This window comes from Pelodiscus sinensis, chromosome 15 (genome assembly GCF_049634645.1).
Source record: "Pelodiscus sinensis isolate JC-2024 chromosome 15, ASM4963464v1, whole genome shotgun sequence".
NCBI lineage: Eukaryota > Metazoa > Chordata > Testudines > Trionychidae > Pelodiscus > Pelodiscus sinensis.
The window spans coordinates 36,192,474-36,336,071 of NC_134725.1; the positions used below are offsets into that span (position 1 = coordinate 36,192,474).

Below are 143,598 nucleotides of genomic sequence, written 5' to 3' on the forward strand. Positions count from 1 at the left end.
TGCCAGCCAGGAGGCCTTTTGGGGGGCTGTCCGCATCCAAGAAGCCCTGCGGGAGAGCTTCTAGACAGATGAGGACTGAAGTCCCCCTGGCATGCCCCACTGGGGCCTTGTGCCTTACATTCCACTCCCACCTCCTTCCCCTTTCCCCTCCCTAACCCTCCGTCCTGATGTACAATAAAAACACCCGTGTTGCCACAAAACACTCTCTTTATTTAACATAACTGGGGTAGGGAGAGGGGGGGAATGAGGGTGGGTGAGGAAAGAGGGGAAACCTGGGAGGAGGGAGCTGGAAGGGGGAGGCAAGGGGAGAAAGGGGGAGGGGAAGCTCAGGGTTGGGGGTCTTGCTGGCCCTCCTGTCTCGCAGCACTGCAGGTGCGGGGGCCTCAGCGTTCCCGGTGGGGAGTGGGTATGGAGGGTGGGGCAGGAGGAATGGGGGGGGTGGAAGAAGCAGGAGGGGGAGCAGAGGTGGGAGGAGAAGCAATAGCTGGAACGGCCGCAGAAGCTGGCGCAGCAAGAGGCAGCAATTGGTCTGCCAGGGCCTGCAGGTGCTCACGGAGGGCACAGCCTTGCTCCCGCAGCTACCACAAGCTCTCCCGCCACAGCTGCAGGTCCTCTTGCACCCAGTGCTCCTGGCTGTGAACCTGCCTTCCCTGTAACCGCAGCTGCTGCCTCTGGAAGTCCTCCTGGTTGCGGGTGCACCTGCTTGCCCGGGTGCAGGTGCATGGTCCAGGTGGTGGTGCGTCCTGCACTCTCAGATGCTGCAGTTGCAGTGGAACAAGAGAAGTGGTCAGTTCTCCCTGGGAGCACAATGAGTGAAACCCAGCCCCCCTCTGCAAGGCGAGGACGGCAGGTCTCCGCACCATCACATCCTGCTATCCCCGGGAGTGGGAGCTGGCCCAGGACTGCCCTCCTGTCCCTGTGCTGCCTATAGTGTGGTGTGTGTGTGGTGGGTGGGGGGAGATGTGCCCTGCCTCTGTGTAGAAGGGGCGTGTGGAGGGAGGGCAGTGTGCAATGTCTCTCCCCGGGATCAGGAGCCTGTCATGTGCCTTCACGCGTAGATGCACGTGGGGAACAGGCCAGGGCCCCTGCATGGCACCCAGCTGGGGCCACATGTCCCGGCTGGCACAGCAGATGCACAGGTTGCCGCCTGCTCCATGATCGGCAAGGCCCACGCGCATCGTCCCTGGGCTCCCCCTGCCTCCTCCCCGCTCCGCATAAGGGGACCGTGATGGCACTCACATGTGGAGGCCTCCCCAGTCTCGGATGAGGCTGCTGACGGGCTCTCCGGTATGGCTTGGGGGTCCTGGGTGCAGGGCACGCTCCCTGCAGGCTCCTGCGGCTCCTGGCTGCCGTCCTCCTCCTCTTTCTCCTCTTCCCCTGTGTCAGGGGCAGGGCCCTCTGCCCCGGGGTCAATGACAACCAGAGGAGCATGGACCATCTGACCCCCCAGGATGCAGTCCAGGGCCCTGTAGTGCGCACAGGCCCCTGGGTCAGCCCCTGGTTGGGAGGCCCTGGCATAGGCCTGCCGCAGTTCCTTTATTTTGCTCTGTACTTGCTCCTGGCTGCGCATGTCACCTCTGGTGGCCAGGCTGGCAGTCATGTGGCTGTGGACGGCCACATTCCTGCACCTAGTGCAGAGAGTGTGGGCATTGGAGGCCTCCCCTCAAACCTCAATGAGGTCCATGATCTCTGCACTAGACCAGGCAGGCACCTGCCTTTTGCAGCCCCTGACAGGCTCCTGGGAGCCACCAGCCTGGTCCTGGGGAGCGGTGGAGGGCTGGGTGGCAGCGGTTTGCTGCTCATGCTGTGCCAGGTGCATGGTCTGCTGGCTGGGTGCTGGCAGGCTTGCAACTGGCACAGGCACTGAGGCCAGAGTCTGCCCCTTTAAGGGCTCTGGAGGTGGGGTGCGGGGTGGGGAGGGGACCAGACGAGTTTTCCTGGTTGTTCCCAGAGTGGCCACCACAGCTCCCTGGGAAGGGCTGGAGGCGACTTATTTCGAATAAAGTGTCTACACAGCACTTAATTCGAAATAGCTATTTCGAATTTGGTGTTATTCCTCATGGACTGTGGTTTACCAAATTTAAAATCGAAATATCGGCTTGCATGTATAGACGCTGTTAAAGTTAATTTGAAATAATGGCTGTTATTTCGAATTAACTTTGTAGTGTAGACATACCCAGGGTGCATTGCTATGCCAAGACCACATCTCCTGGCTGCTTTGTGCAGCAGTCTCATGCCTGGCCACCAATGTCCCTGTAAGCTGAGCACTTGAGTGGCTGCTCAGGAGAGTTTCCAATGCTGCACAGCAGATTAGCAGAGCACCGACTGCTAGCTGGTGGTGCACATCTGCACATGTATTGATTCACATAAAATGTATTCTGAGCATAATGGAAAAGATTAGAGGAACGTTGTTGGTCATAGGTTAGATTTCACCTTCATATCCTGAATGACAGGCCACAAGAAGTTGGAATATATTCTGGGAACAGAGGGCCCCTCCCACACCTCACAAGTGATCTTCTGATGTTTGCCAATGACTTCCTCTAGCAGTCCATCCATCAGCCTCTCACACCAAAATGATAAGGTTTCAGCCTGCCTTTCAGCATTTTTTAATCAAGAGAGACTTTGTGGGGATTTGTGTTATTTACTGAAACAGCTAGTGGGCTCAGCATACCCAGCTGCCTCCATTTTCCAGGTCTAGCTGTTAGAGGAGAATCATTAAAGGGGTTGAAGTGGGATGGAAGCCGACATTTCAGCATGAGAAAGCCTGAGTGGAGAGAAGCTTCCGCCAGAACCTCACCTCCAAACTCCCCGGGTATGTCTACACTACCCCGCTAGTGCGAACTAGCGGGGTAATGTATGCATACCGAACGTGCAAATGAATGTGGAACGAGGTGTACAGATAGTTCGGAATGGCTTGCTAGTCCGAACTATCTAGCCCGTGCCGGCACGGGGTTCGAACAAGCCGGCATTTAAAAATGGCGCCGGCCGGCTTATGCAAATAAAGCCCGGGAAATTCAAATTCCGGGCTTCATTTGCACGTTCGGTATGCATACATTACCCCGCTAGTTCGCACTAGCGGGGTAGTGTAGACATACCCCCCGACATTTGGAGCAACTTTGCATCGGGGTCTGACAGGAGCGCCTGAACTCATCTGCAGTTTTCAGAGATCATTTTAAGGAGTGTATACTGCTGCGTACAGCCGGTCCCTGACTTACGAATGAGTTACGTACCAAACACTAAGTCATAACTTGATCTGTTTGTAAGTTGGATTACATTCACTTGCATACAGCCGCGCTGTTTGTAAGTGTGGATTTCATTCGTAACTCGAGTTCCGGCTGTATAGGAGGTTGGTCATAAATACAAATGGTCGTAAGTTGATGCATTCGTAACTCGGGGACCGGCTGTATTCCAAACAGTCCAACTATGGGGAGGTCAAAGGTCTATGGCTCAAGGGATATGAACATAAGAACAGAGAATTTATATGAGGCAGCATAGGTAAGGCACTGGAAAAAGTCAGGAAACCTCAGCCACGTGGTGCTGTGCCTTGGTTTCCCCATTTTGAAAATGGGGTGAGTAATACTTGGCTTCCTTTGCAAAAGTGCTCTGAAATCTCTATGGAGGAGAATTGCTAAGTACAGGTTGAACTTCTCTGGTCCTGGACCCTTGGGACCTGACCGGTGCCAAACCAGAGAATTTGTCAAGCCATGGGAGGTTAATATGGTCTAGCAGCAGCATTACCAACACTCCCACTGCTCACTGGGCTCTTAGAAGACATCAAGGTGTAAATTGGGGCTACATAACAGCACAGGACACTGAGACCCAGGACGGGTGTCTTTAAACAAACTTTATGGGACTGCAGGAAACTTGGCCACACCCATGACAAGTGGACTCTGGCTAACTACAATCATGCTGGACCACGGATGTTGCCAGACTACGGATGTTGCAGGACCAGAGAGATTCAGCCTGTAGTGGTATTTAATACACCACAGTAAGATGACTCCATTTCAACATTCTGCAATGACATAGATGAGAGGGGGAATTCCTGCCTTCTGTATTGATCAGATTATGCACTCAAGCCATGTGATTTGATGGAAGGCAGGTCTGGGCAGGATCCCCACTCCCCACAGGTATTCAGTCACTCTCACCTTGTCTGCTCTGCATACAGGCTTCTCTGCATGGAGCTGCAGCTGCAGGGAGTGGTGTTTTGGTGGTGTATGCGAGTCAGTAGTACTGTTGAGTGACCTTGATAGCAAGTTCCCCAGCAGGTTCTCAGGCGATCCAACATTAGTAGTACCATTGCAAACTGGTCTTTTCATACATCACCACTGATGGATGCTTGCATAATCACTGCTCTCGCTTTGCTTGTTCCAGGGGTGGCTGCAGACTTTGGTTACCATGAAATGCTGCCAATTAGCCACTTTTCACCAGCATCAAAAAACCCTTTGTAAAAAAGAAATAAACCCACCATATTGCAAATGGAGCTGCCCTAAATAAGAGGCAACAGAGAAGAATAATTCCTCAGTGTACCCAGTTTTATGCTGATACTGAAATGAGAAAGGGGGAAAAAATCTTGCTAATGGAATACAGATGCCTACAACACCACAGTTATAAAAGCAATAAAATGCAGGGGAGATGAGAGGTATAAATCTGAATGGCAATCATATCCATCCCCTCCAAAAAAATCTATGTTTGTTTATTGCTTTTACTATTTTCCGTAAAATTTATAGTTGACAATCTGCCTGAATGCGGCAGAGATCTGTTAAATGTGGCTCCAACCAGCATGGCAGGGAGAAAGAAGACAGGCTGGAAATATTTCTTCTCTTTCTTAAATCCAGTTCCAAACAAAAGAGATGATTTACCGGGAAAACAAAATACAGCTTTGCACCGAGTTTACAGGAAAGAATGGTCACTATGTTAAACAGAAATGATTTTTGGGGGGAGGGTGTATTCTGGATTTAATTTTCCAAATATTTGCATGAAGTGAGACCCACCCAAAAGTTGCAGGGACTTGGCAAATAGTTTATTACTAGTCAATTAGCCCGTTATAAGAGGGGATTTTCAGATCTTCTCTCCTGAGCTCTCTTACTCTCTCTCTATCTCTCTCCTCCTACTGCCTCCCCCCCAGCTCTCCTCTGCCTCCTGCCTCTCTCTCCGTCTCTTTCTTTCTCTTCTCCCCCTCCTGCCTCTCACTCTCCCTTTCTCTTCTCCTCCTGCCTCTCTCTCCCCTCCGTCTCTCCCTGCCCCCCTTCCCTTTCCGCTTCCCTCCTGCTGTGGTGCTTGGCTTAGTGCTGTCTGCTCAGCCGGGCTGCCGCGAGGGAGGGAGGCAGGGCGGTGACGTACATGGCCAGGAGGTGGGGCTGTGTACGTCACCGCCCTCCTTTACCCTCCTACCCCGGGGGAGTCCAAACAGCCCCTTGCGCTGCTGGCTCCCCTGGTGGCCCAGCTGAGTGCCACAGCGGGAGGGGAAGGGGGCAGTGACGTACATGTCCCCACCCCCTGGCCATGGACGTCACCGTCCCACCCCTTTCCCCTCCCTCCATGGCAGCTTGGCTGAGTGTTGCATGCTCAGCTGGGCCACCGCGGGGGAGGAGGGGCAGGGTGGTGACGTCCACGGCCAGGGGGCGGGGCTGTCTACGTAACCACCCCCCGCTCCCCTTCCTGTCCCACCAGGGCTCAGCTGAGCGGTGCAGCGCCAGCGCCACTCAGCTGGGCCGCGGCCGGGGAGCAAGCGGCAGCAAGCGGCTGTTTGCGGTCTGGCTGCAGCCAGTGGCTGCACCCCCCGCCTCGCCAGGTCTGCTTCCCACCCCCTTCCTCCCGTCCATCCCCATGGCCCCCGATACCCCCCAGCTCTGCTTTCCGCCCTCTCTTCCTGCCGGCCAGGCCCACGCCCCCTCCCCGGACGCCCCCATCCTCCCCCCCGCCCGCCAGCGCTCCTTCCCTCCCTCTTCCTCCGGGCCCCCCATCCTCCCCTCCAGCCCCACAGCCCCCGCTCACCACCAGCTCTGCTTCCTGCCCCCTTTCCAGCCAGCTCCATCTCCTTCCCCTCCCTGGGTGGCACCCCGCCCTCCTTCCCCTCCCTCCGTGGTGCCGGGCCCCAGCAGGGGAGCAAGCGGTGGCAAGTGGCCCTATGGGGTCCACTTGACGCCGCTTGCTCCCCCGCTGGGGTCCAGCTGAGTGGCGCAGTGCTGGGCCGAACTGCCACGGAGGGAGGGGAAGGAGGGTGGGGCACTGACGTACACGGCCAAGGGGCGTGGCCGCAGGGGCAGTTGAGTGTGCTGCGGGGCCCAGGGCAGCGCCGTGGGGCCCTGGGCAGCAAAATTTCATGGGGTTGCTCCTTTGACACAGCGCATGCGCTGTGGTGTCACGGCGCATGCGCGGGGCCTTGGGAAGCGCGGGGCCCGGGGCAGCCGCCTCGCTTGCCCTGCCCTAAATCCAGCGCTGCGTGGCCATTACATCAGCATTACAGACTCACAGACAATGGGCTACTATATATATGATTATCAGGAGAGGAAAAGAAGCCAACCAGACACAACTCGTGACTGCCTGGTTCAGGACTTCTGGCACTGGGGTGGGAGGGGTGTCAGTCTGGGCTACTGGATGTGTGTCACTTTCATGGTCCTTGGGATGAGACATTAAAATCCAGGTCCCATTTGCAGCTGAGCCACCTTGGGCTGTGACCCCACCATAGCTCAGAAGTTAATAAGGATTGAAACAGACCAGTGCTACAGGAAGGACCTATATGTTAACACAAGTGTCCTGGCCCAGATCCAATTTGGATAGTTGTTACATCCATCAACCTAACTGAATTGGCTACAGAAAATTTCTCCACCTCCCGTCCTAAATGGCTACATAGTACTTATGGCTCACGAGGAAGAGCACGTAGAGCACAGAAGATGCTTAAATTGCAGTGGTGGGTACGTAAAACTAGTGCTCCACTCTGGCCAAGGTCTACACTACAGGAGAAGGTCGAGTTAAGGTACACAACTCCAGCTATGTTCATTGCATTGCAGGAGTCAATGTACCTTAATTTGAGTTTCCCCACCATCGCCACAGTGGGAGGTCAAGAGGAACAAATGCTTCCATTGGCTTCCCTTACTCCTTGCAAGGAGCAGGAGTCCAGGCACTGATGGGAGTACCCTCTGAGTTCAATTTAGTGAGTTTTTACTAGTTTTTCGAATTCCACAAGATGAACCGCAGCAGCGTCAATCATTCGCAGAGTGAAGACGTGGCCTCTGTAAAGTTTTTTGAGCTCCTAAGGATGAAAAGTGACAGCAAATCTAGGACTGTAGTTTTTATTAGGAGTATTGTTTCTTGCATGCATGCTGTAAAGGGCCTGGCAGATATGGCCTTTGCCCGGGTAGTGGCCCTTTGGGTGTCCCAAAGCCCAAAAGGCAGGGCATTCTTGACTTTGAAACACAGCCAAGGATGGTGCCACCATTCCGCATCCACTGGGTCTGACTGTGAGGAGAAGCCTTTTCTGCCGAGTTTCCTAACAATCTGGTGATGGGTTTATCCAAATCATAGTCATCCCTGTAGTTTCCTAAAAGTTACGTTCAAACACCTCAATACCAGGCATCACACAGGCGAATACCCTATCCCCTAGGCCACACCAGAACCCACCCCACCACCTTACTCTCAGGGCACCCTTTATCCCACCTCCCCCGGGGGTAGACCTGGGACAAGAACCTGCCACTCTGCCCTCCCCAGGAGAAATTTGGTCTCTGCTGTATTCTGACATCGTGGGTTTCAATGGGGGCTTTTCCTGAGAGAGGCCTTTAGAACCATTGCTGAGAATGCCTGTGGCAAAAGTCCTCCTTTGAGTATTTAAGAGGGACTGAGTGATGCATGGGCTTGCAATGGGCAACTCTAGGGCACTAATTCTGATGTCCTTGTTCTCTCCAAATATCACAAAGGGGGCATGCTACTCAATCCCGCCTGGCGCTAATAAATAATCCCAAAAGGTGACCCATGGAAGTTTCACTAAGGACCAAGGAATCAGATAGTTCTAAATTCAGCTCCATTTCTTTTGGGCCAGCTCGAGCTAAAATCTAGAGTTTGCCCACAAAGCGCTAAATCTCTTCGGCATCATTGAAACAACCACATTAGGCTGAATGCTGATGAAATTTTTTGCTTTCAGGTTTGGCTCCAGTCTCATTAACCTGCTTGACATGATTTATTCAAGGGACAGAATTAACTCCTAGAAAGGGCCGGCTTGCAACTTACATTTTTAGACTATCAGTGATTATAAGATAAATGAAATTGGCTGATTTGGGGTCAGCGTGGTGACTTTGAGGATTAATGCTCTACTATATTAGACCTTCTGCTCCAAAGTAGCTCATTTAAATCCTGCATTGCTAGGCAGTCCTTCTCAGTGGCAAGCTTCCAGAGCTTGATCAAACAGACAAATGCTTCAACAAGGGGAGAAAAAAAAGCTTTTAAGTTACCATTAAACGTACACTTAGAATGGCCATACCTAGTGGCAGAACGGTTAGAATTCTCCAGCAGCTAATCTGATAGTCTACAAAAATCATACCGAAGTTTGGTAACACATTTTGTTCAGAAGAAATACTGACGAATTCATGCCACCCTCCACAGCTATCGCTATTCCCATGTTTCTTGCACTTTTTAAGAGTCACATAAAACATTTTTATCCCCCTCTTTTCGATAGATGCAGAAAGGGATGTGGTTTTAATGTCTCATCTGAAAGGTGACTGGAATGATGCATGTTTCACATCCCAGAAGGATGCCATTGACTGCAAGCATTTGTGCAATGGATGAGTCTATCCAATGACAGGAAATTTTAGCCACAGGGAAAAATACTTTAGCCTGAAACACATGATATGTGTGTAAAGCATTCGGATACCTGGCTGCCCTTTATTGCCACTCAGAAAAGGAGTTAGGTTAGGATACTGTCTCACTCCCAAGCATTTCTCTTTATAAAAGTTTTATTACTTATATTTTCTTCCTCTTTTTTTCTTTTGAGTGGATGTAAACTTTGTAAATGCTCAGTGTTTGACCAAGCTTTTCTATGTACTTCCTTGTTGCCTGACCTGGTAAGTGGGCATTAATTAATTACTCAAGATTTTCCATTTTACACTCTGAGGTTTGGCAGGGTCTAGGTCCCAAGCCCAGATTCTGTGTTGTTAGAATTACTGTAAATTTGGGAACCCCGACATGCACTGCTGCAAGATTCACTCTTCTGTCTTTGCAATGGTTAGCCAAGATACAAACACTCCACCCCAGCGGGTACACAGAGATAATGCAATGAGCATTTGAGCATCCATATACACACACATCCGGACTGCCTGGGTGCTCTCTTTCGAAAAGCGGCTTGCTTTTTCAACAGTACTGGTTGTAGTATAGACGCTCTTTTTTGAAAGAGGCTTTTTCTAAAGTATCTTTCTAAAAAGCCTCTTTTGAAAGAGGCTTGCAGTCTAGACCTAGCCAAGAAAAGATATCTCAATGCAGTGGTCACCAACCAGTAGATCTTGGTGTCCCTGACAGGGGATCCGGACTGGTTTGGCCAGGAAGCTACCAAGCGCTGGCACTTCAGTTGCCTCTTTACCCATTGTCTTGCTGCTCCTGCTCTCTGCCTTGAAGCTGCCCTCTTGGGAGCCTCCTGCTTGCTGTGCAGGGTGTGGGAGGGACAAGGGAGTGGGGACACTAATGTCTGGGGTCCCTCCTTCTTCTGTACCCCATCTCCACACAGAGAGAAGGGGAGGGAGGGAACTTGGCAATGCAAATCTCTGTCACTCTCACACCCTGTGTGTGTGTCTCTGTCATTCTCACAAACACACACTATCTTTCCCTCTCCTCTCCCAATCCAACATGTATATGGGTTGTTATTACACTTTACAAGCAGTAAAAGAAGGGTTATCTTTGGTTTTTGTTTGGTCTGTGCATTTCATCATTTTCATTTCTCTCTTCTGCTTTGAATAGTGAGTTCTAAAATGCCTAATCAGTCTTGGATGGAGTCATTATCTCTGTGGTAATTGCTGCTCCTGGAAAGGCAGAGCAGATCTCTACATGCTGCCCTTCCCTGCAGACACCACTCTACAGCTCCCATTGATCAATAACAGGGAACTGTGGCCAGTAGAAGCTGTGGGTTCAGGGCCTGTAGATGAGGGGCAGCACATGGTGCCATGGAGCCATTGCTGTCCATGCCAGCTGCTTTCAAGAGTGGTGCAAGGCCAGGACAACAGTAAACCTGCCTTTACCCCACTGCTCCACCATCTGGAAGCCGTCTCAGTTAAACGGTGCCCAGCCAGAGCCTGCTTCCTGTACCCCTGTCCCAGCCCTGAACCGCCTCCTGCACCCAACCTTCTTCCCAGAGCTTGCATCCTGAAACCCCTCCTGGACTCCAATCCCCCACCCTGGGCTAAACTCAGAGCCTCTTCCACACTCCAAACCCCTTAGCCCAAGACCAGAGCCTGCACCCCGACCCCCTCCTCCAGCCTGGTGAAAGTGAATAAGAATGGGAGATGAAGGGGGATAGAGCGAGCAGGGTGAGGCCTTGGAGAAGGGGTAGACCAGGGACGGGGCCTCAGGGAAGGGTTGGGAAGGAAGCCGGGCAGGGGTATTTGGGTTTGAAGTAAATCTTACATTGCACTTAAATTGAAAAAGTGATCTTGTAGTTAAAAAGGTTGGCGGTTATTAAGTGTCTTAATTCCACTATATAAATGCATAATACACCCACATCTTGACTATTGCATGCAGAAATTGGCACCACACCTCAAAAAGATATCTTGGCACTGGAAAAAATTCAGAAAAGGGCAACAAAAATATTAGGGGGTATGGAATGGCTGCCATAGGAGGAGAGATTAATAAGACTGGGTACGTCTACACTACAACGTTAATTCGAACTAACTTAGTTCGAATTAGTTAATTCGAACTAAGCTAATTCGAACTAACGGATCTAGACTAAAAAACTAGTTCGAATTAGCGTTTTGCTAATTCGAACTAGCGCGTCCACATTAAGTGGACCCTGAACCAGGCTTCAGGATGGCCGGAAGCAGTGCCGGCAGGGCATCAGAGGAGGACTTAGAGCATGGAGATGCTGTCTCAGGCTAGCCGAGGGCTGTGCTTAAAGGGTCCCGACCCCCACCCCGGACAGACAGTTCTCAGGGGTTCCCCCTTGCAAAGCAGTCCTGGCTCGGATTGCCCGGAGTGCCCACACTCGGCACATCACAGCACTCGGCCATCAGCCCAGCTGCACTTGCCGCAGGCTGACATCTGGGGAGAGGGGGCAATTGGGAAGCTGCAGGAGAGCATCCACCCCCAGAAGCCCGCAGAGCCAGCCCAGTCCTCCCCATTGGGGGCTCGTATCCCATTCCTCCCTCACCTCCTTCCACTTACCCTTCCCTAGCCCCCCTTCCTGATGTACAAAATAAAGGACAATTGTGTTCAAAAATGGAATCTGTCTTTATTGAACAAAACTGGGGGAGACTGGGAAAAGGAGGTGGGAGAGGGGAAGAGAGAGGCTGGGAGAGGGGAGGGCAACTAAAATGATCAGGGGTTGGGAACAGGTCCCATATGAAGAGAAGCTAAAGAAACTGGGACTTTTCAACTTAGAAAAGAGGAGACGGAGGGGGGACAGGATAGAGGTCTATAAAAGCAGGAGTTGGGTGGAGAGGGTGCATACAGAAAAGTTCTTCATTAGTTCCCATAAAGAAGGACTAGAGGACACCAAAGGAAAGGAATGGGTAGCAGGCTTCAAACTAGTAACAGAAAGTTGTTCTTCACAAAGCAAAGAGTCAACCTGTGGAACTCCTTGCTGCAGGAGGCTGTGAAGGCTACAACTAGAACAGAGTTTAAAGGGAAGTGAGATCAAGTCATGGAGGTTGGGTCCATGGAGTGCTATTAGCCAGGGGGTAGGAGTGGTGTCCCTGCCCAAGGTTTATGGAAGGCTGGAGAGGGATGGCACGAGACAAATGGCTTGGTCACTGTCTTCGGTCCATCCCCTCCAGGGTCCCTAGGGTTGGCTGCTGTCGGCAGACAGGCTACTGGGCTAGATGGACCTTTGGTCTTACCCAGTACGGCCATTGTAAGCTCAGGGCTCAGGGTCGGGGTCTCAGTGGACCACCTTGATTTTCATGCACACCTGCTCCTGGGTGGCCAGGCTGGCAGCTCTCCTGCCCTAGACGGCCACTTTCCTGTGCCTAGTGCGGAGGTCGTGGACTAACTTTGTAGTGTAGACATACCCACTGGGGCTTTTGAGCTTGGAAAGAAGATGACTAAGGGAAGATATGATAGAGGTCAATAAAATCATGAAAGGTATGGAGAAAGTGAATCAGGGAAAGTTATTCACTTGTTCCCATAATACAAGAACTAGGGGATCACCAAATGAAATGAATAGATAGCAAGTTTAAAACAAACAAAAGGAAGTATTTCTTCTTGCAACACATAGTTAAACTGTGGAACTCCTTGCCAGAGGATGTTGTGAAGGACAAGACTATAACAGGGTTCAAAAAATAGTTAGCCATTAATGGACCTATCCTCCATGAGTGAATTTGTTAGCTAGGATGGGCACGGATAGTGTACCTAATTTCTGTCAGAATCTGGGAACAGGAGACAGCCAATAGATCATTTGATGATTCCCTGTTCTGCTCACACCTTTAGGAGCATCTGGCATTGCCCCTGTTGGCAGGCAGGATACTGGGCTAGATGGACTTTTGGTCTCACCCAGTATGGCCATTCTTATGTTCTTATGTGCCTCAACTAGTTACCAAGACATTCTTGTGAGTGGACCCCTTGGATGTTCCAACTTAGAAAATCGATAGAGGACATACCAACAGTCAGTGATTTAATCATAACAGCTCATTGCAGCATTCTCGGTTAGGCTATCTGACGAGCTAGAGTTACGCTACTTAGTTGCTTATGATAAGCTATTGCCTTTCAGGCCTGTCTGCTTGTTGGCACCTGGTGTTATTGCCTTAACACATATAAGAAATATTTTTATGTCTTATATAGCAAATCCAGATAGGCTTCAGCCTTAGCATGTAATCCTCCACTGGGAATTATGGATATTATTTCCTTGTGAGTCTGACTCATAGAAGCTCTTGCAGGAACACAGAGCTGTCTACCCAAGATAGGAGAAAGGAAGGGGGTGTGTGTTGAGACATTATAAATATATTTCTTGGGGGGCGTTGATGTAGTTATATAGATATAGTCTGTAGCATAGGGCAGAGTCCAGCCCTCCACTCAGAGTCCAGCCCACACCGTTCTCACTGACTGTAATTTGTGGGAACATGTTCTGTCTTGGCCTCTGTTGGGACAGTGGAAATTTCATTGGCTGCTAAAGTGCTGTATCAGCACAAGAGCAACGCAACATGCACTGTGTGGTGCATGATGGGAGTGGAGTTGACAGGGACCAAAGGGTAGGTGTCCATTCTTACTGCGACTGAGCTCATGGAAAGGATGTGGGGAGGGAAGAACAGGACTTGGTGCCACCTGCAGGTCAGGTTGGCAATGGGGAAGCCAAACCTAATTTGAATAAAATGAAGCAGACTGCAGGCACTGACTGCTCAGACAAAGCTGAAGCATTGCATGCTGGGATCTTTGCTGCCTATTGCCTGCACGTGTGTATTAACAGAGAGGAAGGACTTGGGGTGCACTTGACAAATGCGATAATCACATTTTGGCCACCTTTGATATTTCATAAGTTAAAGTGGTAGCCACCAAAAACCCAATATTTGCCGACACATACCACATGGTATCATCTAGTGTGCCCTGTAAGCTGAGCACTTGTGCGGCCATCCAGGAGAGATTCAGATGCCTCCCAGCTGATTAGCAGAGCACTCATAGCCCCTGCAGCTTTCCATAGCTGGCAGTATGTGTTTCTATTGGTGGTGCACATCTGCACATGCCTCGGTGCATGTAACAAAATATATTCTACACATGGATAGAAACAACTAGAGGGAACATTAGTGACAACCCCAATTTCCTGTGTTAAGCACATGTGGTCTCAGGTATCATTACTTGGTAGCTGTTAACAAATGCTGTCATCTCATTTGCAACCACGGGACTGACTAGAGCAGTAGAACTTTGGGGTGGGCTGGTCCTTCATTTCACTTTACATTTTTCACTGTTTCCTAGGAGATCAATAGTACCGTGTGTTTCATCTGGCTTCCTTTGGGATGAAAGGAGCTCTGTTAATACAGGGATTCCTCTGGGTTTGGAATAAGCACTCTGAGTTTATCCCACTTCACTGAACTTCTTTGATCTGAAAGTTGGGCAAGTAATAATGTGAAATCAGGATTTCTCTGCTAGATTTTTAGTTCTGCTTGAATAGTCAGGAGGGATAGAAAACAAGATTAGTGGTTCCTTGGGGGATTTTGGTATTTCTCCTGCTTTCTCATGAAACTGGGAAGGTCAAAGGCATATGAGCAGGCTTCTAAAATGATAGCTGAATGGCTGCAGCCCTCAGAGGAAAAGTTCTGGGTAGATGCTTGCCTTCATATTTTGTGCAGCATTCCTTCCAAACTGGTTTGCGGAGGCCTTTTGTATTGGCTGCTCATTCTGCCTCCATATAGACTGTGCTAAATACAGAAACAAAGGTGGCAAGAAAGTGTTGTGGGCATTCGTACAATACCTCCAACCTCCCAGGCTCTATTTTTGGCAGGGCCACTGTAAGCTGAGCTCTTGGGTAGCCACCCAGGTGAGATTCAGGTGTTACCCAACTGATTAGTAGAGTGCCCACAGTCACCCATAGTCAACAGCATGTGTTCCTGTTGGTGGTGCACATCTTCACAAGCTTGGTGCACATAACAACATTTATTCTGCACATGGAAAAAATTAGAGGGAGCATTGCTGCTGACTTGCTATGTGACCTGAGGCCAGTGACTTTGCTTCAGTTTAACCAGCTGTAAAATGAAGCAAATATGCCCCTACTTTTGCGGGCAGATGAAGTTTTCTTGTGTGTGTGTGCAAAGTGTTGTGAAACACCCTAGAAAAGGGGCTGGATAACTGCAATGCATTTAACTTTGGCATTCCCCCAGAGAGGTGGCCAAAACCCATCTGCTGCAGCTGCCACGGGCACACAGTGCAACAAGGCATTGGCACTGACACTGTATTTGAAGCATTCTCCCCTCATCATTAAAGTGTTTGATAGTTATTACGGCAAGAGGAACAAATTCTTTGGACTGAAAGCAACTGCTGCATCAGGAAGCCTCCCTGTCTCTCCCTGTGGATGCTTCCCCTTATCTTTGGGCTCCGCTCACCAGACAGTAGCAGTGTTGTCATGTCTCATGATTTGGTTGAGTCTCATGATATTTATGGTTCTTCTTAAAGCCCCAGCTCTTGGAGTCAACTGGATCTCTGATGATTTTCGCCTCTTTAGGAGAGAGAATTGTCCAGGGCAGTCAGAGTCACTCCTCGCTCCTCCTAGCAAACTTTTCCATTGCTACTCAGTACCCTAATCCAGGTCTAGACTATAAAATGAAGCAAATAATCCTTCCTTTCTCCCATCCTTTCTCTGCCTTGCAGGTAGGGACTGGCCCTTCTCCATGCTTCTACAGTGCTCAGAACACTGGGATTAAGTGATGTGCCCTGGGTCACTCCGAGTGCATGATAGAGCTTCTAACTCCTAGTTTAGTGCCCTAAGCAAAGGGAATGGTTGGCCTTGTAGTTACTGGTTAAGTCTTTTATAATGGACACACAGCCCTGGTCTATACTCCAGTGAACGGCTGACTTAAGATATGCAATTCGAGCTACATTCATTATATAGCTGAAGTCAACGTGTCTTAAATCTCATTTCTTCACCAATAGCACAGAGGGAGGAAGAGAGGAGAAAACGCTCCTATTGACTTCCCTTACTCCTTATGAGAAGCAGGAGTATCAGCACCAACAGGGGTGCCCTCTGAGTTCAATTTAGCGGGTCTTCACTAGACCCACTAGCATCATCTTTCACGTAGTATAGACCTGGCCTTAGATACGCAAGAGATTAAACTACACAGATTTGGTTGGCAATGATTAGGTGCAATCCTGGAATAAAAAAATAAGGTCATGGAGGATAGGTCCATTAATAGCGATTAGCCAGGATAGGTAAAGGTAGTGTCCCTAACCTCTGTTTGTCAGAAACTGGGAGTAGGTGAAGGGGAGGGATCACTTGATGATTCCCTGTTCTGTTCATTCTGGGTATGTCTACACGACAAAGTTAATTCGAACTAACAGCCGTTAGTTCGAATTAACTTTGATAGGCGCTACACACGCAAACCGCTAGTTCGAACTTAATTCGAACTAGCGGAGCGCTTAATTCGAACTAGGTAAACCTCAGTCTACAAGGACTAACGCCTAGTTCGAATTAAGTAGTTCGAATTAAGGGCTGTGTAGCCACTTAATTCGAACTAGTGGGAGGCTAGCCCTCCCCAGCTTTCCCTGGTGGCCACTCTGGGCACCACCAGGGAAACTCTATTGCCCCCCTCCTGGCTCCGGAGCCCTTAAAGGGGCTAGGGCTGGCTACCGTGCCCGTGCCAGGTGCAAGCCTGCCAGCACCCAGCCAGCAGATCCTGCACCTGGCACGGCTTGAACCAGCCACCCGCTGCCACCCAGCCCTCCGCCTCTTCCCGAGACCAGGCTAGCGGCTCCCGGGAGCCTGCCCAGGTCCGCAAGAGGCGGGCGCCCGCCTGGTCTAGTGCAGACATCGTGGACCTCATCCACGACCTCCGCACTAGGCACAGGAAAGTGGCTGGCTAGGGCAGGAGAGCTACCAGCCTGGCCACCCAGGAGCAGGTTTGCATGAAAATCAAGGTGGTCCACTGAGAACCCCGACCCTGAGCCCTGAGCTTAGAATGGCCGTACTGGGTCAGACCAAAGGTCCATCTAGCCCAGTAGCCTGTCTGTCAACAGCGGCCAACAGTAGGTACCCTGGAGGGGATGGACCGAAGACAATGACCAAGCCATTTGTCTCGTGCCATCCCTCTCCAGCCTTCCACAAACAGAGGCCAGGGACACCATTTCTACCCCCTGGCTAATACCACTCCATGGACCCAACCTCCATGACTTTATCTCACTTCTCTTTAAACTCTTTTATAGTTCTAGCCTTCACAGCCTCCTGCAGCAAGGAGTTCCACAGGTTGACTATTTGCTTTGTGAAGAAGAACTTTCTGGGTATGTCTACACTGCATCCCTAGTTCGAACTAGGGATGCAAATGGAGACAATCAAAGTAGTTAATGAAGCGGGGATTTAAATATCCCGCGCTCCATTAACATGATCTCGCCGGCGCGCTAGTTCGAATCACAGCTGATTCAAACCAGGAAGTACGCGCTGGGACGCGTTAGTTCGGACTAAAGCCCTTAGACCGAACTAATGTTACTCCTCAAAAAATGGGAGGGGTAAGTGGAAGGGGATGAGGGAGGAATGGGGCATGAGCCCCCGATGGGGAGGACTGGGGTGGCTCTGCGGTCTCCTCGGGGTGGAAGCTCTCCTGCAGCCCCCCAATTGACACCCCCCCCCCGGATGGCAGCCTGTGGCAAGGGCAGCCGGGCTGATGGCCGAGTGCTGTGATGTGCCAAGTGTGGGCATTCAGGGCACTCCAAGCCAGGACTGCTTTGCTATCCCTCATTGAGTTAGATGAGTGAGCGGGGAACCCCTGAGAACTGTCTGTCCGGGGTGGGGGTCGGGTCCCTTTAAGCACAGCCCTCGGCTAGCCTGAGACAGCAGCTCCACGCTCTAAGTCCTCCTCTAATGCCCTGCCGGCACTGCTTCCGGCCATCCTTAACCTCGATTCAGGGTCCACTCAATGTGGACATGCTAGTTCGAATTAGCAAAATGCTAATTTGAACTAGTTTTTAGGCCTAGATGCACTAGTTCGAATTAGCTTAGTTCGAATTAACTAATTTGAATTAAGTTAGTTTGAATTAGTGCTGTAGTGTGGACATACCCTCACTCTGGGGCATGTGGCATTGGCCACTGTTGGAAGACAGGATACTGGGCTAGACAGCCCATTGGTCTGATCAAATCTGGGTATTCTGATGTTCTTAGAGAAAAAGATTTTTACCTGCATTTGAACGCATAGAACCATCATTCAGATATCACATGATTCAGACTCTGGAACAGGAAACAATGCCATGGAACAATGGAAAGGTCGTTTGAAACATGTCACAATGTGGAGGTAGACGGTAAAGAAAACTCTCCCAGTGACTATGAAATCAGCATGGAGGAAAATGTCACCAACCCTGATATTGTGAGAGTTGATCAAGATGTAAATTGTTCCGAACCAGAGACCGGTCTTGGAGCTGTCATTAATAATGCTTTTCCAATAAGCATAACAGAGCAGTTGTTAGATCGTATCAGACAGCGAACTCATTGTGTTGACATGAATATGAAGAAAAAATATTGTAGGCCACTCAATGCATGGATTAATGAATTGGCTAGAGGACAGAAACAGATACAACCCATAGGATCTGTGTGTAACAAGCCTGCAGTAGTTGCCTTACACAATGGTCCTCCAACGGGCAGCAGAAAAACACACTCGCCTTTCAGACAAGGCAGAAAATACACAGCGGGACACACATGGGCAGATCCACATCTGCCCTTTGCAGGCAGCAGAGCATGGAACTAGTGAAAGAGGCTTCAGGGCAGGGTGACCTGAAAATGATCTGTCCTGTGATCAGCACGTTGGCTCGCAAACTCAGCCCTGTGCGGAGCACTGGTACGAGGCTGACATGCCAGTTCAGCGATGTTGCAGTGAGAAGAGCTTTTGCATTGGGCTGTGTTTCACCCTGGAGACAGACATGGGTTGAGGTGACAGTTTAGTATTTTTATCAAATGACCTACCCTTTAATAAACATGATTGGCATGTCTAGAGAGCTCATTAGAATGGCCAGACTTGGTCAGAACAAAGGTCCATCTAGCCCAGTATCCTGTCTGCTGACAGTGGCCAGTGCCAGATGCCCCAGAGGGAGTGAACAGAACAAGGAATCTTCACACGATCCCTGCCATGCAGACACTGACAAACGAAGGCTAGGGACACTATTTGTACCCATCCTGGCTAAAAATCCTGACGCGCGCCAGAATGAATGAAGAACTGCCTTTGCAGTGACATCAACTCAACTGCGCATTCAGAGGGTGACCAGCAGGGCACAAGATAATCCTGAGGTGAGGGAAAGAAAACTCCCCACACTCCTCCTCAGTTTAGTACTGTGTAATTAAATCCAGCATGTGTGTTAGGGACAGAGAGGTAAGATGGGCCTTCTTGTGGAATAGCAGCTACAGGCCCCATCAGACCAGCATACCAGGCTTCTGGGACAATTTATTTGCACAGGCCAGGGAGAAAGCTGCTATGTTCTGACCACAGACAACAGTGCAGCTGAGAGAGGCTGAACAGTCTCTTCAAAATGATGTAATATCTAACATTACAGGTGCTTAAAAACAGATCATTAGAAGCATCAGGGTACATAGGTGACAGGCCGGCCAACACTGGGTTTATCAAAGCTGAGGGAAACTGGCCATTATTGGTCTCAGAGGGGGACCTGTTTTAGCCTGAACCTGCAAAAACAATGGGCAGTCTTGTGGCACCTTAGAGACTCACAGATTTATTAGGGCAGAAGCTTCCATGGATAAAACCCACTTCATCAGGTGAATTGGAGTGGAAGTGATAGAAGCAGGGGATATAAGGAAGAAGTTGTCTCTCTTTGTAATCAGGTTTTGAAATTCTTTAGTAGAAGGATGGAAACTTTCAAATCCACTGCTGTGTGGAGGGAGGTTAAAGTGTTCCCCCTGCAGGTCTGTGTGCGTTACCTTTCCTGATGTCTGATTTGTGTCCATTTATCCTCTCTCATGGAGACAGTCCAGTTTGGTCAATGTACATGACAGAGGAGCATTGCTGCCACTTGATTTCAAAACCTGATTACAAGGGGATTTCCATTTCCAATTCAACACTATCAAAGGCAGTTAACACAAAGGCAATTTCTCCCCCTATCCCCCCGTCATTCACATTTCCTCACCAAATGCTGTGAATGACCCACTTCAACCCTAACATGATTAGCCTCATTAAGATAAGCAACTTCTTCCTTATGTATACCCCTGCTTTTGTCACTTCCACTCCAATTCATCTGATGAAGTGGATTTTTTCCCATGAAAGCTCATGTCCTAATAAATCTGTCTGTCTCTAAGGGCATGTCTACACTAAGAAATTATTCCAAAACAACTAAATTTGAAATAATAACTCCCAACATAATAAAATTAAAATAGCATGTCCTCTCTATGGGGGAGGCTTGAAATTAGTCCAAGGTCGGCTCCGTTAATGTGGATGTGCTACCTCAACTTAGCACCCCAGGAAGCACTGGGGAGTAATTACTTCAAATTACTCTGGGGAGTTATTATTTTGAAATAACAGCAGTGGAGCATCCACACTACCACTACTTCAAAATAACTATTTGGAAATAAGATTATTCCCCAAGGAAAGCAGGGATACAGAATTCAAAGTAACCAGCCCCTTCGAAATAACAGGTTTGATAGTGTGGATGCTCCGTTTATTATTTTGAAATAAGGGGGGTTATTTTGAAATAACTCCTTATTGTAGACCAAGGCTAAGGTGCCACAGGATTCCTCATTGTTTGGGTTGCTAATAGTAAGCAATCAGCCTGTAATGTGAGACCTTAACAGAGACTGAAAACGCCAGGACATTTTGATATGTTTCAGGGCACTATTGAGCAGCATATGACAGCTTTTTCACACTAGCTACTGCCCATTATCAGGAGGCATGTTACTCACAAGATAAAAGTACAAAGTTCAACTTCCTCCTTCCAAAAAGGAAGTGCTGACCTCAGGATTTACAACAGACTTCCACTGAGAACAGATTAGCTCCAAGAAGAGTTATATGTAAAGTGCTGGCTCTCTGCAGACGCTTTGCTCTGCGCCTCTGCAGCGCTCTCTTTGATTGCTATTGCAATTGGCTCGGCTCACTCGGAGATGGGCTCAGCTCACTTGAAAGCAGGACTTGCTTAGGGAATTCACACAGAGCTGTTCAGCCATTAATCATCCGTGCTTAAAAAATTCACTGACTCTGTGAGGTAAATGTGGGAGAGCCTCCCCTTCAGAAAGGAGTTATGGCAAAGACAGAACGCTGGCAGCTCTTCTGCAAGGTTTGGGGTGTGTTAAACGTTGAACATAATATGAACAGAGTGGTTGGATTGAATGACAGACTGAAAAATGACAGGCCCAAAATGTACAGCACAAGCACATGCTCCCCTCTCCAAATCAGAACCCCATTGTGATCACCCAGAGCACCACAACATTGTGAGGATGTACAGAACTATCCCTACCTTTAGGCAACACACATAGCCACATAGGGCACCGTAACATTCAGGGCTCCAAATTGTGCCAAATTTCATGGTGCCCTAGGCAGCCACGTGCTGCCTATAGGTTCCAGCAACCCTCAAACCCGTACCCCGGCTGCCCTTCAGGGTGCCGCACTCAACCCCCGCTCACCAGGCAGAGACGAGCGGCCCATGTGGGCTGGTGGACCGAGCAGTGGGCAGCTAGAGAGAAGTGGTGCTTTCCCCTTACAAGTGCCACTTCTCTCTGACCAGCTGCACGGCCACCTGCTGCTTCTCTGGCTTGCACCTCCCTCCTAGCCCTACTTCTGGTTGCTGGCTATCCTGGACCAGACAGACTGGACAGCAACACTACAGTAAACACCATCTGATGCATCCAGGCCGGGAAAGTTCACAACCTTTTTCCTACACAGCGTCAGGCCCCCCCCTCGGTGGGAGGTACTGGTGCTGGGCTGCATAGGGTACCAGCAATGGTTGGATTGGCCCTGAGTACATAGGTGCTAGAGCCTAGGGATTCGGGAGTACTGCCACAACCTCTGGCTTGAAGAGAGTTCCATCATACACAGAGTTTACAGTCTGGTTCGACGGCTCTCAGCACCTCCATATACAAATTGTTCCGGCATCCCTGCATGGTATGAGCTATAGATCCAGATTCTCCTTCCCCCTACCCCCGCCAGCTGCCCCCAGCCGGAATGCTTTGCACCCATGTCACCCTAAAGAGAATCAGGAGTATCAACCCAGCACAAGGTGAACCTATGGCTCTTCTCCACTGTGCTGGGGCTGAGGTCAAATAAAGGGAGTGTGGACAGATCAACTTGCCTTCTAACAAGCCCTAGCAGCTGTCATAAATTAGTACACCATTTAGTTTGCTCTGAGTGACTCTGTAGAACTGGCTGGGGTTCAGGCCTGGTCCAGAATTAGGGGAGCCTCAAGGTGTCTCATGCCATCTTTGTATCCCTGCCACCATGCTGTGCTGTATGCTCCTCAGGCAGATCAGTGTTTCGGAGGAACCTTTACTGCAGAATATGGAAAGGACTGTTTGAGAGCCTGCAGCAGCATCTCCCTCCATCTGTCTAAGCAGAACCAGGTAGAGCCCTAGGGGAGAGCAGCGCAGTCTGCATGGCCTTCACAGGCTGGTGAGACTGAAACAAAGGTACCAATTAGTGTGGTGGACCGCTCTTCAGTGGGAAGTGGGCTGAGATTACTAACTCCTTTCACAAAGGCCACTGAACAGTGATGACTTTCAGCTCCTCGGCTACAACCAGTACTGTCAAAAAAGCAAGCCGCTTTTTCGAAAGAGCACACAGTTCAGTCTGGATGCTCCTTTTCGAAAAAGCACAGTTTGCATTACGTAGCGCCTTTTTTCGAAAGAGCACTTTTGAAAAAAGGCATTCTTGCTCGTAAAATGAGGTTTTCCACGGTCAAAAAAACTGCCGCGTTTTTTTAATTTACTTTCAAAAGAACGCGACAGCAATCTAGATGCAGGGGAAGTTTTTTTTAAAAAGGCCACTTTTTTTTGAAAAAACCCTGTAGTCTAGACACATCCCTACTGACCTGGTTTAGCATGAGCCAGTGAAGCCTAAACATAAAGCTCCGTGTGACTTGAGCCCATTAATAAACCCATCTAAGCTCTCTTGTCCTTGAGTTAATTATTAATATTATCCTCACAGAACTACAGTCAAGGATCAGGATCAGGACAGAAAACCAACAGGAAAGCCAGTCCCTGCCTAAGAGATCTTACAATCTAGACAGGATCACATTGCCCGTTCCTCCCTGAAAATCACAACCTTCTGCTCTTTGACATCACACTCATTTGCTCTGGGACTCTTTGCAATGGGAAAGAAGCAGCAGGAGAAGCAAAGCTGGGGAGGGAAGAAAATTTAATCATATTGGGGCCAGCCAAAAAGTAAATCTTTCCAATGTGTCTCTGGAATCATGGGGAAAGGGATTCATCCTTAGTTGTTTTCAAGGCTAGTAGACAAAAGAGATGGTGTTTCCCTGGTAGAATAGTCTTTAGGCCAGGGCTACTCAACATGTGGCCCGTGGCCCATTTGTTTGTGGCTCACGGTGTGGTGTGGGTTTATGTGGGGCTCCACACCTAAAGACAAAGACGCTATTTGCATATATTTGCATATATATTTGCATGTATATGCACACTTAGGCTACGTCTACATTGGCATCCCTTTCCGGAAAAGGGATGCTAATGAGACGAGTCGGAATTGCAAATCCGCGGGGGATTTAAATATCCCCCGCGACATTTGCATTTACATGGCTGCCGCTTTTTTCCGGCTTGGGGATAAGCCGGAGAAAAGCGCCAGTCTAGAAGCGATTCTCCGGAAAATAAGCCCTTTTCCGGAGGATTTCTTATTCTTACTTGATATGCAAGAAGGAATTCTGTTATTAATGATCCACTTATCATCCTAATGAGTGTCCTGGATCCTTTCTGTCAGAGCCAGACAAAGGAAGGGTATAAAACCCATTCTTCTCACCATGTCCGCTGATCCACTCTGGGTATCAGCACAACAGCGCTATTATTATAGTGCATCTCGTTTTCAGTCTTTTTATGTGTTTGTTTGGTTTTTTTTGCTTGGTCTGCTAACATCTGCAGACTTAAGGAGAGAATCCCTAGGGCCAAGGCTAGTAAGATAGCATGCAGACATATTGTACTTTGAAACTCATCCTCGCAAGGGATTTGGGCTCAGCAGTTGTCAGGGTCTCTCTCTGCTTTGCTCTCTTAATCTTTCCTTGCCTGCAACATCGCTGAACACACTTGGAAACCCAAAGATCAAAAGGCACTGACAAAAGAAAGGCACCATCCTGGTCCTCAATGCAGCTTTAGTCTCTGCAGTGTCTCGAAGACAAAACAAAGCTGAAAATACTGGGCTTTTCTCACACCGTCTCAAATCTTTGCTGCTTCTAAATCTGTTGGCTCCACTCTGATGCTTCTTCCCGGGGGCTAGTCATTCTGCAGCAGCTGGTACAGTGGGGAATGCTACCTGCAGGCTTCGCTTTGTTTCTTGGAAAGGCTAAGTTCGAATTAACATCTGGGAGCTCTGTCGGTATAAACAAAAGCAGAATCCAACCTGCAATCTCCAGAGAATAGAATACAACTATTGCCATATCAGCAAGTCTTTTTAGAGCAGTGATTCCCAAACTTTTCAGCATCATGCCCCATTTTTGATTTTTGAGAAATCCTCACACACACCCCCACATAGCAGCAAAACTTGTTGAGAAAAAAAAAAGTTCTCAACAAGTTTGACTGAAAAACAAAAATAGCAGCAAAACTTGTCGGGGGGGGGGGGAGGATTAAGGATGGGGAGGTCTGGATCACCTCACGCCCCCCCTGGAATTCCTTCATGCCCCCCCCAGGGCGGCATGCCCCCCAGTCTGGGAACCCATGTTTTAGAGTCTTAAGATGCAAATCTCGCTGAAGAAAAGGGGGGAAACACGGTCAATTATGATTGCATAATTATTTGGCAACTTGTAGTGACAAATTATGTTGGCAAGGCTCCCTTACCAGCCGAGTTTCACTTGCTTTTGGGTCACTGAACTTCTAAAAATGAAGTGTCTATTTACTGTGCTTCTCTCATTGAGTGATGGGGAAATTCTGCAAAGCTGATGGTGGTGGTTTTTCACTAGTTCATCCCAGTGATGATGTGGGCGAGAGCAGCACAATGAATAGTACAGAAGGGATCTTGAGAAGATACCTAGCATGGCAGGACTAAGAATTATCTCAACCATCCCTGACAAGTGTTTCTTTAACCTGCTTCTAAAAATCTCCAGTGATGGAGATTCCACAACCTCCCTGGGCAATTTATTCCAGTGTTTCACCACCTGACAGTTAGGAACTTTTTCCTAATGTCTAATCTAAACCGCTCTGGCTGCAACTTAAGGCTAGGTCTACACTACTGTTGGCAGAGGGATGTAAATAAAGCACCTCAAAAGTGCAAATGAAGCGGGGATTTAAATATCCTGTGCTTCATTTGCATAATCACGTTCAGGTGCTGTTTCAAACAAGCGCCTTTTTGAAACTGGAACTGCAACTTAGCTGTGGTTCTGCCGACAGCAGGGTGATTTTTCAACAGATCCTGTACTCCTCAAAAAATGAGGAGTCACAAATCTGTTGATCCAAGGTTTTGTCCTTCCGTAGGCACAGATGTCACTGGATATTCTATGCCTGGGTCCCTGACTCAATTCATGACTCCCAGCTCTGCTCTGGTCACACAAAGACTGCCACAGGAAGATCACTACTTCCAATTAAAAAACCCACACTCTGTTTTCATTGGCATTCTTGCTTTCCTGCCATCACTCTTTGCTTCCCTAGCATTCCTGGAGACTTTCTAATATCCACTGTCTCTGTGGGTTTAAACCTTACAGGCTATGTAGTTGACTGAATGGCTGGGATGTCCAAAAAAAGGGTAGTACCCCTCCCATTAATCACAAAGCCTATTGCTTCTTGCCCTGTCCAAAGATTAAGAAGGACAATTTTTCTCTCTCCTCCTTGTAACAACCTTTTAGGTACTTGAAAACTGTTATCATGTCCCCCACAGTCTTCTCTTTCCCAGGCTAAACAAACCCTGTTCTGTCAGGGTATGTCTACACTACCACCCTAGTTCGAACTAGGGTGGTTAATGTAGTCAGACGAACTTGCAAATGAAGCCCGGGATTTGAATTTCCTGGGCTTCATTTGCATGTTGCCGGGCGCCGCCATTTTTAAATGTCCGCTAGTGCGGATTCCGTGCCCGTGGCTACATGCGGCACGAACTAGATAGTTCAGACCTCAAGGTGTACAGATTGTTTGGAATAGGAAGCCTAGTCCTAACTATCTAGTTCGTGCCGCGTGTAGCCGCAGGCACGGAGTCCGCACTAGCGGACATTTAAAAATGGCGGCGCCCGGCAACATGCAAATGAAGCCCGGGAAATTCAAATCCCGGGCTTCATTTGCAAGTTCGTATGACAACATTAACCACCCTAGTTCGAACTAGGGTGGTAGTGTAGACATACCCTCAGTCTTCCCTTGTAGGTCATGTTTTCTAGACCTTTAATCATTTTTGCTGCTCTTCTCTGGACTTTTTCCAATGTGCCCACATTTTTTCTAAAATGTGGCACCCAGAATTGGACACAAAACCCCAGCTGAGGCCCAATCAGTGATGAGTAGAGTGGGAGATTCTCTTCTCATGTCTTGCTTATCACACTCCTGCTAAGACACTCCAGAATGATATTGGCTTTGTCATATTTAATTTGTATTCCCCTAAGACCCCCAGATCACTTTCCATAGCAGGCGGTCATTTCCCATTTTGTATGTATACAACTGAGTATTCTTGCCTAAATGGAGTACTTTGCATTTGTCATTATTATATTTAATCCTTTTTAATTCAGGCTATTTCTCCCATTTGTCCAGATCATTTTGAATTTTAATCCTGTCCTCCAAAGCTCTTGCAGCCCTCCCCGCTTGGCATCATTCATAAAATACAACTTGAACTTCTGGGTTTTGAGTATTAGGAGTTCAATTTCTGCAGTAATAAATCACTGATTCCAAGAAAAGGGCCACCGTCATCTCCGACAGCCAGTCCTTTACCAAAACTGTTCTCCTTATAAAGCTATTTCCAGACTCTGCTGTGCTCACATGGTGAGTTTGGTGAGGAGAAGAGACCCCAGCTCAGGGATGCGAAACAAAGGGTCCTGCCTTATTTTAAAAAGACACTCTCCTTAAAGCCCATGTGAGTCAGAGAACCCAGAGACAGTGTCTTCAGGGAAGCAAACTAGCCCTCCAGTCCCAGAGGCTGGGAAGTCTGGCATAAACTTGGCCTAGCTAAGCCATTAGGCCAGACTGATAGACATGCAGCCTGTGTGATGACAAGGGTATCCAGGTATTGTGGTGATGCAAATAAATAATAATAACAGTAGTAGTAGTAGTAGTAGTAGTAGTAGTAGTAGTAGTAGAAGAGGCCTTTTGCAGGGGGTGGAGGGGTTTCTACAGCACCCCCAGGCTTTGCACCCAACGTGGTCTCACACTGGGGTACCAATTGCCAGCCCACAATTGGAGGGCTGCTTGGAATTTTAGCCACTGGGGGCTTTGCTGCTGGCCCCAGGATCCTGGCAATGGGGCTCTGCTCTTGATCCCAGCCTGGGGATCTGCAGCTGCCCCCCAGCTATGGCCCCAGCCTGGGGCAGTGAGGGGCATGGACAGGAGTAAGAGAGGGGACACAGCTAAGCACCCAAACCCCAAAAATTATTCCAACACCACTAACTTCAGCTGCTGTTCAGTAGCTCATCTAAGTTCATTGTGAGTATTTGCTGTATGGGGTTTGCATCCTGTTGACAGGACACAACTGCCACGTGGTCACTTTCCACTCACTGGTAAGAGAAGCAGTATTTTTGTGACAGTTATGCCAGCTTCCTGAAATGCCTTGGGCAAATCTTACTGAATGTAAGTATTTATACTTGTATTATAAAATACAAGTATTTTAGGTGTCCAGTGTATTAAAAATGCAAATATTTCTATATTATTGTGGGACTGCCTGGAACTTCTTGGGGAGGGAGGCAGATTCCTGCAATTTCTGGCAAGCACGGTGAACTTTAAGAGACTATGCTGAACAATGTAGCAGCCAGGGCTAATTATTTGTAACAATACACAGGAAATGAAATTCCTAGGAAGTACTTGAAGGAGATTGCAAACTCCCACCTACAGATTCAGTCTTTGAAAAGTCTCCTTAAAAGAGAAGGGGGGATGGACTTTTGTCTCCTGTTATATGAGGACAGTTCAAAGACTCAGGCTATGTCTACATGAGGAAGGTTTGGCAACGAAAGTGCTGTTGACGTGCAAAAGTCGCCAAAAGTGAAAACCGGTCAAACTGTTTTTTTCTGACTCCCATTGCCAACATTTCATGGCCACATTGTGAGCTCCCTGTCAACAGCTAGAGCAAAGCATTGTGGGTAAGCATCCCGCAGTGCAGTGTTGTGGGAAGGCAGAGCTGATCCCTGCACTTCTTGGAATTCCCTCGTAGCTCTGTGAACTCTGCGCATTGTGGAATGTCAAAGCAGCATGGCAGCCTCTCCATGCAGCAGATGTCTGTCTGCCGCTGTGTTCCTGGCAGGGCAGAACAGGAGCATTCCAATGATTTGCTCTTTTTTGTTTATTCCCCAAATGGAGCAGTTCACTCAGCTGTCAGATACTTCCCAGAGCTTTGAAGGGAGGAGGTTGGAAAGGGCAGCAGAGATCACAAAAACACTGAGCACAGCCATCAGAGCAGGCATTGTGGGATACTGGGGAAAACCAGTTCTGTCAATATAACAAACAGTGGAGTCCACACTAGTTCCTTGTTGACAATAAAGGGAGGGGGGAAGACAAAAGGCTCTCTCAGGAGTGAAACTTTTTTGGCAGCAAAACTGGCTGTTTTTTCCCAACAGAAGATGGGTTTCAGTGTGCACACTCTCACTGTTGTGTCACCAAAAGGCAGTTTTTGGTGACAAAATGTGCCAGTGCAGACAAGGCCTAACTGTATGAAGATGTAACTGATTTACTTAGGTGAGTGCTTGTTGTGTGGTAAAGCTGTGATGTACTTGTGATCCAAGCAGGCACCCTCTTTGTATGCTCAGGTAATAAAACAATAAAAGGCAAGTGACAGTGACATATTTTAATGTTCTGTCCTTTTGGCTTTAGTTTTAAGTTTTATTGTAATATTTTTTGGTTTTGGCCCAAATATAAGGTGCTATTAATAAACTACTCCTATTACTATATGATGAACTTGTGGCCAGAGGAAAAACCGCTGTGTGAGGTTTGAAAGGTAAATCACCAATTGGAACTCTTGCTGGAGCGAGGAGCTGGTCTCTGGTAAGTACATTAGCAGGTGTGTAAGTTCTTGGGTTGCTTTTATTGTATTTCCCTTGGACTGCTTTTAACCTAGGAATAAATGTACTTGCTTAGGAAGAGCCAGGTGTCAACTTAACAGTGGCCATTGCAGCATTCGTCACAGGAGTGGGCAATAATTTTTGATGGGGGGGGCCCACTCCAAGATTCTGGTAAGGGGTTGAGGGGTGCACTTTTGGGAATGGAAGCTGGGTGCAGCAGGGAGCTCGGGGAAGGGGACTCGGATAGAGTGTGGGGTCTGAGAGGAAGTTTGAGCAAAGGAGGGGATTGTGATTTGGGGCAGGGATTTGAGGTGCAGGGATGAGGAAGGGGGAGATTCTGGCCTGGAGTGAAGGGGTGTAGAGGGCTTGGGTGGTGAGGAGAGGATGGTGGCCTGAAGCAGGGAATTGAAGAGTAGCAGGTGAGAGTTCCAGAGGAAGGGTCTGGCTGGAACTTGCTTACCTTAGGCCATGCCTGGCCAGCAGCCCAGTGGGACCCCCAACTGCTCAAAACAGTTGGAGGCTCCCTCATGTGCCACTCTATGCTGTATGCCCTGGGGTGGGAGGGAGACTTTGCACACTGCCCCAACCCCCAACCCAATCATCCTAGCTCCTACTGGCCAGATTTTCCTGCCAATGGGAGCTGAAATGATTCTACTGGGGGCAGGGCAACACACAAATCTCCCCTCCCACACCAGGGGCACGCAGCGTCTAGAGGGATTCCCCCACCATTTTGAGCTGCCTTGGGCTGCAGCAGGTGGAGAGACTGCCTGGGGCAGGCCATAGGCCAAATCAAAAGGCTTGAAGGGCTGGATTTCTTTCCCACCCCTGGTTTACAATCTCTGAGGGGAAAAAACATGGGTTGGCTGGGAAGGTCACTGTGTAGGTGGTGAGCTATGCAGTCTGGAAATACCCCAGGCAGGCAGGAGAGAGGTATGGGTCTTCACCCAAAAAGTGAGATGGTTGGCTTGCCAGGAGCCTGAAGTGGATGTTCTAGATGGATCACAGAGAGGAAAATACAGGTGCAGTTTGTCTGATCTGTGACAATCTGTATTTTACAGGACATACCACACTAATACCAACCCTGGTACTTTCCCTTGCAACAAACCCCGTTGCCAGCTTTGTCTACATATTCACTCTGCTGATACCATTATTGGGCCTAACCAAGTGAGTTATAAGATCAAGAACACATATTCCTGAACATCCAGAAATATAATCTATGCTATCATGTGCCGAAAGTGTCCGTCTGCTATGTACATTGGACAAACGTCTCAGACACTTCACCAAAGAATCAATGCACACAAAACAGACATTAGACAGGATCACAAAGAAAAAACAGTTGCTTGCCAATTCAACCAGAAAGGACACTGTCTCAATGACCTACTCACCTGCATCCTACTTCAGAAGACATTCAAATCTGCACTTGAAAGAGAATCTTCTGAACTGGCATTCATGCTAAAATTCTATACTCTCCGCGGGGGGCTGAACAAAGACTCCAGCTATCTTACCCATTACAAAGATAGCTTCCCCAATTATCACCTCTAATACCATTAGCTCACAGACATCTACCCTTCCCCACCTCTAATATCATTAACTCACAGACACTTACCTTCCTTCCTTCTCCCCCCCCCCCCTTGCATCCCCCTTCTGTTCTGAAATGTGATTTGTCCTTTTCATATGTGTTCATTTTTTTTAATTGTATCCTTTGGTATATATGGCTGTGACTATTTTCTTCCACTATTTGATCTGAGGAAGTGGGTCTGGCCCACGAAAGCTCATCATCTAATAAACCATCTTGTTGGTCTTTAAAGTGCTACATAGTACTGTATTTTGTTTCAGCTACTCCAGACTAACACGGTTACATTTCTATCACTATTCTGCATTTTACTTATTAGTAATATTCTTCAACATTCCCTTAAAATGTGCTATTTCGGGGGCCACTCCAAAGCCCAATTAAGTACATAAAGAGATATCCATTAATTTAATTAAGCTTTGGATTGGGCTCTCTGCAAACATTCAGTTCAAGCAAAGTCATTTGCTAGAATACCTTCAGAAGGCATTTTTTAGCAAAGGCAAATGCATTTAAACATTCCAATAAATATTCAGCCATTCTTTATGCAACATCCTACCAGTGCTACTCACGGTCACGACAATATTAAAGCAATTTAACTGGAAAAACACCCCTAAAAATGATTTTTAGTAAGATATTGCCTTGATGTGAATGGTAAACTCAGGACCTCAGGCTGTGTAAATTGGCCTGTATAGTTGACGTCAAAGATTTTTAATGAATCGTTTGTGGTTTTTACAAATAGAAATATCAATGAAAGCATTATAAAACAACAGCCTTCTGGAAACCTACGAACTCTGTTATCTCTGCATGGAGCTTTTGCATGGATCGGGCGTATTTGTATGTAAAAGAGGCTTTTTATATTAAATAGGCAAACAGCTACAAAGACAAAATCAAATATTAGGTTTCCAAAGCTGTCATTACCATGATGATTTAAGCCAAGGTTATGTACCAAGTCAGAATTATGGGAAAGCTGTTTGCAGTAATGATAGATGGGGGCTGAAAAAGCCAACCGTGAAAATTAGTGAGGATTCTCCCCATGATAACGTCGCCTCTGGGAGGGTCACATTATAAAACAAACAACAGCCTAATGGAAAGCATGTGCAGCACAGAGCTTTGGGAGCTCACAACCATGCTGGTGCTTTGCTGCCAAGTGGACCGCATGTATTTCCAAGGAGAGACCAAACACTCATACAAAGTGCAGTTCACATGTTGGACAGATGGTCAGTGCACAAGTGCATGACAGTCCCCCTAGTGGGGAAACTTCACAGGGCTGCTTGTCCACAGCCAGTCCCTATCCATCACACAAGGGTGTGCTTTGCCGGCTTCATGAAGACCACAGCCAGATCAGGGAAAAGGCCCCATATCTACTGTTACATGGATTCCGTGAGCTCCATGCAATCTGCCCAGAGGGACTAATATTCCAACTCACAGAAGAGAGCAGAGCTGCCACTCCAAACATTGGCAGAGGTACTGACCCTACCTGCCACTGAAGATAATGGAGGCTCTGATATTGCTTTCCATGGGTGCAGACCAAGCCCAAAAGATGTGAAAGAATGGAAAGGATGTTTTCCAATGGACACAAGCAAGAGGCGGAGGGGACAGCATCTAGACACCTTGGCAGTCCCATGGGGAAACCACAAGCACCAGGTGTTTTCTCACACTTTTACAAAGAATTAAAATAGAAAAAGGAGTTGGGGGTGTCTGTCAACCTCATGTTAATCCCGAAAAGCTTCCCTCCCTCTTCCCCAACCTGAGCTTGGACTGAGTGTCCAGGCAGACTCCAGCTCTTTGGGTCCCATTTTACCTTCTATTTATTTGCTGTTTTTGAATATCTCAGCTAAAAGCATGGCCACCATTGGAACCAGAACCATCTGGATGCTGCTTGACCCTGTCTCTAGTCTCCATATTTCTCAGAACTTCGACAGCCCCGATTCAGGAAAGCGTGTAGGCAAAGCTGAATTTACAGTCTAACTATCTTTCCTGAACAGGGATGGACTTAAACATGTGTCATGGACCTTCTTGTATTAGATGATGGAGGCAACTTGCCTGAAACACCATCAGAAGGTCAGGGAGTAGGCATAACTTAGGGTATGTCTACACTACCCTCCTAATTCGAACTAGGAGGGTAATGTAGGCATACCGCACTTGCAAATGAAGCCCGGGATTTGAATTTCCCGGGCTTCATTTGCATAAGCCAGGCGCCGCCATTTTTAAATCCCGGCTAGTTTGAACCCCGTGTCGCGCGGCTACACGTGGCACGGAGTAGCTAGTTCGGATTAGGCTTCTAATCTGAACTAGCTGTACTCCTCGTGGAATGAGGAGTACAGCTAGTTCGGATTAGGAATCCTAATCCGAACTAGCTACTCCGTGCCACGTGTAGCCGCGCGGCACGGGGTTCGAACTAGCCGGGATTTAAAAATGGCGGCGCCCGGTTTATGCAAATGAAGCCCAGGAAATTCAAATCCCGGGCTTCATTTGCAAGTGCGGTATGCCTACATTACCCCACTAGTTCGAACTAGCGGGGTAGTGTAGACATACCCTTATTTTCCCATCACCCTCTTGAAACTCCACCACCTGTCCTGATGCACTGGGTGGATATTTTGCTCTCACTAATTATTCATGCCTTTTCCAGCTTTACAAGGTGGTCATCAATTCTGAGATGGCAGGCATATTTGTGATTGACATTTACAGTGCTGGGCTGAGGAACTATTTCTGCTACCAGCTATAAAAACCTTTTGTTCTCAGGGCATGATTTAAAGAAGCTTTCGACCTCTATTCATGTTTAGCTAATAGGATTCCAGAAGCGTACCTTTTAGCATTTAATTAAATATTATGTACAGTAAAAGTGGGCAAACAAAGACTTCCTCCTGCTGCAAAAAACACACATTTTCCCCCTGCTGTGGAAGAACAGGAATGTGCTTCAAAACAAAATAAAACCAATGGATGACAACATATAAGAACAGCCTGACAAGAGTGTATGAGAACTTTATTTCTTAGGGCAGTGATGCGTAATGCAGGCTGCGCGAGTGGCCCTCCTTCATCTCAGTGGGCTGTAAGATTGTCATAACAATGACAGTCCTCAGGATAGGGTAGTCTTGCTCACTGATCTTGTGTACCTAGAATTTGCAGGAGGTGCTGATTGAACCATAGCAGCTCTGGGATTGGATGCAGAGAGAGAGCCTGGTTCTCACAGTCAACATTGTGTGCAGTCAGCCTGTCCCTCGCTTCACGTGCGTTCCACTTCAGCAATATCAGTAGGAAAATAAAATGTCTTGTAGGTCACACAGGGGTTCCTGGGTCCTGGGCAGGAGGGGTTGAGGTGCCCCGTGTATGGCTTCATTATCCAGGGCTGTAGGGGGTAGGCCACATCTCCCACCAGGCAGACGGGCATGTCCACATCCCTGACCCTGATGTGGCGGTCGGGGAAGAAGGTCCCGGCCTGCAGCCTCTGGCACACGGAGGAGTTGCGGAACACCATGGCGTCGTGTGCCTTGCTGGACCAGCCCACATTGATATCCGTGAACTGTCCTGGTGGTCAGATATGGCCTGCAGGAGGACAGAGAAGTACCCCTTGCGGTTGATGTACTGGGAGGCCTGGTGTTCCGGGGCACGGATGGGGATGTGCGTCCCATCGATGGTCCCATCAATGCAATTGGGGAAGCTGAGGGCGCCGAACCACTGGTTGACTGCGTCCAGGTTGGTGAGGCGGACCACCCTGTGGAGCAACATCCAGTTGATGGTCTTGACCACCTGCAGAGAGATACACCAAACCACAAATCATTGGGGTGCCCGGGTGGCTGGGAGTGTTCGTTCCCTGGCACTGCCCCGTACCTCACTCCTGGAAGCAACCCCCGCTGTGATCCTGGCCACCACGGGCAGCATGTCGTACGGACAGGACAGACCGAACCCTCCATACAGGGCACTTTCGCCGCCTCCTCCCCTCCACCCCCGTTTTCCCTGGGGCGGCCCATCCCCTCCTTGCAGCCCCCCTCCCTCCCGGCCCAGTGGCCGGTGAGTGCCGTACCTGCATGAGCACTACTTCGACAGCGGATTTCCCCACGCTGAACTGGTTCCTGACGGATCGGTAGCTGTCCGGCGTGGAGAGCTTCCACAGGGCGATGGCCACATGCTTCTGGAGGGGGATGGCGGGCCTCATGCAAGTGTCCCATCACCGCAGAGCAGGGGCGAGCCACTCTCAGAGCTCCAGGAAGGTGTCCCTCTTCATCCTGAAGTTCTGGGTCCACTGTTGGTCTCCCCAGCGCTCCAGGACGATGTGGTCCCACCAGTCACTGCTGGTGTCCAGACACCAGATGCGGCGGGGCATGCTGGCATCCGGGCATTGCTGCGGCTCCTCCACAGCCCCCAGGGAGGCCAGGGGGAAGGGCAGGGGGCTGACGTGCACCAGATGGTGCCAGGCAGCTTCCATCCATTGCTGGCAGGCTTGCAGCAGCAAGTCCAAAAACTGGACCAGAGTGCCCAGGGCAAGCTCTGGATCCTTGGTGCCAACTGCAGCGGCATCCCCAATGGGAACCACCAACACAGGAAGGCAGAGAGGAAAACGCTTTGCTGTCCCTTGGTGAGGTAGACAAGCAAGCGAAAAAGCTGAGAACCGGCTGTCCAGGGGGGTCCCTTTAAGCATGAGCCTCAGACAGCAGCCACACAAAGCAACTACTGACCTGGTGCCCTGCTGAAAACGGTTTCAGCTGCCCTTAAATGCGACCCAGCGTCCAATCAGTGTGGACACGCTATTTCAAATTAGTTTTTGGATCTAGATGTGTTATTTTGAATTAGCTTATTTCAAATTAACTAATTCAAAATAAGTTAGTTCGAATTAGTGCTGTAGCGTAGACATACCAATAGATTTTTCTCCTCCCCCCACCTACATGCATATCACTATATAGCAAGACATGACTCCATTCCAGTTTGCAGCAAGAAGTCAATAAGTTGACCAACCCAAACAATGAAGAACTCTCCATAATACGTGCCTTAAATACTTTGCACAGGGAAAGGATTAACAAAAGATGAGCTCTAGGGTGAAGCTGTTGAAAAAAATTACATTGCACAACAGTTTGCTTTTGGAGGGACCACAATGTACCAAACACAATGTAATGTCTAGCCCTCAGCTAACTGATAGGAGTCAAATATCGGAATCTCTCTTTAGATCAATGAACCTCATACTGCAGCTTGTAAGCCACAAGTAGCTCTGTAGTGTGGCCTCCTGCAGCTCTTTACAGCACATGATATTATAGTTATTAACCAGTCAGGATGTGTTTACTATATGATGAACCACCTAAGTTGTCAACTCGCACTAAGCGATTAACTTATTTGCTGTGAGAATAATTTATGAATACATAAAAACTAAATATTTGCCCTTAACATTGTTTAAATGAGGCTTGTAGTATAATAAATGAAACAATCAATTCACACAACTGTGGCTTTTTTGGATAAGAGTGATTGTTCATTTGGGTCCTGAACCACTGAGGTCTGCCTATTACTGCTTTAGATAACAACCTAACTGCTCTTTTGGGGGGAAGGTTAGTGAATTTGGGGTTCTTTATTAGAGAGCTAAGCGTTGGTGAAATGTCCTATAATGTTCTGCAAAAACAACAAGGAGTCCCTGTGGCACTAACAGATTTGTTAGGGCATAAACTTTAGTGGGTAGAAACCACTTTGTTAGATGCATGAATGAGCCCATGATGGATCTGACACAGTGTTTTTTTTTACCCAATGAAAGCAGATGCCAAAATCAATCTGCTAGCCTTTAAGGTGCCACAGGACTCCTTGTTGTATTTGCAAACACAGACTGCACAGCGACCCCTCTGAGATTATAATGTCCTTTATGTATCCTTCTGTTTCCCCTCCCCAGAACAGGTGTATGAAAGGCAGAAGCAATGGAAACACCACTAGGAATTACCTGCTGACCTGCCTGCCCTAGAGGAATTATTCTCTAAAGCTCCAACGCTGGCAGGAACATATCCTGTGAAGATTTCCCCTGCAGTGCAGGGACTCACACTCTCTTCAGCCTCCGTCTCTCCCAGGGTGAGGTTTTGCAGCCACATTTCACAGTGAGTATACTTACCAGAACATACTAATGCTGGGGTGAAGACCTCCCTCTCATTTCTGAGATGAGCCAGGAGGTCTGCCCACTAAATGGGAGACTGGTATAAAAAATCAGGCCTTTTCATTTCAAAGTGAATGTAAACAACCAGCTTTAGGGGAAGTCACTTTTCTTTTAAAAACCCCTTTTTAAAAATCTCCTGGCCCCACCATAATAAAATGACTTTCATCCCATCAGTGTTTTGGGGAAAATTATCCAACAGGTGGCAGTAGTCTATTTTCTATTAATTTGCTTTATAGGTCTGTCTGGTACAATACATCACCCTCCTTCCTGGTTCAGGCTGACCAAATTTGATTTCCAATACAGTTATGCACTCCCCCCCCCATACACACTCTCCCCATTTTTAAAAGCCTAAAGGTACGTCGAGACTACAAAGCTTTTCCGGGATACTGGAAAAGCTCTGCTGCATACAAGGAGCATACAAGCTCTGCTGCATCTGCTTTTCCAAAACATTTTTGGAAAAGCAGACGTATTTTTTCAGCATCCCTGTAAACCTCGTTTTACGAGGAAGAAGGGATGTTCCGAAAGAGGCTTTTTTCCCAACAATTGGGCCAGTGTAGATGTTGGAAAAGCCTCTTTTGGAAGAAAAGCAGAAAAAAATATGCAAATTGTGGTTCACAATTTGCGTATCTTTTTCCAACAGATCTTTGTAGTCTAGACATAGCCTAAGAGTAACACAATAAAGAGCTCGTGTTCTCACTATGTCCTGGCAGCACTGAACAGCTAGCAACTCTAGGGAAAGGAAGTCTGGGTTGGTTGATCTCTGGTTCAGATATAAGCAGGTTTTTTTCTGCTTCCTTGTATTCATTTTCTAGGGACTGGCACCTACACCTTGATGTGTGTGTACTGGGGAGATGCCAAAAGCAACTGTTGCTATTTTAGGACTTATGCAAACAGATCAGCAGTGATAACAAATACCCTGTACTCAGCTCTGGCTGGTTCACAGCACAGCACAGCTTAGAGAGAAGTCAAGGGAAAAACCTGCAGCTCAGTTCCACTTCAGTCAGCCGTCGATGGGTACAGCATTTATGTCCTGTGCTTAGAGAGCCTGGGAAATAGAGTGAAAAATGGCACAGGGAATGGGACCCATTGAAAAACCAACCCAGAAGGAGACTGCAAAGGGGAAGGAGAGAGCAAACATCAAAGGTAAAGCTAGCTGCACTCAATAGCCCCTAATCACAGCACTCACTTGTACCAGCCCAGCTTTTGGGGGCTGGGCCTACCCGGGATCCATACAACAGACTGCCGTTAGTGAGATTTTTTTTTTTAAATAAACCATCCTTGAAAACCAGCCATGGGCTTAAAAGGGTTATGGACCGGAACGAGTTTTGCAACCCACCCAAAATAATCGGAGAGGCTTGACCTCTCCCCATCAACCTCGCTCCATTGTGTCTTATACTTAATTGAAGCTGAGCATCACCAATCTGAGACCCCATAGCAGCTGTTCACATTAAGTAGTAAGTCTCCCCCTCTTGTTTGCTCTCTCTCTCTCGCCTCAGTTTCATTTCCTGGTTCTTATGCTTGTGCTGCTTAGGTTGACAACACTGCAAGGCTGTGTGTACACTGGCGTGTTCTTGTGCAAAAACTTGCTGCCTGTCTACACTGGCTGTGTGTTCTTGCGCAAGTAAACTGACATTCTAATGTATGAAATCAGGGCTTCTTGCGCAAGAACTCTGATGCTCCCGCTGAGGAATAAGTCCTTTTGCGCAACTGTTCTTGCGCAAGAGGCCATTGTAGACAGGCAACATGAATTTCTTGAGCAAGAAAGCCCTGTGGTTAAAATGGCCATCAGAGCTTTCTTGCACAAGAGAACGTCTACACTGGCATGGATGCTCTTGTGCAAAAGCACATCTCTTGCACAAAAGCACATGCCAGTGTAGATGCTCTCTTGCACAAATACCTTAACACATGAACTCTTGCGCTAAAGAGCTTTTGCACAAGATCACGTCAGTGAAGACATAGCCCAAAAGAATAGCTCAGATTAGCCTTCTGATTAGGGTTGCCAGGTGTCCGGTTTTGAACTGGACAGTCCAGTATTTGAACTTTCTGTTCAGGAAACAAATTGGGAAAATAGAAATGAGAAAATATAAATGTTGGGTATTTTCTAAATCAGATGTAATGTAGATTGTGATGTCTTGTCAAGTGTGTCCGGTATTTTTGTTGAAACCAGCTGGCAACCCTACTTCTGATAGCTCCTCCACCACACACACACTCTCTCTCTCTCTCTCTCTCTCTCCTTAACTCTCACCGCCACATGTGAGGCCTAAAGCTAGCTGAGCTGTCCTAACCTTTCCCCTTCCCAGACAGCCACACGGTGCTGTTTGAATGGACATTTTCTAGCATCAAGAAGTGTCCATGCAAAGATGCCGGTGTTACCCAGCAAGCTGGTTTGCTGCAGGAGAAGATGGTCCTTGGCTTCACATACCGGCACTGAGCTTAGATGTGTCACTGATGCGCCTGGTGAACAGGGTGCTGATTTGGAGTATCTCTCCCTTACCTGAAGTGGTATTGTGTGGAGATTGCCATTTCTCTCCTGTGCTGATTATGATTTGCAGAATGCCTAGGCCACGGCATACCCCTATGTGTCAATGCCAGGTGCACACATCAGATAAAAGGCTTTATCTATAGCTGCAGGTTTCCTATTAGTAACAAACCCTTCACTTTATATTTCAGGCAGAAGTTTTATTTACTTTCATCACGGATATTTGATTTTAGCAAAAACTCCAGCAGTGGGATTTTTTTAATGTCAATCACAATATACAGTTTTATGTATTTATTCTGTTCCCCCTCTGTTGTTTACGAGGGCTTCTCAGCATCTTAAAAATAGCTTTGTAGGCGCAGAGCTTGAATGCTGTACTGACGAGTGCCATCAAAAGTGCCTGGGTAGTTATATATTGTGACTAGCACCTAGAACCTCCACTGAGAGCAGGTGCACATTGTGCTGGGCACCGCATGAACAGATGGTGCAAGAGAGTTTCTGTCCCTAATAATCTTGCAAGGAGAAACAGGCACTGGAGGGTGAAGGGTCGCACAAGAGGTCAGGGCTAGAGCTGGAGAGAGAAAACAGGCCTTCTCTGTCTACATCTTCAGCTTATCTGCCCCAGGAAAGGGTGCACCAATGGGAGAGAGATTTCTCCCTTCAAACATTCTTTCCCTTTGTTGCTTTTCTCCCCCCCAGGGCTCAAATCAGCCCATCTGTGGTTTAACTTTTGACTTGGTTGTCCAAAGCATCCACAGGGCTGTCCTAAAACCTGCTTTTCTTGTTCCTCTGTAGGCCAGTTTCTGCGTGGCACTGAGCCGTAAGAGGCTTATTGAGAAAACAAGGTCTGTCTTTAAACAACAACGACAACAACAACAACAACTGCCTTTCCATGCTACCAGCTTGTGAGTGGGAGGAAACTACCGAAGCAGGGCTGGAATTTTGGAGTTAAACATTTCTTTGCTGTGTGCGTGAGGAAATACATCACACCCCTCTCTAGTGGCTGGTCCACAACTTAGATAACTTACAACTGCTGTTTGCTAATGGGCTTGCCCAGGGCTGGGCAAAATATGGCCCGGGGGCCGGCCCGCCAAGCCACTGGATCCGGCCCACGGACCAACCTCCCAGGACTCTCAAGCACACGGCTGCTGCAGTTTAGAGCTCTGCAGGGAAGGGGAGGCTTCTGTGATTGCCAGCCCCCCAGCCCAATCCTCAGCACATGTGGGCTGGAAACAGCCGGCCAATAAGAACTGACCTCAGCCAATCGCTCAGCTCCTATTGGCTGGAATCAGCCAGCCGTTCAGAGCTGAGAGATTGGCCTGGGGATGGGGGCTGCACAAGCCGCTTCCTCCTCCTGGAGCTGAGCGCCATGTGGAGGGAGCTGCCTGCAGTTTGAAGTGGTCTGGGGTGCTGCAGGCAGGGAGCCCAGCCTGCCTTGGGGGCGCTGCAGGGCTGCTGGCTTAGGGAAGCGCCTCCCAGCCAGAGCCTGCCCCTCCCACCTCTGCCCCTCCCGCATCCCAATTCCCTCCCCAGGTCACCAGCCAAACCCTCTGTACCCCTCTGCCCCAGGTGACAACTCCCTCCCAGACCCTGGACCCCTCCTATGCCTCTGCCCCAGGCCAGAATCTTCTCCTGCTCCCAAACACCCTCCCACACCCTGCACCACAATCCCTTGATCCAGGTCACAACCCCCTTCTCCGCCCAAACTCCCTCTCGTACCTCATACTGTCTCCTGCACCCCAGACCCTTACTCCGTGTGCCCTTCCATACCCAGCCTCCACCCTAAACCCCACATCCCCTCCACAGAAAAGTGGACCTCTTTCCAAACTCTTGGAGTAGCCCCCCAGCAAAAAATATTGACCACCCCTGGGCTTGCCACTATAGAGATCTGTGCTTAGGCATGGAAGTTCCTAGCCTCACGCTGCAGGGTCAGGCAAATGGGCCAGATACGGGCAAAAAAACTGCCTCATAACATGGTTGCCCATCCTTTGGCCTGTCTCATGGTCTAAAATGAGTGAGCTGCAAAGAGTGGACTGACATGGCTGTCGTAAAATGTAGAATTTTTAACCTGCAAGATCCCTTTGACCTCCAAACACACACGCCAGGAGAGAGGAGTCAGGGAATAAGGAACTGGCACAGTGTAAGCAAGAATAGGTGCTAAGCAGGGTTCCCTGTGAGCTGGGTGCTTATGAGAGATTCTGATGCCACCCAGCTGATTCACAGAGCACCCACAGCAAGGTTTGTGTTTCTACTGGTGGTGCACATTTTACAGGCCTCAGTGCACATAAACAATTTATTCCATACTAAGGATGTTAAATATTGGTTAATTGACTAGTTGAGTAGTCGATGGAATTTCTGCTGGGGCTCTTGGTACATTTCAAAGTAGGAATGCGAAACACCACGTGCAGCCCAGGGCCAGTGAGAAGTCCTGCTGACTCCGGGCTGTACGCAGCGTGCCAGCTTTGAAAGGTGCAAGAGTCCCCAGCGGTGGCTCTTGTGCATTTCAAAGCTTGCAACTCAGCATGGAGCTTGAGGTCAGTGGGGGACTCAGAATCCCCCGCTGACCCCAGGCTCCATGCTGCTCTGTGGATTTGAAATGCCATTGATTCTGCTTTTGATTCAGTCTATGTACAACAAATCGCACCAATTTATTTTTTGCCATAGGTGTACCATGGGGCTGTGAAGTGGGGGAAATTAAACACTAAGACAGTAATTCAGAGACTATCATAGGTTCTGAGCCATCAAGCTGCTGTGCAGGCTAAGTCCAGGTACGGGGTTGGAGAGGTGGAATAACATGTTTGTCCCCATTTTATAGATCGGGAACTAAAGCAAAGAGAGAGACTTAGTAACTTGATCAGGGTCACACAGGGAGTCTGTGGCAGAGGTGGCAATAAAATTCCAAGTCCCGGTGTAGTCTCTAACCTATGCTGTATTATCCTTTTGTTTTTGTTCAGTTTCACAGGCAAGGGAGATTTTCACTGCAGCAGCACAGTTCTTTGCTTTAGAAAACACCTGTTAATAGTATAGACTCTTTACTTAAGTGTGCAAAGAACTATTTCCCATGGTCTTTGGCATTTAAATCCTGCTTTCATACAGCCCGGCTACGTCTACACTGGCATGATTTTCCGGAAATGCTTTTAACAGAAAAGTTTTCCATTAAAAGCATTTTCGGAAAAGCGTGTCTAGATTGGTAGGACGCTTTTCCGCAAAAGCACTTTTTGCAGAAAAGCGTCCGTGGCCAACCTAGATGCGCTTTTCTGCAAAAAAGCCCGATCGCCATTTTCACGATTGGGGATTTTTTGCAGAAAACAAATCTCTGCTGTCTACACTGGCCCTTTTGCGCAAAAGTTTTTCGGAAAAAGACTTTTGCCCGAATGGGAGCAGCATAGTATTTCCACAAAAGCACTGACAATCTTACATGAGATCATCAGTGCTTTTGCGGAAATTCAAGCAGCCAGCGTAGACAGCTGGCAAGTTTTTCCGCAAAAGCAGATGATTTTGCAGAAAAACTTGCCAGTCTAGACACAGCCCCTATGTGCCAGGCTAGATTCAACCTCAGATTGTCCCTTTAATTCTTGAGTTTATACTATAGATAGATCAACATTTAAAAAGTATTGCCACAAACACGCCAATGAATGCCATATTTTCCTCTCTAAGGGCTACTTCCTGGCCACTAATGCCCCTACGCATTTCACCACCCACTGCAATGGGTCCTATGTGGTCTGTATTGTCAGAGTAGCAGCATGGGACTGATTTTCCTCCCTGCTGAGCCTACCAGACCCACCAACTAAGACTGTTCATCTCCTCGCCAGAAAGCAGCCTCCGGAAGCTTCTGCACTGCGTGTGACACATTGATTAATTAGTGTAACTGTGAGACATTCCCTGCAGAGGAAAAGCCCCAAGTGCTAAGTATTGTTGTTGTTTTGAGCCTCACCGCGGTACCAGCCGAGCTCTCTCTGTGCAGAAGCCTCTAACAGCACAAGATGCACACAGGAGTACACAGGGCTTCATTCCCTCCCCAAACATCACACAACCGTAGTGAGCAAAGCAAGTTGGCTCAGTGCTGGCAGAACGGATTCCCTCTAGCAGCACCGAGAAATAAACCACCCATCGTCTATACCTCCAGTTACAGAGCCAACAGGCCCCAAACTCAGAGTATTTATGCTCACCTGCTACCCAGTCTACATCCTACTGGGCTGCTCCTCAGCAACAGTTTGTCCACAGACTACTGCCTACTTGCCGCGGCTCAGAAGCCAGGATCTCTTGGGGTGCTGCTCATAAATAGGAGGCTATGGGAATGAATCTGATTACAGGGTTAAGGCCTTTGGCTTGTCTACATTTTGGTGTTTAATTTGAATTAGGGTAAGAAGTGAATTTAAAGCCCAATAGCTATCCCAAAGAACTCTGCATGTGAATACTTATTCCTGAACAAGACTGTTTTGTTGCTGTTTATTTTTATCCACTTTCAAATGGGTTAAATTATCCCTGAATAACTCCATATGTAGAAGAGACCAGTTAGTCACGCTCTACCTTCATCCCACCCCAGTTCTAATTCACAACCTTTCTTCTACAAATAGATTTAAGAAACTTGGGTCTTTCCTCCAAACAGAAAGACCAAGATGCAGGCAGCAGGGTGACTGGGTGCACACATTTCATGGCCCAGTAGTCATGTAAGCAGTCAAGGAAAAACATCATCCCGCTCTTGACTACCACTGTTACCTACTATATATTTTAGAGAATTTTTTGATCTGTTTGATCAAGAACTCTTCCCAAACAGTAAGAACTAGGACCACCCAATTCAGGATACTGCTTCCTCCTATCGTAACTTAAAGCAAGGTAGGAGTTTGGTTGTGCCAGGAAAATGGGATGTGCCTGGAATGGGATTGGTTCCCATTAAGCCATTCAGAAAAGAGACAGAATCACCAAAGCAAGTACAGTCCTCCAAACTGACATCACGGATGGAATACTGAAAGACACTGGATCAAGCAAATAGAATGAACCTGGCATAGGATTGATTCTCAATACAGCTCACAGAAAAGAGGTAAAAATGGAGAAATGTGGAGAAGCAGTGGGGGTAAATCTCCTAGTTTCTTTGTACAGGATGTACCTACTAAACAGTCCCTGGGCACAGGTATAGTTGTAAGACAGAGTCAGTTAACAGCTATGTTGCGGGTTGCAATTTCAGAATAATTCTTGAATAAACAAGTCTCCTAAACAGCCTTACCTGTCTTCAGAAAAGGGCTTGGGGCTAGTGTTCCTGCTAATGTTTTCGTGTGTGGGATAAATTTTGTTATGTGCACTTAGGCATGTGCATATGTGCACCACCAATATAACCACATGCTGCTGACTGTGGGGGCTGTGGGGGCTCTGTTAATTAGCTGGGTGGCATTGGAATCTCTCCTGAGTAGCCACCCAAATCCTCAGCTTACAGGGAATATGGCTTGGAGCAAAGGGAAGGATTAAACATTCCTTCATCTGGGGCTTGCACTGTTCAGATTAATGGAAGTTTTGCAGTTGGTTTCAATGGGAACTGGACCTTAGACCCCAGGCCTGCTATCAGATCTACCCTGCATATTCCTGGATGCCACAGGGATTGCTGGGCTCTAGCTGTAAAGCTCTGATTGCAGGATTGAGGGGTTCCTTTGCCTGACTGGTTGGTTTGCATTTATTATGGGCCTTCTGTGTTTGATTGTCTGAGGGCTCCATTTTTATTGTTCTGCAGGTTCCCGTGGCTGCTGGCCATGTGCTTTTGGGTATCAAATCCAAATAAATAACAAACAGTTTGAAGTGATAATTCCAGAGGTTTGCAACTTCCCTGGAAGTGTCCAAGTTTCCACTTTCTGCTTCACATTTTTCTCTCGCTTCATGTCTTCATCGTTTCCCAGTCAGCATCACTAAATAATTCACATGGAAGAAATCTCCCAGTGAAACTGGTCCAGCAAACAAGTTAAAAAAACTGGTATGGCAGCTACCTTTCTCACTGCTGTGTCCTCACTGCATACAAGTGTGTTTTTACATCGAGACAGTTCACTCAGTGTAAAATCCTAATAGAAAAACAGGGGCCAGTGGCTGTTAACTGCAAGACTCATTGGGGATACAGGGATAACATTACCTGGATACAGCCACAAGGGTCTTCTCTCCACTAGGATTCTACTCTCATAGGGTATGTCTACACTACCCTCCTAGTTCGAACTAGCGGGGTAATGTAGGCATACCGCACTTGCAAATGAAGTCCGGGATTTGAATTTCCCGGGCTTCATTTGCATAAGCGGGGAGCCGCCATTTTTAAAACCCCGCTGGTTCGAACCCCGTGCAGCGCGGCTACACGGGGCACGAACTAGGTAGTTCGAACTAGGATTCCTACTCCGAACTACCGGTACACCTCCTAGTTCGGAATAGGAACATTTAAATCCCGGGCTTCATTTGCAACTTCGAATGCCTACATTAGCCTCCCTAGTGTGAACTAGGGGGCTAGTGTAGACATACCCATAGAGAGTATCATGAGATTTCGTGGGCACAATCCATTTGGGCATAAGCATTTATGGCTAAAAACCACTTTGTCAGATGCATCGCACAGAAGAATGGCCGTACTGGTTCAGACCAAAGGTCCATCTAGCCCTGTAGCCTGTCAGCCGACAGTGGACAGGTGCCCCACAGGGGCTGGACCAAAGACAATGATCAAGCAATTTGTCTCCTGCCATCCATCTCCAGCCTCTGACAAACAGATGCCAGGGACACCATTTCTATCCCCTGGCTAATAGCCTTTCATGGACCTAATCTCCATGAAATTATCTAGCTTCTCTTTAAACTCTGTTATAGTCCTAGCCTTCACAGCCTCCTCTGGCAAGGAGTTCCACAGGTTGACTATGCGCTGTGTGAAGAAGAACTTTCTTTTATTAGTTTTAAACCTGCTACCCATTAATTTCATTTGGTGTCCTCTAGTTCTTCTATTATGGGAACTAATAAATAACTTTTCTTTATTCACCCTCTCCACACCACTCATGATTTTATATACCACTATCATATCCCCCCTCAGTCTCCTCTTTTCTAAACGGAAAAGTCCAAGTCGCTTTAGCCTCTCTTCATAGGGGACCCATTCCAAACCCCTAATCATTCTAGTTGCCCTTTTCTGAACCCTTTCCAAGGCCAAAATATCTTTTTTGAGGTGAGGAGACCGCATCTGTACACAGTACTCAAGATGTGGGTGTACCATAGTTTTATACTGGGGCAGTAAGATATTCTGGGTCTTATTTTCTATCCCTTTCTTAGTAATTCCTAACATCCTCTTTGCCTTTTTGACTGCCGCTGCACACTATGTGGAAGTTTTCAGAGAACTATCCACGGTAACTCCAAGATCCCTTTCCTGATTTGTCGTAGCCAAATTTGCCCCCATCATACTGTATGTATAATTGGGGTTATTTTTTTCCAACGTGCATTACTTTACACATATCCACATTACATTTCATTTGCCATTTTGTTGCCCAATCACTCAGTTTGGTGAGATCTTTTTTAAGTTCTTCACAGTCCGCTTCTGTCTTGACTATCTTAAACAGTTTAGTATCATCTGCAAACTTTACTATCTCACTGCTTACTCCTTTCTCCAGATCATTTATGAATACATTGAACAGGATTGGTCCCAGGACTGATCTTTGGGGGACACCACTAGTTACCCCTCTCCATTCTGAAAATTTACCATTTATTCCTACCCTTTGTTTCCTGTCTTTTAACCAGATCTCAAACCAAGAAAGGACCTCCCGTCTTATCCCATGATAATGTAATTTACACAAGAGCCTTTGGTGAGGGACCTTGTCAAAGGCTTTGAAAATCTAAGTATACTATATCTGCTGGATCCTCCTTGTCTGCATGTTTGTTAACCCCTTCAAAGAACTCTAACAGATTAGTAAGACATGATTTCCTTTTACAAGAAACATGTTGACTTTTGTCCAACAATTTATGGGTATGTCTACACTACCCCGCTAGTGCGAACTAGCGGGGTAATGTATGCATACCGAACGTGCAAATGAAGCCCGGGATTTGAATTTCCCGGGCTTTATTTGTATAAGCCGGCCGGCGCCATTTTTAAATGCCGGCTTGTTCGAACCCCATGCCGCGCGGCTACACGCGGCACGGGCTAGATAGTTCGGACTAGCAAGCCCCGTTACACGAGGCGTACAGATAGTTCAGAATGGCTTGCTAGTCCGAACTATATAGCCCGTGCCGCGTGTAGCCATGCGGCACGGGGTTCGAACAAGCCGGCATTTAAAAATGGCGCCGGCCGGCTTATGCAAATAAAGCCCGGGAAATTCAAATCCCGGGCTTCATTTGCACGTTCGGTATGCATACATTACCCCGCTAGTTCGCACTAGCGGGGTAGTGTAGACATACCCTTAGTTCTTCTATGTGCCTGACAATTTTATTCTTTACTACTGTTTTGACTAATTTTCCCAGTACTGAAGTTAAACTTACCGGTCTGTAATTGCCAGGATCTCCTCTAGAGCCCTTTTTAAATATTGGTGTCACGTTAGCTATCTTCCAGTCATTAGGTATGGAAGTCAATTTAAAGGATAGGTTATAAACCACAGATAATAGTTCTGCAATTTCCCATTTGAGTTCTTTTAGAACCCTTGCATGAATACCATCCGGTCCCAGTGATTTGTTAACGTTAAGTTTTTCTATTTGTTCCAAAATCTCCTCTAATGACACTTCAATCGAGGACAGCTCCTCAGATTCATCACCCATAAAGGACGGTGCAGATTTGGGAATCTCCCCAACATCCTCAGCCATGAAGACTGAAGCAAAGAAATCATTTAGTTTCTCCGCAATGGCTTTATCGTCCTTGATTGCTCCTTTTGTATCTCGATTGTCTAGGGGACCCACTGTTTTTTTAGCAGGCTTCCTGCTTCTAATGTACTTAAAAACCTTTTGCTATTGCTTTTTGAGTTTTTGGCTAGTTGTTCCTCAAAATCTTTTTTTGCTTTTCTTATTACATTTTTACACTTGATTTGACAGTGTTTATGTTCCTTTCTATTTATCTCACTAGGATTGGACTTCCACTTCCTGAAAGATGCCTTTTTGTCCCTCGTTGCTTCTTTTACATTGTGGTTAAGCCACATTGACTCTTTTTTAGGTCTCTTACTATGTTTTTTAATTTGGGGTATATATTTAAGATGGGCCTCTATTATGGTGTCTTTAAAAAGTTTCCATGCAGCTTGCAGGGATTTGGCTCTAGTCACTGTGCCTTTTAATTTCTGTTTAACTAACCTCCTCATTTTTGTGTAATTACCCTTTTTGAAATTAAATGCCAGGGTGCTGGACTGCTGAGGTGTTCTTCCCACCACAGGAATGTTAAATGTTATTATATTATGGTCACTATTCCCAAGCGGTCCTGTAATAGTTATTTCCTGGACCTGATCCTGCGCTCCACTCAGGACTAAATTGAGAATTGCTTCTCTCCTTGTGGGTTCCTGTACCTGCTGCTCCAAGAAGTAGTCGTTTAAGCCATTGAGTAATTTTATTTCTGCTCCTCTTCCTGAGGTGACATGTACCCAGTCAATATGGGAATAATTAAAATCCCCCATTATTATAGAGTTTTTTATTTTGGTAGCCTCTCTAATCTCCCTTAGCATTTCAATGTCAGTATCGCTGTCCTGGTCAGGTGGTCGGTAATATATCCCTACTGCTAATTTCTTATTATTGGAGCATGGAATTACTATCCATAGTGAGTCTATTGAGCATGTTGATTCATTTAAGATTTTAATTTCATTTGATTCTATGTTATCTTTCACATACAGTGCCACTCCGCCACCCACACAGCCTGCTCTATCTTTCCAATATATTTTATATCCCAGTATGATTGTGTCCCACAGATTTTCCTCATTCCACAAGGTTTCGGTGATGCCTATTATGTCAATCTCCTCCTTTAATATGAGGTACTCTAGTTCACCCATCTTATTAGTCAGATTCCTAGCATTTGCATAGCAGTACTTTAAAAAATGGCCACTGTTTATTTGTCTGCCCTTTCCTGATGCATTGGATTCCTTAGAATGCGGTTGTTTGTCTGCTCTGGCCCATGGTTTGTCCTCTCCCCTCCTCTCTTTCTGACTACAGCCTATAGAATCTCTATCAACAGATTCTCCTCTAAGAGAAGTCTCCATCCGATCCATGTGCTTCTCCGCACCAATCGGTTTTCCCCCATCTGTTAGTTTAAAAACTGCTCTACGGCCTTTTTAACGTTTAATGCCAGTAGTCTGGTTCCACCCTGGTTTAGGTGGAGCCCATCCTTCCTGTATAGGCTCCCTCTCTCCCAAAAGTGTCCCCAGTTCCTAATAAATCTAACCCTCTCCTCCCTACACCATTGTCTCATCCACTCATTGAAACTCTGAAGCTCTGCCTGCCTACCTGGCCCTGCGCGTGGAACTGGAAGCATTTCTGAGAATGCCACCATAGAGCTCCTGGATTTCAGTTTCTTTCCTAGCAACCTAAATTTGGCCTCCAAGACATCTCTCCTACCCTTCCCTATGTCTCTGGTATCTACATGTACCACGACCACCAGCTCCTCCCCAGCACTACACATAAGTCTATCTAGATGCCTTGAGAGATCCAAAACCTTTGCACCAAGCAGGCAAGTGACCATATGGTTCTCCCGGTCATCATAAACCCAACTATCTATGTTGCTAATGATCGAATCACTCACTACTAACACCTGCCTCTTCCTCAGAGGTATCCTCATTGTGAGAGGATACCGCAACATCCTTTGGAAGAAGGGTCCTAACTATGGAATGGTTTCCCTCTGCTCCCATTGAATGCTCTATTCCCCTGAGAATTTCATCCTGCTTAAGAGCACTGGGGCTCTCAGACTGGAGGTGGGACAGTACTACAGTGTCCTAGAAAGTCTCATCAACATAGCTCTCTGCCTCTCTTAGCTCCTCCAGTTCAGCCACCCTGTCCTCCAAAGCTTGAACTTGGTCTCTGAGGGTCAGGAGCTCCTTGCAACGGGTGCATACATATGCCACTTGCCCACTGGGCAGGTAATCATACATGTTACACTCAATGCAATAAACAGGATAGCCCCCACTCTGCTGCTGGGCTTCTGTCTGCATTTTTTCTCATGAATGAGTTCGATTGATAAGGCTTCTAGTTAAAATAGGAAGTTTTTATTAAAACCTTTAACCTAAGCTATAAAGACAGGCAAGAGTACCTTGGCCCCTTCCCAACTCCCTCTCTAAACTCCCTATTTGCTGCTCCTGTTTGCAAGCTCCCTGGTTGCTGACTCTCAGCTTTATAAAGCCCTATAGCCCCGCCCCCTGACTAAGGCTCAGCCAATTAACAGAGGCTTCTAGATTTCAAACCTTTAGAAGCTCACAGCTTCCAGCTGCCGGCTACAGCACACGCTCCTTCAAACAAACCAAACTGACAAACACAAGCTCAGCACACAGCAAGTACCCCCCCCACACACACACACACACAAACACACACTACAGACAGCCACTTACCTCAAGGGTCCCATATTTACTCCTCCTTTACCTGGAGAACTCCCTCTCAAAACTCCCTATTTGCTGCGCCTGTTCACATCCGACAAAGTGGTTTTTACCTATCAAAGCTGGTGCCCAAATAAACTTGTTAGTCTTTAAGGGCATGCCCACACTAGGAAATTATTTTGAAATAACCTATTTCAAAATAATAACTCTCAAAATAATTATTTCAAAATAGCATGTCTCCACTATGGGGAAGCCTCAAAATGAGTGCAAAGCAGGCTCCATTAATGTGAATGTGCTATCTTGACTTAGAGCCCGAGGAAGCACTGGAGAGAAATTACTTTGACTCTGAAGAGTAGTTATTTCGAAATAGCAGTAGCGGAGCAGCTAGACTACCACTATTTTGTGGAAAGCAGGAATACAGATTTTGAAATAACCAGCCCCTTATTTCAAAATAACAGACTTGATGGTGTGACCACTTATTATTTCAAAATAGTGTAGACCAGGGCTATAGTGCCTCAGGACTCCTCATTGTTTTTGCATATACAGACTAACCCAGCTTCCCCTCTGAGTCTTGGTAGATTAGAAAAGCTGAGGTATAGTGTGTGGGGGGGAGGGAGGGAAGGGGGTGGAGTTTGATGACCTGTTGGAAATCTAGCTTTATTATCAGAAGTGTTTCTGCTGCTTGACATGCAGCTCAATTACTTGGGCTTTGTGAATTAGCTGGGTCTGGTTGAGCTCTCGCTGTCAGACCTATAAATAGCTTAGTGTCTTCTCAGGCAGCTGCCTATTGACTTTTTCCTTTTGTATAAATATATATATTGGTCCTATAGGTGTCTGCATACCAACTCCCAATTACTGGGCAGTGAGTTGGCTCTATGAGGTTTTCTAGTACTGTAAAATATAAAGTCTACTCTAGAAATGGAACATGTTCTAACCATTGGCCTTAAATAGCCCTCTGGGTTTTTTTGAAATCTCTATGGTTATTGCCACAGCTTTGGTTCCCTCCTGGCCTTCCGGCTGCCAAGCAGTGACATCAAGAGTTATCAGATCTAGCTACAAGTTGCAACTCAGCCACCTCGTTTCTAGAACAAGCCTTGCACTGCAGACTCATGACCTTGCCCTGTTGAACACAGTGTTCTCTGGAACTAGACCTTATCCCTGCCCCAGTATCATTGACAAAGAAACCAGCTCTACCCAGCTGATCTCTTCTAATTAATTTGTAAAGCTAGGAAATGGCTGTGGCTAGGGGCGCTGCTCCTGCCAGGCTGGTCAATAGCTTTTCTAACCTTCCCTAAGAAATTAAATCTTTGCTGTTCATGTTTCCACGGGGACCCTTTCTCTGATGCTCTGATACCAGTGTTGGTGAACACATGCAATGTGTCAAGTATCAGAGAGGTCACCATGTTAGTCTGGATCTGCGAAAGTGACAAGGAGTCCTGTAGCACCTTATAGACTAACAGATGTATTGAAGCATAAACTTTCATGGGCAAAGACCCACTTCGTCAGATGCATGTAGGAGAAATTTCCAGAGGCAGGTATAAATATGCAGGCAAGAATCAGGCTAGAGATAACAAGGTAAATTCAATCAGGGAGGATGAGGCCCACTTCTAGCAGCTGATCTGGAGGTGTGACCACCAAGAGAGGAGAAACTGCTTGGTTCTAGTCCCAGCTGTGCTGCTGACTCATTGAGCAGGTCATATTGCCTTTCTGTGCCCCAGCTTCCCCATGCAAATAATATTTACCTACTTTACTGGGGGGAGTTGGCAGCTCTAGTTAATTAATTAACGATGTTGGAAATAAGTCTGGACACTCTGGATGCGGTGAAAACAGGCAAGAGGATTTATTACACACAGCTGCTGGTGGAGTGCTACCAGGGGTTAATCTGGTTAACACTGGTTAAGCAAAACATTACAATAAATTATATGCGGGGCGATGGACGGAGGGGAAGCAATTCAATAGGTTCTAGCAGCAAGATGAAATGAGGAAGTAAGCCAATAAACTACGAAGGTTACACAGAATCTCTGCCCATCACCAATTAAATACCTTATCTCTTAATACAGGTAGTTATTCCTAACAAGCTATATAAGCCAACATAAATAAAACAGACAATTCAATTGCAACATAATGGAAGAATCAGGTCCCAAGGGCCTTTCTCGGACAAAACTCTCAAAGAGGTCAATAGTACATACTGATTTCAAGGTATTTTAGCTCATTGCTTTGCAAAATGCACTGTCCTAAGGGTAGGATAATTAAAAAAGGTGTAACCTTTCCATGACGCTGATAAGCATCTAACTGATAACTTCAGTGGGTGCCCACAGCACCCCATCTCCCCATCAACTTGATACACACAAGATTATGCAGATAAAACACTTGGCTGGAGGTTTATCCAATCCCTTTGCTCTATGGGTCTCACCCACGGAGCATCTTAGACACAGATCATCAAAGCCATTTAGGCCCCTCCCTCTGATTTATTGATAGCTTTTTCCTCACAATACCTTTAGGAGGGGCAGACAGATCAGTATCGACATTTGGTGGGGAAACTGAGGCACAGAGACATGAAATATGAGCTGACTCCCAATCCAAACTCCTCCAAATTGTGGGGCTGGTGGGAGGCAAGTTTTGTGGTTAGATCTGTCTTGGAATTGGAAGGTTGATTTGTTTGAATCATTTGAGCCATGTTCTGAATGGGAGTAAATCAGTGCTGGATTTTCAGCTGGAGCGTTGCTTATTTACCCCAGCTAAGGGCATTGCCAAAAGAATGTTGTTCATCAAATTTTGGCCACAAGGGACAGCTCCATTCCAGGCTTTTGGGGAGGCTATTCCAGGATTTGAACCTGGCCTGTCTTGCTCCCAAGGTGACAATCACATCCTTTTGTCGGTAAGTGTCACTCCTTCCCCTATGCAAAATAATATAGAAATGAACAGTGACAGAATCAATAGGTTTCTACAAGAATTTATTTTGAACCCAGTGGAAACTGACTCACTTCCTTTGCCTGTGTTTTTGGAGCTATGCATTAGAATTCTATAGCAAGGCAGCAATTCTCTGTGTTAAAAGTTCTTTTGGCCTGCTAGCAAGTTGTTTTCACACCCAAGGCATTTCCCCTACCCGTAGGATCATGGTGAGTGGCCTAATGGTTATCAAATGGTCTTTTTGCTGGTTGGACACTAAGGCTACGTCTACACTGGCATGTTCTCACGCAAAAACTCTTTTGTGGAAGAGTTCTTCTGGAAAAACTCTTCCAGAAGAGAGTGTCTACACTGCCATGTGCTATTGCGCAAGAGATGTGCTTTTGCTCAAGAGCATCCATGCCAGTATAGATGCTCTCTTGCACAAGAAAGCTCTGATGGCCATTTTAACCATAGGGTTTTCTTGCGCAAGAAATTCATGTTGCCTGTCTACAATGGCCTCTTCTGGAAGAGCTCTTGCGCAAGAGGGCTTATTCCTGAGCAGGAGCATCAGAGTTCTTGCACAAGAAGCCCTGATTTCATACATTAGTACGTCAGTTTACTTGCGCAAGAACACGCAGCCAGTGTAGACAGGCAGCAAGTTTTTGCACAAGAGCAGCCGTTTTTGCACAAGGTCACGTTAGTGTAGACACAGCGTAACAGTATGTCTACACTGCAGAGTTTTTTTGGGAAAACGGCCATTTTTCAAAAAAACTTAACTTACGTCTACACTGCAACTGTGTTCTTACAAAAAAAATCGAAAGAACAGAGAGGGTTTTCCGATATTGGTAAACCTCTTTCTACAAGAAATAAGCCTTTTTCTTTGGAAAAAGGCATGTGTGAATGGGGAAGAGGCAGTTCTTTTGAAAGAAAAGGAAAGAGGAAAAAGCACAGGTGCCTTGGTGGCCACTCTGTCCTTAGTAACCATAGCTGAAATATGAGAGAGTGTCCATTCAGTGTAGCTGCTATCTTTCAAAAAAGCAGATCGCTTTTTCAATGTGCTTTCACTGTGTGGACGCTCTTTTTTGGAAGAAGTTTTTTCAGAAGATCTCTTCCGAAAGAATGCTGCAGTCTAGATGTAGCATCACTCTACAAGTATCTGTCCACTGATTTGCATTTTTTAAATATCATTGTCTTGATTTTTTTTTAAATATTTCCTTGTTTTACAGCTCATATCAATAGCTGTGTCTGATACAAAGAAATCAACATATAAATATCATGTCACCAGCTTTCACTCATTGCTAGTAGTCAAGAAGCTAAAAGCATGACTTATCTCCCAAATTAACTGTGCATGAAATTGGCTAGGGAGAGTGGTTCAGACCATATTTTATCTAAAGGATGTATTAATGGACAATGCAGTCTAACTGAAAGGTAATGCCACTGGCAGGAAAGTTACTTGATGGGTGATGAAAAGGGAAGAAATCTTGAAATGAGATTCATTATTTGAAATGTTTAAATATCCCTTATAGGAATTTAATCAACAGGTTTCTATTGAAATGATTCTGAAAACACAGGGTCAATTCCAGGCTCCTGCAAAAGTAAATAGAAGTTTTGCCATTAGCTTCACTGTGGAACAGCCCAAGAGAGTCAAGCTGGCCTGGCAGCGCCCATGCCCAAGCCTCTGGGCACATCAGGGGAGGGAGGAGTCATGTAGGGCAGGGTGGAGGTGGAGCAGAGAGTACAATCCTCACATCCTCCACTCCCCCTCAGCCTTGCCATCCCCATTTTGAGCTGCGGAAGGGGCCATTGGCATGGGGGGAGGGAGCTCCAGTCACTGAGCTGTCATTCAAAACATGGCCAAGGCCTCTTGCTCACAGTTATTGGGAAGAGCTCAGTTTGCACCCACATCACTCTGAAACCGCTGTTGTTCCAGCTGCTTATATGTATGGATTAAAACGTACCCAGAACACAACTGGTGTGAACCCAGGCTGGTCGATAGTTTTCTCCTCTCCATGCTGGCTGGCAATGCCAATCAACCAGCCCATTGATTTACAAATGGCATTTATGACTTCTGAGGTTTAACTACTGCTTTTTCTTCCCCCTCCATTTGCCGCTTCCCTGCTTTACTCCGTTTAGGGCTAAGCCCTTCCAAGGGAGTCTTGTTAACCATCACTTAGGAGATGCAATCTAATCTGAGGCCTCTGTGCATAAGATGCTCGTTGCAAGGGTCAGGAAGTAAATTTGTTTCAGTCTCGCACGACTGAAAGGAAGCATTAAGGAGTTTTTGTTTTGCCTTGCTCTGAATCAATAGGCTGGGGTGGAGCTGACATGCCCAATTCGAGGGATTGTGGCTATCTTTCCTGATTTGAGAGCAGCTAGGAGACAGGGTGTGGAGGCCAGAGATTTCCTGTAGGAAGATATTTCACTACTGGAGCCTGGTGAAAGCCCCAGGCATGACAATATTGATGGTGTCTTTGAAGAGGTCATGGGGCAATGTGTGTGAAAGATGCACTACTATGACCTCATTCAGCCTCATAAAGAACTTTCTCTCCTGAGAAGTCAGCGACAGGCGGGGTCAGAATAAAAGGAACCCACACAGCAATTTGACTGACTTTTTCAAAGGAGCAAAAGTGAAGCAAAATGCTTTTTAAAAAATCTCGCATTGCTCCTAGCCTGGAACTCTCTGCCTCCCTAGGAGAACTGCTGGGGCTAGGGAGTGCCTTGTTGCCAGGCTTGGAATCTTGTGTGAGGCAAACTTAGGGTAACTACACAGCCAAACAGTTCCGTGGCAGCAAGTTTCAGGGCATGGGTAAATCGGTGAGAGCTCACACTGCAAACGTCAAAGTAGCAGTGGAGACATTGCTGTTTGGGTTGGGGGCCAGATTCCAAGACCCTCCCCTCTCGCCAGGTTTCCATCTGAGTCTGTACAGCTATTTTTATCCCCTGCCAGCCTGTGCCAGTTGGCCCAGGCTTTCAGAATCACTGCTGGGGTCTTGATTTTCTGCATAAACATTGGCTGCTCCTGCATTCAGTTCCCCATAGGCAAATCCCAGAGGAGTAATGTTCCCTCTAATTTTTTCCAGCCATGAACAAAACAAATTTTGTTCTGTGCACCAAAGCATGTGTGGGTGTGCACCACCTGTAGAAACACATGCTGCTGGCTGTGGGTACTTTATCAGCTGGGTGGCATTTGAATCTCTCCTGTGTGGCCACCCAAGCACTCAACTTATAGGGAAAACTGTAAGCATGATGGACTTAGTTGGGAATCCCTTGCAAGGATTAAGGGGTATCCATCAGATCCAGCAGTGATGGATGCTACATCAGTTTGAAGCTTGAGGCTCCAATGAAATGAAACTATCATTAGGATTGCCAGGTGTCTGGTATTGGACCGGACAGCCCAGTGTTTGCAGGATGTGTCCAGTAAAAAAAAAAAGCAGAAAATACCAGACATGTAAAATGTCTGGTATTTTCTGTTTTTCTCAGATGGAAAGCTGCTTGGGACATTTTTTTTTTTTTTTTTTTTTTTTTTTGTGGTTAACAACTTTTGGTTCTTTACTCCCACCCTCACCCCCCAATATGTTTGGTATTTTTGGTGACACTATCTGGCAACCCTAACTATCTGAGCTTGCCCTGGCTGTGAGACAAACTGCTTTTTACCCAGAAGAAATTGCAAAAAGAAAGTGTCCTATGTTTTGCTGAGAATTCTCTCTTTCTGGGATGCCACAACACCCCCACCCATCTCAAAATGCAGCCGGCTGTCACAGTATTGGATTGCTTTCCTGATTCACCAAAGCATTTATCTCCACGCACAGGTGTAGGTCCACCCACTTCAATGGGATGACTCAGACATTTAAAGTTCACAACGTGCTTCAAAGCTCTGCTAAAATGCAGAGGTAGAAGAAGTTATCCCAGGATGTAGTTTGTATGTCAGAAACACTGTTTGACCCCTTTGCTGTACTGGTGTGATGTTAATGTAAGTTTTTTATCAGTATTCTGTCTGATATTTATTTGGGGTATTCTTATCCTCTCTGACTTCAGGTGGACTCGATGAGAAAAGAACGTTCAGAACAAAACCAAATTATACTAGTACCAATATTATATGCCTTTAAGATGCTGGTTAATTGTCTGTACACATACACTGTACATAACATATTCATAATCATTTTCTTCCATAATAGGCACCATATATTCCAGCTATAATAGGACTAAATTTTGATCCCATCATGTGTGCTGGAGAAGGTTAAGATTACAGAGAGTTGCCCCTGCTGCCCACCACCCTCTGGGACCTCCAGCTCTGCCACCTTGAGGCTGAAGTGGAAAACGTCCCGGCGGTCTGTGAAAGTCATAGAATCCATTACTGAATCCCGTGATGAGTATTGGAAGGATGTTCTCAAAGCAGAGATACAATTCATGGCTTCCTCTATCTTCTTCCCAATGTATGCGAGAGGAAATCTGTTTCTGTGCTTTTTTTCCTCTCGTGGCATAAGTCTCTTCAATTTCTGTGGTATTTGGAAACTTCTACATTACCCAGTCTTCTAGCCATTTAAGGTCATATAGTCTAAATATGGGTGCTAATTGTCCGTAGATTAAGCAATTATATGTTCAAATGGAGATTTGTGCAGGCAAATACTATACCGTGTGTGCAGACATCACTAATGCAGGGTTTAAACACACAATTATTATGTGCAAGCATGTATAATCCTTGAGGATCTAATTTGGGCACAAGATTGAATGATTGACTGACTGACTGGAATTAACAAGTCCAATAGTCAAGGGGTCACATGGATGGAAATGCATTTTGGCCACAGAACTTTTCAGACTCTAGGACACAATAATCCATTTCTGCAGTTTGAACTTGGGATGCTTTAAGGCCATGCTGTCCAACACACCTGCCATTTGGCAGGTTGAATGTGGCTAGTTGGCTTGAACCACTATAGTAGCTCCTGCTTCAGGATGGGTTGGACACCATGCTTTAAGGTAATATTGTCCTTCTGATGAGCCGTTCAGGTGGCATGAGCAGAAAAGTGTAAAGGTCAGAGCAAAAGGTACATGAAGAGGGACTGAAGTTGGTATTGTCACTTTTTCCATGATGTGGGTCAGAAAATCTCTAATGAAGATTCATGGCACCCGTCGTCAGACATGACTAATGTAGGAAGATGCACAGATTGGTTAGAAAAAACCCAGGAACTTCTTGGAACTCATGCAAAGTGGTCTTTGGAGAGCACTAGAGAATGCTCAAAGAGCTAAGTGAAATTATCTTCTGCTTCCAAATAAAAAGCAATGGGAGTTTATCTTGGGTGTGCCCCTAAGGTACTGAGGGTAGAGATTAGAGAAACATTGTCTCCTTTTCAGTCATTGAGGACATCTTAGAGAAGCTCCTGTGAGCAAGACTTGAGTAGGTGGTATCTTCACTGAGTGCATTCACTAGTCTGGAGAGGATGCCCACCTTAAACTTTTTAAATTCCTGGCCCATGAAAACATAAAGGATGGGATTCATGCAGCTGTTGGCCGCAGCTAGAGCCGTGACAATGGGAATTCCAATCTCAAATAGCACATAGGAGAAGTGGGCGTGCTGTACTTCCAGGAGGTTCAGTATATGGAAGGGGGTCCAGCACAGGAAGAAGGTCACGATAATGGCGATAATGATTTTGAAGGGCTTTTTGGATTTGGCGAGCCGGTTTCGTTTCAGCTTGAAGACAATGATTGTGTAACAGACTATGATGATAGTGACCGGAATGGCAAACCCTATCAGAAACTTGATGACATTGACTGCAGTGTGTCTCTTTACACCCAGGTCATGATCTTTCTTGGACAAGGAGTAGTTATTAAAACAAACCATTTTTCCTCGGTGAGATACAGTTTGCCGGAAAATAAGAGACGGGCAACTCATTAGAAAACCAGCAGACCAGACGACAATGCAAATCAAACATGCCAGTTTGATGGTCCGATGGTTTTGGGCCCAGACTGGGAAGACCACAGACACGCAACGGTCAATGCTGATTGTTGTCAGCAGCAACACGCTGCTGTATAAGTTTAGGTTGAGCAGGGAGGAGTTTAATTTGCACAGGGCTTCCCCGAAGACCCAGTCATAGTTCATGGCAGTGTATGCAATATTCAGCGGCAGGAAGATGTTGAAAAGAAAGTCAGCAGCAGCCAGGTTGAGAAACCAAAGGGCATTGACGGACCTTTTCATCTTGAAAGCAATAATCACAATGACTAGGCCATTTCCCAGGATTCCCAGAAGGCAGGTGAGGCTGTAGATTACAACTGAGAGAATCCTAGAAATGTCTTTCCCACCATGCGATGGCTCTTCCTGAACACTAACCACGTTCAAATGATTATAATAATAGTCATTATAATCATATTCCAGAGTGGTATTAATGGTCTCCATTATCTGTAAACAAATCACAGTCATTTCACCATGCGATTCTTTTATGGACTATCAAGATGCTTGTTTCTATATATGAGGCCAAATCTATGTCTGAGGCCCACCATGAAGACTTCAGGATTTGTCCCACAGACTTTAGTTTGTCATGTAAATGGATTGCTCCATAATGCCTTAAATGAGCATATCTACAGTTCTCCTTAGAAGCTGCATTCCCACATGGGAGGGCTGTAGCTGGCTGCTTTGTGCATGTATCTCAGGGTAGAATGTGCCCTCTGATGTTACAAGCATGGTTAAAATCATGCAAGGGGGCTATTGTATGAAGTGTTCCCTCTACATTTTTTCCATCCATGTGTGGAAGAAATGCTGTGCTGTGCACCAAGGCATATGTGGAGGTGCACCACCAGTAGTAACACATGCTGCCGGCTGTGGGCACTCTGCTATCAGCTGGGCAGCACTTGAATCTCACCTGGGTGGCTGCCCAAGCACTCGTCTTACAGGGAACACTGATTGTATCTATGTTTCACAGGTGATTTCTCTGGGCACAAACCAGGACTGAACAGTTAAATATATCAAATCCTGGCTCACCAGGAAATGCTCTATGTCATGGAGTTTAATAGTGAGTCTATTGGCCAAAATACCAGCTTCTCCCATTGACACAGCTACTCATGGGCGATGGGTATCGCAGGCCAGGGGAACTCCCCAAAACAGCCTGGCATGGTCCTGCCCACAGACCCCCTCCTATTTCCCACCAGAGCTCTGGGTGTGCCACCCATCTGCTCAGTATTCTGGCTGCCCTATATTCTGGGGTTAGCATACCAGGGGCCAAGCCACTCACCCAGCACTCAGGGTGGGGGGCATCCAAGCAGCTTGTGGGTGGGAGGAGCTGAGGGCTGCTATAGGAAGGCTGCAGATTCTGGTAGAAGTTGGGGGCGGGGCCTTCTACTGAAAGGGTAGGGCCAGAAGCTAGCTTCCCCAAGCTGACAGTTCACATGCCACCCATGCAGCTACTGCCTCTCGGGAAGGTGGAGTACTTATGCCACTGGGATAGCATCTTTACTGAGAGCTACAGTGTCTACAGGGCTATAAGTGCAGACATGCCCTTAGTTTGGATGGACAATGGTAGGGCGGAGTGGAGAATGTATCATTTGGTGCCATGGGACATGAGCTAAAGCTGTTGTATTTCACTGATGTTTGGAATCAGCCCTCACTTTGCACAATAGTTATACCTCCTCCCATCGAGGCCATGTCTGCACCTTAGAACTGGGTGCTCTGTTCAGTGCTTTGAGATCCTCCAATGAGTGCAAAATATTGTTGCCCTGCTCTTTCTCCTCCCCCAGGCTCCCTCTACCATTCATTAAATTGCATATTTCTGAGCCAAATTTGCAGGATTGCGCAGATGTAATGAAGGCTAGAATGTGGCCCTGAGAGCATGTTATCAAATCTCACCTCTTCTCACCAGTGATTTTGCAACTCCACTCTCAGTGTTCCTGTTGCAGGGGCCTCACCCACTCACCGAGTAGCTGGATCAACCTGCAATACAGGATAGAGACTCACAGGGTCTATTTGCCAGACAAACAAATACAACTCTTTCCAAGGACAGCATTCCCTATTCAGATGCATGTGTTTGTTCATGGATACAATATCAAAGCAAGGATCCAACGTGGGCCCTGTGCTATACTGAGCGGTGAATTAGAAGGAAGGACATTGGTGTTTGTGTTGAGTTCAGCCAAAAATTGTGGTGATCCTTAGATTCCAAAGCCAAGAGGGACGGTTATAATTTTGGACCCTCTGCATAACCCTGACCAAAGAACTTCCTCACAATAACTGCTAGAATACATCTTAACAAAAACCAGACACCTGTGATTTCCTCTCACAACAGTTAGTAGTAGAATGGCCACATCAGTGTTATTATTTCTTTGGTCATGAAGCACCTTAGAGACTAACAGAAAATGTAAACAGTACCAGGAGCTGTTGGGAGCACAACCCATTTCTTCGTTTGAGTTGTGCTCATGATACCATCTACATTTTTCATTAGTCTCTAAGGTGCTGCAGGACCATTTGTTGTTTTTAAAGTTTTTTCAGTTACAGACTAACATAGTTACCCCTCTGAGACTTTTAATTCCTTAATGTATCTGACATAAAGTTCCATTTGCTAATATCATAGAATCCATAGACTCTCAGGGTACGTCTAGACTACAGGCTTCTGTCGACAGAAGTTTTGTCGACAGATACTGTCGACAAAACTTCTGTCGACAAAGAGCGTCTAGACTACATTGAGTTCTGTCGACAAAGCAAGCTGCTTTGTCGACATGGTAGTGTAGACGCAAAGGACAGTTTACATTCAATAACACCTTCTGTCGACAGAAACTCTGTCGACAGAAGGTGTTATGCCTCGTAAAATGAGGTTTACCAGCGTCGTTATGTCGACAGAACTCAGCGGTAGTGTAGACGCAGGTATAGTTTTGTCGACAAAAGTCCACTCTGTAGTCTAGACACACCCTTAGATTCATAGGACTGGAAGGGACCTTGAGAGATCATCAAGTCCAGTCCCCTGCCCACATGGAAGGACCAAGAACCCTCTAGATCACGGTTTCCCAACCTGTGGGTCGGGACCCAAATATGGGCCGCCATTACATTTCAAAAGGGTCACCAAGTGACTCCCAGGTGGCTCTGCCTCCCATTTCCCCCCGTTTTTGAATTGCTTTGGGTCACCAAGTCTTCCTGAATTGTCAAAATGGGTCCCCATCTGGAAAAGGTTGGGAACTGCTGCTCTAGATCATTCCTGACAGGTGTCTGTCCAACCTGCTCTTAAATATCTCCAGAGATGGGGATTCCACAAATTCCCCAGGCAACTTATTCCAGTGTTTCACCACCCTGACAGGTAGGAAGTTTTTCCTAATGTCCAACCTAAACCTTCTTTGCTGCAGTTTAAGCCCATTGCTTCTTGTCCTATCCTCAGAGGCTGAGGAGAAGAATTTTTCCTCTGTCCCCCTTGTACCTTTAGGTACTTGGATATGGCTATCCCCTCCAGCTCTTGTTGCTTCCCACCTCTCTAACAAGGATATTCCAAACTTGATAAATCAGTTTATATTTAATCTTGTTTCTGAGAAGCTGAAACAGCCTCTGCTAAGATTTCCCCCAGCAGGCCTGGCTTGTGAAGCCATGGATCTTTCTCTGCTCTATGGATTCTTCATCATCACTCAGCATTAGGAAACCCGCAGAGAACTTCAGTACAAACGTGCAAAGTTATCAGTGAGCTAAAATAAACTTAATGCATCTAATCCAATTGCTGGTACAAATTCACCAAGATCACTCCTTTTAGACTAAGGATGAACTGAATCCAGGGATTTTTCTTTTAATGTTGGAAGTAGGGATGTAAACTGTTGTTTAAAAAGTTAACCAATTAAACACTATGTTTAATCAGTTAACCATGGAGTGGCTCCCTGGGCACAGTGTGGTGGGCCTGGTAGAGCTGAGGCCACTGTGGCACAGGTGGGGCTTCTTGGGCCAGGCCCACTGAGCCACTCTATGCGTGGGAAGCTGCTTCAACAGGCCTGGGTCACTGGTTAACTGGTTACCTCTCTAACTGGAATCAGAACAAGTCAATCTCAAACTCAGCCAAACAGTCCATAATTCACAGGTTCCACAGCCTGAAAGCACCAGTGTATTAATAATCTACGGTGGCCTCCAACATTAGCTGCTGTTTTATTGACCAGGACTTGGCTTCCGGTTAATATCTTAGCAAGCAGAAATAACCAATAGCTATTTTTACTAGCAGAAGTTTCCATAGCTTTCCTCTCCACAGAATCAGATTTATCTCAGAAGGGCAGTTATTGGCAAATGGTCATTTCTTAAGCATCATCCGATAGAGATCATCAGCTACCATAAGAAACCACTGTTGCAATTTTCAGATGTGTGTCATTAATCCTCAGCTTTGGCTGATATATATTGCTAAGATAAGGAGACATTTCCTGCTAAAAGAGCACCACCTCCAAGCCAACACTCAGCATGTCTTTTTAAACATGACAATCAAGCTATTGGTTGCATTATAATTAATTAAGCCCATCAGAAATACACACAATACACAATGAATGTGCCTTAGCTAGTTCTCTGAGGCCCTGCCTGTTTTACATATTTCATTGTGCAAAGTCACAGTGCCATGTGCAGTAACGAAATGCTGGTTTGGATCAGTCATTCAAAGACCCTAATGTAGACGAGGTCAATAACTGACTTGTAAATATTCACTGTGGATTAAACAGGGGCAGAGCCAAAGGCAGTTACTGTACATGAACTTGTGCCTAATGCACTGCCCGCCACACAGGGTTTTGTGTGCTAGCAAAGCAAATATAATGGTCTTAAACAGGCTGTAGTGCAATACAGCAGAACTTGAGACAATTCCGACACTGTTCATGGAGCCAGGCCTCCGGCTTGCTTTCTGAATCCACTGCTCCCCCGTGATGTGTATTGGGCAGCACCAGGCAAGAGAAGGGCACTACGTTTCAAAGACAGCACCATTTGTCGAGGAAGACAGCACTCATGAATGAAAGCTGATAGCAAGACAGAAATACCCAGGCTAGAGGGAACAAAGGAATTGCTTGCTTTGTTCCTCCAGGGCAAAAACACACCAGAAGTTGTAAGCAATAAATCATGGGAGTCAAATGACTGGACTCAAATTGCCCTATGAGGAGAGATTAAAGAGACTGGGACTTTTCAGCTTGGAAAAGATGAGACTAAGTGGAGTGTGATAGGCCTCTATAATATCATGACTGAGGTGGAGAAAGTGAGTAAGGAAAAATTATTTACTAATTCCCATAACACAAGAACTAAGGGTCACCCAATGAAATGAGTAGGTAGCAGGTTTAAAGCAAACAAAAGGAAGGATTTCATCACACAGTCAGCTTTTGAAACTCCTTGCCAGAGCACGTTGTGAAGGGCAGGACCTTAACAAGATTCAAAAAAGAGATTCATGGAGGACAGGTCCATCAATGACTATTTGCTAGAATGGGCATCCCAGGAGGCATACCTGGGAAGTCGACAAATGCCTTTGCTGTCGACTGTGGAGTGTCCAGACTACCGCGCTGAGCCGACAAACAGCTGATGGGCTCAGCACATCAGCCATTTAAATTTAAATGAAGCGGGGATTATTTAAATCGCTGCTTCATTTTCCTATGCCAGGTAGCCTAATCTACATGCCTCTCGTGACAGAGGCATGTAGTCTAGACATACCCAATGTGTCTGTAGCCTCTGTTTACCAGAAGCTAGAAATGGGTGACAGGGGAGGGATCATGTGATGATTCCCTGTTCTGTTTCCTCCCTATAGGGCACCTGGCACTGGCCACTGTCAGAAGACAGGATACTGAGCTAGATGGACCTTTGGTCTGACTCAGTCTGGCTGTTCTTTTGAGTCTCAGCCCCATGACCGGGCTTTTACACATGGCAGCAGAGTTCTGTTTGAAATGCTTGGCTGATGGATACTGTGGGCCATGGGTGAGCAAGAGGCTGCCAGCGGGCTGGATCTACCTGCCAAGTAATCAGATCCAGCCTGTGGCTGACTCACAGGAACCCTTAAGCACTGCACAGTGGCAGAAGCTTTAAATATGGCTACTCTATTCTGGGTGCAAGGTGGGAGGCTTTGTGCTTTGTCCCGCCTCCCAGCAAAATCTCTCAGCTCCCATTGTCCAGTTTTTGACCAATAGCTGCCGAGATATTTTGCTGGTGGCAGTAGCAGCCAATGAAGCCTCTTCCCTCTTTCCCTCCCTCCCCACTCCTTCACCCTGACCAGAGCAGAGCCACATGGAGCAGCTTGTGATTGCAGCCTTCTTCTTCCTGCAGGGCTGCTGACTGGAAGCTTCCTAGGTAAGCGCCTCTCAGCCAGAGCCGGCCTCTGGCACCCTCACTCTCTCTCCCCCCCCACAAACTACCTGCCTCAGGCCACTACCCACACCCTCTGTACCCCTTTCCCCAATGTCACAATTCCCTCCCGGACCTTGCACCCACTCCTAGAGCCCCTCCCGTTGGCCAGAATTCTCTCTTGCATTCATACTCCTTCCTGGCCTCTTCCCCAGATCACATCCCTTTCCTTCACCCAAACTCACGTGCAGACTCCACAGCCCCTCCTGCACCCCAGTCTCCTACCCCAAGGTCCCTTCTGCATCCAACCTCTGCACCAGACCCCAAGCCCCCTTTGTAGAAATGCGGCCCTTGAGCACTTGCCAAAATCTTGGAGTGGCCTCCCATTCAAAATTATTGCCCACTCCTGCTGTAGTTGATAGCACCTGCACTAGGGATGTAACCCAGTCCTGGAGTGCCTCCCCTTCCATAAAGACCATTTTTAAAGGGACTTAGCTCTGTTTGAAATGACTGACTCAACACAACACCCCTCAGGACGGGCCTTCTCTCTTTCCATGGGGACTTGCTCTCTGCCTTCTGAACACAAGTGTGCTCCACTGGAGTAACAATTTTTGTGTTAAGCTGGGCCAGATCCTGAGCTCCGTAGTGGGCCTTCACTCCGTTTGCCTGCATGAGGGTCGCAGAATGTGGATCGTTATGATGATTCACTCGCCAACAGGGAGTTTGGGATGTTGCAGAATAAAGGGCAGACCAGTCTCTGCTTAGAGAAGCTTATAGTCTATATAGACCTCAGGGACTAGGTTCCTTGCTGGTGTAACACTACTGAAAATGATGGAGCCACCCCAACAGATAATTTTTCCCTTCATTTTCCGGTTCCTTGAGATCCCAGTTCTCTTCATCCATGGCGAACCCAGCTGCATAGTGCTCTAAGTAAAGCAATGGCTGAAAAGTGTTTCTGGCCTGGGGGAACTGCAGGCTGAACGTGTCCAATGCAAATTAAGGCTTGGACACTCTGGGGCCTTCTCCATATAGCAATGGGGATGCAACCACCAGCCAGACCCCATTATAACCTGATAGGAGGGGGGAAAAGAGCCTTCTCCATTGACACACCGTGACCCAGGCTTTATTTTTGCTGCAGTGCTCCCCAGTGTTGTGGGGCTACCTCTGTCCAGCAGGCTGGGGATGAGAAGCCAGGGGCTGGGATGGGGGCGGGGTTCTGTGGGATTTGGTTTACACTGGAAGGGGGCACCTCTCCGACCAAGAACACAATGGGCTGGATGGAACTGAGGCACAGTCCAGGTCTGAACTGGGGTATGATTTGCCCTTTGGTGTAAGTCAGTCGGGACTGTTTAACTTCCCAGGGGTCTTTGCTCAGGGGCACTAGTTAGTTACCGCTCATTATTCTTGCACTGCCCTGGGGATGGCCCTAAGTTTAAAAACACATTCAAGTCCCATTGACATCAAGAGGTAGGCACATCTTTAAGTGCTTTCCTGAACTGGAGTCCTTGTGACAACACTGTCGGGGGCTCATGCTGCTTCATGGCACCTCAGCTGCTGCTCTGTCATCCATCGTGCTCCCGACGCAGCAACACACTGCATGAAGACAATGAAGGGACTGTAATAAATGAGATTTTCAGTTCACGGCTTGTATATTGGCCTGAACAGAGAGGAGTCCTGTCCTGGGTGACGCTTTTATTGTCGTGAGGATGAGAGAGAGTCGATAACCCAGCAGAAGTGACACTGTCAGCAGAACTGGTTGTTACACAGCTGACTATTAATGTGCCAGTTTAATGAGCTGGTCTAACCGTTCCTGTTGTAGACCAGAGATAATCATATTGTTTCCTTTTGAATGGGCAGGATCCTGCTTTGTTTGCATCCTGCTTCATTTGCATGGCAGGTTTTACAGGAGAAGGCTTCAGTCCAAGAGAAGGGAGCTGCCTTCCCTGCTCCAGCTTCCTCCTACAAACCTCCCCCCAATCGATCCAGTCTGCCCAGACACACAAAACACTGCGGCCCAGCACTGCCTGATTGCTATAGTAAGCTGTCACATCCCTGCCTGGTACTGAACAGAGCAGGTGCTCTGTTTTGTTAGAAGAGGGTAGAAAACAATACAAGGGTGGATGGACTGGTTAGGTGTAAGGGGATTGGTACCCAGGCTTCAGCCACCACTCGGCAGGGGATGTGGGCAGATGGATATGACCTTGCCACTGGCACCAGCCATAAAGCTCCTGATTGGAGGAGACATCTGGCCTCTGTGATTGGCTCAAAAAGAGGCACAAGAATGTGACTGTACAATTAGGGAATTTGCTGGCTGTTCGACTAGACCCTGCCATCCTGTCCTCTTTCCAGTCCCTGTCTTGTTCCAGATCCGTGTTTCCACGGATTCTGGCTCTGGCTCTTTTCCCTGGGCCTGACTCCTGTCTCTGATCAGTTCCAGTTCCTGGTTCCTGGCACCTGCTCTGACCACTCGAACTGACCAACTGTGCTCTGACCACTAGGTACAACTGCCTACATCCCTGTCCACACTAGGGAAAAAGTTTGGTGCCTATGGACTTTGCATCATTTCTAGAACTAATCCAAACCCCAACAGAAGGGTGGTTCTGAAGTAGTCACTTGAATTCTCCTCACCAATTCCTCCTGTCCAACTCTCTCTCTCTCTCACACACACACACATTCTCATACACGGGCTATGCATTTGTATTACTGCGATCCATCCAGTCACTGAAAATACCACAGCTTCTCTTGGAGCTAACCACAATAGCAAAAAATGCCCTAAGAAATCCGATAGAAATGTAGCCGTGTTAGTCTGGGGTAGTTGAAGCAAAATGCAGGACAATGTAGCACTTTAAAGACTAACAAGATGGTTTATTAGATGATGAGCTTTCGTGGGCTAAGAAATCCGGTTCATGTGAGATTTCCAGCCTGATTTCATAGACCTCAGAAACAAGGATGGTTTTGGTAAACTTCACACTTTGGTAAACTTCACACAGGTATTTCTGTGTAAAACAAAATACAGGACTATGTAGCACTTTAAAGACTAACAAGATGGTTTATTAGATGATGAGCTTTCATGGGCAAGACCCACTTTGACATCCAAACCTTGAACCTTTCTGAGGTTGACCCATCAGATCAAACTCATCCAGCACCCTCTGTAAGGATAGGGAATTCAGGAGTCACTTGATGATCTGCAGGCTGCTACAACTGCTTCTTGGCTGCACATTGGTTGGAGGAAATCTTTCAATATAAATGAGACAGATGGTGGTTGGGATTAGCTTAATTCTGATTAATTCATATACACTGCTCTGTTTGGTAAGATAGATGTCCCCCACCTGGCAGAGGAGTATGCTTGTGAAACATTTTATGATGCTACCACAACTTTGTTCCCGTAGAGCTCACACGTGTCTTTTTTATTTTAAAATGCTGCTTTTTATTGTTGCTCCCAAAAGCTAGTGTCCATGGTGACATTTAACGTGATATTTCAAAACTCTATTTAATGGGTTATTTATTGGGATTCTCTGTTGATTTTGTTCTTTTTTCACTTTCTTGTTATTGGACTTCAACATTTAGACAATCAAAGAAGAATGAAGAAACAAAATGACTAAAGCCCCAAATTCTTGCTGGGCCAGACAATCAACATCTCCCTGGGAACGGGAGAGATTCCACAGGCTCTGAGTAACATATGGTGAGACAGTGCCAATACAGGGCACCTGAGCCATGCATAGGCCTTTTGGCTAATCTTCTGCACTAGGGTGACTTTTGCCAGGAGTGCATTGGCACAATGTACATTGAACTAGAGAAATGTCAGGTTAGAAAGGATCTGGAGAGGTCAGCAAGTCCTCTGAGGAAAGACCAAGTAACCCTGATGGTGGTTCATCCTGTTCTTAAAAGCCTTCAATGATGGGAAGCCCTGAATCTCACTTGGAAGCTATTCTAGAGTTTAAATATCCTGATAGTTAAAAGCTTTTCCTACTATCTAATCAACATTTCCCTTGCTGGGGATATAGCTCATCACTTCCTGTCCTGCTCTATACCTTCCTGCTACCTTCTTCCAGCCTGCTGCACTCCGCTTGTCTTCCTGTTGCCATGGTGAATGCGGGGGTCCATCCCCAGCTTCTGCCCCACACTAGGCCCCCTCCCAAGTAATCCCCCAGGTCACTCTGAGCCCCATCTATAGGATAGTTGAGGCAGCCAACACAGAACCCTCAAAATGCGGAGCCTGGAGTGGCTGCCCCAAATCATCAGAAGACAGAACAGTTCTGTTAAGCATCTTCCTTCAAGCTCCTCACTGTTGTGGCCTAATGCAGACTCTGTGCATGCTCCAGAATCAGCCTGGGCCCCTCTGTGTATTCCACCCAGGGGGCTTAGTGCCTTCCAACTGGGGCAACTGGTGTGATCATACTGGGATAACGAGGAACCCCACGTTAGACTGCTCCCACAGTGCTCCCACAGTGCTCAGGCTGACATTGTCTGAGATGGGCAGTGCCCTAGAATAGGATAGCTGGCACAATCAGGAGGGAATGGCTGACATAGAAATGGCCTCTTGGTGCACCCCATCAGGCCCAGCGGCTGCCCTGGTTCAGGCCTGGCTGGCATGTGCCTGTGACCTTACTGGTATTTTTGTGCCAATTGCCAGTCTGTTTGCAGGAAGGACCATGCATTCGGAATTAATCTTCTAGTGTGAAATTCCACTGTTGTATATTCCGACTACAAATGTTATTCCATTTTAAACCATACGCCCAGCAACAAATCCTTCCCCAGAAAGGGTTGGATATAAACTAAGGCAGACAGTAGAAACTTGAGCTGAGCAAAGGCAGAAGAGATTAGCCAGAAAACATTTGGTTTCTCCGTCTCTAAATAGCTGTGTTTACAGTGGCAATCACGGAAGAAGCCTTCCCCATCATTTGGAGCAGTACAGTGTGTCTCTGTCCTCAGCGTCAGAGGACGATCACATGCAGCAGAGAGCAGTTCAAAGCCATTTCAGAATTACAATAGGTTGGAGAACGGTGAGCATTGAGCCTTCAACAGCAAAAAAACCACTTCATTATCAGATAGGCCCGGAGAGACCCGTACACACACAGAAACAAATAGGTTAAGGCTGATGAATTCTGCAAGCTTCTGCTACAGTAACAGGTGGTGCTAAAAATTCTAAGTGAAGGTTGGAATGTGTAAATAGATGTTCTCCAGCATCTTAGCTTCTAACTTCTGTCTATCTACGTACACTGGCAGAGACGTTAAGTGTAGCTTAACTTGTTTATTTCACTATGTATATGTGTATCCGTCTGTCAAAAACGGTCCATGGATTTGTCCATTGTGTTCCCAGAGGTTCCTGGTGCATCAATGTCAGACCATCCCCAGAAACTCTGTTCAAGTTGGTCAGCTAGGCAGCCATCTGCAAGCTAAAGCAAGCGATTCTAGGCTGGAGTGCAGCAGGATGCAGATCCGCAATGTCCAGGTGGATGCAAAGGAAATGCACATGCAGGCACAAGTCAGTGCCTGCTCATTGCAAAGCTTCATGCACCTGGGAGGGTCATGGTAGGGTGTGTGCTTACTGGGGATGGACTCCTGGTTTAAGCCAGACCTTTTACACAGCCCTGTCAATGAAACACCCTTCCCCCCCCCCCAAAAAAAAAGATCACAGACAAGCTGATGGGATCCCCACCCACCACGCGATTGGATGGCCTGATGAGCCTTTCGGGGTTGAGCTGCCCTGGATGACCCACATGCCTTTGTGGTGGTGCCGCTGGCAGGGCTCAGCAGTCCAAGGCAGTGTGCTGCAACAGGAACTGGGAGTTATTACACTGAACTTCAGGGACCCACCTTTAAATGGGTATGCAAGGGAGTCCCTAGCATACACTCCCTGCCGTGCACAATGGTCTTTGAGGTTCCATAGAAATCAACACTCTAGAGATCAATCTTCTGGGGTTCGATCTAGTGGGTCTAGTAAGGACCTGCTCAATCAAACACTGATGGCACCCCACTGATGCCAGGACTCTGCAGACATGAGTAAGAGAAGTTGTAAGATAATTTCTCCCATTGACAGTGGAGCTGCTGGAGACATTTGATTTAAGATATATCAACTCCAGCTACATTATTGTTGTAGCTAGAGTTGCGTATGTTAAATTGAATTTCTCCCCCAGTGTAAACCTAGCCTAAGCACAGCTGGAGAAACTACACTGATGTCAATGGGGCATCCCATATTTACACCGGCAAATGTAAGGGCAGCGTCTGTCCATGGAAGAGAAGAGAAAACACTATGCCCTAAGCATGCTTAAGGAAATCAGCTATGGCAAACATAGGGAAAGTCTGGAGGAACTCTGGACTGGCCCATATGGACAAATTCTTCAATGACCAAAATAATGGAGAGCAAAGTAATTCTCTGGACCATCCCCCAAAGCATTTCAAACACAGTTTTGAGCTTTCATGACGGAAATGGAAAACAGCCTTTTTATCCCCGACGATGGAGGAACTCCATTTTTGCCCAGCAGAGATCTGATTTCCCGGCCTTGCACCAGTCCAAGTCTGTGACGAATATGTACTGCCTGGACTGGGCCTGTCCTGCAGAGAAAGGACCTCCACCTCCAAAGCAGCTGAGAACCTTACCTCAGCGCTGAATGACGGATACTGGGCAAGCAATACTAGCAGTTAAGGGGCCGAGCCAAAGGTGCCAAGGGCGTTGGTGGTCTGGATCAGGCCCTAAATGCAGGCTAAATCCTGGTATCTGTACCAAGGCGGAGTTCCTTAATTAGAGAAATCCCTGCTGATTTCAACAGGAGCCTTTAAGTGAGTCCTGGGGAAATGCTCAGTAAGGGGCTCTGGGCTCAGTCCTGCTGTATTTTATGAAGACTAAATTCAGGCATTATAAAGCCCAGAAGTGACCTGTAATGGGGTGTGACTAACCTCCTAATGGCCTTGGTGGGAATTGGCTCGGGTTTGCCAGAGCACCCCCCCTCAGGTGGTGTCTCACCCGTTGTCACTTCTGTCTCCATATCTAGGACCCACGTCGCTCCCAGGATTGCAGAATCCTTTTCGAACGCAGCCCTCTATCTGTGCCCCACTCTTCCCACAGACTGACAGTCCTCAGTCCAGCCACTTGCCTCAGTGACAAACTGCATTCCAGGTTCCAGCCGCTGCTCTCAGTGGAAAATGTGGCAGAGCAGGGACAGGAAGAATCCAGGCCTGAGGCCCAGGCCAATGTCCCGAAGCTGGCAGCCACATACAGCTTCTCCTCCTGCTCCATTGTCTACTTTCCCTTGGCCACTGCCCTGCAGCCCAGCACCTTCTTTGGCCCCTGGTCTCAGGACTTCAGCAGGCTAGAACTCCCTCAAATTCTGCTAACCCTGCCTAGCACTTCTCTGTCCATGGTGATTCAGCCCTCTTGGCAGCCAGGTCTCCTCCCTTGAACTCCAGAGAGTGACTGCCCTTGCTCTGCTCAGCAGCACCTTCTTATATGGGCCAGACTGGCCCTGATTGGCTCCACCAATAAGCCTTCCCCTAACTGGATGGCACTACAAGGCTTTTCTTTATTGGCTGCCTCCCACGCAGCCTCCCCCATGGTTGCTTTAATCCCTTACATGACAGTAAAAGGCAACTGCCCCATCACAGAACCCTTGTGATCCATCTAGTCCGATTTCCTGTAGAGCTCAGGCCAAGGGGCTTCCTTGACATGCCTGGAATCATCCAATTCCTGCATGAACTGGCCATAATTCTGGGCCTCATCAATTCCACTGGCACATTTGGGTTCTGGCACATTTACTGGGGGCAGCTTCAGAATCCTGCTTCTGTTTTAAACTTACCTCCGTGTACCCGACACTGCCCAGACAGCAGCCGACCCGAGCTTCCCTCGTGGACATGTTAAGCATTTCTTCTACTTCGATGTTTTCCCTTTTTGCAGAATGGAGTGCCCCAGCACTAATCCCACCGCTCCTCTCCCTAATCCTCTACATCCGACATCTGCAACTTCCACCTCCAGATTGGAAAATCATGCTGAAGCTGAAGCCAGATTTTGCATGTTCACAAATTTTGCTGGCAGAAATGAAATTGGCTGAGGGACCAGTCCAGTTCCATGAGTAATGGAAGTTGCAGACAGATGTTTGGGGAACATTTGGTTAGTGGTGTCCTGCCAACCTCCTGTGTTTCTGTTGGCATTAATAAAAGCCAGCAGAGACATGGCTGGGACAGAGATGGGTCTGAAAATAGTTTTCCTCTCAGCCTGGGGGCTGGAAGTGGCTTCTTCTCTCACACCCACTGGCTCAGATTTTGCTGTCCTTGATGTTTCAATTATATCATTTATACATTAAAAGAACAGACTCGGAGTTTCCAGCAATCATCTCATCTGCTATAATGATTCCTTTTATTTGCATCCCTGGCAATGCCGTTGATTTAAAACAGGAGTTTTGTTTATATTAGCAATGGAAAACCCTCTGGCTGGGATAATTGTTCAGGGTGATAGAAGCACCAAAAGATCAGATGCTGCCCTATTAAGTGAAATACTGTTGTGATCTATCTACCATTAAAGTTACGTGCACTGACAAAATTGTGTTATGGACCTTTGCTAAGAATACTGGAATGGAAGTTCACAAGGGTTAAATGAACATCAGCCAAATGACTCTTCTTGGGCCTATAGAATGGATGGCCTTGATTTGGGAAAATATCCCTATTCAGCAAAGCACTTAAGCACATGCTTAATTTGAATGGGAGGCAAATGCATGCTCAAAATGAAACCTATGGGCAATGAAAGGGGTTTATCCAGGAGCGCCCCCTAAAGCCAGGACTCCTCATTCTGGAGGGTCTTCTATTCTAGCACCCCCTATTGTCTGCCAATCTGGTTCAGCATCGCCCTGTAACTTCTGGGACCAAGTCCTGCAGCCAGGGCCCCAGCAGTGTAACACAAGTCTAACTCAAAGGCCAAACACAAATGGTTCTTCTGCCCCTCTTGGATTACACCTCAGCCCATCTTCTGGGCTCAGCTTATGGGCTACCCACAATGTTCCTCCAACCTTTACATCCATGTGCAGATTTTATCCAACTATGAGAGGAATAAATTTTATGTGCACTGAGGCACATGTGGATGTGCACCACCAGTAAAAACACAAACCTCACTGAAGGTGCTCTGCAAATCAGCATTGGAATCTCTCCTGAGCAGCCGCACAAGAGCACAGCTTACAGGGAACACTGGCCACCATCCCCTGCTCCTCCATGCTTGCTTCATGCACTGGGCAGCAGAGAAGGCGCAGGCCAGGCGGCTCCCACCTGTGTGGCACTACTTCTTGACGCTCTGGAGGGTGCTTGGAAAAGGTGTACCAAAGGGAGGTTGGAGCAAAGGGTAGGGTGGGAAGAGATGGGGGCTGGTCCCCCCCTCCTTTCCCTGCCATGTGTCACTGCTGTCTTCACCCATAAGCCCAGGCCTTGAGAAGTTCTCCCTTGAGCCTTTCTCTGACCAGTGCTTCCCAGGACTTTCTGCCTGGAGACCCATTTTTCCTAGTAGGCTTCTACTGCCTACTCCTACAGGGCTCCCGCCCTGAACCCCAACCTGCTTGTGGTAGGTCCTCTCCACACAGTCTTCTCTCAGCCCTTTCATGAGGCCCCCTTGAATCCCTAACTTCATTAGTTCCACCCCCTCAGGCCAGGCAGCAGCTCATTTTGGCACAGGCAGGGACTGGGCCTGATTGGACAGGATAGAGTGGCCCAAGGCTTCCTGGACCTGTAAAGGGGCAGGCTGCCTTCTTACACTGGACTTAAGTGTTTCCCTGGTCGCAGCCCTGAGCAGGCAGCTCTCAATGCCAAGCCTCATGAGGTCTCTCGTTTTTCCTAAGAGGTCCAGAAAATCCTTCAGAGGAGGAAGCGTTTTCTGAATTCTTGCCACACTTCTGTTCCCGTTCGGGTAAAATCCGGACGTGCAGAGATACACGTGGAATAGGTGAGGGTGGAGTGGAAGGAGAATGTTGGAAGGAAGTTGGGGGGGAAGGGACATTCTTATTTTATTCCACTTCAGTTTATATCCTTACCAGTAAATTGATACAGTCATATTGTTCTGGGATTAAATCCTCAGCGTGTTACTCTTACTCGGAGTGGGTCCCCCAGGCCTAGCCTGAACATTGGTGAGACATCTGTGAGAATTTACCTGAGTCCGGTCTAGATAAAATCCACCCGTGTGCAGAGATGCTGCTGGATCTCTTCAGAGATGCTGTCCATTCCCTCAGGGGTACTTGGCAGTGATCCCTGTCGGGAGACAGGACACTGGGGCTAGATGGACCTTTGATCAGATCCAGTGTAGCCCCTGAGTTTTCCCCACCCCACTGTGGCACCCCCATAGGCAGCTTCCTCATCACAATAGTTCTGGGGTGACTGACAGAGGGCTTTAGCTGGAAAAAAACATTAGGGCTGAGCCTGGCACAGCTCTTTCATGCTGAACTCCCAGGAGGGAAGCCATGAATCCAAGACCAACCACTCAGGTAACTTCACCTGCATCCTCCCCACAGGGCCTGCTCACTACTTTTTGCAGGACTGGGTCACCTCCACCACTTCCCCGGGGGCTCTTTCTGTTCTGCAATTGCCTTTCTGCTTCTAAGAGCCCCACCTGGAAAGAGGAAGTGAGCAAAGCCTGCCTGCAAGCAGGAAGCTGTGTGAGAGTGAACACAGGGGACATATTGATTAGCTAGAGAGTCTGTAGGATTCTAATGCCACTTTGTGGGTTGGGCCTGCAGTGCAAATGGAGTGAGAGGCAAACCCTCAAAAAGTGATTGAAGTTCTGTCAGGGTAAGAAGCTTGGAGGTTTTGCTGACTCAGGGAACCTCTTGAGGCCACAGTGATGGAAATTCAGTGCAGCTGCAGCTCTTCTCCATAATCCACAAGTGCCGGGGGGCAGATGTGAAATAAGAGCAGTGCTAGGACCTCCAGTTTGGCCCATGATAGAAGGAAAGGCTTGGCCCCAAAGGCAGATGAAGATTGGTATTTAAACTTCACCCACCCCCTCCCCTACACACAGTTCTAGGATCTTTAGACTTGGGGCAAGTTTATTCTGGGACCGTCTCTGAGGAAAAAATAACCTGGGATAAGCCCATCCTGATCTGCAATAACCTTCAGAAGGTTTGTTCTGGGGGCAGGCTCCATTTTACAGGAGCTTGTCCCTCCACCTCTTCACCTCCCCAGCTCAATGATGAAACCCAAAAGAGGAGTCTGGAGAACAGCATGTCAGAGCAGGGGGTTACAGTGTTGTTCTGTGGCACTTTCTTCTGCAGTCCTTTCACGCAACCAGGGACCAGCCACCTGGCAGCCTGTTTATCTCCCCCAATACACTGTACACGCCACTGTTTGTTTTCTATAATCATTCCTTTCCAGAACAGAGATAAGGCCGGGCCATGTCTGCACATGGCTGATTTGTGTACTCACCCGCATAGCTTTATGGGGGGAATGTTTGGAATCCTAGCAGTGGCGCAAGGAAATCAAGCTCAGCTATCAAAGGAGACTGTTTGTGGCGGGGGCCCGTCGTTGTAGAGATGCCTCTGTTACAAGGGCCAGAACGCCACACAAATTCTGTGTCCTAAAATTACTGCTGTCCAAAAAGCAGAGCTGTGGTGCTGAGATGAGAGACCATGTTTATACTCTGAAGGAATGAGCACCACAACAACTTAAATGCTGTGCATATAGAGTTTGTTTGTGTCCCTTCTTTTGGGATCTTTGCCCTGCATTGCCTACCACATGTAGGCCTTCACCTGGGCAGAAGAACCAGTGGAATCTAAATGGGTGTGGGTCAAACACACACCAACCTGAATCTTTGCCCAGAACTTGACATGAACCTTCTCTGAGGCACCGAAAAGTGTGAATAATTCTTTCTCCTGTTTGTTTTCTCTCTGTGCGGCTCTCCCAGGCCTTCCCAACCTCATGTCACACAACCACAAGAGAATCCAAATGTGACATCACCAACTAACTGTGCCACTGTGTTGTGCTGGAAGTGGAGCACGTGTCTGTTTTCTCACTGATTGGTGGACTAGAGATGGGTCCTTCAGTGTGCTGGGCATAGGGTATTCATAGCTGAATATACACTCAGCTGCATGGGGTGAGAGAGAGATCACAGAGACTGGGCCGGAGCTGGAGCTGGGAAGAATGGCCTAGCGCTCCACATTCTGGACTCTCCTGTTGACTCCTTTGTGGGGTTATGTGATTTCCCTCTGCACCTCGGAGCCCAGGGCTGAGGTGGTTTCCCTAATGCACAGGGATGCTGTGCAGGGCTAAGTTACTGCTGTGATGCAGGAATAGAAGTGTCCTCTTTAGGGTCCCAAGCAGGGCTGAAACTAACTTGCATGTCTTACAGGTACCGTTGTATTGCAGCTCCCCCCCCCCCCCACTCCCACAGGGCTCAGGATGGGAGGTTGGGGAGATTCTGATACAGCAGTGCCTGGACAAAATGTAAGTGTGGGGTGGAGTGCAGGGGGCTCAAGGCCAGGGGATGGGAGTGTAGAAGTTAGGACCAGGGGTTGGAAAGTGGGGGGTAGGGCTCAAAGAAGGTGGCTGAGGGAGCCCAGGGTTTGGGTATGTGGAGGGTTGCAGGAGTCAGGGCAGAGGGCTGGAGGTGTGTGTGTACAAGGCAGTACAGGGGATGCTCGGGGCTAGCCTGGGCCAGTCCTAGACCAGTGGGATGACAGTGGACTGGCCTGGGGCAGTCCCAGTCATTGCCAGTTTTCCTGGCAGGTGGATGGGTCCCTGCTTTGGCACTGCCTGCTGTCCAGCCAGCATGGTGAGAAAGGAGCTGCACAGGCTGGGAGGTGAACACCCCAGCAGGAGCTTGGCTGGGAGCGGGTACACCTCCTACGGAACACCCCCAGCTTGCCCCTTCCCCCTGCCCACCTGCCTGCAACCCTGCGGTGCGAGTCCCGACAGCCAGCGGGAGCACAGCTGTAGTGCATTGCGCCTCTACCACGTGCAGTGAAGCACCCCCGCAGCCCCAGGACCAAAGTGTGAGGGTGGGGTTGACATTTCCAGGTAGCTATAACTAGGGGAAAGGAGGGTTCAATGAAAACTAGGATGTTCCCTTGAAACCTGTGTTGGGGAGTTCAGAGGGAGCAGTAGCAAAACGGCCAATGTTTCACTAACAAAATCCACTCGTGCCTCCTGCGCAAGAGCAGAGGGTTGTCCCATAGGCCCAGCCTGCACCAGCCACCTCCCTTCCAAACACTCCGTCCTGATTCACCTTCCCATAAGAACCAGAACCAGTTATTGATTAAACCGGGGGCTGGGAGTGTCTCAAACTCATGGCCCATAGGCCATCTACAGCCTGAGCAATTCCACAATCCAGCCTACAAAGTCTTTCCCAAAAGGTATTGAATCTGGTCCATGCGGGTGCTGTCATACGACTTCATGTGGCCCAGGGAGGAGGGTGTTTGTGGGCTGCTCCAGCTGCTGGGAGCAGCACATGGAGAAGACACACCCCTCCCCCGGGCTGCAGAGTCCTGCTAGCAGAAACATGGAGCAAGCGACCAGAAACTGCTCTAGCCCCCCTGTGCTGCTGATAGTGGCAGTGGTAGCCCTGGGTTTTTTTTAACTGCCCAGGGGCAGCAGACGGAGTTGTGGGACAGGCAGTGGGGAGGGGGGATGGGGGGGAGCATGTTGGGTGGGGACATGCGGAGATCCCCATCCCACTGGAGCCACTGCCAGAGGCTGGTACCCTACATAAGTGAAGGGACCCACATTTCCGCACACACCCCACTCCTTCCTAGAACTCTTTCCCCCCACCTTCCTCCAACCTCCCTTCCAGAGCCTGACCCCTCATCAGTCCTGCACCTGAACTCCCTACCAGAGCCTGCACCCCCTTCTGCACCCCAATACTCTGCCCCAGCCCACTGCCTGCACCCCTCCTGAACCCCAACCACTCCCTCCAACCCCCAAACTTCCACACCCCGTCCTGCACCTAAGCTCCCTCCCAGAGCCCACATCCTCTCCCCTATCCAAACCCCCTCTTAGACCCTTAGGCAGGTGAGTGGCGGGAGGGGGGGGGGAGTGAAGATTCTTCAGTGACATTATTGGCCCACTAGGAGGATTTGAGGACTGGCACTGGTCATAAAGTAAATTGAGTTTGAGATGCCCTGAATTAAGCTCTGCAGCTCTGGCTTCAGCCAGGCTCAGCGCCCCACACGGCTTGTTTCATATTCCATGCCAGTGCTGCATGCAATGCCATGGTTCTCTGGGGCCTCCCTGCAGAACACGTAGGAGATTGAAAGCAAAGGATTGAAAGACAGGGAATGTTTCCTACCGGCCTCTGTCACATGAGCCGGTCTGGGGCATGTACAGTATTTAGGGGAGGCTTTTTAAAAAAGCCACTCTTTAACTGGGGCCACTTGGGCACATGGACATCAGCGTTCTGTGTTTCAGTCCCTCATCCTGAGTGCAGTTATTACCAATAGCAAGTATGAAAATGAGACCTGAGCAATTTGGATGCTTCACAAGGATTATTAGGCCCAATGCTCTGGTGAATGATTCAAAGCTTGAAACAGAAATTCTCCCATTTTAGAAACTGACTTTGATCTTTAAGATCATTAGAGAAGCTCAGAAGCAGTTTTCAAAGACCTGTAAGATCAGGGAATGAAAAATTAAGGAGCGTAGGGTTGTGAATGAAAATGCCCCTAGGACCACACCTTTCACAGGAGTGGGCAGTCTTTACATCACCTCTTAACCACATCTTTCACTGAGCTATGAGTGCTTCGCACTCCCCAGAGAGGTGAGAGGAGAGGCAAATGCAATCAGACAGTCTGGATCATCCAGTTCCCTGGGGCAGACCTCTCTCTCCATAATTTCCTAAATGACTCAACAGTGCTTGTGCTGCAGCATCTGGCTTGTATACTGAGGCTGCGACTGCTTCTGGAACAACTTTGGATGCATTTCAAAGCCTGTGGGATTGCCATGGTTTGAGGAACCTGAACTCTATGAGGGGTTGCAGGTTATTTAAACTCTGGTTCTTTGAGGCTGGCTGAGCCTATGGAGTTTAAATGGGGTTTAATCTCCTCACCACGATCAAATCCAAGGCTCCGACCCATCAGCTGGATTTGCACACACAGACTTGATCACTGGATTAGGGGCTAATCACATTAGTTAGCTCTCAGTCTGGGGGTTGTGGCCCACAGAAGGCTGCAAACAAGTGTCAGGGAACACAACCACTTCTAAGTAATGCAAACCAGATAGATAAAGGGCAGGACATCATGGGGCCACGGAGCAGAAGAGGGGGCAGGTGTCAAGAGGGGCCAGGCTGATGAAAGAGCTGAGAGCGATGGGAAGGAATCTGGCTCCAGGGTATTGCAGTTCATGGAGAGTTTAGGGCAGTGATGGGCAACCTACGGCCCTTCAGGGTTCTTCATGTGGCCCACAGGACGTGTTTATCGTTGCCCACGCTCAGGGTTACCAGATTCTGCTGGCTCCCAGCTGTGTAATTCTTATACTACCAGTATTACAAAAGTGACACACACCTCTAAAGCAAGGACACATGAAGTGAGGTGTGTGCTGATTGCACACAACCAGGTAGGCGGGTATCTTAGGCGGAGGAAGATATTGCCTTCCCAACCCGCCAGCCTGGCCCCACCAAGATTCTGCCCCCAGCTTGCCTGCTGCCGCTGTTCTGGGGGCAGAGTTTTGCTGTCCCTAACATCCGCCCTCCCTGTGCTCCAGGGCCAGAGAGCTGGGGCTGCACGCTGCCTGCCCTCCCTGTGGTGCTGGAGGGCAGGGCTTGGCTCTCATGGGGGTGAGGGCCTGTGCAGAAGGGGCAGGGCTAGGGACATGCATATAACATTGACTCCGAGAGCCAGGCGCGCCTTCTGCATCCAACGTAAGTGCTGCTACGGTTCCATGGGCACACCCTGCAAATTCTAGGCATGTAAGTGCAGATAGCAGAACTACCCTGTCCTAGGAGTTTGTCTTGGTTACGACAACTTTGCGGCCCCCTGAGATGAGGGAGGGCCACTCATACGGCCTGCTCACTTGCCCAAGTTACCCCTCGTTGCTTTAGGCTCCCTGATCTCTCAGTGTCACTCTGAGGACATTATGCTGGTTTGTCTCCCCACCCCTTGCTTGTCGCCTAGCAACAGGGAACAACGCGTAGGGAAAGACAGAAGAGGATGGAGCACTTTGGGCCAGCCAAATAACTGCACTTTGAACCCGCCCTTTCATCAAAGCACCTCAGCTCGCTTTACAAATGGGGGGGAAGGGGAGTGTCACCAGCCCCTTCTACAGATGAGGAAGCAGAGATGCCGAGATCCACCCTGTTAGAAAAAAAAACTCCCTCCCCCCCCCCCAGTAAAAAGTTTGGTCAGGCCGCTCTTGCTATAGTGGGCTGCAGTACTCCTTGGGAGAAACTGGCCGCACCCTTCCTGCATACCATTGCCTTTAGAAAAAGGGAAGGTGTGAAAAGGGGAAAACAGCCTCAGACTCTCCCACCCGTCACCTTGGCTTGAGAACTGTGGGGCTCATCTGGTCGCAGGAAACCTGCTCAGTTTCGGCCCAATCCCTGGGACACAGACCCCCCCACTTGGTGACCGTTGGGCCGAATATGGTAATATGCAAGCACGGGAAAGCGATGTGTAGATTTGGGGATAAATACCCATCGCACAGTTCACTCGAGGAGGTCTTCGCAACACAGGTATCACCGTGCGTGTGCCTTCTCGTATACTTCAAAGCGCTGCCGGCCTGATCAACCGACCAGCCACTTCCCCCAACTCTCGGGCATAACCTTTGCAACCTTTGAAATGTTTACAAATCTTTGAAATGTTCCGTGTGCTGTGTAAGTTGGTATGTATGATTTTATTTTCTTTGTTGTATAAGCTTAGTGTTGTAGTTGTTTTTGGTAGTACATAGAGTTTGTACTTATCACTCTTATTAATTAGTGTAGCTGGATATTTTTAGAATAGAGACTATTCTCCTCACCATTCCCATCCTTATAACTCTGACACGTTTAACTAGAAATCATAGAATATAATAAATACTGTAAATTCATTATTAACACGGTCTATTAAAAATCTCAGAATAAATACTATAAATTCATCACTGTTATAAATAAATATTTTTTATCTGATAAAACGGTCCACCTGGTTCTGTCCTTCCCCCCTTAGATATGCATTATCGGACCTGTGGTTCTCGCAACACACCCAACCTCACATAGCAAGTCAATGTCAGGACCCAGGAGAAAGCCCTGGGCTTCTGCCTCCCAGGCTCCCCTCCAACCACCACTCTCCGAATGCCTCCCCCAGAAGGGGCCTACTCCTCTAACGGGCACCGGGGAACTTGCCCAAGTCCAAGGGGCGTGCTGGCTGGCTGAGCAGAAGCGGTACCTGCAGGTGCTCCTCTGCCCCCTGGCGGCCACCGCTGCCTGGCAGAAGAAGGATACCCCCTGCATGGCTCCCTCTTTCCCATTTAAGCTGTAGAAGTGTGAGACTAACACTTCTTTTGAGGCTGTGGTTCTCTTTCCCAGGCCTCTGCGCAGCCCTCTCAGCATTGCTGAGCCACTCGCCAGTCTCGCTTCCTGCGCCTGTTTCTTCCCCTCTTCTCCAGGGCTCCAGGGACCCAGAGGGGACTCCAACTAAAGGCAGCTCCATGTCTTCTCTCCTGGTCTGGCTGCTGGGCTGGCCCACACAACAGCTGGAAAGAGACCCACCCTTTCTTGGCCCCCTTGCCGGCTGAACCCAACCAGTAATTAGATTGCTCTGCTGGCAACACAGTCAGTTCTGAGCTAGCAATTGGGCCTTGGTGAGCATCAACACTAAATCCAGTGGTGAAAGTAACTTGAAAGTATTGTCTTATAGCAACCTGGGTCCCTGCCAGCTCTTTAAATAGCCCCCTGCTGGCTTTTGCCACAGCTCAGCCAGCTTTTGCAGTAGCTGTGCTCTAGGGTGCAACCGCTTACTTTCCCCTCTGACTAAATTCCATTGCACCCCCCAGAGTAGCTGATTCCCGAGAGAGGTGGGAGAGCAGGACTCACTCTGTTTGCCTAGGTAGAGCGGATCCTGACGCTGCACCCGGCTCCGATGTGGGATGCTTTAAATCTCCATATGTCTCTGCCCTGGAACACTTGCTAGCAAAGGGAAAACCAGTCCGCCCCAGCCTCCCTTCCAATGCAGCCTCAGCCAACAGCCGCTGCGTGCTTCCCGATCCTACACACGCTCCCAGCTGCCAGCTGAAGAGATGTTGGGTTTGGTTGTTGTTTTTAACTACTCTGGCTGCACACCAGTCGGCGAGCTGTGCTTCCCACTGCCAGGTGCACAGATGGAGTATACAGTCCCCTCTCAGTGGAGCTTGCACGCTGCAAGGAAAAAGCCCTGCTGTTCAACCTCAAACACAGGTCAGATCACAGGCACATTCAACCTCTGCCCTATCATAGAATCATAGGACTGGAAGGGACCTCGAGAGGTCATCGAGTCCAGCCCCCCACCCTCAAGGCAGGACCAAGCTCCGTCTACACCATCCCTGACAGATGTCTATCTAACCTGTTCTTAAATATCTCCAGAGAGGGAGATTCCACCACCTCCCTTGGCAATTTATTCCAATATTTGACCACCCTGACAGTTAGGAATTTTTTCTTAATGTCCAATCTAAACCTCCCCTGCTGCACTTTAAGCCCATTACTCCTTGTCCTGTCCTCAGTAACCAAGAGGAACAAATTTTCTCCTTCCTCCTTGTGACACCCTTTTAGATATTTGAAAACCGCTATCATGTCCCCCCTTAATCTTCTTTTTTCCAAACTAAACAAGCCCAGTTCATGAAGCCTGGCTTCATAGGTCATGTTCTCTAAACCTTTAATCATTCTTGTCGCTCTTCTCTGTACCCTTTCCAATTTCTTCACATCTTTCTTGAAATGTGGCACCCAGAATTGGACACAGTACTCCAGCTGAGGCCTAACTAGTGCAGAGTAGAGTGGCAGAATGACTTCACGAGTTTTGCTTACAACACACCTGTTGATACAACCTAGAATCATATTTGCTTTTTTTGCAACAGCATCACACTGTTGACTCATATTCAACTTGTGGTCCACTATGACCCCTAGATCCCTTTCCGCCATGCTCCTTCCTAGACAGTCGCTTCCCATCTTGTATGTATGGAACTGATTGTTCCTTCCTAAGTGGAGCACTTTGCATTTCTCTTTATTAAACCTCATCCTGTTTACCTCTGACCATTTCTCTAACTTGCTAAGGTCATTTTGAATTATGTCCCTATCCTCCAAAGAAGTTGCAACCCCACCCAGTTTGGTATCATCTGCAAACTTAATAAGCGTACTCTCTATCCCAATATCTACATCATTGATGAAGATATTGAACAGTACGGGTCCCAAAACAGACCCTTGCGGAACTCCACTTGTTATCCCTTTCCAGCAGGATTTAGCACCGTTAACAACAACTCTCTGACTATGCTTATCCAGCCAATTATGCACCCACCTTATCGTGGCCCTATCTAAGTTATATTTGCCTAGTTTATCAATAAGAATATCATGCGAGACCGTATCAAATGCCTTACTAAAGTCTAGGTATATGACATCCACCGCTTCTCTCTTATCCACAAGGCTCGTTATCCTATCAAAGAAAGCTTTCAGATTAGTTTGGCATGTCTTGTTCTTCACAAACCCATGCTGGCTATTCCCTATCACTTTATTACCTTCCAAGTGTTTGCATATGATTTCCTTAATTACCTGCTCCATTATCTTCCCTGTGACAGACGTTAAACTGACCGGTCTGTAGTTTCCTGGGTTGTTTTTATTCCCCTTTTTATAGATGGGCACAATATATGCCCTTTTCCAGTCTTCTGGAATCTCCCCTGTCTTCCATGATTTTTCAAAAATCATAGCTAAAGGCTCAGATACCTCCTCTATCAGCTCCTTGAGTATCCTGGGATGCATTTCATCAGGACCTGGTGACTTGCTGACATCTAACTTTCCTAAGTGATTTTTAATTTGTTCTTTGTGTATCCTATCTTCTAAACTTACCCTCTCTCTGCTTGTATTCACTACGTTAGGCACACCTCCAGACTTCTCGGTGAAGACCGAAACAAAGAAGTCATTGAGCATCTCTGCCATTTCCAAGTTTCCTGTTACTGCTTCTCCCTCCTCACTAAGCAGTGGACATACCCTGTCCTTGGTCTTCCTCTTGCTTTTAATGTATTTATAAAAGGTCTTCTTGTTTCCCTTTATACCTGTAGCTAGTTTGATCTCATTTTGTGCCTTTGCCTTTCTAATCTTGCCCCTGCATTCCCGTGTTGCTTGCCTATATTCATCCTTTGTTATTTGTCCTAGTTTCCATTTTTTATATGACTCCTTTTTTATTTTGAGATCATGCAAGATCTCCTTGTTAAGCCAAGTTGGTCTTTTGCCATATTTTCTATCTTTCTATGCTGTGATGCTGCGGGGTACCCCCTGGATACCACACATACCACCTCTGCCCTGGAGACAGACTCCAGCGCTCAACAAGAGAAACTAGTGTTTAAACTCCCAGGTGACTTCGGTGTGGCAGAAGGATGAGTAATGCAGGCACCTGTGGGAGCTCTGGCAGTTCACCTGTGCCAGTGCTCACCACACACACACACACAAAACATGGCTGGCGGATTTGGCTGCTGGTGCCATATCTGACCAATGACAGTGATGGCTTGTCCATCACCAAGCTGTGGCAATCTTTGCCAAAGGGAATTCTGGGATCTCTGGTGTGGAATCGATTCATCCTGGAATATCCCAGCACCCCTTGTGTTGTCTCTGTGCATTGTGACCATTCAGGCCCCTGCCACAGAAAACCTATGGACATACTCTAAGGAAGGAGGAGGCCAAAACACGAGAATGAGACCGCTTCTCCCAGCCCTTCTTGCATTGTGATTGGTGGCCCAGTTAGCAGGTTTAGGGTCTCCTCTCCTTGCCATACTGTGCTGATGGAGATACAACCCAGATGGACACCCTAGATTCTGGGAACAGCATCTATTGAAACCACAGCTGTGTGGTGAACCAACAGGTGGGAGCTGGACTCAAGGAGGGCAAAAGAAATATGCCTCAAAAGATGTTTTAGACAGATCGTAACTGATAAGGGGCATTTCGGAAATGGTAGCTGGCAACCAAACCAACTGACACCACTCAATGGACAGTGGAGAGTGGGTGTCTGGATGTGATCACATAAGGAAGTCTATGAGACTGCTAAGCTTTCCAGGTAGTGCACTTTCTTCCTGAAGGCAGCCATTTTGTTCTCAGAGTGATTGTAGGCTGTTATACTCTGTGCTTTCTCTGTGGATGGTGGGAAGGTGGTTTCAATTAGGCTGAAAATAGCATGATCATGGTTACTTTATTACATGGTCTTTGCCTTTCAGGCAGAGCCCAGCACTGTACCAACAGAGAAATGAAAAATAAATTTTGCACAGAATTGGGCCAGAACCAAGCCTTTGGATCAGATTATCCCTTGGACTTTGGACTCTGGACTTCAGTCTGGCTCCTCACTTTACTCTCAGGACTCTCTAGACAGGGGCTGAAGAGTTCAAATCCTTTAAAAAGCCGGCGTGCAGGTTCCGTCACAGAAATGGGTCAAGTTTGCAGAGCTGGTTGTAGGCCTAGTGCAAACCCCACAATGAGAGGGATACCACACTTCACAGGTGTGTCAGTCTAAAAAGGTGGAGGAAGAATGTTTGCCCCCTGCTTTCCATCCACAAATCTCCAGAGGCTTTCTAACGCTTGGGAAATATCATGATCTAAATCTCACAGCTAGAGAAACAGAAGCACCAGGCATAAGTGATCTGCCTGACACACACAGTGAACAGCCCAGCACACTAACCTCAGCACCATACTTCCTGGAGGGCTTTCGGTTCTCTCATCCTAATGTGCATAAGCAGCTGCTCTTTCTGTGTTCTCGTATTTACTCTGTACTTTGCAACGTTTTCCAAGCCTAGGATTCCCACTTGCCTTATGAATGGCAGCCCTTTCAAACACCTGTCATCTGCCTAGTGTAGCCTTGCAGACATGATTGGTAGAATCACATTTGGGGGAGTTGACAGCCTGCGGAGGGATGTGGGAGGTTCCGCGTAAGGTGAGGGGGGGTTCCAAAGGGTGGGTCCTAGGCTGAAAGAGGCAGGGCTAGGGCAGACAGCCTTCGATGTCGCACGGTGCACACCCAGCCCTTAGAATCACATGGAGTGCACCGTGTGCTGCTCTGTCAGCAATCAAAGGGCTCAGAGCTCCTGATGCCGATGCTGCTGGCTCCTTTGAATTGCTGAGCCCTGGGGCAACTGCCTCCTTTACTTCCTTCCCCTCCTGGTTGGGTGGCCTGATCACACTGCATGTTCAAAGAGCACATTTCTGGTGGGACATATCCTGAGCAAAGAACCCTACATTTGGCCTATCAACTTCATGCTAAGCATTCGGCTCAATAAAAGTAACTATTGAATAGAGGCATAATTCTCTCATCTTGCTTCCATGTCCTTCATATTCATTTGGCAGATTAAATTTTAAAATAAAGGAAAATTATTGGGAGTTTTGGGGTGGCAGGGGAAGAAGCAATTTCTGCTTCTGTTTCTGACCTTCCATAGGCTGAAAGGGTGAGACACTAGAGTTGTTCCTGATAGGCTCTCCTGACATTCTGCAGCCAATACAACTCTCTTTTCCCTCTTGTACTTCCAACGTGCTGCTTTCAGACCCGCTCTCAGTACCAAAAAAAAAAAGTGTGTCCCCACCCTGCTTTCAAACACCAGTACTATTTGTTGCAATTAGGATGTAGCAATGCACATGGGGCAAAGTCACTCCTGCTCTGGCCACTCAGCTACCCTCACTAATGCACCTAACATCAGCCTCAAACCCTGCACCACACAGTCAACTCATAGATAGCAATTGGTGAGAGCTTGTGTGGGGTGTGTAGAAAGCAAGCAGGCTTCAGTGCTTAGAAAACACAGAGTCACAGGAGTCATCTCAGGTGGAGACCAGCTCTCTGCATGGTGACAGAGCTAACGGAGTCCAATTGAGACAGAAATAAACTCCTACTGATCGCTCCTATTAGAGGTTAATGGGTTTTGTCCCTGAACGTCATAAAGACCTCAACATCGCTGTACTGACTACAGCTGCTGGCCCAATCAGTCCAGTATTATTTCACATCCAGTAGCCACTGCCTGATGCTTGGGAGTATGGCCACATGGCCTAATGGACAGTGATTTAGAGTGAGAAGAAACTAATTGCTCCTGCTCATAGCCATCTAGGGGGTTCACCATCTCTTGAAACACTACTGGCCCCATTCGCCAGCTCAGGTCTCTGTCTGGGGCTGCCTTTTACCTACTCCTCTGGCTGCTCTGCAGCAGGGTTTTAGCTCTGGACTTGTTTTATTGTCAGCTGCTTTGTCCACTTATAGTGCTCTGTGACTGATAACACCAGCACATGTATCATAAGAACATAGGAACAGTCATACTTCCCCCTACCCCAGCATCCTGTCTTATGACAGTGGCCCATGCCAGGTGCCCCAGAGGGAATGAACAGAACAGGGAACCATTAAGTGATCCAATTCCTGATGCTCATTTTGAGCTTCCGACAAAACAGAGGCTAGGGACACCCTCCCTGTCAATTCTGGCTAATAGGAAGTGTTATTTACTCCTATTACTCCATGAATGTATCTAGTTCTTTTTTGAACCCAGTTATAGTCTTGGCCTTCACAATATCCTCTGGCAAGGAGTTCCACTGGTGAACTGAACATTGTCTGAAGAAGTCCTTCCTTTGGTTTGTTTTAAACCTGCTACCTATTAATTTCATGTGATGACCCATAGTTCTTGCATTATGAGAAGGAATAAATAACACTTCCTTAGTTACTTTCTCCAAAAAGTAAATAAGGCTGCAGTAAATATCAGATGCAATCAAATAGTTCAGTGAGACTAAACCCATTCGACCAAATAACCAAAACTGAACTCTGCTGCCTGAGAGTGTTGAGAAAATCAGGTTAACCCTTTGGGACCTGGGATGGAGTGATTACCTCCCAGGTGTGAAGGGCAATTTGAGCTTGGGAGGCCAACTAGACAGCCTGGGTCTGGCTGGAGAGTGGCCCAGGCAGAATTAGAAGTAAAGCTTCACTGAGGGAGAGCAAGGCCTGGCTCCAGGAAGAGCTGGGTGAGCTCATTTGGGGAGAGACTAGGGGAAGTGTCCTGTCTCTGGTATCTTGAACCAGCTGGAGCCTGCCAGAAACCTAGAGCCTGCCAGCCTTCAACTCTGCCTGGAGCGTGGCTTGGCACCTTCCCTTAGCCCCTAGCTCTGCCCAGAGTGCACGGTGTGGCTCTACAACTGTGATTTAAAGGGCCCAGAGACTGGGCCGCCCTGCTGCTTCGGCTGTTGTGGCAGCTGGAGCCCTGGGCTTCTTTGAACCACCAAGCCCTAGAGCAATTGCCCTCGTTGTCTCCCTTGCCACTAGCGGGCCTGGATTCACTTGTGCTGCACTTGGATAAAGGACTCTGTGACCCCAAAAGGGACAGGATGCTGCGAAGTGGTCTGGTTGGAGGAGCCAGGCGCTGCTCCATCTGGAACGGGCTAAAAGAGGTAGGGGAAACTGAGGCAAGTGGCACTGCAATACACCAAGCACTCAGGAGGAGGCCCCCAGACCTGATTCAGCGAGGTACTTATGCACGTGCCTGAAGCTCAGTTGTCCCTCTGAAGTCAATGAGCTGAGGCCACTCACATGTTTTGAGAGCTTGATCCTGTTCCTGCTAACGTCATGGCAAAACTCCCATTGAGTCTGAACCTGGGCCTGAAATCAGGGACATGCTTTAGTGTCTTGAGAACCAGGGCCATCCTGCTTCTGTTAGTTCTGCAGCACCATCGGCATCGCTAGGAAACAAAGAGACACTGCGAGGGCCATTCTGAGCAGGCCACATGGAGAAGTTGCCACAAAAGCCCTTGATCCTGCTCTGAAACCCTCAGTCCAACAGGTCAGGGGAGGCAGCCCATTGTTAGCAGCGGATCCAACTCAGAACTCTTACAATTCAGCCATTGCTTGTTCCTTTCCCATTTCAAAGCCCTTTAAGCCAGGGGTGGGGAACCTAAGGCCCTGGGGCCAGATGCAGCCCCCCAGCTTGCCTAAATCCAGCCCATGAAGCTCAGGGATCCCCCCAGCATTGGGAAGCCCATGATGATGCTTCAGTCTCCCCTTCCCTCCCTCCCCACTGTCTCCCCCGCAGGACTGGAGCACACAAACCCAACTATCCTTGGTCTCCCTAGGCTCTGGTGTGTGAGAGGAATGTGGGGAGCACCTTTCCCCCTTCTCAGCTGGGGGCCACGTCAATGAGGTGTTTGGTTTGGTCTTTTGCATCTCGCTTGTGTGGTCCCTGACTGATTTTTCTGTGGGTCAGCAGCCCCCAACCTAAAACAGGTTCCCCACCCCTGCTTTAAGTTCAGACGAACTCCCCAGCTACGTCCAGACTGGCATGATTTTCCGCAAATGCTTTTAATGGAAAAGTTTTTCCGTTAAAAGCATTTGCGGAAAAGAGCGCCTATATTGGCACAGATGCTTTTGCACAAAAGCACTTTTTGCGGAAAAGCGTCCGTGCCAATCTAGACGCGGTTTTGCACAAGAAAGCCCCAATTGCCATTTTCGCCATCGGGGCTTTTTTGTGCAAAACAATACCACGTTGTCTACACTGGCCCTTTTGTGCAAAAGCATTTGCACAAGAGGGCTTTTGACTGAATGGGAGCAACATAGCATTTCTGCAAGAACACTGACAATCTTACATGAGATCGTCAGTGTTCTTGCGCAAATTCAAGCGGCCAGTGTAGACAGCGGGCAAGTTTTTCCGCAAAAGCAGATGCTTTTGCAGAAAAACTTGCCAGTCTAGATGCAGCCCCCAGGTCTGACTGATGTCTCAGGCTGCACCCCCCACAGACAGCCCTCTCGATACAGAGCTGGCATCACCGAGGTGGTTCTGTAGTAGCTACTCACTGAGACCCCGTCCAGCTGTTGTGCATGGCGCACTGAAGAGATTCTTTTGCAAGGCTGCCTTTGGCGGGATTGCGCTAGAGCACTGCAGGCACTTGTTTGTGGCCCACAACGCTCCAGCGAAACCCAAGTGCTGAATAAATCCGTGACATTTATGACAGCATTTGGAGGAAATGAAGTCAGGACCCAGAATCAGAAGATGGGCCCCACAGTTCAGGAGGAAGTGCCAGATTTTCCACCATCCCATATCCTGCCTCATCATTTACTCAGTGCAAAGAGAGTGTAAAAGGCTGAGTGGTCAGGGGCCAGCTCTCCAAACTGGATGTGCTAGCGCAGACCCTGCATGCCACCTGGAAGCAGGAACAAGCCAGAGCCAGCCTGGGGTCGGGGCTAATTCAATGTAGATGCCAAAGTAAGTCATTGTTTCATGCAAGGGAGGGCACAATTGTATTTTCATGGCCCTTTCTTTCCCTGTCTACCTGCAAGTCCCCACTTCCACCCCCATGCCTCAGCCCCTGTGCAGGCCTGCTAGCTCTTCCAGGGAGGCTAGCAAGCAATGGCACCAGCACAGAGACTGCTTCCATTTTGCTGCCCACATCCAATTGCTCAGCTGACCATCTGAACCCATTCTGTTCCTTGAAGAAACTGTGCACAGCCAGTCAGACGGGCAGGAGATTGGTGAGGGATGGCTGGAAGGAATTCAGTCGTGCCCAGGCATCACTGCCTGATTGCAGGAAAGAGAGGTGGGAAAAAGAACTGGCCTTTTTATCCTGAGTGGGTTTTTGCCTGCTTGGGGATGATTCCTGCAGCTGTCACTCAGTTTAGCTCCCAGGGGCTCATTCATCAAGGTGGAAAATTCCCATGACAGCTGGGCCCTCCAGGAACAATCTAGAGCTATGCACAGCTCACAGCTGCATGCAGCCCCTTCAACTGCTCTGGGCGGCCTCATGTTGCCAAACCACGACAAGAAAAGCTCCACTGTTCTCTTTCCTCCCCACCCTCCTGCAGTTGGTACCAACAGTACTGGAGGGTGGTACATCAATGCCTGCCCTCTGTCTCCCTGGGCAAATAGTGTCACTGAAGGGCCAGCCTGTCTCTGACTCAGGAGGGCATAAGTAGCCTCTTCCCTCGCCAATCATTCAACATAAAGATGGGGGGACAGTTGCCCCCCAGCTGTCCAGGCAATGCAGCGGTGGCTCCTTCTGTGCTCCACTAAAAGATAGTTCCCATCACAGGTGCAGGGAGAGGAGTGAGGGATATAGCAGCCCCTCCTCTCCCCACAAACTCACCTGCAGATCTGGCCAGTGAGGAACAGTGCAATTCTCAAAGCTATAGGTGAAATTTGGAGTCCCTTTGGGGTCAAAATAGCTGCTGGCTGTTATCTAGCCAGGGCTTATCCAGCTCCAATGCAGTGCAAAGAACTGGGTGTTTACAAGTCTCCCTGTGGAGCCATGCCAGCCCTCTTCCCCAGCAGGGCAAATGACTGGGCTTTCAATAGAAAGCACAGGGAGCTAAGAGAGAACTGAGATCCCAAGACCAGAGTTCAGAGCAATGATGGACGAATCTCACCAGCTGTAGTGATCCAGTTCAGCTGAGCACCCTGCAGCTGAAACAAAGCACAGTCTGAGCTACTTTTGCCAGCACATGAGCAGAAGAGCTCATGAATTTAGGCTCTCACCCGAGGCTATGTCTAGACTGCAGGCTTCTTTCAAAAGAGGCTCTTTCGAAAGCATCTAGACTGCACGCGGATCTTTCAAAAGAGAAATCCACTTTTTCGAAAGAGAGCACCCAGCGAGTCTGGATGCTCTCTTTCAAAGACGGCCTCTTTACATTGAAGAATGCCTTCTTTCGAAAGAGGAACTTTCGAAAGAAGGCGTTCTTCCTCATGAAATGAGGTTTACCGCCATCGAAAGAAAAGCCGCGTTCTTTCGAAATAATTTCGAAAGAACGCGGCTTGAGTCTGGACGCAGGGGAAGTTTTTTCGGGAAAAGGCTACTTTTCCCGAAAAAACCCCTGAGTCTGGACACGGCCCAAGAGACTGACAAGTTTCAAAAGAACTCACAAGACCACTTGCAAAAATGAAAATAAACCTTGTGGGATGCTCTCAAAGCTCTGGAGATTTTGAGGGCTTGACTCTTGATCTACAGTATGTTCCAATCTGGCTTTGCTTTAACATAATCTGACATCCCATCCCCAGTAAAAATGCAATAGTGCTATCAAAAAGAATAACTATTTCACGCTAGCTTCTCTGGGAAGATTTCATTCTAAAGAATAAATCTTCTATGCCCTGCTTTAGAAATTCCACAAGAAACTTCAAGGTGAGCAAACTAGCTGTTTCCTGCACAAGCAGAAAGATTATAAGCATTCTCACAATCACCCTGGGAAAAACACCCCTCTGACATTCCTAAACAATCACTGCAGTGCCAACTCCTGCCTAATGCTGGTTAAATTTCCCAGCCATCCCTTTGGAGCTTCAAAACTTTCACAACTGCATTCCACCCAGAAGATACTGCTGGTTCTCTGCCCTATTCCTATGTTAACAGTAGCCTTCCAAAATATCTCATGACCAAAGACAGTCAAGTTCCCAGATTTTACAGCCAGTGCTATAAAACAGCTTCTACACAAAATGCATTTCCCAGGATTTAACAGTTGTATTTTGTTATCTCCTAGATCTCTTTTACTATTCAAGTGAGCCAATGATAGAAGGAATCCAGTGAATAATCAGAAAGGAATCTAGATTATAATCTATACATTTACCTTGCTGGAGTGTGAGCAATGTGGTAGCCTCAGAGTTCTGAATCCACATACAAAGTTGTGTCCGGATTATATTTCTTTGGCATATCTTAACACTGAAGGTTACAGTTTGCCTGATGTTTTTTATAATTTCTGTACACGCAGCCGATAGATTCTTAGCAAAGTCAGTGCTTCTCCTTTCTAAAAAAAATGCCAGGCAAAGAAAAAAAAGGGGATGTGAAGTAGCTCTTGTAAGGCGTACCACTACCCTCTCTCTGTCAGAACCACTCAATACTGCAAAGGAAGGAGTCTTATTTAGCAATAGGATGTGGTGGTCTCTATTTAAAAAAAATATATCAAGATTTAAACTAGGTGCTGTGGTGTATCCTGTTGTGAGATTGTGGACATCGCTCTCAACAAGACTAGATGAAAACATCTTGTAAGATCTGCATTCTGGGGTCCGTTCCAGAATGCAGGGGGAATGTACCAAACAGAGCAGTTATGGAACGGTCCACCAGCCTTCCAGGCCTGGCTTCTGTCCGTCAGAAGTTTAGGGTAGTCCTTAGCATGGGATTGCATCCCTGTCCTCCATGAACTTATCTAGTTCTTTTATGAACCTAGCATCTTTTTCAGCCATCACCACATCCCACAGCAGTGTGTTCCCCAGATTAGTTGTGTGTTATATGAAAAATAACTTTTTTTTTATTAAACCTGTTGCTTATTCATTTCATTGGATGACCCCCAGGGTTTTGTATGTGGGAAAGGACAGCCAGCACTTCCTTAGTCACTTTCTTCACCCCACTCATGATTTTACAGACCTTCAACAAATCACTCCTTAGTCAACTCTTTTCTATGCCAAGCAACCCCAGTCTGTGTTGTCTCTCCTCATATGGAAGCTATGCCATGCCCTTGTACATCATTATTGCCTTTCTCATGCCTCATGGAACGAGGTGTACAGCTAGTTCGGATTAGGAAGCCTAATCCGAACTAGCTAGTCCGTGCCGCGTGTAGCCGCATGGCACGGGGTCCGACCTAGCCGGCATTTAAAAATGGTGCCGGCCGGCTTTATGCAAATGAAGCCCGGGAAATTCAAATCCCGGGCTTCATTTGCAACTCCGTATGACTACATTACCCCCCCCAGTTTGAACAAGGGGGTAGTGTAGACATACCCTGAGTGAACAGGGCCGAGGTTTACAAACACAGATAAATCTTGAAAGAAGGACATTTGCTATGCCAGTCTGAGGCCACACACAGCTCTGCTCCCCAGGTCCCTTTAATGTAAGCCATATGTAGACCTGCAGGGATTACATTTCTATTCCTCTAGCCCAGCTATGAACCTTGCCAGCAAAACACCAGGTGTTCTTTATCAGATATCCTTCATCAGCTGCCGCCCTATGTTTCCTAGCTGAGAATGGAGTATGGGATAAATAACTTGACCTTGGTTCTCGGCTCCGTGGGAATGCTAAGAGTGGCATTGAGCCAGTGCACGTACACTCGGTAAACAGATAAGGTATAAGATCACTGGGAGTCCCACCCCTGGTGAATTTTGCCTGGGACCCCAACCTTGAGGGTGCTCGGATTTCCCTCAGCTGGAACCATGTCCACTGTGGCCCTGGTGCTAAGTGACAGAAATGGAACTTCCTGCAGACTGAAAGGAAGAAAGCATTTCTAAGTGCCTGTTACTCTTTTATGCATTGCTCTGCCTGTGCTTATTGATGTGTCACTTTGCAGTGGCTGTGTAACCATTTGGCAGTATTAATCCTGTAATAGTAATGATGTAGAGAAATTAATAAAAGCAACTATCCCAAATTGACTCTGTGTTGAAGCGAATCCATAATCCTGTTTGTCCATGATCCTGTGGGCTGACAATCCCTTGTGGGTTCTTCTCCCTGACACACCAACAAGGGTGAGCACATGACAAAGAAAAGCCTCCCCACTAACCCTCTCCTCTCGATACACCCAGGCCCCAATACCTTGCTTGGATTCCCAAAGCTGTGATCTACTGTGTTTGGTAATGTAAGAGCCTGGTTTAAGTGATATCAAAGTGTCTCACTTTTCCCACAAGCCAGCTCTGTGCTGTGCTTGAAGGGGAAGGTGTATTTACTCCAGTTGAATGGATAAGTGGTTACGTACTGACTCAGCAATGCAGCCAACATAGTACCTGCTGGAAATGCACAGGGGCGGGGGCTTTGAATTGCAGAACATGAGCTCCAGGAGTTGCAGGTCACTAATGGTGACCTGTTGGTGAGAGGTGGACCATGTGACTCAGGAGCTGACACACTGTCTAAGCACCAGCAAAGCTCATTCTTGCTGAGGTGGAAGTTCAGCCTGGTGACGCAAAGCTTTGGGTCTCCCCAGCAGCCTGTTACACAAGTATGGAAAGTTCCCTTCTCATCCAGTCCCAGAGTGACACAAGAGCACTCACTCTCTTTGCCCCTCCCAACCACAGCCCACATTACTTCCTTCTTTGGGGGAGAAAATGACACCCTCCTCACAATTGCAGAGGCTGAGCAACAGCCTGCCCCATGTTGGGAGTAACTGGCATTCCCAGGGCCCTCTAGGGCCTCACCAAGGGCTTGGGGAACAGACCACAGTGACCCTCGAGTGAAAAACATGGGGAGGATTATCCACCCATGACAGCTTGGCCTGTATGTGAAGGCAAAGGATCCCTTTGAGAGCAAAGGGAAAAGTGAGACACTTCGATATCACTTAAACCAGGCTCTTTCCTTACCAAACACAGTTGGTCACAGCTCTGTGTCTCCATATTCCAAATGAGGCTTATGCTTAGCAAGCCGAGATGCCCCTCTGCCAAATGTGGGGCATCAACATCGGCCCCCCACCCTGGCAGTGGTTGGCAGTGGAGTAGGTTGGTTAGCGACAAGGAATGCAGAGGGCATTGCAAGCCAGGGCAGGCAGACTCTGTCTGCTGCCTGGCTGCCTCTGGTGACCTCCGCGCCCCAGTCATTCAATCTTCTCTGTCCAGCTGGTTTTTATTTCACTGCTTTTTATTATGTGGGGGAGGGACGGGGTAAGGAAGAGGATTATGGGGGGGGGGGGAATATTCCCTCTTCTGATGTGATCTGGAAAATGTACTTTAGGGCCATAAAAAGGAAGCGGAGTTGAGCTCTGCCCAGCTGCATCCGCTCATTGGTGAATCTGAAGCAGGGCACAGAATAAAATGACCTCCCACCAAGGCAAAGGCAGCAGCTGTTCTCCAGCCAGTGTAATGACACCCCCAGCTGAGTCACCTTTGTTGGGATCTCCAGAGGTAAGGCTGTCTCAGGACCAGAGCCCTGGGCTTGGGCTTAAGACACCTGAGTCCTATTCCTGGCTTGGCCATTGGCCTTTTGGGCAAGCCATTTCTCCTCTCTGTGCCACATTTCCCCACCTGTGGAATGGAGAGAATGGTGCTGGCCTCTTTCGAGAAGCTCATCAAGAGTGACAGGTGAAACAGGCTAGATTATTAGTATCATTAAAGTGCCTGAGTTTAAGGACCAACAACAGACTCATAAACCTCATTACATCATCCAGTCACTAGCCTGAGATGTGAACAAGCAAGCATCAGAAGTGGCCTGTTCCAAGGTGTTTTTGTTCAGTGGAAGCATTTGTACCTGGCTACCCACGCCATGATTACAGTGAAGTTACTTGGGGGCTGGGTCAAAGAGGAAGTGGGGTGCAAAGCCACATTGGGCTAAGCCTGGGGCTCCTAGTTTAGGTTGTCAAGCCAAGGTAGGTCCCAAGTTTGGGTTGGAGGGTGGCAAATTCTGACAAACAGCTGTTTGTGATCGGATGCTACAGGGAGCACTGGACTGAGTTTAATCCTTTTTCCTTGTATGATCTTCAGGTGCATTTTATGGGTAATGTCCAAAAGGGAGCTGATGTTCTCACCACCATAGCATGATCCAATCACACGCTCCCCTGAGCTTTGCACAGTTTTTCCTGCTCTTGCAGGACTTCTCTAATGATTGTTCTGAGCTGGACCCAAAATCACAGCAGTGGTTTTGGCTTCAGGAACTTTAGGTCAAGGATCCAGACAGTCAGGGGATCTGATAGGCTGCTCCATCACTTGCTCATCTTTAATCCAAAGCAGAACAAAGACCCCAAGCTACATCAGCAAAACACCAATGGCATTTACCATGCACCCTTAAATAGTGCATAATCCTTGGTGAACACATTGTTCATGCTCCTCGAGACTGTGATCACCCTCTATTTCCTGTGTTGCAGAGCTACAGATTCTGTAGCCCTAGCTTCTCAGAATTACAGACCAAATCTCTAGGTGATAATTTCAGATTTACACATAAGCTTGTCTAATTTACTCCATATAAGGGAAAAAAGTACCTTGTTCCTAACCAGAGGATGTTTTCTAAAAACAAGACGAGGAAGTGGTTGGGAGATAAAATTACATTTAAATCCTCCTGCAGACCTCACTCAAATGCATTGACCGTAATAGCATATAATGTCCCAATTTCTAGAAGGCCTTTCTTACTCAGTCATGGCAGTCCCCAGTTGTATTTCTCATCACTAGAAACATAAAGCATAGTGGAGCATATGAACAAACAGTCCCTTCTCTGTAACACCTAGGTCGAGAAGGTTCTGCCCATAGCAGGGATATAGTCAAATCAGGACACATCTGTCATTAGTTCTGCCACTTTGTGATTCTTCAATGACAAAATAATACACATTTCACGTAAAGCCACTGGGAGACATGCTGGCCACGTGGAAGTCAGTGGCAAGAGTTTCATTGACTTCAGTGGGGTCAGGATTTCCTCCTTGGGGGTGAGGGAACATTGTGTTGTTGAAGTCTGGAAGAGGGGGGCTATCGGCGTCAGGGAAGGCAAAATCAGATGCCCAGACAATAGTAAGGATCAGCTTGAATGCATGAAGGACCTACAGGAAAGTGTTTTCTTTCACTGTATCAAAAAACTATCCTCTCTACCTCCCCCCTCCCTCCCCTCCAGTGTCTGGAGATTTTTAAAAACACAAAGACAGAAAGAAGGAAGAACTTGAAGTGATAATAAATAAACACAACTATGACATCATTGGTATCACAGAGAGTTGATGGGATAATACACATAACTGGAATATTGGTATAGAAGGATACAGCTTACTCAGGAAGGATAGGCAAGGAAAAAAGGGAGGAGATATTGCTTTATATATTAAAAATGTATACACTTGGGCTGTGTCCAGACTCAGGGGGGGTTTCGAAAAAAGTAGCCTTTTTTCGAAAAAACGTCACCTGCGTCTAGACTGCAGCCGCGTTCTTTCGAAATTAAATCGAAAGAATGCGGCTTTTCTTTCGACGGCGGTAAACCTCATTTCACGAGGAAGAACACCTTTTTTCGAAAGTGCTCTTTCGAAAAAATGCGTTCTTGAATGCCAACAGGGCTTTTTAGAAAGAGAACATCCAGACTCACTCGCTGTTTTCTTTCGAAAAAGCGGCTTGCTTTTTCGAAAGTACTGCTTGCAGTCTAGACGCTCTTTTTCGAAAGAGGCTTTTTCGAAAGATACTTTCGAAAAAGCCTCTTTTGAAAGAGGCTTGCAGTCTAGACATAGCCTTGGACTGAGGTGGAGATGGACGTAGAAGACAGAGTTGTTGAGAGTCTTTGGGTTAGGCTAAAGGGGTAAAAAACAAGGGTGATGTCATGCTTGGGGTCTACTACAGGCCACCTATGCAGGCGGAAGAGGTGAATGAGACTTTTTTTAAACAACTAACAAAATCATCCAAAGTGCAGGATTTGGTGGTGAAGAGGGATTTCAGCTCTCCAGACATCTGTTGGGGAACTCACACAGCAGGGCACAGATTATCCAATAAATTCTTGGACTGCATTGGAGACAACTTTTTATTTCAGAAGGTTGAAAAATCTACTAGGGGGGAAGTTGTTCTAGATTAGATTTTAACAAATAGGGAGGAACTGGTTGAGAATTTGAAAGTGGAAGGCAGCTTGGGTGAAAGTGATCATGAAATCATAGGCTACGTCTACACTGGCATGATTTTCCGGAAATGCTTAAAACGGAATACTATTCCGTTTTCAGTTTTTCCGGAAAAGCGCGTCTACATTGGCCCCGGAGTTATTGTCATAACGAAGCGCTTTTCCGGAAAAGCAGAAGCCCGGAGCCATTTTGAAGAGGGCAAAGGCCACCAGCCCTTTCCGGGGGCGGGGCCAGAGCGCCGTTCAGACACGTGCTTAAAGGGGTCTCGCTGGGCAGCCGTTGGTCTCCTGCTCCCGTGCCTTGGGGCCTCTGCCAGGGACTGACACCCTTCGCAGGTCTGTGGGTGCCCTTTGACTTTTGGGGACACCACCCTTTGGCCCCCAACAGCTTTTCCCTGCGGTTTTTTTTTCTGCCCTGCTCTGTCTACTATGGAGCCACGGGTGGCCATGTGCCTGGTCGGGCCCCTCTTGGGGCTGTTCCGCTGGCTGCAGCTCGTGCTGCAGGCCGGTGCCCTGCTGTTCATGGACCAGGAGGCAGAGATTGCCTTGGACGCCCTCACCAGGGGGGCCCTGGCAACCCTGTCTCATCAGCACCCCACCGTATACCGGCCACTCTGGAGTTTGGACATCAGCACCGACTGGTGGGACCGTGTGGTCCTCGGACTATGGGACGACCACCAGTGGGTCCGGAATTTTCGGATGCGAAAGCGGACCTTCTTGACCCTGTGCACCTGGCTCACCCCCGCGCTGCAGAGAACCGCCACCCGGCTGCGGGCACCCATCCCCGTCAACAAGAGGGTTGCCATCGCGCTGTGGAAGCTGGCCACACCGGACAGCTACCGCTCGGTGGCACACCAGTTCGGGGTGGGAAGATCCACCGTTGGAGTGATCGTCATCCAGGTAAGTCCCAGGGGGAGTGGGATGGGGGGAGGGTGCTCCACTCCAGGCCCAGGGACACCCAAGACTCCAGGCTGGGTCGCCCAGGGGTTTCGGCCGTCCCTCCCTTGCACAGGCCCACTGGTGGGGGGGAGCATGGGGGGCCCTGGTGTGTGTGTGTGTGTGTGTGTGTGTGTGTGTGTGTGTGGACAGAGGGAATCAAGGGGGGGGACCCAAGGGAGCGCACACTCACCCCTGGCTGTATGTAATGTGTTCCCTTGTGTTTCTCTGCACCCTTCTGCAGGTCGTCCATGCCATCAATGACGTCCTGCTGCCGAGAATCATCCGCCTGCGCGACGTCGATGAGACCATGGCCGGCTTCGCTGCCCTCGGGTTCCCCAACTGCGGGGGAGCCCTGGACGCCACCCACATCGCCATCCGGGCCCCGGAGCATCGAGCAGCCCACTTTATGAACAGAAAGGGTACTGCTCCATCGTCCTGCAGGCCCTCGTGGATCACCGGGGCCGCTTCCTGGACATCTACGGCGGCTGGTCCGGCCGGGCACACGACGCCCGCATCCTCCGGAACTCTGGACTGTTTCAGAGGTTGGAGGCAGGCACCTACTTCCCCCGGCGGGACTTGACTGTTGGGGATGTACCGATGCCCATCTGCATCATCGGGGATGCGGCCTACCCCCTGATGCCCTGGCTCATGCGGCCCTACACAGGGCAGCCGGACCAGAACCGGGCCCGGTTCAACCACCGCCTCAACCGGGCCCGAAACCCAGTGGAGCTGGCATTTGGACGCTTAAAAGGCCGCTTCCGTTGTTTGCTCACCCGTCTCGACATGGGTGAGCAGAATGCAACGGAGGTGCTGGCCGCGTGCTGCGTGCTCCACAATATTGTGGAGCGCAGTGGGGAGGCCTTCCTCCCTGCATGGGTGGCAGCTGAGGCACAGACCTTGGACCAGCCCGCTACAGCTGCCATCCGCCAGGCGCGCCAGGAGGCGGTGCACATTAGAGAGGCCCTGGTGGACATGTTTGCCCAAGCCCCCTAGCAGGGTCGCTTGGGTCACCCCAGAGTACTCCGTCCCAGCTCCTACCCTTCCCCACCTCCTCCCCTTACCTCCCCCCCCCCCCAATAGTATAGTAAAGCGTCGGGTCACAGCACATCGCGGCCGTCATCGAGTCTGTTCGTCGGGTGCGTCGGGCGTAGTTACGGTTTTTCTTTTAAGTTAGGCTAGGGTTTAGGCCACCATCGCCGTCCTGAAGAACAGCCAACAGGATTTGGGACTTGTGCAGAAGGCTTACATCAGTGACATCTTCGATGGATCTTCTGGCTCTTCCTCTCCTGAGGCCCGGAAGGCCCAAAGGACTGACATGGCCAGCAACACCGTCATCGTCCGTCGAGGGATCTCCTGGCTGTTCCTCTCCTGAGGCCCGGAAGGACCAAAGGATCGAGGTGGCCAGCAACACCACAATCGTCCTCCCTGTGCCTAGAGTTTGTTTAATTATCTCTGTTGTGTGCATCTTGTAACCGTTCTTGCTAGTTTGTTATCTATGTTAATAATATTTTGTGGTTTACATGTTACCGAAAAGTGTCATCATTTATTTCTGCGCCACAAACTACTGACCAGTTACGAAGGCCCCCCCCCCCCCCCCAGTGAATAGAGTACAGATTTCGTTCTCCACAGTTTGCCACCATGTTACATTTAAGTGGCTACTTGGCATCTCACATCATTTCGTACACTACTTCTTAGAGTTACACAATACCCAACACAGGAATGAACAGCAAAGTAGAGATCTGTTTATTTACAAGGGGGGGGAGACCTTCAACTGGGACAGGAGGGGGGGGGAGACCTTCAACTGGGACGGGGGGAGGCAGTTACTGGGATGGGCGGCCCCTGCGAACGCTCCTCCGGGGGCCAGCCTGCCCACGCTGGGCAGACCGCGTCGGGGCAGGCTGCACGCGGAGGTGGCCAGGAGCATGGGCACGGCCAGGAGCAGGGGCACGGCCAGGAACAGGGTCAGGAGCAGGAACAGGGTCAGGAGCAGGAACAGGGTCAGGAGCTGGGATGGGAGGGGGCATGACCTGTGCTACGGGAGGGATGGCGGGGGCCTGGGCTCCGCCCATGCCATAGTGAATGGCATGCACAATATGTGCCGTGAGAGTGTCCATGGTGGTGCGCATCCCTCTGCATTCGGCCAGGAAGGCAGCCCAGGCGTCCTGCCGCCACTGCAGGTCCCCCTGCACCCGCTCCTCGATGGAGGCCTGGATTGCCTCCACAGCATTGACGTGGCGCCGAAGCAGCTGGTCCCTCTGCCGGAGCCTGTGCCTCCGGGGTTGGCCTGCTGGGGGTGGCGCTGCTGCCGCAGTGGAGGGTCTGGTGCTGGGTCCCGCTGCAAGGAAGAGAAGAAAGGATGGGTCAGTCAGGCAGGCCGTCCACTGTCCCCACACCGCATGCCCTCCACCCCTGAGCCCAGGTGACCCCACAGTTGTGTGGCTTGGGCCCACTCGGTTCCCCTCCTGCCTGCCCCTGGAGTAGGGTCCTCCCTCCAGGGTATTGTAAGCACTGCTCTGTATCCTGGCCCCATGCAGGGCGGGAGGGTGCTTGTGCAGCGTTCACCTGTGGAACTCCCTGCCGGTGGAGACTGTGAAAAGCTTTTGGGTTAATCACTGCTGTTTGACAGGGAGCGAGATGCATCCCCACGCAGTGCCTGGGAGCACATCTGGCAGAGGCGGTCTGGGCTCTCAGATCCCCCTCGTGTGGGATATCTCCTGGACAGAACCAGAAGGGTGACTGGGTGGGGGGATGTCCCATCCTTGCAGCACAACTCAGGGGCCCTTCTCCCTCCCACGATCCCTCCCGCAAGCCCGGTAGCCCAGGAACATGTGTGGCCCCAGTTGGGACTTCCCTTGGGGAACCAGCAAAGGCACCGGGAGCAGGCGAGGGGCTCGGTGGGGGTCCAGGGTCACAGGACTGTGATGCTGCGGTGTACCCAATAGCAGCTGGCTGTGCCTCACAGCCAGGCATGGGACAGTGTGCCGTTCTCTGGTCTGCACCCTTGCCGGAGCTGCGGGCTCTGGGCTGAGTCCCTGGGGCCCTGGCCAGTTCTGGCCGGCATCCACCCTTCCCCCTGGTCCCGCCGAATGTGTGTGAGCAGCAGGGTCCCAGGCGTGGCCTGCAGCTGCCAGCCGTGGTCATGTGCCGCTCGGTCACCAGGTTGCACGTGGTTGCATCTGCTGCTTGCTGTCCTCATGCTATGCAGCGTGCAGCTCACGTGGCCTGAGTGACATGCTCTCCCCCTCCCCCCTCCGGGCACCTGGCTCCCCACCTTCCGCCCTCCTCCCCCACCCTTGGGAGTGCAAACTGCACAGACTCACCAGTGGGTTCCTCCCCGTCCTCGGAGGAGTTGCTGGAGGGGGCCTGCTGGGTGGCAACGCTGGCCTCCTCGCCAGATGCACTGCCGCTCTCTTCTCCCTCCTCCGGCTCGGTGGGACGGTTGATGGGTGGCCGCTGGCAGGTGTCCACGGGGACCGGTGGGGCTTGAGGGGCGGGCTCTCCCAGAAAGGAGTGGAGCTCCTCAAAATATGGGCAGGCGTCGCGTCCTGCCCCCCTGCCCTCAGTGGCCCTGACATACCCCAGCCGCAGCTCCTTGACTTTTGAGCGGACCTGCTCACAGTTGCGGCTGGGGTGTCCCTGCTGGGCCAGGTTCTGTGCAAGCCGGGTGTACAGATCGGCGTTCCGGCGCCGGGAATGGAGGTCGTGGAGACCCTCCTCCTCCTTCCATAACTCGATGAGGGTCTCCAACTCCCTGGGGGTCCGGGATGGGGCCCGCCTTTTGCGGCCCCTGGGGGCCTCCTCCGCTGGGGGTCCAGGGGGCTCTCCGGCAGGAGCTGCCATGGTGCGGTCAGCCTGAACTGTTGGGCAGCACAGCAGCGGCAGAGCTGACCCAGGCAGGCTCCTGGCACGTGCGCCCAGCAGCCTGAGAGCCCTTTAACAGCTCGGGCTTACCAGGAAGTCCGCGGCTCCTACGGGGTCTCCCAGCGTCCAAACCGCTTTTTTCCGTTTTTTCTGCTTTTCCGGAAAAGCTGTCTACACTGGCCCTTTTCCGGAAAAGCTTTTCCGGAATAAGGACTTATGCCCGAGCGGGAGCAGCGTACGGTTTCCGGAATAGTGGCTGAATTTGTACAGTAGAGCATCGTTGCTTTTCTGGAAATTCAAGGGCCAGTGTAGACAGCTCGCAGCTTATTCCGGAAAAGCGGCTGATTTTCCGGAATAAGTGGCCCAGTGTAGACGCACCCATAGAGTTCACAATTCTAAGGAAGGGTAGAAGGGAGAACAGCAAAATTGAGACAATGGATTTCAGGAAGGTAGACTTTAGTAAACTCAGAGAGCTGGTAGGTAAGGTCCCATGGGAAGCAAGACTAAGAAGAATAACAACTGAAGTGAGTAGGCAGTTTTTTAAAGGGCCCCAAAGCAAACTTTTCCACTGCATAGGAAAGATAAAAAGTATGGCAGGAGACCATGTTGGATCAACTGGGAGATCTTACATGATCTAAAGATAAAAAGGAGTCATATAAAAAGTGGAAATTTGGACAAATTACAAAGGATGAATATAAACAAGCAATACAGGTATGCAGAGGCAAGATTAGAAAGGCAAAGGCATAAAACAAGCTCAGTCTAGCTGCAGACATAAAGGGAAACAAGAAAACATTCTATAAATATATTAGAAGCAAGAGAAAGACCAAGGCCCACTGCTCAGCGACAAAGGAGAAACAGTAACAGGAAACTTGGAAATGGCAGAGATGACTTCTTTGTTTCAGTCTTCACCAAGGAGTCTGATGATGAAGGAATGCCTAACATAGTGAATGCTAGTGGGAAGAGGGTAGGTTTAGAAGATAAAATAAAAAAAGAACAAGTTAAAAATCACTTAGAAAGTTAGATGTCTGCAAGTCACCAGGGCCTGATGAAATGCATCCTAGAATACTCAAGGAGCTGATAGAGGAGGTATCTGAGCCTTTAGCTATTGTCTTTGGAAAATCATGGAAGACAGGAGAGATTCCAGAAGACTAGAAAAGGGGAAATCTAGTGTCCATCTATAGAAAGGGAAATAAGAACAACCCAGGAAACTACAGAGCAGTCAGTTTAACTTCTGTGCCAGGAAAGATAATGGAGAAGTAATTAAGAAATAAATCTGCAAACAACTGGAAGACAATAAGGTGATAGATAACAGCCAGCATGGATTTGTAAAGAACAAATCATGTCAAACCAGTCTGATAGCTTTCTTTGATAGGATAACAAGTCTTGTAGATAAGGGAGAAGTGGTGGATGTGGTATACCTAGACTTTAGTAAGGCATCAGATATGGTTTTGCATTATATTCTTATCAATAAACTGTGCAAATATAACTTAGATGGGGCTACTATAAGGTGGGTGCATAACTGGCTGGATAACCGTACTCAGAGAGTAGTTATTAATGGTTCACAATCCTGTTGGATAGGCATAACAAGTGAGGTTCCACAGGGATCTGTGCTGGGACCGGTTCTGTTTAATATCTTTATCCAAATATTTAGATATTGGCATAGAGAGTATGCTTATTATATTTCCAGATGATATGAAGCTGAGAGGGGTAACAACTGCTTTGGAGGATAGAGTCATAATTCTAAATGGAGAAGTGGTCTGAGGTAATAGGATGAAATTTAATAAGGACAAATGCAAAGTACTTCACTTAGGAAGGAACAATCAGTTTCACACATACAAAATGGGAAGCGACTGTCTAGGAAGGAGTACTGCAGAAAGAGATCTAGGGGTCATAGTGGACGCTGTTGCAAAAAAAAGCAAACACGCTTTTGGAATGCATTAACGGGGTGTTATGTGCAAGACAGGAGAAGTCATTCTTCTGATCTACTCTGTAGTGATTAGGCCTCAGTTGGAGTATCATGCCCAGTTCTGGACACCACATTTCAAGAAAGCTGTGGAGAAATTGGAGAGGGTCCAGAGAAGAACAACAGGAATGATGAAAGGTCTAGAGAACATGGCCTATGAGGGAAGACTGAAGGAATTGGGCTTGTTTAGTTTGGAAAAGAAAAGACTGGGAGGGGACATGATAGTGGTTTTCAGGTATCTAAAAGGGTGTCACAGGACAAGAGAGAAAAATTGGCCTCTGAGGATAGGACAAGAAGCAGGTATGATCTAGATGGCACTGGGTCCTGCCATGAGGGCAAGGGACTGCACTCAATGACCTCTTGAGGTCCCTTCCAATTCTAGTGTTCTATGATTCTATGAATGAAACAAAGACAAATGGAGAGGAAAAGAAAAAGTTGAAACAGACTAGAGAGCAGGAGAACTTGCAATGTTATCCAAATGTAAAGCCTCAAAGCACCACTAGGGTGGCAGGTCAGTATCTATATAATTATTTTAAGAATAGACAAACCGAGACACAGAACAGTTAAGTGACATGCCCAAGGCCACACAATGAGTCTGTGGCAGCATTGTGAAAGAACCCAGGAGTCCTAGTTCTCAGGCCCCTCCTCTGACACTCCATAATTAGGGAGGAATAAGAATCTCATCACTGTAAATAGCCATAATTGAACTGGCTTTGTTAATGTGACTCTGATTTTTTTTTTAATCCTGTTTTCTACTGAAGGCAGTATATGAGGAATATATTACAGGAACCATTCACTGACCATTCACAACCATTTGCTGAGATATTCCTCAGTCCTTTCTTCTTCAAGAGGGGAGAACACATCTGACCCTATTCAAACAAATTTAATCTCTCGCAATGCAGGGAAGGCATAGAGTTTGTTCTACACCTCTCCCATAATAAAATTGAGGAATCCTGTATCACCCTAGAGACTAATGGATTTATTAGGTCATAATATTTTGTGGGTTAAAACTCTTTTCCCACAAAAGGTTCTGCCCTAACAAATCTGTTAGTCTCTAAGGGTACGTCAAGACTACAGAGAAGCTGCCACAGTCAATCTTCTAGGGTTCGAATGAGCAGGTCTAGTACAGACACAATAATTAGAAATGAGGGGGCACTCGGGTCGGTGCCGGTTGTCCTGCATCCATGAGGAGTAAGGGGAGTCGAAGTCAGGCTGCTCCCTTCAACTCCCTGCAGTTTGGACGACACCAAAAGTTGAGTTAAGGTACTTTGATTTCAGCTATGCAATTAAAGTAACCGAAGTTGCATATCTTAATTTGACCTTTATTCCCTAGTGTAGACATACCCTAAAGTGCCACGGGACTCCTCATTGTTTTTACAGATGGTGACTAACACACGGCTCCCCCTCTGAGACTTGTCCATTTAAATTAGCATTCAACTCACAGCTCTTCCTCCCAGCCATTCTGGTATAGGCCATGCACTGCAACATCCTCAAAGTCCATTAGAGTTCTCCTTAAATCATCCAACCCCAATTCCATTGCATGTTTGGACTGTTCCAGCAGATAACATGGGGAAGAGCTTAAAAGTGCAATTAAAACAACCAGAGGAATAATGCTGCTTTGAAACAATTTACAAGTGAGGGCCGCAAGTGCAAACCAAAGCCATGCTGAAAATGGAAAAGATAATTACTTTCTTGGCAGCTCTCAAGATTTGTACCTCATCTAAAGGTCATCCATGACCATTTTTCCTAGTCCTCAACTTCACCTTCTTACCTGCTTCTGAACTCTTATCCTGATGCATGATTTACTTCCTGACCTAGGGGTTGAGCAGCCTCTGCCCTGAAGTCTGGGGGTTAATAGCTCTTGTGTCTGTTACCTGAAATAATGACACCAGCTAAACTAAATTTCTGTACAACGTTCATCCCCTTAGTACAGGGGTCTCCAACCTTTTTAAGCACGAGATCCCTTTTTGAATTTAAGTGCAATCCAAGATCTATCTGAAACCCAAATACCCTGGCCCCGCCCCTTTTCTGAGGCCCCGCCCCTGCTCACTCCATCCTCCCTCCCTCCCCCACCTTTCCTTCCTTTCACCAGGCTGGGGCAGCAGGTTGGGGTGCAGTCTCTGGTCTTGGATTAAGGGATTTGGAGTGAGAAGTGCTCTGAGCTGAGCTTAACGCATGCAGTTGGGATGCCAGAAGGGGTTCTAGGTGCAGGCTCTGTGGGGGTGTTTGGATGCAGGGGTGCTTGGGGCTAGGGCAGGAGTGCAGGAGGCGGTCCATGACTGGGGTAGGGTTTCGGGATGTGGGCTCTGACTGGGCCCTGCTTACCTCAGGTGGCTCCTGGGTGGGGGTGCAGTGGGGATAAGGCAGGCTCACCCCTGCCTGGCCCTGCACCACTCCCCAAAGCATCCAGCAAATTCCATCCCAAGTCCTGTTGTGCCCCCTACTCTGGAGATAGGATACAGGGTGGGTGAGGGGGCACCTTGACATCAGCACCCCTCCTCTCCTTCTCCTGCCCTGCACAGGAAGCAGGAGGCTCCAGGGGATAGGGGGAGCCAACTCCAAGGCAAAGGGCAGGAGATGAGCAGCGGTAGGGGGAGGGGCAGCTGAAGTGCCAGCACTTGATAGCCTCTTGGCCAAACCAGTCAAGATCACCTATCAGAGGCTCCAAGATCTACCAGTGAATCCTGATCTACTGGTTGGAGACCACTGACCTAGTATCTGAGCACCTAACTGAAGGGGCTATATTTATTCTGAAAGCCTAAATCTTTGCTCTGTGTTTCACTAAGACATTTATGTCTTAGTCAGAGTCATATCAGGAGGGAGGTAGTTCTCTGAGGCCAGGTCAATCAGACGCTATCCTGAGCTTTTATTCTCTTCTAATTTTATTTTCTATTTCAAATAAAGCAATGATACTGCTGTGCCCTATGAAGCACCCTTAAGGCACAGAGATGGGTTGGCAGTCAGCTGTAGAAACCAGGAACTTTATCAGTCGTGTTTGCACTGAATGGGTGATCTCCCAAACCACCAACACCTTCCCCACAGTGTTCTGGAAAAACAGGCAGAGGATTCCCTGTGGTTGGAGAAGTAGATCTCTCTGATTATTTCATTGATCTGGCCAGAGGAACGACTCCCAGATATTACACTAGCTTTCCACTCTGGCACCATGCATGGCAGAGCAGCTCCTTGAGGTGCCGTTGTGGGGGCAGCACTCCAAGATGGCAGGTTGACTGAGAGGTGCTAACAGCTGCTAAGAAGGCTGCTGGCTGATAAAACCTCTCTTCCTTCCCTTGGGCATTTTGGAGTGAGGGAGTCCATCCGAGCAAATCTGCCAGGATTCGTCTCTGTTTCTGAGAAACACAGATCAAAATATGTCAGTAAAAGGGAATAGCATGAGTGAAACGTTCTCCGACTGTAGCCGGTGCCTAGATCTGCATTAGTGACAGAAGTCTTGCCAGCAGCTCTGGGACATGTGAAATTTGCCACCAGCAAGGAAACATAAATGCCTGGGCAGCCTTGGCTTCCTTCTGGGAGTAAATCGGGGTGGCAGCTGTGTAAAAACTCAGTATGCACAGTGCGAAGGAATCAGGAGGGCCACTACTCATGTTTATGATCAGAGGTTGGGGAATTTTCCCTCCTCTGAGCTGGCAGTGCAATACGACACAGAGCATCGGAGAGGTAACTTCAAGGGTAAGAAGCAAGTAACCAAGAGAGAGTGCACTTAACCACGTGCAACCTTGGTGCCGCTCCAGCAGGCAATAGAAACACACTTCAGTTGCCATGCATCAGAACATGGAGCTCTCTCTCCCTTTCCATAGTACAGTGTGTGCCCTGAAGCATTCTGCCTGTGGATTTAGCTCATATGGGTGAAAGGGATGTTTCCCCTAGGGCCGGAGTGGGCAATAAGTGGTGCGGACAAGAATACAGCTTCCTGCAGCTCCCATTGGGCGGGAATGGTGATTCAGAGTGAATGGAAGTTGTGAGCAGCCGTACCTGCAGACATGATGATAAATAAAGCATGTGGTGGCTCACCAGGGACTAACCCTGGCAAACCACATCCGGCCCATAGACTACTTATTGCCCACTTCTGCCCTCAGGGGATAAAAGATTCCCTACTGAGAAGTGGTCTGATGTCATGCTTCTGTTCTGCAGGCTTCAAATGAACATAAGAAAATATTTCAGTGCACAATCAACCTGTGGGACTCCTTGCCAGAGGATGTTGTGAAGGCCAAGACTATAACAGAGTTCTAAAAAGAGTAGATAAGTCCATGGAGGACAGGTCCATCAATGGCTATTAGCCAGGATGGGCAGAGATGGTGTCTCTAGCCTCTGTTTCTCAGACGCTGGGAATGGGTGACAGGAGAGGGATCACGTGATGATTACTTGTTCTGTTCATTCCCTGTGCTATCAGAAAATGGGATACTGGCCTAGATGGACCTTTGGTTTGACCCAGTCTGGCTGTTCTTACACTCAGTGGCTCATGGGGAGAGGACAGGGGGCGTGGGAATGCAGTGGAGATGAGTTGCCTGTACTCTGTTCACGGACATTCTTTCAATTCCTGGAACTGTGGCACCTACAAGGGCATCACCATGTTCTATAGAGCACCATTTGGAAGCAGTGCAGAGAGCAGTGTGAGTGGGTCTGTGTGTTGGAGGCAATGCGATCGCCACATGTTCCTGGGTTCTGCGTGTCTGTGCACAGTCTGTTTACACTGGAGGTTCCCTTCCTGTGATGTCTCACCTTGTGAGTGCCTTGGGCCGCATCAGCGCCAAGAAACCCCAGTCTGCAGTGGGAAGTGGCGATGGAGAACAGACCCCACTCAGTTTTGTTTCCTGTCGCACCTTGTAAACTGCATTAGGATCAGCGAGCAAAACACGATGAGAAGGGAGAGGAGTCTGGCGTGGAAACCGGGTTGCCGAAGGGCATGGCTAGCAGGAGCAAATAATTCTGACAATGAACAAAGAGAGGAAGCCAGACACCAATACTCTTGTCAATCAAAACAACCACTGCCAACAACTGATGAGACTCAAGAGATGCTGGTAAATGCCCAGAGAAAGTCAGTGGCATCATGCTGCCTACACTATCTTTTTAAGAGCTATGTGTGAAATTCATTCCTGTTCAGAGGGTCTCCTTACCTGAGGCCCTGAATAACGCACATGGCCTTCTGTTTCCCTTCTGCAAAGAGTGAATTTCACACTGTAGGAGACATTGGTCTAGTGTTCAAGTAGCAATTAGCAAGGGCTGCACAGATTCCTGCCTGTGCTTGCTGAACACAGCAAGGTTTGACATCTTACACCATAGCCATAGATAACAAGAGCCAGACAATGCTTGAAAAGAGGAATCATGTCCATCCTGTTGCACAATTGCCTCTTATGAAACCGCCCTAAGTTAAATCATGAGAAAAGTTGCTGACATGGCTGGCAATTTGGGGGTTTGCTCTGGAGAAAGGAGAACAGAGTTACGGCAAGATTGCGCTCAGAGGTTGTAGAAATGCTGAAGTGCAGACAATGCATTTACCCACCCCATAGTCTCGTGACATTTAAATGTACAACGTAAGGGGAATAGTCTGGGCATGAGATCCAAACAGCTGAACCCCAGAGGGCATTTCAAACTGCATCCCACACAAAGCTGGAGAACAGGGAATGAGTCCTAGATACATTCTTGGCAGAGAAGTGGATCCCATTGGACCTGGCAACCTGTAGATTCAGCGGCCCAGTCCACAAGTACTCCAGAGAGGCTGTCGTGTCCCCCATCAATGGCACCAGTAGGTGCGGAATGACCTGCTGTGGGAGGTCAGGCACGTATACTGTCTTCCTGTGGCCAGCATCCTCCTGTTCCATCCAACTGCCGTGGCACTCAAGACTTGCGGCCGAGATTTAAATTACTGCCCTTCCCTTGCAGGAGGACTGCATAACTGTCCTCTCCCAGCCACTCCCATCCACACAGCTCTTCTTCTAATGGTCCAGAACCCCAGCCCCATGACACTGCCTCCCGGAGGTGTCTGGCAGGTAGCAGACTGTATTCGGGGAGAAGAGGAGGAGGAGTTGCACTGTATGTAAGAGAGCAGTATGATTGCTCAGAGCTCCAGTGTTTAGAGGGAGAAAAGCCTGTTGAGAGTCTATGGATTAAGTTTAGAGGTAGAAGCAACAGGGGTGATGTTGTGGTTGGTGGCTGCTATAGACCGCCGGATCAGGTGGATGAGATAGATGAGGCTTTCTTCAGACAACTGAGGGAAGCTTCCAGATCGCAGGCCCTGGTTTTCCTGGGGGACTTCAATCACCCTGACATCTGTTGGGAGACCAATACAGCAGTATACAGACAATCCAGGAAGTTGGGGATAACTTCTTGGTACAAGTGCTGAAGAAATCAACCAGGGGCTATGCGCAGCTTAACTTGATGCTCACAAACAGGGAGGAACTTGTAGGGGAAGTAGATGTGGGTGGCAACCTGGGAAGCAGTGATCATGAGATGGTAGATTTCAGGATCCTGGCCAAAGGAAGAAAGGAGAGCAGCAAAATACACACCCTGGACTTCAGAAAAGCAGACTTTGACTCCCTCAGAGTACTGATGGACAGGAGGATTCCCTGTGTTGCTAACATGAAGGGGAAAGGAGTCCAGGAGAGCTGCCAGTATATTAAAGAAGCCTTATTAAAGGCACAGGAAGAAACCATCCCAATGCACGCTAAGAAAAGCAAATATGGTAGGCAACCAGATTGGCTTACCGGGGAAATCCTTGGTGAGCTTAAACACAAAAAGGAAGCTTACAAGAAGTGGAAACTTGGACAGAAGACTAGGGAGGAATATAAATATATTGCTTAAGCATGCAGGGGAGTTATCAGGAAGGCAAAAGTACAATTGGAATTGCAGCTAGCAAGGAATGTGAAGGGTAACAAGAAAGGTTTCTACAGGCATAAGAAGGTGATCAGAGAGGGTGTGGGGCCCTTACTGGATAAGGGAGGTAACCTAGTGACAGATGATGTGGGAAAAGCTGAAGTACTCAATGCTTTCTTTGCCTCTGTCTTCACAGACAAGGTCAGCTCCCAGACTACTGCACTAGGCAACGCAGTATGGGATTGAGGTGGACAGCCCTTAGTGGGAGAAGAACAGGTTAAGAACTGTTTAAAAAAGCTAAACATACACAAATCCATGGATCTGGATTTAATGCATCCGAGGGTACTGAGAGAGTTGCCAAATGTAATTGCAGAGCCTTTGGCCATTATCTTTGAAAACTCGTGGAGATCAGGAGAGATCCCGGATGATTGGAAAAAGGCAAGTGTAGTGCCCGTCTTTAAAAAAGGGAAGAAGGACAATCCAGGGAACTACAGACCAGTCAGCCTTACCTCAGTTCCCGGAAAAATCACGGAGGGGATCCTCAAGGAATCCATTTTGAAGCACTTGGAAGAGGGGAAAGTGATCAGGATAGTCAACATGAATTCACAAAGGGCAAGTCACGCTTCACCAATCTGATCAGCTTCTCTGATGAGGTAACTGGCTCTGTGGATATGGGAAAGTCAGTGGATGTGCTATTCCTTGACTTTTGCAAAACTTTTGATACGGTCTCCCACAATATTCTTGCCAGCAAGTTAAGGAAGTATGGATTGGACAAATGGACTGTAAGATGGATAGAAAGCTGGCTAGACTGTCAGGCCCAACGGGTAGTGATTAACAGCTCTGTGTCAGGTTTGAGGTCAGTTTCTAGTGGAGCACCCCAAGGATCAGTTCTAGGGTGTGTTTTGTTCAACATCTTTATTAATGACCTGGATGAGAGGATGGATTGCACCCTCAGCAAGTTTGCAGATGGCACTAAGCGAGGGGGAGAGGTAGATACACTGGAGGGCAGGGATCGGGTCCAGAGTGACCTGGACAGATCAGAGGGTTGGGCAACAAGAAATCTGATGAGGTTCAACAAAGACAAAGTGCAGAGTTCTGCACTTGGGATGGAAGAATCCCAAGCATTGTTACAGGCTGGAGACTGAATGGCTAAGTAGCAGTTCTGCAGAAAAGGACCTGGGGATTACAGTGGATGAGAAGCTGGATATGAGTCAATAGTATGCCCTTGTAGCCAAGAAGGCGAATGGAATATTAGGGTGCATTAGGAGGAGCATTGCCAGCAAGTCTTGAGACGTGATTATTCCCCTTTATTTGGCTCTGGTGAGGCCACATCTGGAGTATTGTGTCCAGTTCTGTGCCCCCCCACTACAGAAAGGATGTGGATGCATTGGAGAGGGTCCAGCTGAGGGTGACCAAAATGATCAGGGGGCTGGAGCATATGACCTATGAGGAGAGGCTGAGGGATTTGGGTCTGTTTAGTCTGCAGAAGAGAAGAGTGAGGGGGGATTTGATAGCAGCCTTCAACTTCCTGAAGGGAGGTTCCAAAGAGGATGGAGAGAGGCTGTTCTCAGTAGTGACAGATGGCAGAACAAGGAGCAATGGTCTCAAGTTGTGGTGGGAGAGGTCCAGGTTGGATATTAGGAAAAACTATTTCACTAGGAGGGTGGTGAAGCACTGGGATGGGTTCCCTAGGGAGGGGGTGGAATCTCCATCCCTAGAGGTGTTTAAGTCTCAGCTTGACAAAGCCCTGGCCGGGTTGATTGAGTTGGGATTGGTCCTGCCTTGGGGGGTGGGGGAAGGCTGGACTTGATGATCTCCTGAGGTCTCTTCCAGCCCTAGGATTCTAGGATTCTAGGAGCTAGAGACAGATTCATTAGGGCCCTGGCCTCCATGTACTCTGAACTCAGCAGCAATAGCGTAGAGACAGAAGAGCAGATAGCCATACAGCTCAGAGCTGCTGGCTAGGTGTGGGCTGTCTCATAGATAAAGGATGCAGGACCCTTAAGAAGACAAAAGTCCATCTTCTTGGAGGAAGTGTGCATCTAGGACAAGAGGGCATGGCTGTCTGTGGGGTCCCTGACATTGGCTGATGACGCAGGTGATCTGCTTTATTAGCAAATCTGGGTGTTGCTCGGCTAATTCTCAGGGATCACTCAGACTAGTGGGGAAGCTGAATTATTGGCAATGACTAGACGATGAAGGAGTGTCCCTCTCAAGACGGGCCTGTATGTGAGACATTCATAGGAAGTGTATTTGTGGAATCACAAATCATGTTGCTTTGATGATTCTTTGATTCCTAGGAAGCAACTGCAATCCACAAGTGCAAAGGCTGTACAGGAGGCCCCTGACATGCAACACAATCCGTTCCTGGGGAAGCATCACAAGTTGGGGGTGTTATAACTTGAGTCCTCATTTATGATAGGTGCCGTGCACATCATAAATGTGGGCCAAGGATGTAAGTCAGGGCTTTCTGGCGCCTTCTGCACTTACAAAAATGGTTGTAAATGTGGGGGGGTTGCAATTCAAGTGGTCTCATGTCGAGGGGCCTCCTGTAAATAAATCAATGAGAATCACTGCTGTGCGCCGAATGGGAGCTGTGATATGTTCCCAGACCTGAAGAAGAGCTCTGGGGAAGCTGGAAATCTTGTCTCTCCTACCAGCTTAAGTTGGTCCAATACGAGATATCACCTTCCATGCTTTGTCTCTAGAATATAGCTGTTTGTTTCACAGAACTCCAGACCCATCTGCTCTCTTTTATGCAGGCTCTCATAGTGCATCCAGCCCAAGGGATCTGAGTGTGTACCCCATCGCCAACCAGGATGATGAATGCAGCATCGCAAAACAGCTACCTGCCCCACCACTGTTCCCTGTAAGTTGAGCACTTGGGCAATCACCCAGGAGAGATTCAAATACAACCCAGCTAATTAGCAGAGTGCCCACAGCAGGCAGCATGTGTATCTACTGGTGGTGCACCTCCATACATGCCTCAGTGCACATAACTCATAGACAGAAAATATTAGAGGGAACACTGTGTCCTATGGTGCAATTCTGTGGCCTGGGGACTTTGGCAGGGGATATGTTTCAGTCCAGAGGCAGGGGGATCCACTGACTAATTGAAATGTATTTAGCATCTGATGCCTAAACATGTTAGCCACAGTTGCATTTCCACTATCATTCACACTCAGGTAACAGCAAATACCATTAACAGCTACAAACCTCTGCACTCCTTTAAAACAATGTTATGACACCACTAGTCTCCATGGTTTTGCTGTAGCGGTGAGTCCTACAGATTGGCTAGACATAGAAATTGTGTAAATGGATGAAACTTTCAGTTTCACTGTGTGGTTCCTTGCTCACACAATATAGGGGAGACTATAACATAGCCTGTGACTAGGTTTTCTTATTGAGAGTGCCTTACTCAAGATACCTCTTACTCTTCTCTTTAGGGTAAATCTTTACCATGTATCTATATAACAATGTACCTTTCACAAGACCCCCCCCGATAAGTGTCTCCAATCTGGGTTTTTAAAAAATATTTCCTTTATTGCTCTTGAACCTGAACCCCAAACTCCCCCAGCAGATATGCCATCTTGTTATAAATGCCTTTATAATACCGTCCATCCCATCTGTAACACATGCAAGTCTCTTATTTGCTACTCTAGCTTCTGCATGCTGGCCAGACATGCTGGCCAGGTGCTCCCTTCATGGCACCTGCTCACTCAGACCTTTTCAGCATGGGAGGGAGGCAGAGGAGAGAGGAATTTAGATCATTCCTCCTCATTATGCAGCTCTCTAAATTAAATTGCAGCTGCCCAATCCCCCAATTTGATTAGGTCCCTGTGGAGCTTCCGACCTAAATAGCTGTGTCCCTGTCAGCAAGTTACAGCACTGATTGCAGGGGTAGGCATCACGGGCACTGGACTGCCAGCATTGATTTATTCTGAATTTTTTTAAGGGTGATATAAAGAGCTCTTTAGGGATTTCTTGCCTAAAAAACCCTTGCTCAGCTAGGAAGACTTGGGGTTTGCTGAGAAATTCATAGGGATGTAGAGGGTGGAAAGGGTTAGCTCATCTTAGCACACCCCATCCTTGTCCCTTTGGTCCAACTTCAAAATCTTTCCTTGGGGAACAGTACCTTCTGAGTGGCTCTGTCCTCCTTGTATCTGCTCCTCTCTCCTTGGACTGCTCGGGATGTTGTTAAAGACAGGATGAAGTAATGCAGAATTCACCCACTGCAACAACAAGCTGTTCCACGGACTCAGCTCTCCTTATGGGCTACAACAATGCTCTGGCTTGGTTAGGTCTGTCGAAGGAGGAAAACCCACTCAGCACTAGGCACACAGCTGTTTGCAGCTTCTCTCATGCCTGCTGATGTTGCTCCTTCTCCATCATTCTACGGCCCTTGAACAGAGAGAGGCACACAAGCATGGAGATGCACACACACAAGCATGCACATACTGCCTTTCCGATCCGCTGTTCAGGCAAGAGAGAAAAAGCCACACCAAAAGCTTAGGCTAGGGGATTTGGCCAGCTTTTCCTCATAACACAACATGTGGAAGAGGGTGTAACATAGTGATCTAGCAAACTTGGCAGTGGTCCTGCCGGTGACCTAGTCCTAAACAGGAATCAGCTGGGCCTCCTGTATTGTCTCCAAACATTCAACACACACTAAATCGTGTTTGTTGGTGGTTTATAGGGTCCAAAGGCCTCCCTCCCCCGCCTTTCTTAGTGATGTGGCTACAGTGAGGATTGAGAGGAATGTGCACAACTTCCCTAATCTGGATAGAATTAGCCAAATAATCTCTGATCTCACGGCGTGAGGCCGCCACCTCTCTTTGGTATTCTCCCAACTGTCTCATCTGCCTCCACAGCCCTGAGTCACTTCTTCTCTTGAAATCTGGCTTTAGAAAGCTTCCTCCCAACTGCCTTTCTCAGATGGCTTATCTGCTCCTCATTATGTAGCATGTGGACTCTGGTGGCACAGTGTCCCCCAGGAGAATGTCTGCTCTGCAGCTGGACGTCAGTCTCTGGGCTCAGGGCCACAGACTGGTGTGAGCCGGCTTGTGCTGGTGCACTGATAATAGCTGTGCAGTCGTGACTCTGGTATGTGATTCAGGCTGGTGCCCAGGCTGTCAAGCCAGCTTTTTCTCTGCCCCTTGTCCCCCTCGGTTGAGAGCCCAAGCTCCAACTCAAGACAAAACGTCTGCATGGCTGCATCCTCCCAGCTGCAGTATAGACATACCCACCCTAGAAGGCTTTATTCTGCAAGGGAGAGCTGACTGGTGAAGGGGAAGGGGGGCACTGGCTAAATGATTCCAACCCCACACCCAGCCCGGGGCAACCCCCTCTACCCTAGGACCTGACTCTTCCCTGCTTTGCCCTGTCCCTGCCTCTGCTTCACCCCCACCCTGTTTCTTCCCCCTCCCTCAGGCTGATGCAACCCAGGGGAATAGCGGGGCTGGGGCCGGCAGCAGGGGGCCATCCCCACCCACCACTCACTGGCAGTGGCAAGGGGAAGCCGAGCTACCGCCCCAGCTTGCTGCGCTCCTCTGGCTGCATCGCTCTGCTTCCCGCAGGTGAGTGTAGGGTGGTCCTGCCCCCTCCCCAGGCAACATGGCTCCACTTGCCCCACCTCTGCCGGTTCATGCGGTAGGAACCAGACCTCTGCTGTGGGAACCAGCCCTCCCTCTCCTCCCCTGCTGATCCCCCTGCTGGCTGCTAGATGGCCTCTCCTGCCCATGGCATTTGGGGCACATGACCCCTGATGCCCCCCTCCATGTGCCACCTGCACTACACAAGCATTACACAAGCACATGGCACTTGTGATGGTCTAGCTTGTCTGTGTTCAATGAGCTACTTTGTATTTGGGATGTTAAAATATGTTTAATCAAGTAAAGGAGTAACCACTGAAAATGTCAGTGGTTACACAGTTACACAGGCAGCTCCCTGGGAAACACGACGCATGGAAGCCAGCCCCATGGGAGCCAGTGTGCACTGGGAGCCAGCTCCTCACACAGATTGGGAGCCTGCATGTGATTGTGAAGATTAATTAACCAGTGGGCCCAGACTCATCAATTAACCGTGCACATGGTTACACGTTCACATCCCTACTTTGTATTACATTCCGGTGTTATTGTATTCCGCAGTAATGGAAAGAACCTGCAGGTTGGATTCTGGTGAGACACTGGCTTCAGTCGTTGGCACAAGGCTTGCGGCCTATTGACTTCAAGCAGACAAAGAGCCCAACTGAAATCCCAAACATTGGGGTGCTGAAACAAGAGCATTTAAGGGGTATTTCTGACTACAGGAACAATCACCCACAAAAATATAATGGTGTCCAGTTGATGTACATAACAAGCCCATGAGCTAAGCACAAGAGAACCGTAGTAACAAACTGACACATCTAATAATAAGTCGAGATCATAAATAGACTAATCTCTAGAAGAGAGTCACTCCAACATTAGTACAGTGAGGAATAAGGAAAAGGGGAAAATCCCCATACTGAATCTGCAACATACATAGACGTACCAACATAACATCATATAAAAGGTTGCATCCCAGCAGAGGGCTGGTAGGAGAAGAAGATGCAGCAGGGGAGGTACCTGAATGGTGGCTACTGGTGAAGAGGAAGAAGGTGATAATGGTGAGGAAGATGATGGCTAATGTTCCAGGTTGCTCTGCCAGGGAGGGTATAAGCGTAGGGATCTGCCTTCTTGAGTGGGAGTGGTTGTGACAGTGTGTGACGGGGCATTCCTGCCCCGCACGATGCCTCCCGCTGAGCAGGCACTGCTCGGCACCGAAGGGGGAGCAGTCCGGAGGTGCGCGGCATGCTCCGGGACCGCGCCGAGGAGGGCCGAGCCGGCCGGCGCACGGGAGGCAGGCGGAGAGCATCGGAGCGAGCGTGGGGGCAGCGCAGAAAGGTTCCTCCCTCCCCCGAATGTCCGGCGCGCTGGGGAGCGGCGGAGGGACGTCGGCCCTGCCCCCTCCCGACAGGTGACGTGTAAGGGTGGCGGGACGTTTTAAAACGCCGCCGCCATAGTCTGAGGGAGGGTAGGAAGAGGGAGGCTCAGAAAGGAGCTCCCCGCAGATGGCCAAGCCGAGAGAGCCATTGAAGGGCTGGGGATTGCAGCGCACCACTCCTCTGGCTGGAGGTGAGCCCGTCGGCAGTCTGGCCGCGAAAGGGAAGATGAGCCGACCCGCGACAGGACATCGGGGCGGGGAAAGGAAGCAGCCCAGGGCAGAACCCTCACGGGTTGGTGGGCTGACGAGTTACGGCAGGAAGCCCCATCAGCCAGGGCGGGTCCGAACCGACCCATACCCTTAGGGCCCTGGGCTGGGGCCTGTGAGCGAGGGCGGGTCCGGGCCCCTCTTTTCCCCCACCCCGCTGCCGTGACGGGGGGATATCCTGGTGGTGGTTTGTTACCTTGTGGCAATAGAACTGTCTCTGCGTCAGAGCGGGTGTCTGTATAGCCGCCACAAGAGGCGCCTAACTGACATTATTCCCCCTTTTCTGCATCCCCCCCCCCCCGAAGGGTAGAAGGGGAGAGATGAATTAGGGGTCCCGTCACGAGGGACGGGCTCAGAGTCGTACCTTCGGGCAACTCTGAAGACACTCGGGGGCCAGAACAGCCCGCGATTACGAACTTAAAGGACACGGGCGTAGGGTGGTGACTTTGGGGCAGGCAATCCCGATGATGATGGGGCTGTAAGCCTGAGGGGGAGCCCGAAACCCGACACTGTGCTAAATGAATTAATAAACTATTGGTAAATACAAAGGAGTTCCAATAGTGTGAGTGTTGCAGCTGGGTTCCCAACCATAAAGTAATTTAAATATACTGGATAAGAACCCAACACCCTCCAAATGATAACTGGGGATTTGGTGTAATTAATACACACTCTACAGATCAGGCTACACAATCTAAACAGTGATGAAGGGAACAGACAACTAGAAGAGAGGCTGGGGGAGGAAGGGCACTAGTAGCAGGGATAGGAGGGCTAACTGGCTGATTTGCACATCAAGGCCATGTGACAAACTGCATTGGTCATACATGTTGGGCTGCATCTCCTGCATTCTGTCCACATGGGCAACCTTCACTCTCCTGTGCAAGGCATAGATTTATAGATTCCAAGGTCAGAAGGAATTGTTGTGATGGGCTAGCCTGGCCTGCCAGATAATGCAGGCCAGAGAATTTCCCTCAAAAAAATCCCTAGAGCAAATGTTTTGGCAGAAAGGGTCCATCTTAATTTAACAATTCCAAGAGATGGCAAATCCACCATGGCTCTTGGCAAATGGTTCCAATGGCTAATCACCCTCATTGTTAAAAATATACACCGTATTTCCTGTCTGCATTTCTCCAGCTGCCCCTTCCAGCTACTGAAGTGGAATGAACCATTCTCACTTAGACTGAAGAGCCCATTACCAAATATTTGTTCCCCTTCTAGTTACTTTGGGATCAAGTCACCTCTTCACTCTCTATTAAGCAAAATAGATCAAAGTCCTTAAGTTTCTCACTATAAAGGGGGTTTTCTAATCCTTGTATCATTTTTGTGTCTCTTCTCTGACCCCTCTCCAGTTTATCAAAGTCCTCTTTGAATTACAGGGCATTTCCACTATAAGTCGCCCCGTTCCACGTTAAAGTCATTGACGTTTGTAGGAACTGATGCGTTATAAGTCCTCCCATTCCCACTATAATTCGTGTGAAACACTCCCCCCAATTTGCTTAAATGAAAGTCAGCCATGAGAAAAAAATTCCCCGCTTTAAATTGTTTTGCTATAAGTCCAATTTTTTTTTGAATGTATCTTGGACTTATAGCGAGGACAGCCTGTATAGGCACCAGAACTAGACATGTTATTCCAGCTCTATTAATATGGTTTGTATTGTATTAAACCAAAATATAATACGCGATTGTGGAATTAAATTCTGGGGAGGGGGAGGGGTGTTCAGAGTCCACATTTACAAGAAACAAAAGACAGGACTATGTAGCACTTTAAAGACTAACAAGATGGTTTATTAGGTGATGAGCTTTTGTGAGCCAGACCCACTTCCTCAGATCAATATGTGGAAGAAAATCGGCACAACCATATATACCAAAGTGATACAATCAAAAAAAAGTCAACGCATGTGAAATTGACAAATCAAATTTTAGAACAGAGTGGGGGGGGGAGGTAAATTTCTGTGAGGTAGTGACATAGGGGTGATAATAGGGGAAGTTTCTGTGAGGTAATGACATTAGGGGTGATAATTGGGGAAGCTATCTTTGTAATGGGTGAGATAATTAGAGTCTTTGTTTAAACCCATACATACAGTGTCAAATTTAAGCATGAATGACAATTCTGAAGCTTCTCGTTGAAGTCTGGAGTTAACGTCTCTTTGAAGCAATATGCATGTTTTAAGGTCATTGAGGGAATGATCAGTCTGGCTAAAATGGCAGGCAACAGCTTTCTCTCTGTGAGAGAGTCTTATATCGGTTTTGTGGGCATTGATTCTTTGGCGAAGTATCTGACACATTTGTCCAATGTACATAGCAGACGGACACTTTCGGCACATGATCACATAAATTATATTTCTGGATGAACAGGAATATGTGTTCTTGATCTTGTAACTGGCATGGTTAGGTCCAATAATGGTGTCAGCAGAGTAAATATGTGGACAAAGCTGGCAGCGGGGTTTGTTGTGAGGGAAAGTTCCAGGGTTGGTATTAGTGTGATATGTCCTGTGGTTGTAGGTAAGAATCATCCTGAGGTTAAGTAATTGTCTATAGGAGACTATCGGTCTGTCTCTCAGAGCCTCTCAGAGTGTAGTATCCTGTTCCAGTAAACCATCTTGTTAGTCTTTAAAGTGCTACATAGTTCTGTCTTTTGGGGTATGTCTACACTACCCCGCTAGTTCGAACTAGCGGGGTAATGTAGGCATACCGCACTTGCAAATGAAGCCCGGGATTTGAATTTCCCGGGCTTCATTTGCATAAACAGGGCACCGCCATTTTTAAATCCCTGCTGGTTCCACGAGGAGTAACGGTAGTTTGGACTAGGAAGCCTAGTCCGAACTACCTAGTTCATGTCGCGTGTAGCCGCGCGGCACGGGGTTCGAACGAGCAGGGATTTTAAAATGGCGGCGCCCAGTTTATGCAAATGAAGCCCAGGAAATTCAAATCCCGGGCTTCATTTGCAAGTGCGGTATGCCTACATTACCCTCCTAGTTCGAACTAGAAGGGTAGTGTAGACATACCCTTGTTTCAGCTACACCAGACTAACACGGCTGCATCTCTATCACTATTCCACATTTACAAGGTCTTTTTATATCACTCTGGAAGTGCAAAAATATCTGAAAGATATATAGTGAAGACCACTTTCACTGCAAGTGTGATGCAAAAGCACCTTAGTGTATAAAAGAATCTGGTCCTGTGTCACATTAATACATGTGCACAAGGGGGCAGAGTTAAGTTTACCGTGCAGCCTTAATTTTTCCATTTCCAGACAGCTGAGAGCTGGTGGGCCAGCTTGAGCAGTCTCTGAACAGAACTTTTCTGATGGGATCTATATTCTTGCTGCTGGAACTAAATCAGCTTGAAAATCCATAGAGTAACTGTTCTTTTCTTTTCCCAGAGCATTTGCTCAAATCTTACTGGATTCTAATCCTGGTATACTTCTGGCCATACATTCTCAATAAGACCCGCTTGACAATAAAACATGATTATAGAGGTGGGCTCAGGCATTAATGGTGAAATATACACAGTGCGGGGAATTTCCAATATTGCAATCATGGCGCCAGGGCACTGTGCAAGGGTGGCAAGAGTGACAGAGGCCAGTGCTAAGGAGCCATAAACAAAGACAGCAGCTGGTGAAGCAGAACAAGAAAGGTCACAAAAAGCAGAAGGAAGTTGAGAAAGGAGCATATAAAGTATTTGTCTCCAGCAGAGCATCTGTTTACCCCTCCCACTGTCTAGGTCTGCACACAAACTTGGAGGGGACTGTAAGTCTAAGAAGCATCCTAAACGAAAAGCAGTGTCCCTTGATTGCACACCTCAGAGAACAAACAGGAAACAAATCAGCTCAGACATAACAGACATGCTCTGGAATAAGAAGCTGCACAGAGCTAGGAACAAGAGGAAGATATTCAGGATTTATGTAAGGGCAGGGGTGAAAGTAACTTAAAAAGTGCTTACAGATACTGTCGACAAACCTCTGTCAAAAAAGAGCATCTAGATTACATTATGAGGATCGAAAAATCGATCCGCTTTTTCGAAAAAGAGCGTCCAGACTGCCGGATGCTCTGTCGAAAAAAGAGGGCAGTGGGAAGTGCTTCTGGCAGGGCATGGGGGCAGCCTTTATTTCCAGGTGCTGCTGCTTGCCCTTTGCAGAGACACGTGCTTAAAGGGATCCCCCTGGACAGCTGTTGCTCTGCTCCTGCTTCTGGCTTCTCTACCTCCTAGGCTGTGTCTAGACTACATGGCTCCATCGACGGAGCCATGTAGATGAGGGTTGTAGGCAAAAGGAAATGAAGGGGCGATTTAAATAATCGCCGCCTCATTTAAATTTACATGGCTGCGGCGCTGAGCCGACAAACAGCTGATCAGCTGTTTGTCGGCTCAGCGCGCTAGTCTGGACGCTCCCCTGCCGACATCAAAACCCTTTGTCGGCAGCCCCGTTATTCCTCGTGGGATGAGGTTTACCGGGGCTGCCGACAAAGGGCTTTGATGTTGGCAGGGGAGCGTCCAGACTAGCGCGCTGAGCAGACAAACAGCTGATCAGCTGTTTGTCGGCTCAGCGCGGCAGCCATGTAAATTTAAATGAAGCAGCGATTATTTAAATCGCCGCTTCATTTCCCTTTGCCAAACAAACAAATCTACATGGCTCCATTGATGGAGCCATGTAGTGTAGAGGTACCCCTAGAGAGAAAGCAAAATTGCTGCAGTTCTTGCTCTGGTTGCCCTGCTTCCTTGGACACCACAGCAGTTTATTTGCAGGTTTTTTTTTCTGCTTTTCACCTTTTATTTGGCCATGGAGCCTGAGCTGCCCCTGGGCAGGTGATGGCCCCGCACTGCCATACTGCAGCTTCTGCTGCATCTGAATGACTCTGTCATGAATCTCCTGCCCCATATGAACCCGGACCACACCTAGGAGACCCTCCTTCAGGATGCTGGAGCTCTGCCCTTGCCCCCAAACTTTTTGAGGACAGGCAGATTTGGAAGCATGAGACGAGTTCGGACTGGTGGGACCGGCTCGTCATGCAGCTCTGGGACGATGACCACTGGCTCCACCACTTCTGGATGTGGAAGGCCACATTCCTGGAGCTGTGTGCCTAACTCACCCCTGCTCTGGAACACCAGGACACCCACCTGCGGCCCGCCATCCCCCTGCAGAGGAGGGTTGCAATCGCCCTGTGGAAGCTGGCCACCCCCGACAGCTACTGCTCCATGAGACACCAGTTTGGCATGGGGAGGTCTATTGTCAGGGCTGCCTTGATGGAGGTAAGTCACTGTCGGGGGATAGGCCCTGCTGAGTGGGGGTGTTGAGAAAGGGGGACTGCCAGGCAAGGGCAAGAGGGAGTGGGGGATGGAGAGGCACTTGGAGGCCTCTCCTCGGCCACCCCTGCACTGATGTGGGGCTGAGGGGAGTTCTCCTCCCAAGCGCTTAGGTAACCTCTCTAACTCCCTGGTTTCTGTCTATTTGTCTCTTGCCGCAGGTGGTGAGGACCATCAATGTGGAGCTGCTGAAGAGGCTTGTCCATCTCGGGGACCTGGACAACATCCTTGCTGGGTTTGTTGCCCTTGGATTCCCAAACTGAGGAGGAGCCCTCGATAGGACACACATCGCAGTCCGCGCACTGCCCCATTGAGCAGCCCAGTTTATAAACCGGAAGGGCTACTTTTCCGTGGTGCTGCAGGCCCTGGTCGACCACCAGGGACACTTTATGGACATTTGTGTTGGGTGGTCGGGGCTGGCACATGATGCCCACATATTCCAGAACTCCTGCCTGTACCGCAGGTTGCAGGCAGGAACTTTTTCCCCCAGCAGCACCTTGCACTTGGGGACGTGCAGATGCCAGTGTGCATAGTGCCGACGTGGTCTACCTCCTGATGGCATGGCTTATGAAGCCCTACATTGGCCACCTGGATGCAAGCGAGGAGCTTTTCAACATGCATCCTAGCCAGGCTTGCATCTGGGTGGAATGTGTCTTCGGCTGGCTGAAAGAGAGGTTCTGTTGCCTCCTCACATGGCTGGAGATGGGCGAATGCAACATCCTGGTGGTGGTGGCCACATGTTACACCCTCCGTAACCTGGTGGAGAGGAAAGGGGAGGCCTTCCTGCCAGGGTGGGGGACAGATCCTGATGGTGAGGAGAGGCAATTTCAGCGCACCAGGCTCACCAGTCTGGTGTCCAAATCCAAGAGGCCCTGAGGGAGAGATTCTCAGAAGGAGCTACTGACTCTCCCCAGAGCCTTCCCCATGGGGGGGGTTGGCCTGGCCCACCCCTACCTTTCCCTCCACAACCCTCACTCTCGTCCCATTAAGAACATATTTATCACCTACTTTTCTTTGTACACAGAAATTTGCTTTATTAGAAACACTAGCAGTAAAGAAAATGTGTGAACTGTTTAAAAAAAATTCTCTTTTAACTGTTCACCTGTTTATCCACAAAGGATAATCTGTCTGTCAAAAATAAAGATTTTGTAACATAACTGAAATGTCCTTTCACTGAGGTTGTAGGGGACTGAAAACCTGGAGTGGGGAGAGGGCTTATGTAGGCCGCTGCTTCCCTGATCGCAGGGTCCTGCCACCTTCCTGTGTCCTGGCTTTGCTACGGCCTTGGGATTGGGTGGAGCAAGACCTAGTCCTAGCCTGGGCAGGAGGAGGGGGCAGCTGTTGGGCCTGTGAGGGCTCGGGAGCAGGCAGAGCTGGGGAAGAAGTGGGATTGGGGGGCTGGGGGAGCTGGAGGAGCCGGGGCCTTGTATGCAGGAGGAGTGGTGCCCGTGACAGAGGTAGGCAAGGCGAAGATCTCACGCATTGTGGAATAGATGTCAGTGCACTGCTGGACCAGCTTGTCCAGCATCCTGGTGCGCCACTCAGCTCTGCCTCTGACCTCTGCTGGAGGGTCCTGTTGAGGTCCTACAGGGCCACTATGTGCTCCCTCAGCAGGTTTGTGTAGATGCGCCAGTACCTACAGGTGCCATGGGTCCGGGATGGTGGTGGAATTGATGTGCATCTCAAACTTTCTAAGATAACATAGACCCAAGGAACAGGGGAAGAAGAACATAAAAGAAGTGAATTACACTGGGCAAAAATGCAAACAAACTTAATCTCTTCATAGGAATGGCCACTCTGAGTCCATCTAGCCCAGTATCCTGTCTTCTGACAATAGCCAATGCCAGATGCCCCTAGAAGGAATGAACTAGGGCGATCAATTGACCTGCCTTAATGCCTGCGATTAACCCAAGACAGGATTAACATGTTAATTTTTTAACATGTTAATCGCAGGAGATAAAGCAGCACTGCCCTTTTGAACTGCTGCTCTGGCACTTCAAAGGGGCAGCGCAAGCGGAGCCGGAGGTTAGCTGGAGTCCCCAGCTGACCCCAGGCTCCTAATGCGCTGCTACTTTAAAGTGCTAAATTGGCAAGCACTACTGGCCACCACAGTGCTTCCAAGGGGCAGTGCTGCATTGAGCCCGGGGTCAGCTGGGGACTCCAGCTGATCCTGGGCTCCATGCAGCGCTGCCCCATTGAAATGCTGCCACAGAGTTTCAAAAGGGAGGTGCACGCAATTAATCATGATTACATTTTTTAATTGCTTGACAGCCCTAGAATGAACATAACAGGTAACCATCATGTGATCAATTCCCTGTTGCTCTTTCCCAGTTTCTGACAGACAGAGGCTAGGGACGCTACTCTTGCTCATCTTGGCTAATAGCCATTGATGGACCTAACTGCGATGAATTTTTTAAAGTTTTTTTTTTATCCTTTTATAGTCATGACCTTAACAGCATTCTCTGGCAAAGATATCCATGGGTTGACAGTGCACTGTGTGAAGAAATACTTACCTTTGGTTTGTTTTAAATCTTCTGCCTATTATTGTCATTTGGTGACCCCTGCCTTTTGTGTTATATGGAGTAAATAGCACTTCCTTATTTATTTTTTCCACATTGATCATGACTTTATAGACCTCTATCCTACCCTCCCTTTGTTGTCTCTTTTCCAAGATTTAAAGTCTTAGTCTTAATAATATCTCCTCATATAGCAGCTGTTCCATACCCCAATAATTTGTGTTGCCCTTTTCTGAATCTTTTCCAATTCCACTATATTTTTTTTAGCGATGGGATGACCAAAACCACACATAGTATTCAAGATCTGAGTGCACCATATATGTATATAGTAGGATTTTAATTATTCTCCATCCCTTTCCTAATGATTCCAGCATTCTGTTAGCTCTTTTTGACTGCTGTTGCACACGGAGTGAATGTTTCCAGAGAACTATCCACAATGATTCCAAGATCTCTTTCTTGAGAGATAACAGCTGATTTAGACTTCATCTTTTTATATGTATAGTTAGGATAATGCTTTCCAGTGTGCATTACTTTGCATTTATCAACAGTGAATTTCATCTGCCATTTTGTTGCCCAGCGACCCAGTTTTATGAGATCCCTAAATAACTCTTTGCAGTCAGTGTGCTTCAAATCATATGCAGCTACCATGGACTCTCTCTTGGATCAGACATTGACTCTTGGTGCCAAATGGGCTGAATTTTACTAAGTTCTGTTCCTATCAGCAAGAAGAGACATCTGGCAAGCTGCTAGCAGAGCTGGAGGAGAGCCAGAGGGATACAACATAAAGGGTGGAAGACAAACAGGTTGCTCAGGCTAATAGTACGTTTGCTGTATTTTGCGGGAGGTGATAGAACTGTTTTGGCTCTGGAAAGACCTGAACAGTCCTGAGATATGGAAGTTCCACTCAATATCAGAACAGTAATTGTCACAAGGAATTTCAAGATCTAAAAAGAGTAATTGCTCTGCACATGACAAGGCCACTTTTGGATGGGAGAGGACTGACAGAATTGAGGTGAGGGGGACGGTTTGGCTCCATGCTCCCAGAAGGAACAGGACCTCAGATGGAAGGGGCAGGCCTGGGCTGTAGCTAGCCCTTAGCACCTCCTGCAGCACACCGCACCATGCTTCCCCCAACCCGGGCAGTCCTCAGAGACTCCTGGAGTGCACTGTGCAGCCTGGGACACCAGCCAGAATTACTGCTTCAGTGGTGGCCGTGTGCGGATCCCGGGTCGTTTTGAATCATTGGGCCCCAAGCAACTGCCACCTTTGCCCTCTCTCCTCTTGCCCCTCCCCACCCCAATCAGCGGCCCTGCTTTTAGATGTTCTTTCTCTATGCTCCAGCTACTGACAAATCTCTGAAATGTGGGAGAAGGAAATGTAAGCCAGTATAATTCCGTACTCAAAAGAAAGCAAAAGCCCCGCGTTCAGCCAAGTCCCCTGTCGTGGTATAAGTTTCTCGGCTGTCTGGGTTAACGAAAGCTGACTGAGGCCTAGATTTCACAGAGAAGTTGTTGTCTACACTGACATCATTGCAGAGGTCAGTAAACTGGAGTGCCAGGCATCTGCACTCCTCTAGATGCTATGGATATGGGCTATGGCCTGCACCGCTGGTCACAGGACTTTCTGTGAGGGCAAGAATCCAGGCCTAGGCCTGAAAAAACAGATACAGTGGTATAAAAACATAAGACCGGCCATAGTGGGTCTACCTAGCCCAGTGTCCTGTCTGCCGACACTGGCCAATACCAGATGCCCAAGAGGGAGAGACCACAACAGGTAACCCTAATGTGATCCCTCCCCTGCTACCCACCTCCAGAGAAACAGAGGCTAGGGACACCATTCCTACCATCCTAATAGCCACTGATGGACCTAACCTCCATGACTATATCTAACTCTTTTTTGAACCCTGTTAAAGTCCTAGCCTTCACCACATCCTCTGGCAAGGAGTTCCACAGGCTGACTGTGCACTGAGTGAAGAAAACCTTCCTTTTGTTTGTTTTAAACTTGCTGCCTATTGGTATCATGGAAAGCCAAGTAGAGAGAACTTATTCTAAATTTAAAGCAGGAAATCTGCATTAAGAGATAGAGCCCCTTGAAGGTCTTAGTAACTCTTGTGTTTAGCAATGTAGTGAAAACTAAAGGACACTGACATGAGAGAAACTTCTGCATCCAGAATGTTTAACTGGAGACAGGGCCACTTTTCAATAATAATATCCACGGGAGTAACTCTCCCCAGGCTGACTTGGTCTGGGATCTCCAGAGAGCCAGGCCTGGTACATACGTGTATGAAAGACCTTCTTAAACCATACAAGGTATTACAGGAAGTGGTGCTAGTGAGGTTCTGTGGGCTGAGTCAATACTGGTTTGATGCTGCTGCTCTTTATTAAGAGTTGCTATGGTGATGGCACTTGGAAACAGGGTAGGCCACTCATTAAACGATGATGATGGAAACTCAGTGGATGGTGTCAGGGTCACTAATGGGCTAAATGCACCAGCAGGCCCTGAGTTTGAAGCAACTGACACACCGGATGCCATTGGGTGAAGCCATGAAATCTTTTAATTCAGTTCACCCGAATGTTCTACAGATTCTGTTGTCTAATTAACCAAATTGTTTTGCTCGTTAGCTGCCAGCAGGACTGGAGGGTGAGAGCTATTCACTGAGGAACAACTTTAGTCAACCAATTGAGCCACTTTTCCTCTTAGCACCAAGCTGAGATTTTTACAGACACATTTGTTGCTAATAAATTATCAAAGTGTGGTATGCAAATGATAGTCTGTAGATTGCAAGCTCTGTGGGCAAGGAGCCAACTTTCTCGTATGCATTTTTAAAACCCCTAGCCCAGTAGAGCCCCAGTTCCTGAATGGAACCACTGGGAACTACTGCACTATGAATAAATATTAATGTTTTAGCTTACGTAGTTCTTTCGTTCACTGGGATGACTGCTCCGGATGTTTGCAACTGATGCTGCATGATTGGCTACCTAAGGCTAATGTTTCTTCTCCTCAGCTAGCTCTGCATCCCAAACTCACAGGCTGTGTCTACACTGGCATCCCTTCTGGAAAAGGGATGCTAATGTAGCATGTTGGAATAGGCAAATCCGTGGGGGATTTAAATATTCCCCGCGGCATTTGCATTAACATGGCTGCCGCTTTTTTCCGGCTTGGGGAAAAGCCGGAGAAAAGCGCCTGTCTAGACGTTATTCTCCGGAAAATAAAGCCTTTTCCGGGGGATTTCTTATTCCTACTTTCAATGGGGACATAACTGCAGACAGCAGCGCAGAGGTCACAGCTACTCTACAACAGTGGGATAAAGATCAAACGTTAGCCAGGGCAAAGCAGAGTCAGCACATGCCAACCTGCTTCTCCTGAGAGATTGCCCTGGATAATTGCTGTTTAAAATGGCCTTCCCTTCTGTTTCACCATTCTGGGCTACTTTTCCATGCCTCACCACTGTGGCTTAGGGATGTAAAATCCACTTTCATTGGTTAACTGGTTAAATGTTATGTTTAACTGGTTAGCTGATTAAATGGGGGATGAACAGAGGGAATCCAGCCCAGTGGAATGCCGTCCCCCCCGTCTCCCCCAGAAAAGGGCTGTTTCAGCTGGCCAGTCACAGCAGCCCACACCTGCAGAGGGCACCCGACTTGGGCTTGCCATGGGTAGGAAGCTGCTCCTGTCCCTACTGGTTAACCACTTAACTATTCACATGGAACTATTCCTTCAATGGAACCCTTCACATTTCTCATTGCTAAATATGAGGCCTTATTTTCATTATATTAAGGCCACCCCCGTGTGTAACAGGGATTTAAAGTGGATGTAAAATCCATTCATACCCATTCCAAGATCCTTTACCCTGCAAGAACAGTGCAAAAGGGCCATCATATATGTGACAGGTTGTCTGCCCCTCATTGGCCCTTTCAGGGTTAAACCCAGCCCTGGGAGAGAACTAGGGTTGGCCATGTGTCCAGTTTTCACTCGGACAATCTGATTTTTGCCACCTGTCTGGTAAAAAAAAGATAATGTAAAATTTCCAGTATTTTCTGTTTCTCTTGGACAGAAGGCTGGTAAGGACATTCTTCCCCTGTCACGTCTGGCAGGGGCTGTGAGAGTGGGAGAGCGGAGAGCATTTAAAGGCGCAGTGGCCTTTTTTTTTCCTCAACCAATTTTTTCCACTTGTTCAGTATTTTTTTAAGGTATCTGGCAACCCTAGAGAGCTGGGGCTGTAGAGCCTGCAGCTGAGGAAGATATTAGCCAATTAGGGCCTTGCCAGGGCTGTACAAATAAGGACTCCTGGAGGGAAGGAGAACACACACGCTCTTGCTCTAGCTTGAGAGCAGGAGGGTCCTGGCTCTCAGGGAAGCTGGAGGCTTCCTGAGACAGAGCAGGGCTGAGGAAGGGCAGGCAGAGCTGCGGAGCCCTGGGCTGACCTCACTCCCAGGCTGCAGGGCCTGAGGCAAGGCCTGAGCATACTAGGACTACAGGGACACAGCCATTAATAGGAAAAGACAGCAGGTCCACAACCCCTTGTCAAAGAGCAGTGGCCGTTTCAGACAGCAGTTTGACCCTGAGGCAGGGACTAGATGACATGCAGTGGGGTGACTGAGGCAAGGTGGGTACAGGGGTATTGGGGATTCGCTGAAAGAGGGAGAATCCCAGAGTATGGGGGCACTGCAGCTGGGCAGCACCCTGCAGGGAGGATGCCATGGTCTGGGGGCACATGGGTCCTAACACAGAGGTGGAAGGAAAAAATGTAACAGCAGACGAGACACCAGCAGAAAGGGGGTGCTCCAGGGTTAAAAAGCTAATTCCCAGAGTGTCCAGCAGGAGATGCCCATAGGGGCGAGTGCCTGCCCCCATGACAACATACATGAGACTCCGCCCCCCAAACCTTCAGCAGCTCAAAAAAAAGCAAAGGCCCACCCAGAATTCCATAGCTGTGAATGGGACTGCTGCAGCGGGAAGGGAGAATGTGTCAACAAAGTTCCGGGGCGCTTCCTACTGGCCTGTGGCCAACTCAGCGTTAGTTTTGAACAGCTTCCCATAAGAACAGCCTGAACTATTCAGCTCAAATGTGTCTCATAATTAATAGCCCCAGGGCTCATGCTTTGAGCTGCCTACATTTTTACAAATTCCATCTGACCTGCATCCAATTGCCATCCGTGTACAAGCTTGGAGGTTAAAAGTAGGTAGTGTTATAATACGCACTAACGCTGGCCAGCTCAGCCACTGTCCTAATTAGTTAGCACCTGGTGGTTCCTCTCCGATGCATCATATTTCCAAAGCCTGGATGTGGCTTTTCCCAGAGTTGAACTAATTTCTCCATGCTGTATTCAGTGCAAGGACTGAGGTGCTTTCACCTATCAACGTGGTGAGATGAATGGCCCACAACTTTACATTTGTCTTCATTGTTTCCTGGCCAGGCTGCTCCTGCAGTGTTTGAGCAGTACTAACAGCTGATCTGTTTTTCATTTCAACGAGAATTTTAAACTTTCCTGAGATTAAAACTATTATAAAAGAGAGAGAGAAAGAGAGAGAGAGAAGCCAATCAAAACCACTTCTCTAGCTTCAGGATATGATTCAAAGTGAAACCCAACTTTTAATACAAGGTACCTCTTTTTTCTATGGCATCTTTCATAAACTGTGCATCTGCATGCATCTGACAAAGTGGGTTCCAGGACACAAATATTTCTGCCCCAATACATGTGTTAGTCTTTAAGGTGCTACAGGACTGCTCGTTGTTTTCACAGATACAGAGTAATATGGCTAGCTCTCTGAGACTGAAACAATGGAACCCAAAGTGCTTTCGGGTGAGCGAATAACACAACAGCTCAGAAAACCAAATCGTGTGAGGTACAGAAAGATGTGTTCACCACAGAGCACAGACTAAAGGCAATTGTCCTTGATGCACACATGTGCTCTACCCATTGGTTCAGCCACATGGGAATGTGCTACGTTACAGTAGCTACAACTGTTGCGTGGGTTGCACCCTCACCCAGCAAACATGCAGTAAGATGTTCAATAGATGATGCTGTGGATAACGACTGATGAAAGTTTGAACAGGTTAAGAGAATGGACCAACCCGGCAGCCCCCAGCTGCTCTACCCCAGGGGTAGGCAAGAAAATCCTGGTCTGCTGGGGGGGGCACTAGTTGCACCCCCCTCCCCCAGCAGACCAGGGGGACAGGAGCAAAGCCACGGAGCACGCTGCAGCGGGACAGCCCAAGCGCGCCTGGGCTGTCCCACTGCGGGCGTGCTCTGTGGCTTTGCTCCTGTCCCCCTGGTCTGCTGGGGGGGTCCAGCAAAGCCGCTGGACCCTCCCAGCAGACCAGGGACACCAGAGCTAAGCCACCGCCTGGGCAGCTTTGCTCATTTGCCCAGGAGCAATTGCTCGGGTGTCCCTGGTCTGCTGGGGGGGTCCAGTGGCTTTGCTGGACCCCCCCAGCAGACCAGGGGGACAGGAGCAAAGCCGCCCAGGCGGCGGGAGTCCCGCTGCCTGGGTGGCTTTGCTCCGGGGCAAACGAGCAAAGCCGCCCAGGTGGCGGCTTTGTTCGGATGTCCCTGGTCTGCTAGGGGGGTCCAGCAGCTTTGATGGACCCCCCCAGCAGACCAGGGGGACAGGAGCAAAGCCGCCCAGGCGGCGGGAGTCCCGCTGCCTGAGCAGCTTTGCTCTGGGGCAAACGAGCAAAGCCGCCCAGGCAGCGGGACTCCTGCCGCCTGGGCAGCTTTGCTCAGGTGTCCCTGGTCTGCTGGGGGGAGGGTCCAGCGGCTTTGCTGGACCCCCCCAGCAGACAAGGGGGACAGGAGCAAAGCCACCCAGGCGGCGGGAGTCCCGCTGCCTGAGCAGCTTTACTCCGGGGCAAACGAGCAAAGCCGCCCAGGCAGCGGGACTCCCGCCGCCTGGACGGCTTTGCTCGGGTGTCCCTGGTCTGCTGGGGGGGTCCAGTGGCTTTTCTGGACCCCCCCAGCAGACCAGGGGGACAGGAGCAAAGCCGCCCAGGCAGTGGGAGTCCCGCTGCCTGGGCGGCTTTGCTCCGGGGCAAACGAGCAAAGCCACCCAGGCAGCGGGACTCCCGCCGCCTGGTCGGCTTTGCTCGGGTGTCCCTGGTCTGCTGGTGGGGTCAAGCGGCTTTGCTGGACCCCCCCCCCCCCCCCCATCAGACCAGGGAGACCGGGAGAAGCCTTTTCTCGCCCCGGAGGACACGGGTGGCGACCCGCCGCCCATGAGCTCCGGGGCAAGAAAAGCCCCATTCGTAAGTGCGGATCCGACATAAGTCGGATCCGCGTAAGTCAGGGACTGCCTGTATATATATTTTTGTTAGTCTCTAACAAAAGGTGTTACAGGACTACTCGGTATATTAGGATATGTCTACACTACCACCCTAGTTCGAACTAGGGTGGTTAATGTAGTCAATCGAAGTTGCAAATGAAGCCCGGGATTTAAATATCCCGGGCTTAATTTGCATCTTGCCGGGCGCTGCCATTTTTAAATCCCCGGTAGTGCGGACTCCATGCTCGTGGCTACACACGGCACGGAGTAGGTAGTTCAAATTAGGCTTTCTAATTCGAACTACCTACTCTGTGCCGCGTGTAGCCGTGGGCACAGAGTCCGAACTACCGGGGATTTAAAAATGGCGGCGCCCGGCAACATGCAAATGAAGCCCGGGATATTTAAATCCCGGGCTTCATTTGCAAGTTCGTATGACTACATTAACCACCCTAGTTCGAACTAGGGTGGTAGTGTAGACATACCCTTAGTAATTATGGGTAATCCACTAAATTTGGGTGCCTCACAGGGAGCAACACCAGGGCTCTCAGGACCCAGCCGGGGCAGCAAACAGCTGGTGCCCTCCTAGTCCAGAGCGGAGATCCTGTCCCTCCTCAAGCTGTGAAGGGAAGAGGAGACCCTACTGGGTCTCCACTCCCGGCACAGAAATGCTGATATCTATGGCCAAGGCCCTGGTGGAGCGGGGACACCCACCCCGCACCTTAGAATAAATCTGGTATAAGGTGAAGGAGCTCCACCATGGCTACACCAGGGCCAGGGAGCGCCCGTTCCTGCCCCTACTACCAGGAGCTCCACTAGATCCTGGGGGTTGGGGAAGTCCTTTCCACATCCGGGGTGGTGGACTCAGGGCTCAAGACGCCCATCATTGCCCACCCAGGCTCGCGGAGGAGGAGGAGGACGACGACGAGGGATGTGGGGGAAGAGGAGAAGGACACAGCCAGTAAGGTTACCCTTTCTCTTGAGCCAGTACCCCAGCACCTGGACATGTCACAGGCAGCCTCTAACAGCAGAGAGGGATCATCAGGTGAGTGCTCTCAGTTTTATACACACATGGGGCCGGGGAGGCGAGTGCAGAGAGGGTGGGGTGCGATCATCGCTCGGCCTGCTCGGCCTGGACATCGTGCTGCAGTCGGTGCAAGTGGAAACATGTGCAGTGCCAGTCTGCACCACGCGTCATCAGGAGCAGCCCTGGGCTTAGAGAAGGCCACACAGGCTCAGGGGAGGCCATACACATGTCTGACCCCTGGGGGGGGACACCCTCCCACCACTGGCCCCTGCTGGAAGCATGCTGGGTGCAAGGGCGCAGGCACGTCCCCATACTGACCGAGGAGTGTTGCACACAGCACACGGGCATGCCTGCCCACGCAAGGTCGCACCCACTCCCGCAGGCAGTGCTGCCAGGCACAGGTGCGTGTGCAGGCCCCATAGAGGCCAGGCTGCTCCAAGCCCCTCTCCCACCCGTGGGATCCCACTGCGGACGGACACTTCCCTTTCCTGCTTGTCCTAGGGGAGCTGGGGAGGCAGGGAGCAGGTCACACATGGCCTTGCTCCCGGGACATCACTGTCCTCTGGCCTGAGGACTGTTGGTGGCTGCTCCCAGAGGATGGCACGGCCTCAGGGACAGTGTCTGCAGGGATGACTGACCGCCTCTCCCGCTTGGCCTCCACAGCCAGACCAGCTGCTGCTGAGGGGCGATCCACACCCTCTGAGGCAGCCGCCCAACCCCGGGGGAGCGGCAAGTACAAGAGGGTACGTCTATGCTACAACGTTAATTCGAACTAACTTAGTTCGAATTAGTTAATTCGAACTAAGCTAATTTGAACTAACAGATCCAGACTAAAAAACTAGTTCGAATTAGCGTTTTGCTAATTCGAACTAGCATGTCCACACAGAGTGGACCCTGAACTGGGCTTAAGGATGGCCGGAAGCAGTGCCGGCAGGGCATCAGAGGAGGACTTAGAGCGTGGAGATGCTGCCTCAGGCTAGCCCAGGGTTGCACTTAAAGGGACCCGACCCCCACCCCGGACAGACAGTTCTCAGGGGTGTCCCGCTTGCTAAGCAGTCCTGGCTTGGATTGCCCGGAGTACCCACACTGGGCACATCACACCACTCGGCCATCAGACCAGCTGCACGTGCCGCAGGCTGCCATCTGGGGAGAGGGGCAATTGGGGGGCTGCAGGACAGCTTCCACCCCCAGAAGCCCGCAGAGCCAGCCCAGTCCTCCCCATCGGGGGCTCGTGCCCCATTCCTCCCTCACCTCCTTCCACTTACCCTTCCCTAGCCCCCCTTCCTGATGTACAAAATAAAGGACACGTGTGTTCAAAAATAGAAACTCTGTTTATTTAACAAAACTCGGGGAAACTGGGAAAAGGAGGTGGGAGAGGGGAAGAGAGAGAGTGGGAGAGGGGAGGGGGAAAACTGGGAGGAGGGAGCTGAAAGGGGGAAGCAAGGGAAAGGAGGGGGTGGGGAAACTGAAGGATCAGGGGTGGGGGTCTCGCCGGGCCAACCGCCTCCCAGCACGGCAAGGGAGGGGGCCTCGGCGTCCCCGGGGGGATGGGGTGGAGGGTGCGGAGGTTGAAGTGGGGGGTGTGGACATTGAGGAAGAGGGTGTGGGGGTTGAGGAGGAAGAGGTGGGAGGGGGGCAGGAGTGGGAGGAGGGACAGCAGTTGGGGGGGCAGCAGGCGCAGGACCAGCACGGGGCACCATGCTCTGCAGCAGGGCCTGCAGGTTTGAGTTCAGCCCTCGGACCTCAGCCAGCTGCTCCTGGCGGAGCTGGAGGTCTGCCCGCATCCAGGCCTCCACTGTGCGGTGCAGGGCTCGCAGGGCCCCCAGGTGCTGGTCCCGGTACTCCTGCTCCGTGGTGGGGGTCCGGAGCAGGCCGCGGGTGCGGGAGCATGTCCCGGGCGGGGTGGTGCGCCCTGCACGAGCAGCTGGTGCAGCTGTAGAGAAAGAAGAGAAGTGGTCAGTTCTCCCTGGGGACGCAGAGGATGATGCCCAGCACTCCCACCCCCCCCCCCCACGACGTGAGGGTGGCCATGTCCTGCACCGTCACAGCCGCTGTGCTTGTACAGAGGCCATGGTCAGGATGTCTGGCTCTCCCCGGGACTGGGAGCTGCCCCAAGACCGCACCCATGTCCCTGTGCCGTGTATAGTGTGGCCGGGGCGGTGGGGGGAAAGGGGAGATGTCCCCTGCCTCCGTGTAGAGGGGACATGTGAAGGGAAAGCATCCTGCTGGGTCCTGCCCCGGGGTCGGGAGCATGTCAGGTCTCTTCACACAAGCATGTGCCTATTGGGCCATGGTCCCTGGGTGTCACGCAGCTGGAGCCACCTGCCCAAGGGTGGCATGGCACGTGCTCGTACGTGCACAGGTGTCTGCGTGATCCGTGGAAGGCATGGCCCACGCGCGCGGTCTCTGGTCTCCCTCCCGCCTCCCCCCCCAAACTACTTAATTCAAACTACTTACCCGGTACGGTCTCCCTGGACGACCCTGCTGGAACTGCTGGCAGTGGCCCTTCTGGTGCGCCCAGGTCAGGGCCCTCTGGTCCCGGCTCGATGTCCCCCGGGCTGGCACGGACCGCCCTGCCCCCCAATAGTTGGTGGAGGGCAGCAAAGTAGGGGCAGGTGGCAGCCCCTGCAGCGGCGCCGCCCCTTGTGGCCCTGGCGTACGCCTGGCGCAGCTGTTTCACCTTAATGCGCACCTGCTCCTGGGTGCGCCTGTGTCCCCTGCTGGCCATGGCGGCTGCTATGCGCCCATAGACGGCCGCATTCCTCCTCCTAGTGCGGAGATCATGGACGTTGGGGGCCTGCCCCCAAACCTCAATGAGGTCCATGACCTCTGCACTAGTCCAGGAGGCCGCGCGCCGTCTACGGCCCCTGGCTGGCCCCTGGGTGCTGGGGGACTGGGCAGGGGACGTCTCGCTGCCACTGGCTGCCTGGCTCATCATGCAACCACTGGCTCAGGGGCAGAGACTGCTGGCAGGGCTGGCTGACTCTAGTGCTGTCTGGCCACAGTCTACCCCTTTAAGGGCCCGGGGCTGGGGGAGAGGTGAAGAGTTTTCCTGGTTGTGCCCAGAGAGGCCACCAGGGGGAACCTGGGGAGGGCTAGCCTCCCACTAGTTCGAACTAAAGGGCTACACAGCCCTTAGTTCGAACTAGTAAGTTCGAACTAGGCTTAATCCTTGTAAAATGAGGTTTACTTAGTTCGAACTAACGGAGCGCTAGTGTAGCGCCTATGAAAGTTTGTTCGAACTAACGTCCGTTAGTTCGAACTAACTCTGTAGTGTAGACATACCCTGAGGGTGCACGAGGACTTCCTGAGGCAGCATGTGGGCGTCCTGCACAACATGCAGCAGACTCTGGCGCAGACGGTCCAGGAGGACACTGAATGGCAGAGACGCATGTGGGACCAGCTTGTGCGGCAGGGTGACAACATGTGTGACGTCATGTGTCAAATGATGGCACACTCGGCTGCTGTCCCAGCTCCTGCCTCCCACCCTCCTGCCCCTCCTGCTCTCTCCCCAAACGATGCCCATTCCCCCGCCCCTGCTATGCCCATGCTCCCTCTCCCATCTATGCCCCCCTCCCCCTGCAATACCTGATGCTGCTCCCGCCCCCTCTCCTGTCTACCCCCCCTATTTTCTTAGGCCCCACCCAACCCCAAGTTCACTGAGGTCGCTGGACCTGACATGGCACTTCCAGCTGCCCACATACCACTCCTAGCCCTGAGCCCCCCTCCTCCTTCCCCCTTACAGGTTCTCAGCTCCCCTTCTCCCCAGTTGATTTTATTTTTAAAAAAATTGTTCAAATCAAAACAGGTGTGTTTATTGAGAGCTCAGGGAAGGAGGGAAGTGGAGGGTTGTGATGAGAAAGGGAAAACGGAGCAAGGCTCCCCTAGGGGGGAGACCCTGGGGAGAGTTACTGGGGTCCTTGAGAGAAACTCTCCCTCAGGGCCTCCCGGATGCTCAACCCCAACTGATGGGCATGGCAGATGGCCACTGACCACGGCTGCTCAAAGGCCCTCCCTTTGCAGTTGACCTCTGTCCCCACCCTGTTAGGAAGGCCTCTCCCTTTCTCTCCACAATGTTGTGGTGGACACAACACACCAACACCACCTTGGGAATGTTGTGCTCCCCCATGTCCATGTGGGTCAGGAAGCATCCGAACCACGCCTTCAGGCACCAGAAGGAGCACTCCACCTGGATATGGGCACAGGTGAGGTGGGCATTGAATTGTTCCCTGCTGGGGTCCAGGTGGCTGGTGTATAGCTTCATAAGCCACGGCTTGAGTGGTAGGCCACATCCTCCACAAAGTAAAGTGGCATCTGCACATCTCCAACCCCAAAGTCACACCAGGGGAAGAATGTGCCAGTGTCCAGCTCCCATAGATGCCCAGTGGCTAATTTAAATGCCAAGCATGGGAGGCGGGAGAAACACCCTGCATTGTTTGTTGAGCGCAACAGCTCGTTTGGGGGCCACAGGTGTGGGCCATTTGGGTGGTATCAGTTCCTATTCCTTTTCCCCGGTCAAGGAGCCCAATGGAATCCATGGTCCAGGCGGGGAAGTAGCCCCCTGATGCAATGTGTGCACAATGGGTTGCTGCCATCTCCCTGGGGGTGGGGCTCAGGAAGGAATGGGGAACAGAGAGAGTCTGACCCAACCTGTCCTGCCTCTAGACTCTCGCCTGCTGGGTTGCCTTGGCTCTAGCAAGGGGATGCCAGCAGTTCAAAGCCTGGCCAGGCAGACAAGTTGCTATCAGTGTCAGGCCCCAAACCTTAGAGGTGCTGCAACCAGTGGCCCCTGTAAGCTGAGCACTTGGGCAGCCACCTGGGAGAGAGTCAGATGCAGCCCCCCGGTTAGCAGAGCATCCACAGTGCACACAGCTGGCAGCATGTCTTTCTATTGGTGGGTGCACATCCACACATGATGGGTGCACAAAACAAAATGTATTCCACACATGGATGAAAAAAATGAGAGGGAACATTGGATGCAATACTACATGCCAAGTAGCAATGCTGCGCACTCAGATTTGGCTGGGCTGCCATCAGGACAGAGGGGCAGCCAGGCCAAACTTGAGCTAGGAGCCCTGTGCAGCTCAGAAAGCTCATTTTCAGATTTTGAATAGCTGCACAATTCACAGTGAATCATGTGAGTGGAGGTTATGTTGTGGGTGGGGCTTGTAAGACTGTCTCTATCCTTCTCCACTCCCAATCTAGTCCCTCTACACCAGAAGTCTCCAACCTTTGTAAGCATGAGATCACTTTTTGCATTTAAGTGCAATCCAGGATCTATCTCAACCCAAATACCCTTGCCCCACCTCCTTTGTGCCCCTTCTCCGAGGTCACACCCCTGCTCACTCCATCCTCCCTCCCTCCCCCATCCTCCCTCCCTTTCACCAGGCTGGGGCAGCAGTTTGGAGTGCAGGCTCTGGTCTTGGATTAAGGGATTTGGAGTGAGAGGGGCTTTGAGCTGAACTTGGGGCAGGCAGTCGGGGTGCCAGAGGGGGTTCTAGGTACAGGTTCTGGGAGGGTGTTTGGAAGCAGTGGTGCTCGGGGCTAGGGCAGGTGCTTGGGGTACAGGAAGGAGTGCATGCCTGGGGTAGGGTTTCAGGACATGGGCTACAACTGGGCCCTGCTTTCCTCAGGTGGCTCCTGGGTGGTGCTGCAGGGGGGCTAAGATAGGCTCATCCCTGCCCTGGCCCTGCACCACTCCCAAAAGCAGCCAGCAAACTCCCTCCCTCATCCTGTTGTGCCCCCACCCCTGGCTCTGCTCTGTGGAGATAGGATACAGGGTAAGAGAGGGGGCACCTTGACATCAGTGCTCCTCTTCTCCCTCCCCTGCCCTGCACAGAAAGAAGGAGGCTCCTGGGAGTGAAAGGAGGCAGCTCTAAGGCAAAGGGCAGGAGATGAGCAGCTTTAGCGGGAGGGGCAGCTGAAGTGCTGGCAGCTGAAAGTCTCTTGGCCAAACCAGTCAGGATCACCTGTCAGAGTCTCCTGGTAGCTCCCGATCTACTCATTGGTAACCCCTGACCTACACAGTAACAGATTTTCCTGAAACACCAGCACACAGCTACACATTGGCCCCTGCTTTGTAATGTGCCTTAAGGTTTGTGGGTGAATATCATGCAAAAGCAACACTGAAGAATCAAAGAGTCCAGATGTGCCTGAAGTATTTTAGTTCCCCAGTGGCAAAAGAAGGAAGCTGAAGAGAGACAGAAGGAAAACAACGCCTCCAGGAAGGCAAAGATTC

General features: G+C 48.9%; 2 protein-coding genes across 10 annotated transcripts; both read right to left on the reverse strand.

Moving 5' to 3' along the window:
- Nucleotides 1–310: 310 nt before the first annotated feature.
- CMKLR1 (chemerin chemokine-like receptor 1) lies at nucleotides 311–118,525 on the reverse strand. 9 transcript variants are annotated; one of them, XR_012896026.1, is made up of 4 exons: nucleotides 94,536–95,577; nucleotides 61,489–61,572; nucleotides 4,146–4,440; nucleotides 311–758 (listed from the first exon to the last, which is right to left on the reverse strand). XR_012896026.1 is itself a non-coding variant. In XM_025184933.2 (4 exons), the coding sequence occupies exon 4, from the start codon at nucleotides 60,043–60,045 to the stop codon at nucleotides 58,981–58,983; it is 1,065 nt and encodes a 354-aa protein (XP_025040718.2). In that variant the 5' UTR covers nucleotides 60,046–60,048; nucleotides 61,489–61,572; nucleotides 76,013–76,110; nucleotides 118,168–118,525; the 3' UTR covers nucleotides 51,367–58,980. The 9 variants fall into 9 exon arrangements, 8 of the variants coding, with proteins under 8 accessions (XP_025040718.2, XP_075754880.1, XP_075754883.1 ...); XM_025184933.2 differs by lacking the exons at nucleotides 311–758; nucleotides 4,146–4,440; nucleotides 94,536–95,577 and adding exons at nucleotides 51,367–60,048; nucleotides 76,013–76,110; nucleotides 118,168–118,525; XM_075898765.1 differs by lacking the exons at nucleotides 311–758; nucleotides 4,146–4,440 and adding exons at nucleotides 51,367–60,048; nucleotides 76,013–76,110 and having other exon boundaries at nucleotides 94,536–94,850.
- On the reverse strand, nucleotides 33,240–37,112 carry LOC142818522 (uncharacterized). The gene is made up of 2 exons (XM_075898763.1): nucleotides 34,719–37,112; nucleotides 33,240–34,444 (listed from the first exon to the last, which is right to left on the reverse strand). Exons 1-2 carry the CDS (start codon nucleotides 34,848–34,850, stop codon nucleotides 34,034–34,036), a joined length of 543 nt encoding a protein of 180 aa, XP_075754878.1. The 5' UTR covers nucleotides 34,851–37,112; the 3' UTR covers nucleotides 33,240–34,033.
- Nucleotides 118,526–143,598: the final 25,073 nt, after the last annotated feature.

Bases quoted from the DNA above. Each gene is read 5' to 3' on its own strand.
- LOC142818522 (XM_075898763.1), bottom strand. From the start codon at position 34,850: ATGAGGCCCGCCATCCCCCTCCAGAAGCATGTGGCCATCGCCCTGTGG. The intron at 34,445-34,718 runs GTACGGCACTCA...ATCTCTCTGCAG, and splicing joins TCGAAGTAGTGCTCATGCAG to GTGGTCAAGACCATCAACTG.
- CMKLR1 (XM_006123602.4), bottom strand. From the start codon at position 60,045: ATGGAGACCATTAATACCACTCTGGAATATGATTATAATGACTATTAT.